At 51.5% G+C, this 139,016-nt stretch overlaps 4 protein-coding genes and 1 long non-coding RNA gene across 22 annotated transcripts; 3 read left to right on the plus strand and 2 right to left on the minus strand.

Annotated features, from left to right (window-relative positions):
- Positions 1 to 6,484: 6,484 nt before the first annotated feature.
- On the plus strand, positions 6,485 to 60,457 carry MAP3K14 (mitogen-activated protein kinase kinase kinase 14). 3 transcript variants are annotated; one of them, XM_009431967.4, is made up of 17 exons: positions 6,510 to 6,613; positions 11,130 to 11,282; positions 32,815 to 33,090; positions 34,275 to 34,344; positions 36,217 to 36,427; positions 36,536 to 37,150; positions 38,633 to 38,770; positions 48,994 to 49,123; positions 49,333 to 49,464; positions 49,980 to 50,084; positions 52,365 to 52,528; positions 53,023 to 53,173; positions 55,830 to 56,183; positions 56,391 to 56,497; positions 56,908 to 57,052; positions 58,327 to 58,427; positions 58,790 to 60,457. In XM_009431967.4, the coding sequence occupies exons 3-17, from the start codon at positions 32,835 to 32,837 to the stop codon at positions 58,952 to 58,954; spliced, it is 2,844 nt and encodes a 947-aa protein (XP_009430242.1). In that variant the 5' UTR covers positions 6,510 to 6,613; positions 11,130 to 11,282; positions 32,815 to 32,834; the 3' UTR covers positions 58,955 to 60,457. The 3 variants fall into 3 exon arrangements, 2 of the variants coding, with proteins under 2 accessions (XP_003315444.1, XP_009430242.1); XM_003315396.6 differs by lacking the exon at positions 11,130 to 11,282 and having other exon boundaries at positions 6,485 to 6,613; XR_010152823.1 differs by lacking the exons at positions 11,130 to 11,282; positions 56,908 to 57,052 and having other exon boundaries at positions 6,485 to 6,613.
- LOC104002818 (uncharacterized) lies at positions 53,750 to 61,305 on the minus strand. 2 transcript variants are annotated; one of them, XR_010152826.1, is made up of 4 exons: positions 61,166 to 61,290; positions 56,261 to 56,476; positions 56,088 to 56,173; positions 53,750 to 55,580 (listed from the first exon to the last, which is right to left on the minus strand). It is a non-coding gene; the product is annotated as an uncharacterized LOC104002818 (long non-coding RNA). The 2 variants fall into 2 exon arrangements; XR_010152825.1 differs by lacking the exon at positions 56,088 to 56,173 and having other exon boundaries at positions 61,166 to 61,305.
- Positions 61,306 to 61,418: 113 nt separating this feature from the next.
- SPATA32 (spermatogenesis associated 32) lies at positions 61,419 to 69,124 on the plus strand. 2 transcript variants are annotated; one of them, NM_001280184.1, is made up of 5 exons: positions 61,419 to 61,505; positions 66,306 to 66,360; positions 67,108 to 67,147; positions 67,429 to 68,402; positions 69,004 to 69,124. In NM_001280184.1, the coding sequence occupies exons 4-5, from the start codon at positions 67,462 to 67,464 to the stop codon at positions 69,089 to 69,091; spliced, it is 1,029 nt and encodes a 342-aa protein (NP_001267113.1). In that variant the 5' UTR covers positions 61,419 to 61,505; positions 66,306 to 66,360; positions 67,108 to 67,147; positions 67,429 to 67,461; the 3' UTR covers positions 69,092 to 69,124. The 2 variants fall into 2 exon arrangements, with proteins under 2 accessions (NP_001267113.1, XP_009430201.1); XM_009431926.3 differs by having other exon boundaries at positions 61,423 to 61,505; positions 67,450 to 68,402.
- A 297-nt stretch (positions 69,125 to 69,421) lies between these two features.
- Positions 69,422 to 76,497, plus strand: LOC107969144 (uncharacterized). Of its 3 annotated transcripts, XM_063798459.1 has the most exons (6): positions 72,256 to 72,449; positions 74,146 to 74,289; positions 74,648 to 74,733; positions 74,820 to 75,336; positions 75,468 to 75,641; positions 76,016 to 76,265. In XM_063798459.1, the coding sequence occupies exons 2-4, from the start codon at positions 74,199 to 74,201 to the stop codon at positions 75,126 to 75,128; spliced, it is 486 nt and encodes a 161-aa protein (XP_063654529.1). In that variant the 5' UTR covers positions 72,256 to 72,449; positions 74,146 to 74,198; the 3' UTR covers positions 75,129 to 75,336; positions 75,468 to 75,641; positions 76,016 to 76,265. The 3 variants fall into 3 exon arrangements, with proteins under 3 accessions (XP_063654527.1, XP_063654529.1, XP_063654528.1); XM_063798457.1 differs by lacking the exon at positions 72,256 to 72,449 and adding an exon at positions 69,422 to 69,494 and having other exon boundaries at positions 75,468 to 76,497; XM_063798458.1 differs by lacking the exon at positions 72,256 to 72,449 and having other exon boundaries at positions 73,959 to 74,289; positions 75,468 to 76,497.
- Positions 76,214 to 101,915, minus strand: FMNL1 (formin like 1). Of its 12 annotated transcripts, XM_016931607.4 has the most exons (28): positions 101,270 to 101,915; positions 92,820 to 92,903; positions 91,027 to 91,140; positions 90,210 to 90,283; positions 89,776 to 89,859; positions 89,307 to 89,435; positions 88,667 to 88,684; positions 87,272 to 87,380; positions 86,137 to 86,213; positions 85,855 to 85,948; positions 84,878 to 84,952; positions 84,451 to 84,561; positions 82,881 to 83,030; positions 82,276 to 82,377; positions 81,872 to 82,124; positions 81,360 to 81,659; positions 81,044 to 81,168; positions 80,189 to 80,391; positions 79,508 to 79,742; positions 79,289 to 79,357; positions 78,634 to 78,714; positions 78,425 to 78,554; positions 78,117 to 78,280; positions 77,800 to 77,901; positions 77,560 to 77,655; positions 77,203 to 77,323; positions 76,929 to 77,028; positions 76,214 to 76,665 (listed from the first exon to the last, which is right to left on the minus strand). In XM_016931607.4, exons 1-27 carry the CDS (start codon positions 101,396 to 101,398, stop codon positions 76,937 to 76,939), a joined length of 3,321 nt encoding a protein of 1,106 aa, XP_016787096.1. In that variant the 5' UTR covers positions 101,399 to 101,915; the 3' UTR covers positions 76,214 to 76,665; positions 76,929 to 76,936. The 12 variants fall into 12 exon arrangements, 10 of the variants coding, with proteins under 10 accessions (XP_016787096.1, XP_003315443.2, XP_009430236.2 ...); XR_010152819.1 differs by lacking the exon at positions 76,929 to 77,028 and having other exon boundaries at positions 77,800 to 77,914; XM_003315395.5 differs by lacking the exon at positions 88,667 to 88,684.
- Between the last annotated feature and the right edge of the window lie 37,101 nt (positions 101,916 to 139,016).

Below are 139,016 nucleotides of genomic sequence, written 5' to 3' on the forward strand. Positions count from 1 at the left end.
AAAAAAAAAAAAAGAATGGGAGAGGGAAACAGACAAAAAACACAGTATCTCAGAAACCCCGGAAAGAGGATTGGCCAAAAAAAATGCTCGTGATTGCTGTGAATACTTTCCCCTTTTTAACTGCCTTCATCTTTTAGGTTGCAGCTGAGTCCCTTCAGGAAGCCTTCTCTGAGCCTCTTCCACTAAGTTAGTCCCCCTTTATCCTCTCCCATCCCATACCTGCGCTGGTCCCAGGCTGTGTGCTCCCCCATCCAGCCCTCACCTGCTCTGCTCTGCATTGCAAGTGACTGACCCCTCTAGGCTCCCAGGCCAGTAAGAGGCTCTGGCAGGAAACCCAAAGGTAGAAGGAAAGGAGAATCCAGGGATTTCTCCCCATCCCTCTCAGTCTTAGTGGTATCTGTGGAAGTGGTTGTGTCTTCTCTATGGTTTCAACTTCTTCCAAGTGACCCCAGTCCCAGCCTTTGATTACACTGCCCCAGTCCAGTCCCTCCAACCCAGGGGTCGCAGCTGGATTCCTGGTTACTTCCCCCATTGTCTGAAGAACTTCTCCATCCTTTCATCCCCTATGTAACCAATTTCCTGCATTCAATTCTATGTTTATTCTGTTTAAAAACTCAGAGGCCAGGCGAGGTGGCTCACACCTATAATCCCAGCACTTCGGGAGGCCGAGGTGGGTGGATCACCTGAGGTCAAGAGTTCAAGACCAGCCTGGCCAACATGGTGAAACCCCGTCTCTACTAAAAATACAAAAGAATTAGCCGAGTGTGGTGGCAGGCGCCTGTAATCCCAGCTACTCAGGAGGCTGAGACAGGAGAATTGCTTGAACCCGGGAGGTGGAGGTTGCAGTGAGTCAAGATCATGCCACTGCACTCCAGCGTGGGTGACAGAGTGCATCTCAAAATAAATCTCAAAATAAATAAATAAATAAAACAAAAATAAAAATTCAGAATGAGGCTGGGCTTAGAGGCTCATGCCTGTAATCCCAGTGCTTTGGGAGGCCAAGACGGGAGAATCGTTTGAGGCCAGGAGATCAAGATCAGCCTGGGCAACACAGGGAGACCCCTACCTCTATCAAAATTAAAAAAAAAAACAAACCCTCAAAATGGGTCCTGTTTTCCTGGCTGGATCCTACCTGACATGATACAGTCTCCCCATCTTCTTGCCACACTTGCAGTGGCTTAAGTCCTCATCTGTTGCTACCTGTTCAAGGAAGCTCCCTAAGGGCAGGGATTGGTCTGGAGGTTCCATGCTTCCTACCCAGAGCCTGACACAGAGGAGCTCAGTGCATCACATTTGTGGCTGGCTGCAGATAAGAAACTGAGACAAGGTCATCTACTAGGAGGCAGTTCATGGAGAGAAGGGCTGGTGAGCAGAAACCAGGCTGTAAGGAGCCCACTTGAGTGGGAGATGAAGCAGACTTTCAAGAAGTTTGGGAGTGAAGGGGGAAAGAAGGCTGGGCTAACAGTGCAGGGGAAAGCCAGAACTAGCAAGGTTTTGTTTGTTTGTTGTTTTTAGGGTGTCCTCGGCTTGACCTCATTTGTAGGTTGAAAGGAAGAAGCGAAAGGAGGGAGATATTGAAGGGCAGGAGATGCTGGGACATTGGGAGTGGAATGACAGGACCTATGCGATCTCTTAGGAAGATTCAATTCACCAGAAGGCTTGAGGATAGTGTGGAGAGGAGACTAGAGGTAAGCAGGTGAGTCTGGAGGGGAAAATCTCCAAATCAGGAAATGAGAAGAATTTGTGTCAAGCCAGGGCACCCTAAGAAGGCTCCACAGTTGGGAGAGGAGGCTAGATCTCTGGAAGGTATGCCCAGGACCTGTTCTTGTAAGGTCATCTTTGCCCAGTACCCTCCAGAGACCCCTACCAGCCCTCACCTCCATTCTTTGCTGAAATTGGCACTCCTCTCCCCCTCACCCACATCGCCATGGCCCCTCCTCTTCTACAGCAGCTCTGTGGTTTGTGGTGCCCCCTGCCATCTCCCTATGTGGGGTTGGTTTGGTGGGCAGCAGGCACAGGCCAGAACCAGCACACAGTGGTGTGCCAGCAGGTGTTTAACAACCAACTCAGGATGGGTAGCCCTGATTTATACTGTTTGCCAACTTCCATGGTATAAATACTCCCAACATGTCCAATTTCAAGCTACCAATATGAGATCACTGATCACAAAATAGCTAGAGAGAATGGATCACACTTTGCCTGCATCCATTTATCCATTTCCCCTCCTGCCTCCCTGGCCTCTCCATAGACCTCAGCTAACAGCAGCAGTAGGGCAAGGTCCAAGCTGGGGAGGGCAGCAACAGCACTGTGGCTGCAACTTCAGGCAGTCCCGACAGGGAAAGGAAAACTGCTCTCCTCCAGGAACATCCACCCTACAGTCCCCAGTCATCTCTTATCTCAGCCTCACATCTGAATTCTCAAGTGTAACTTCAGAATCTCACAGTAATTTGGGGCCTGAAATCCACAGACATTCAGATGACTCATCAGCCACTTTCTCACTGGACATGGCTCAGCACCATAAACCATGCTGACTAAGGCAATAAAAACCAGAATATAATTTCCTTTCTTCCAAGGCAAACAGAAAAGGAAAAATGATCCAAGGATAGCATTCCTTCACTGATTTACTCACTCTTCAGCACTCTCCTAGAGAACTGATGGGCAATTGGCTCCCTGAAGCCTGAAGTCTCTCTGCAGAGTCCGGCATGCCGGAGGGCAGGGGCTCTGAAGTCAGACATGGTTTGAATCCTGGGTCTCCTGTTACAGCAAAGTGACACTGGGAAAGTTACTTCTGTCTGAGCTTCAGTTTGCTCATCAGTGAAATGGGGACAGTAATACTACCTATTCAATGGGGTCAGACTGTAGGGGTTTTCAACCGGGGGCAATTTTGCTTCCTTGGTGACATCTAGCAATGTCCAGAGACATTTATTGTCACATTGGGTGGATGAGGGAGTGCTATAGGTATGTAGTAGACAGAGGCCAGGAAAGCTTTTAAACATCCTGCAATGCACAAGACAGCCCTGATGTGGTTTGGCTGTGGCCCCACCCAAATCTCACATTGAGGCCAGGCGCAGTGGCTCATGCCTATAATTCCAGCACTTTGGGAGGTTGAGGTGGGTGGATCACTTGAGTTCAAGACCTGCCTGGCTGACGTAGCAAAACCCCATCTCTACTAAAAATATAAAAATTAGCCGGGCATGGTGGTGCGCACCTATAGTCCCAGCTACTCAGGAGGCTGAGGCACGAGAATCACTTGAACCCAAGAGGAGGAGGATGCAGTGAGCTGAGGTCGCGCCACTGCACTCCAGCCTGGGTGACACAGGGAGACTCCATCTCAAAAAAGAAAAAAAAAAATCTCATCTTGTAGCTCCCACAATTCCGTGTTGTGCAAGGGACCCAGTGGGAGATAATTGAATCACTGGAGCAGTTTCTCCCATACTGTTCTCATGGTAGTGCGTAAGTCTCATGAAATCTGATGTTTTTGTAAGGGGTTTCCCCTTTCGCTTGGCTCTCATCATTCTCTCTTGTCTGCTGTCATGTAAGACATGCCTTTTGCCTTTTGCCTTCTGCCATGATTGTGAGGCCTCCCCAGCCACATGGAACTGTGACTCCATTACACCTCTTTCCTTTATAAATTACCCCGTCTCAGCTATGTCTTTATCAGCAGCGTGAAAACAGGCGAATACAAGCCCTGTCCCCCAACAATGAATTATCCAACCCCAAATGTCTATAGTGCCAGGCTGAGAAACCCTGGCCTAGAGGGAACATTCAGTGAGGTTATGCACATGAAGTACTCTAAGTCTGTCTGGCTTACTTTTTGTAAAGTATCAGAAAACAAGCTGCGATTCTTTCGGAATAGCACAGTCTTACTCTATTTCCAGACCTGAAATGGATGGGATGTGAAAACCCTTGAGTACTGAGAACCTAGTTCACTGCTCCAGGTGTGAGTCATCCTGTAAATGTCAATTTCTTGTATTTAAAGCAGAGCTGAGGCTGCACAAGTGACTCAAGGCCAGAAGCTTTCCCAGGTTGTCTCGACTTAAGCTTGGAGGAAGTAATCTCGTCCCGAAGCTCTCCTTCCAGAGGGTGCAAGCATTTCAAGACTCAGAGACACCACACTGCTCACTCTGGGTAGGTGTATTGTTTCTCACCTCACCCACACACAGTGGGGCTTGGAAAGACCTCAGAAAAGTAGCTGAAACGGAGAGGCCTTGCTTATCCCGAATATCTTCCTTACCAGTGTTTAGTGGTTTGCTCCTCCCCTGCAACCTGATGTGACATTCCTTCTCCAGAGTTACAGTTTTGAGTCAACACAGTTCACTGTCTCTGATTAATACACATTAGTGTTCAGGGACGGACTTAAAGACAGATCATCTTGATGGGGTAGGTGGGAGTGTACAGGGGACCCAGGACCAGAGGTGTCAAGGGAACCTGGGCAAAGTACAGAGACACTGGGTGTTTTAAAGAAGGAATAGTGAAAGAGAGAGAAGGCAAAGGCAAGCCAGGGAGCGTCTGCAGACTCTGGAGGTGTGCCCACATCTTTCCTGAGAAGTGGTGTGCCCAGAGGCAAACAGGTGGTGGGAGAGGCAATAAGGGCATCCAAGATTGCCGATACCAACCTGTACATCTGGCCAAGCTCTGCCTCTCCCTGAGTCACTGAAATGCAAAACCCTAGGGGTGGAAAGAGATTTGGGGGCCACCAGTCCAGCTTCTTTCTTGTCTGCCATCTCCCAGCTAGTCAGTGGCAGAGCCAGGGTGGGCGCCAGAGACTGTTTGGCTCTAAAGCACGGACTCTACGGGGGAGCCACAACCTCAAATGCTCCAGGGGCCAGACAGGTGACATAAGGTTAGATGGTTGGGTGGCGGGAACTGTAAGGAACCGCAGGCTCTGCTCTAAGGCATTCAAATTCAAATTTAAAAAAATATTGGGCCAGCCAAACAAAGCATATTTCTGGCCTGGGTGAGTGAATGAGGCCCTCAGGTTGTGAGTTTTTGACCACTGCCTAAATAAATGGTCTTCCCTATTCCCCAGCAGAGATGACTGTTTGGCACAGATATCCAGAAAGAAGAGTTCAGCTTCGGACTGTCTGCAAAGTAGTCTCAAGCAGATGGTGGTCTTTGCTCAAACACTTTCAGAGATGGGGTGTTCCTTACTTTTCAAGACAGCCTTGGGTGGGGCCTGCCTATCCCCGGACTAGAGCCACTCACCACACCTACCATGGACCCTTCATGGAAGTGGGATGCCCAGGGTAGGAGTACATCTTTTATTTTGCAATAAAAAAAAAAAGTTTGGATTCTTTTTTTAAAGGACTGCCTCACTCTGTTACCCAGGCTGGAGTGCAGTGGCACGATCATGGCTCACTGTAACCTCAGACTCTCAGCCTCCCCTCTAGCTGGGACTGCAAGTGCAAACTACCACGCCTGGCTATTCTTTTATTTTTTTGCAGGGACGAGGTCCTTGCTATATTGCCTAGGATGTTCTCCAACTCCTGGCCTCAAGCGATCCTCCTGCCTTTGCCTCCCAAAAGCGCTGGGATTACAGGAGTGAGCCACCGTGCCTGGGCTGGAATTTATTACAAATAAAATACAAGCTCAGTGTGGAAACACTAGATAATACAGAGGGGCAAAAGTTAGAAACAATTTCTATACCTTCCCTACTCCCCACCCCCGACCCCCATTCAGAAAGAAGCACTGTTGACACTTCAATGCATATTCTGAACTCCAGGTCCTTTCTTTGCATACATCAAGCTCTCATCCTCTTGCCGGCTCTGTGGTCTGCAAACCCAGAGAGCAGATGCTTTGCTCAGCGCTCGTACCACGCCACGCACCCACATGCTCTCTTTGTACCTGGGTTTCAACCCACAGGTCGGGCCCCTGTAAGCCCTTGGCTCCCCAAGCTTCTCGAGGGCAGGCACTGTAACCTTCTTTACTCATTCCAGGGATTCTACAGGACCAGGCACACGGTAAGAGCTCAATAAAAACGTCTCTACCCCCACCACCTCCCGCCTCAGCCGCCACCGCTTGGCAGCAGAGAGGAAGCGGAACGCGCGCGACCCACGAGGGAGAGCGCCTCGCTGTCTCCAAGGTAACCGAAGTCAGTGGCAGGGAGTGCCCACGCATGCGCACACTCGCCCTTCCTTCCCGTAACCTCGAGAACGCAGCCGGTAAGACTGCCAGAAGCCGAGGGCGCATGTGTGGTTCCACCAACACCCTAGTCGCCTCCGCCTTCTGTCAGTCCGCCCGCCCAGCGATCTCCCTTCTACAAACATCGTCCGGAAATAGTGCCCATTTCTGGAAACCAGGCCTCGTTAACCAATCGTTGCTAGGGAGCGGGAAGACGGGCTTGCCGGGACGACCGTCTCATTGGCTGGCCTAGGGGAGTGGGCGGGGCCACGGGTCGCGGTGCGGCCAAAGAAAGGAGGCGCGAAGCGAGGCAAAGTTACAGCCTCCGGGGGAGGCGTGGCCCCGGGGGCGGCCGAGAAGGCGAGGGGGCGGAGCCCGGGACCGGGGCGGGGCGACCACGGGCCGGGAGCTCAGCGGTCGGCGGCCGGCGGCGGGAGATCGCGGGCGAGCGGAGCGCAACACTCGCTTGGTTGGGGAGATCGGCGCTTGGCCGGTAGGTGACGGGGCGGGACCCTGGGGCCCGGTGCGAGGCGACCAGGGAGCGGCTGGGATGGATCGCCTCTCAGCCCCGGGCTGGGCTGCGGCCTGGCCCCTCGCCCCGGAGCAGTGGGGTCGGCGGCCAGGCCAGCGCAGTCCGACGTACCCCGTCCAACCCACTCGCGGCGGTCCGCGGGCGCGCCCTCGCACGCGCTGCCGGCGCCGCGCTCGCCCCGGGCCTCCAGGCCGCGCACTCCTGCCGGCCACACGCTGGCTCCGAGCGCGCGCAGGGGCCCCCTGCTTCCCCTTCACTAGTGTCCCGCGCCGCCGCCAGGCCCGCCCGCCTGCTCTGCGCCCCAGTGCCCCCAGGATGGAGCTCGCCTGGCGCGGGGCGGACGTGTCTCCTGCAGGAGTGCGCCCTGGCATCTGCCCTGGCGTGAAACCCTCCTGGCCTTTCATGGGAAGTTCTCAGGTCAAACCTCAAGGCGGGGAGCAGGAGCTAAGCCTGTCCTCAGCATGCAGCGGGGCAGTGCTGGCCGCCCGCAGCATCCTCTCTCCGCTCTCGGACCCCAGTCCTCCTCTGTAATTCTTTTGGGCTCTCCAACTCGGGACTTTATCTGTCGGTTCAAATATAACATTCCCATCTTGGAAACCCATCGTGGCCCTGGCATCTTGCAGCCACTGGGCACCAGGCAGAGAGGGGCCACTTGTACGTACGTTTCCCACCTGCCCGGGAGCCTCCTTAGTGCTGGGTAGCTTCAGAAAAAGTGTTTCCTTCCTAGTCGAGGTTAAAAAGTTGCTCTCGGCCCTAAAGGGTGGACTGGAGGTATGAATGAGGGAGAGGATAAGTGGTGAAAAGGTACATACATCAGCAAAGTAAATGGTAAAACTACTTTTGATCGCTGGAGACAATGAACACCAATGACTTAATTAAGGACTTTAAAAGCACATGAAATTAAATGATTAGAGTGAGGTCATGATATAAAATAGGAGTCTGGAGTTTATTCCAAGAAAAATGTTGGAAACCCCTTGACTAGAAACATGGTCTTTCTGAAAGATTAGAAGGAGACAGTATCTTAACATTAGTGATGTGTTTTTTGCTTAGTGTCTTCATACCTGTGAGCTCCGTTTTCCTTCAGATAGCTGTGTGGTAAGACAGATTGTAGTGTCTTGTTTTATGGGCGAGGCACCTGAGGCAGGTGTGTATGAGGGAGTGGGGGTGGTATATATCTTGCCTGATGCCTCATAGCTGGGACTAAGGATGGGTCTTCCCCAGAATCCTAGATCAGGACCACATTATAGAATTGAGATGCAGAAAGCAGGGAGAAGTTTTTGGTGTGGTTTTTATGCTCTTAATGTGAGAGGACACTTAAAAAGTGCTTGCCTTACTTTGGTTGTGTTTGGATTTACTCTTGGTGTTTTTTAAGTGATATCAATCAGTTTCTTTGGAGCGATGCCAGACCTCTGAATTTTTCAGACACCTTTCGGACATCCTTATTTATTTTGAAGGGTGTGGAGAACTTCTCAGAAGATCTCAAAATAAAAGTAATCGTCTCTGACTCTAATTTTAGAGATAAGTACCCAGGTATATGTACCAGCTCTTTGTGAAATCAGACAGCAAGACGCTGCCAAGCTTCAGGCCATCTTCTGAGTGTTTTCTGATTATAAGAAGCAGTTCTGAAGGGGGTTTTTTGTCATTGGTATTGTCTGTTAAGAGTTTGTGGGAGCGGCACCACAGAGACCCTGCCAAATCAGTCTCCCTCTATTAAACAAAAATGTCTGGTTGGGCTGTTTCGCCTCAACAGATGAAGGTTTGGTTCCTCATTTTGGTTCTCCTGTTGAACACTGACTCCTTTGTGATCTGCCTGGAATATGTGTATATCATTTACTGCTGAGAAGATGGCTTGCGCTGATTGGTTGTCCAGCCCTCAGCAACTGTTGTGATTTTTTTTTTTTTTTTTTTCTGGTGATTGATAACAGTTCATCCCTGGCTAGGGTCTGGTGAGAGATCTGCGGAGATGTGAAAGAGATGAAAGCTTTATCCAGGGTTGTTTTCTTCATTGTTGGCACCCTCTGAACAGTGTTGTATCACTTTGGCCTGTGAAGGCACTTTTAACTTCCTATTTTTTTTCCTGTCTCAATGGACAGCACATGGGCTTTCCTAACAAGCCTGCCTGCCTCGATGAAGAGCTGACAGATTCATATTGGTTGGTTTGACAGATGTTCTTTCTGGGGGGAAAGTTCAGAAATCTTAAAAGCAAAGTCAGTCCTAAGTAAAAAGTCTAAGTCAGCCCGATACGCATAAAGGCAGCGTACTTCTAATGATGGCTTCCATCATCTCAAGGTTGTTTTTTTTTTTTTTTCCTGGCAAAAGGTTAAAATGCAACTAAAATTCTGCTTTCGTGATTAATAAGTCACTACCACAGTTGTGTCTGATGCTTCCTGTTTGCCCCATTTTAGTATTTCAGTTAAACTGGAAACATCTGAGCATTATGGGCACTATTGATGGCACCAGTGTGAAATTGGTGGGCCGGGGACAATTCCATGTCAGTGGATTTAGGGAGCTCTAAGGATGTCAGCCCCTCTGGTCTCCACACACCAGGATTCCCTAGTAAGGGAACAGAATGGGGCTGAGCATCTGCAAGAGCTGGGTGGGCATTCAAAGTGATGCATGTGTGAAGGTTTTGCATTTACTCGGTGATGCTGGCTAAAATGCTGAAAGTAGTAGCCCAGAAAGGGAAGGCCAGACGTAGGGCAAATTGTAGGGGAGCATTTCTGTTGAGCTGAGCAGGACATTGAAGTATGAGATTTTTTTGTTCTGGGCTTATGACTGCCTGAATGACAATGCAGAAAAAGTCATTTTTCTTCAGTGGCCGGTGTGCTCTTTGTATTCTAGTTTAAAGGAGCCTCTTCCCTTCTTGCTTTTCTACATGTCTTAATCCCTCAGCTCCCTGATAGAAATCCCTTGAAATTATGTGGCATCAAGAATAATTTTATGGCCAGTCTTTGTATTTTCACACAATACTCATGTGAAGAAGGGCAGGGACAAAGATCAGAAAAGTGAAGCCTCATAAGGAGAAACAGACAGGATTGCTCAGAATCTAAACCCCCTTTTCTTGATATCTAGGTCACTGCTTTTTCTACTAACTTGCTCATGAAACGATAAGGATTTTCTTCCCCCAAACATGTCAATTTTGAATATAACGAAACCAGGGTAGCAGCTTTATTTATTGTACCAATCAATTATTAATTGATATTGATTGTTAATAAAAGGCCAAAAGATGAATAGCCTGCTGCCTGGACAGATGTGCTTGTGCCCATTTTCCAGATGTAGAAACAAAGGCAGAGAGCCCGTGATTTGTCCAGAGCAACAGAACAAGTCCTTGGTGTCTCCGTGTCACATGTGGTGGCTGAGGCTGTCAGGTCAGAGAGACCTGGGTCAGGTCGAGGTCTGCCACGGCCTGCCTGTGTGCCCGCAAGCAAATCACTTCACTTCTCTAATCATCAGGTGCCTCATCTGTGAATGGGATCAGAAATACTTCATGGGGCTGTTTTGAGTAGAAAATGAGAGGAGATATGTAAAGTGCTGAGCCCAGTGCCCAGCACAGAACATAGAGGCTGTAACTGTTGTTGTTGTTGTTGTTCTTGTTGATGGTGTTTGGTGGTGGTAGTAATAATAGTAGTAGTAGTAGTAGTAATAGTAGCAGTAGTAGTTGCCAATTACTGCATTGTGACTAAACCTGTTTTCTGTAAGATGATGTCAAGAAGGGTCAGACTGCCTGACAGGCCAGTCATTTTCTCAGTAGGACCTTTAGGGGGACAGTTCTTCAGTCTAAAAGCTTCAGCTCTCGGGTTCTCCCTGTCTTACACTATATACTGCCCTCACCATACTCCAAATGAGGCTACAAAGGTCCAGGCTCTGCCCAGTTGACAATCCTAACTCTGAGCTGGAGACACAGCTAGGCCTGTCTAGGGGCTTCCTGTGTCCCACATGTGATCAAGTAGGTTCCTGCATTAATCCTGGAGGTGAGGAAAGGGAAAATACTGTATGGCATGTAGATCAGCAAGGACTTGTTCTTTGGGGGAACAGGAGGGAACATTTGGTTCTGTGGGATGAGGTTCCCACTACCACATGGCATCCCCAGCTCACCACCCTTTCCCCCTCATAAAGATGTCTTTGTCAGCTTCTCTCTGAGACTCTGTCTGGGGGCCCAGGATCTGCAGTCAAGGACTTGCAGATTTCCCTTTAAATCTCACAAGAAGCCTGGAATGGTGACGTGTGTTTCTTTAGTCCCAGCTACTTGAGAGGCTGAGGCGGGAGGATCACTTGAGCCCAGGAGGTCAAGTAGCTATGGGCAACATAGCGAGACCCCATCTCTTGAAAGAAAAACGTTTGTTTTAATCTCACAAGGGAAAAAAAAAGTTTCATATTATATTTTAAAGTCTTTTTTCACCTTAATACAAAACAAAAATATAGGCTCTCACCAGGCTACTGTTCCCTTTAAATAACATTTTGTTTTCTCTTGGGGAAGCTGACTTGATGGCCGAAGAGTCATTTCTAAAGTGAAGCTAGTTTTTAGAAAAAATAGATCACCGGATGTCAAGCCTCATGTGGAGCTCGGTTCAGATGAAAATGAAACCAGCAGGCCTGGCGTGGCAGCTCTGCACTTGACTTCAGGCTGGAGGTGAGAGGCAGAGTGTGCCTGGACCTTGCTCCATAACTGGTTGGCCCCACAGAGTGCATTTGATAGGTGCCTTAGTCATTTTCCAAGCAGCTTTGCTTAGGTGAGCAGAGCACTTTCTCTGGAAGGTGAGTCACCCATGCAGGGGTGTAGGTGACAGGCGATTTATTCCCCAGCACAGTTGCAGAGAAAGTCCTCAGCAGACCTTCGTGAGGAGCCCTCTGCCACAAATCAGCCTCATCCCAGCCCCAGGGCTATGGAGGCAGGGGGCAGGAGGTAAACAGGAGGCTTCTGGGGCCAGTGGGCTGACAGCGGAGGGGGGATCGTGGACGGGGCACAGAGCCCAGATCAGCAGTGTCACTGACTCCTAAGTCCAGCCACCCTGAGGGTGGAAAATGGCCTGCTTCCAGTGACAGTCAGCAAAGAAGCAGGAGGGGAGCTTTGGCCCTGGGGAGCTGGGAAATCCCTTGGCAGAGAGCAGAGAGACAGGCCCTATTTTGGTGTGAAAAACCTTTTAGGAACGCTTTTCCACCTGCCTCCTTTTCAGCCACCTGAGTTGGAGGCTCTGCAGAGCTCCAGCGATTGTAAAGGCTAGATTAAACCCTGGATTTCAGAAAGCTTTAGGAATCCCAAGCCTGCCACCATCTCAGTTGTCTACACTTCTAGGACCAGGATTTGTACCGAGAAAGAAGCAGCAGGGGGTACTCCTGAGCCATCCCTCCCTCCCAGGTTCTGGTTACTACAGCTTCTCCTGACGCTCTTTCTGCTAAAGCCACTATCAGGTGTCCATTAACGCAGAGATTTTCTTCAGACACTGTTCTGGACTAGTGCAGTTGGTGTTGAACTTGACCGATTATGGTCAGGGACATCTATAAGCAATGTCCAGGACCAACTACAAGGAGGGCTTGACTTTAATGAAGCTGCAGCTCTTGCAAATAATCTCATTCCCTGTCTCTGGCAGACTACCAACCCAGCCCCTGTACCCATACCCCATCAATCTGGACCAACCAGTAGTCACCTCCTGCTGGCATGGCTAAATAACCTTAACCTCACTGTCCAGAAAGAGCTGTTAGGATTATAGCCTGGACATGATCATTCACATTTTTTGCAGTGAGAAAATGCAGAAGAGAAAATGGTGGCCCAAGAAAGCCAAGTGGGTTGCCCAAGGCCACACAGCTAGTTAATGGCAGAGCCTGAACTATAAAACCCAGACTCTTCACTGTACTCTGCTGCCAGGGAATGAAGGAACTAATCCTGAAGCAGGATTTTTTTTTTTAAACTAGCTTCTCCTTTTATTCCCCTACCCCAACCCTATCACTCTCAGCCTTTCTGCAAGCTCTGCCAGGCCTGGGAAGGGTGGAGCCACAGCAGCTGCTGCCCTGGGTCTAAGAAAAAGTAAACAGAAAGCTATTTGTTGGACGCTGTCTTATACCATGAGGTTCATGTAATCAAAAGGAGGTCAAGGTTGATAAGAAAATACAATTACCAGGAAGTCTCAAAGGTTGCCCACACCTTTAGGGCACTTTCCTACCTAGCCAAGCAGTATCTCACCTAGAGTGGGTATTTAGTAACTTTCAATGATTGATTACAGGGGTCCAAACCCACAGTGCACGAAGCTCTTCTGCATCTTTCTTCTGTGCAGGAGGTGCATGCATACTCTGGGTGTTATCCTAGCTGATCTGCCTGGCTCCTCTCAGTGAGAGGCTCTTCCTTGTGGGTGAAGCATGATGTCATGATGTCATATCTGGATGGTGGCCCCTGTAAGTGCAAAGAATTATTGTAGCCAAAATCTACCACCCACCTTCTACTGACCTTAAAGTTTCCTTTTACTGGGCCAGAATTAAAAGGTAGGTGTTTCTGGTCCATACTAGGGATAGCCAGGAGGGTTGGGAGGAAAAGGAGGCTTAGCCAGCCTCCAATGAGGATGTGGTTGCCAGTTAAGATTATAAATGGAGGCTGGGCACGGTGGCTCGTGCCTGTAATCCCAGTGCTTTGGGAGGCTGAGGCGGGCGGATCACAAGGTCAAGAGATTGAGACCATCCTGGCCAACATGGTGAAACCCCATCTCTACTAAAAATACAAAAAAGTTAGCTGGGCATGGTGGCACATGCTTGTAATCCCAGCTACTCGGGAGGCTGGGGTAGGAGAATCACTTGAACCTGGGAGGTGGAGGTTGCTGTGAGCCAAGATCCACCATTGCACTCCAGCCTGGGCGACAAGAGCGAAACTCCGTCTCAAAAAAAAAAAAAAAAAAAAAAAGATGGACTCCTTTGGCCAAGGGAGTTGATTGGACCCACCAGACTCCTTGAGTCCTGCCCAACAGTCTCCACTGGCAGATGCTGTGCCTGGAGAGGCAGGAATAGCTTTGTATAGATCAATGTGAAGGACAGAGTCCTGCACCACCTCCCTCTAGCATGTATTAGATACTTGCAAATATATGCAAATCCAAGCCCAGACGGGTGTTGTCCAGTTCAGAAGGGTTATCTTCTCAAGCAATTAGAAGTAATTGGGTCTCTAGGTCAGCATTTAGGAAAGGGGATGGCAGGAGCAGCTCCACAGCCATCTTTCAGGACACCTGCTTGCTGGGGTGCAGTTAGAATACAGCCACCAAGTTGTGACTCCCTCCCTTCCAGCCTGCCAGGTGATTGGACAGTGTGGACATGTGTCCCTGTCCAGCCAGGCTCTCAGAGCCTGTGGCATTCATTTATTCCTCAGAAGTGTGTCTGTCCTTTCACTCAGGAACATTTGCCAAGTGTGTCAAATGGGCCATGTCTGCTAGGTGCTAGAAAACCAAACACAATTGAGGCACCGCCCTGGAGGACCTCACCAAGACAGGGGTAAGCTGGGCACGAAGGCAGACACCTCACAGGTCAACCCCGGTGCTGGTCGGGAGCCATGACTATAGGAGCTGGAGGGAGCGAGGAGGCCACCATGCGCAGCCCAGTGGCCCTCCTTTTCCAGCCTGAGCCAGCACTGTCAGGCGTAGAGCGTCTCGGATTCTGCAGGTGCCTGGGTGGGAACACCTTGGTATTTCTCTCACCCTGGGGTCTTGTACCACTTGTCAGCTTGGAGCGGGAGCTTGGTAACAATTGGGCAACTTCAGCACTCTGGGGGAAAGAAGTGCATTTTCAGAAGCGTAGGGACAGTCAGGAGAAATTTGCTCAAATGTTGCTTGGGCACAGTGGCTCATGCCTGTAATCCCAATGACTTGGGAGGCTAAGGCAGGAGGATTGCCTTTTAGGCCAAGAACTGGAGACCAGCCTGGACAACATAGTGAGATCCACCTCCAAAAAAAATTTTTTTTAAACTAGCTGGGCATTGCCAGGCACAGTGGCTCACACCTGTAATCCCAGCACTTCAGGAGGCCAAGACAGGCAGACCACTTGAGGCCAGGAGGTCAAGACCAGCCTGGCCAACATGGTGAAACCCGTCTCTACTAAAAATACAAAAATTAGCCAGGTGTGTTGGTGGGCACTTGTAATCCCAGCTACTCGGGAGGCTGAGGCACAAGAATCACTTGAACCTGGGAGGCAGAGTTTGCAATGAGCCATGATCGCACCACTGCACCCCAGCCTGGGCGACAGAGCAAGACTCTGTCAAAAAAAAAAAAAAAAAAGATTAGCTGGGCATGGTGGTGCTTACCTGTAGTCCAGCTACTTCAGAGGCTGAGGTGGGATGATCACTTGAGCTCAGGAGTTCGAGGCTGGAGTAAGCTATGGTTGTACCACTGCATTCCAGCCTGGGTGACAGAACAAGTCCTCCTCTCAAAAAAGAAAATATAGTTCCAAGTAGAATCAGACAGTGAGTAGCCAGCTAATAAACACATAACTGACCACCTCCCACCCCTCCAAGTGGGAATTGGGAGGGCAGTGACCACACTGGCACATCCCATAGGCTTGGTGCCACTAGAGAGTTGTAGGCAGGTAGATCAAGGCAGTGCTTCTAGGTAACTGGGTTCAGCATTCCAAGAAGGCCTTTCAAGGGTTTCAACAGAGAAGGCTCTTGGTCATCCTCATATTCCTGCTGGCCAGCACGGTGCCTGAAACATGGTAGCCACTGGTTAAATATTTGCTGTTGAGTGAAAGTACAAGACTTGAATCCAAACTCCTCTTGCTAAGCCCTGCTGGCCTCGGGGAGGACGAGAGAGCCGTGGGCTGTTTCATGATTTACCCTCTTTTACCAAAGAATCGTGTGAGATCCTCTGAGAATATTCCTCGTCATGCCCCATGTCCCAAGCCCTTTTATACCTTCCCAAGGGAGGACAAGAATATGACCCCTCATTATAAAGGGACCCCTCTGCCACTCATGTCCTCAAGCTGGTTACTTGGTCCAGCTTGTCAAAGAGCATGTGGGGCAGCATCTGAAATGAGGCCAGGGTCAAGGTTGCCCCGCCACAGGGCGGAGCTGGACCTGTGCCTCCTTCCATGCATTGGAAGCCTTCTGTGGAAGCTGAGTTCTTTGGGTTTCTTGTTTATTCTGAAGTTCCTCAAACTAGTTCCTCAATTTCAGAACCAGTCACCAGTGACTACAATGAACTTGAATTCTCCTATACAGGGAGCCTGAGCCTGTCTTTCTTCATCTTTTCTGAACACAGGTAGACGCTGCTTGAAGCCACTCCCACCTCTGAAAACCAGATTTCTAAACCCAGAAAGGAGCGGTGGGTGGTTGTATTTCAGCGAGATTGACCGTAGCCTAGGGAACTTCTTGCTCAGAATCCACCCCGAAAGGTTAAATAAGGAGAGTTGTTTTTCACAACCAAAATGCTGCTTGTAACGATGATCTCAACTTGGCAAGATCACAAAGTACGTTTTGAGTCATCAAAGAAACTGGCTGTGTTTCACATGATTTTAGTGTCAAGGGCAATTATGGCCATCTAATCTTTGGAAATTGGTCATGTTAAGTGGCATACAGGGCAGCCCCCACTTAATCAGAATATTCAGTTACACAAAATACCCTAAGTTGCAGATTTTGATGACACTTGAAATTTTTTTAATTAATTAATTAATTTTTTTTTTAATTTTTTGAGACAGAGTCTCACTCTGTTGCCTAGGTTGGAGTGCAGTGGCACAATCTCGGCTCACTGCAACCTCCACCTCCCGGGTTCAAGCGATTCTTGTGCCTCAGCCTCCCGAGTAGCTGGGATTACAGGCACCCACCACCACACCCAGCTAATTTTTGTATTTTTAATGGAGGCAGCGTTTTGCCATGTTGGCCAGGCTGGTCTCGATCTCACAACCTCAGGCAGTCCGCCCGCCTGGGCCTCCCAATGTGCTAGGATTACAGGTGTGAGCCACCACTCCCGGCCTGAAAAATTTTTTATACAATATACATTAAACATTCCTTGTTGCTTATTGTATAAAATTAAGTACACGTGTGACAGGTTTTTATCTCAATACTACCTTGCCCCACATGTTCTCCTGCATATTGGGTCTTTGTGGATCCATGATGCCCCCTGTGGCATCTTTTCTATTTGCTGTTGGCTCTCCTTGTGCAAAGGATTTGAAGGTTGAATTGAAAATACCATTGTAATACTTCTCTTTTAAAGCTTATAAAATGCCCTGTATCAGGGCCTGGGGGCAAAAGTACTGATGAAATTTATGAAGATAGCAAATGATGCTCGAGTCTTTGTTATAAAAAGAATGGTAAATAGGTTCAAGAAGCCTGCAGCCAGGCTTTGTAAAGTGAATGGCAAATTTGCATTTGTCATAGAATTTCTCCTTGGAATGGGCCTGGCTATGTCAGGCCTGGGTGGGCTGAGGAACACAGGCCCACCACAAGTCCAGCTTGGAGTCTTTCTTCCCTGTTGTCATTTTAAAGTTGCTTTTTCCAGAACATAGGCTGGCTGTAGTTCATGCTTCCTAATTAAGGTGCTTCCTCCCAGGCCAGTCCCTGAATTTCTCACTAACCTTTGACTTGTGACAGCTTCTGTATCTCGGTCCCAATTTTTAAAGCTTAGATCATTTGGGAGTAGAAAGAGTGTCATGGTTAAGAGTATGGGCTTTGACATAAAAGTCTCTTGTGCAAATCCTGCCGCTGCCACTTCACTGCTGCGTGGCCTTGGGCAAATTACTTGGCCTACTGAGGCCCAGTTTCTTCCTCCTTGTAAAGGGATAACATTAGTGCCTTGCTCACAGAGTTGTGAGGATTCAAGAAAAAAATGCATGCATTACCTAATACATGGCAGATAATAATAGCTGTCATTATTATTCATTTGTATGATTACCAACAACCAGCATGTAGTTATGTGTATACAAATAGCAGATTGTTGTAACACTCAAAGATGACCACAGGACAACTAATTTCAGCTTTAGCTGCCAAGGAATTGTGGGTCCCAGTTCATCACGCAGAGCTGAGGCACAGCCAGTGGACACAGAAGCCAGATGGGGTGTGCAGAATGCTCTTCAAAGAACATCTTCGTGGGTTCTTGCCGACCACTCTGTCCCTCTGCTTTCAGGATTGTCCTCCTCCTGCTTTGACCACATCTGTTCCAGACTTTCTGTCTGATGCTAGGGCTGCTGGCTAGAAGCTGTGGGAGGTAGGCTTCAGCGCCTTATAGCAGCAACTTTGAAGCAACTTAACACTTATAGACCATGACTCACATCTGTAATCCCAGCACTTTGGGAGGCTGAGGTGGGCAGATCACTTGAGGCCAGGAGTTCGAGATCAGCCTGGCCAAGATGGCACAATCCCATTTCTACAAAAAATAAATAAATGAAATTAGCCATGCGTGGTGGTGCATGCCTGTAATCCCAACCACTTGGGTGGCTGAGGCATAAGAATCGCTTGAATTCGGGAGGTGGAAGTTGCAGTGAGCCAAGATCACACCACTGCACTCCAGCCTGGGTGACAGCAAGACTCTGTCTCACATAAAAAAAAAAAAAAAAACAACGGCCGGGCGCTGTGGCTCACGCCTGTAATCCCAGCACTTTGGGAGGCCGAGGCAGGTGGATCACGAGGTCAGGAGATCGAGACCATCCTGGCTAACATGGTGAAATCCTGTCTCTACTAAAAATACAAAAAATTAGCTGAGCGTGGTGGCGGGTGCCTGTAGTCCCAGCTACTCAGGAGGCTGAGGCTGGAGAATGGTGTAAACCCGGCAGGCAGAGCTTGCAGTGAGCCGAGATTGCGTCACTGCACTCCAGCCTGGGCGACAGAGCAAGACTCCGTCTCAAAAAATAAAAAAAATAAAAAAACATAAAACCAAAAAAAATCTTACACTTCCAGTCATACAAAGGTCTGACTGCTCATCTTGTAGCGGCTTCCATCTCACTGGAGGTTCCACTGATGTTTCCAGAGTGCCCACTGCATGCCAGGCACTGTGCTATGTAATTTAAACTTTGTTCCTTGCATTGAGTCACTGTGTAAAATTCTATCATGTAGGTTTGAGGATCCCTATATTACAGATAAGACTCCTGAGTCTCAGATTATGTGACCTGCCCATGGTCACACACCAGAGTATTGAGAAACTAAGATTCAAACTCAGATCTTCTGACTCCAAGGCCATCCTGTCATGTAGCTGAATGGCCATTCCTCAGGATTAGTAAGTAATATGTTGGAAAAAATTACCTCTGAGGGTCTTTCTGATCCTAAGAGCATTTTGATTATTCCTTTATGATTTATTTATCCATCTACCCATTTTTTCCCCATCTAGACTGTAGGCATGTTGAAAGCAAGGATAGCATCTTCACAGCAAATAAATAATACAATGTTTGGAAACCACCTATCTGATGCTATCTACTTCTCTGACACATAGAAACAGGAGAAAAGATATAACCCATTAACAAAAGAGTCACCCAGAAATTCCAATCCCAAGAGCTTACCACCTAGAATTCCTTCTACGTGTACACATAAATGTGAATAAGGGTAGAGTTTTTTCCATTATTACGTATAAGTGAAAAATTGGAAACAAAGTTTCCAGGTGGGAAAATGATGGTACATCTGTACCTTCCAATCTTATGAAGCCTTAAAAAGAATGAATTAGAGGTCAACCATGGTGGCTCACACCTGTAATCCCAGTACTTTGGGAGGCCAAGGCGGGTGGATTGTTTGAGGTCAGGAGTTCAAGACCAGCCTGACCAACATGGTGAAACCCCATCTCTACTAAAAATACAAAAATTAGCCGGACGTGGTGGCTGACGCCTGTAATCCCAGCTACTCGGAAGGTTGAGGCAGGAGGATCACTTGAACTCGGGAGACGGAGGTTGCAGTGAGCCAAGAATGGGCTGCTGCGCTCCAGCCTGGGTGACAGAGCGAGACTCCGTCTCAAAAAAAAAAAAAAAAAAAAAAGAAAAGAAAAGAAATAAATCTAAATGTGCTGAGATGGAATAGTATTCATAGTATCTTAAGTGAAAGATACAATTTGTATGACATTACATGTGTATAATCCATGTTTCTTTTAAAAATAGTCCCAAACTAGGCCAGGCACGGTGGCTCACGCCTGTAATCCCAGCACTTTGGGAGGCCAAGGCGGCTGGATCACGAGGTCAGGAGATCAAGACCATCCTAGCTAACACGGTGAAACCCCGTCTCTACTAAAAATACAAAAAAAAAAAGTCCCAAACTATATGTTTATATATGTATAGTAATTGGAACTAGAAGGATTTACATGAAACTTAAGTGTTTTTTATGTTGCAGAGAGGACGGGACGGTGCCGGGATTTTTTTTCTATATACAATTTTGTTTTGTTTACATTTTTACAATGAACAATTATTTTGGTATTGGAAAAAAATTTTTGAGATGGAGTCTCACTCTGTTGCCCAAGCTGGGGTGCAGTGGTGCAATCTCGGCTCATTACAACCTCTACCTCCTGGGCTCAAGTGATTCTCCTGCCTTAGCCTCCAAAGTAGCTGGGATTACAGGTGCCCACCACCACACCCAGCTAATTTTTGTATTTTTAGTAGAGACGAGATTTCCCCATGTTGGCCAGGCTGGTCTTGAACTCCTGACCTCAAGTGATCCACCCACCTCGGCCTCCCAAGGTGATGGGATTACAGGCATGAGCCACTGCACCTGGCCTGAAAAAAAATTTTTAAGCAAGGTTAAAGATCATATATAAGAAAGGCAGGAGAGGCTAGCTAGGAAAACTGTCCTCCCTTGGGTTTCCCAGACTAGGACTAACCCTGCGATTCCCACCCCTTTGCGCAAGCAGTGGAGGAAGGGCTGGTTTTTTTCTCCCTGGTCCACTTCTGCTGTTTTTCACTCTGGGGGGCCACTCGTGCCCAGGGGCATCTGGTCCATCCAGCACTAGCACGGGCCTGTAACCACGCATGCATTTGCCATTTGATAAATCAAAGCAGGAAACAGTCCCCATCTTCTGAGCACCTTCCTATTTCTTGAGTCACAACTGATAAAACTCTCAGTCCTCAGCAGAGAACAAGGGAGGGAATGAAATGAAAACCAAAACCAGGAAGGAAAGCTTGCCCATCTCCAGCCTTCTGTTTTAGCGGCCCAGCTGCCAGAACTCAGTGAGCAGAACAGAAGAGCCACAGACTTTCTGGTGAAGTTTCCTGCCCACACATGGGTTTGTGCTTGCATGTGTGTGCATGTGCGCGCACAGGGTTGGAGAAACCAGCTCATCACATATTTATAAAGCCCCAATCTCAAGTGTGGACCTAATGCTTCCTAAATTCTCATCCCATGCCAAGAGATTCTTTTTTAGTTGTTTTCATGATTAAAAAGTAATACTTGGCCGGGCACAGTGGCTCATGCCTGTAATCGCAGCACTTTGGGAGGCCAAGGCAGGCAGATCACTTGAGGTCAGGAGTTTGAGACCAGCCTGGCCAACATGGTGAAACCCAGTCTCTACTAAAAATAGAAAAATTAGCCGGGTATGGTGGCAGGCGCCTGTAATCCCAGCTGCTCAGGAGGCTGAGGCAGGAGAATTTCTTGAACCCAAGAGGCGGAAGTTGCAGTAAGCCAAGATCGCACCGTTGCACTCCAGCCTGGGCAATAGAGTGAGACTCCATCTCATAAAAATAATAACAATAATAAAAATAAATAAAAGTAATACCTACAGAGAAAATCAGTAGAGGGAGATACAAGAAACTGTTAACGGGGATCCCCTTATAGGAATGGAGGGAAGGACTCATGCTTTTCAATGGCACCCCTTCTGTATTTTTTTTTTTTTTAACCACTTAGAAACATTATCTGTTAAAAATGAGAACAAAGGTCGGGCGCAGTGGCTCATGCCTGTAATCCCAGCACTCTGGGAGGCTGAAGCAGGTGAATCTCATGAGCTCAAGAGTTCAAGACCAGCCTGGGCACCATGGCAAAACCCTGTCTCTACCAAAAATACAAAAAATTAGCCAAGCGTGGTGGCACGCACCTGTCCCAGCTACTCGGGAGACTGAAATGGGAGGATCACTTAAGCCTGGGAGGCAGAGGTTGCAGTGAGCTGAGATCATGTCACTGCAGTCCAGCCAAGGTGACAGAGTGAGACTGCATCTCAAAAAAAAAAAAAAAAAAAGAGAGAACTGAGAAAACTAATATGTGCTCACTGAAAAAGTGGAAAAATTAGAAATGTATAAAAAGAAATATTAAATCATCCATAAGCCCACCACCAAAAGAGAACCATTGCTATATGTCCTAGGTATCTGCATTTTTATAAATATCATTATAATATACCGACACATGTATATAGGGTCGTATTTTAGATATACTTCTGTATCCTCTTTCTACTAATTTAATATCCCATTTTTCCATATTGTTAAAATGATTTATAAACATTTTTAATGGATGTTCCATGATTTATTTAATAATTATCCTTCCCCTGTAATTAGACTTTTTTGTTCCAGTTTTTTACTGTTATAGAAATACTGTGAACTTTTTTTTTTTCTTGAGATGGAGTTTCGCTCTTGTTGCCCAGGCTGGAATGCAATGGCATGATCTTAGCTCACTGCAACCTCCGCCTCCCAGGTTCAAGCGATTCTCCTGCCTCAGTCTCCTGAGTAGCTGGGATTACAGGCATGTGCCACCATGCCTGGCTAATTTTGTATTTTTAGTAGAGATGGGGTTTCTCCGTGTTGGTCAGGCTGGTCTCAAACTCCTGACCTCAGGTGATCCGCCTGCCTCGGCCTCCCAAAGTGTTAGGATTACAGGCGTGAGCCATGGCACCCGGCTTTTTTTTTTTTTTTTGAAACAGGATCTCATTCTGTTGTCCAGGCTGGAGTGCAGTGGCGTAATCATGGCTCACTGCAACCTTGCACTCCTAGACTAAAGCAATCCTTCCACCTCAGCCTCCTGAGTAGCTAGAACTACGGGCACGTGTGACTATGCTCAGCTAAGTTTTGTATTTTTTTGTAAAGATGGGGTCTCACTATATTGCCCAGGCTGGTCTCAAACTCCTGGACTCAAGCAATCCTCCTGCCTTGGCCTCCCAAAGTGCTGGTATTACAGGCATAAGCCACCATGCTCAGCCCTAAACATTTTCGATTATGCTTTTTTCTGTTTTTTTTTAATTTGTTTCCTACTTAGATTGCAATTCTGTGAGTTGTGCACACAAAAAGTGGGTATCTTCACTTGCTATGATGCTTTATTGTTCCCAGAGTTCCTTCATCTACATTGTTTCATTGAATGAGTAAAAGGGAGTGGGGGCGTCAGGACCAGGAGGAGGATGAAGATAGAGGAGACAAGGTGCTGTGGGCAGGCAGAAAAGGAGGCCGTTGTACAGTGGAGCTGATGGGAGGAACTTCCTGGGTAGAGGCTGAGCCTTGCCTTTGAAGGACAAGCAGGATGTATGGGGTGGCCCACACAACAGCATGGCACACATGGGACCTGGAGAGTTGAGTAGCCAAGGGGTTGTAGAGAGATCAGACTGGCCAAAGCCAAACCCTATGTTTGGGGAAACAATGGCCAAAAAGATTATGGACCACAGAGTTGAGACTGAGCCCATAAGCAGTGCAGAGCCAGCAGATGTCTTTGAGCTTGAGGTTGTCTTAAGTACACGATGTTTCAAGATTAGCTCAGCACCAGGGTGGGAGGTCAGAGAGAAGCTGGAAGTGGGTAAGACCAATGCCAATAGAATAGATGCGAGGGAATTGCCCTAAACATCTGAAGGGGCCTTATAGACAGTAGTTTCTGCACGGCTAGGGCTGGCCAGCCATCATCAGGCATGTGGTGGTAATTGCAGGACAGTCAGAAACTTTACCCCATAAATTGTATTTACCCTGCAGTTTGACCTGTGGGATTGGCAGCAAGACTGAGTTTTGTTTTTTTGAGATGGAGTCTCGCTCTGTTGCCCAGGCTGGAGTGCAGTGGCGCGATCTCGGCTTACTGCAACCTCCACCTCTAGGTTCAAGCAATTCTCTCATCTCAGCCTCCTGAGTAGCTGGGATTACAGGCACGCGCCACCATGCCTGGCTAATTTTTGTATTTTTAGTAGAGACAGGGTTTCACTATGTTGGCCAGGCTGGTCTTGAACTCCTGACCTCAACTGATCCACCTGCCTCGGCCTCCGAAAGTGCTGGGATTACAGGCGTGAGCCACCATGCCTGGCCGAGACTGAGTTTTTGAGGGCATGTCAGATTTGTTTCTTTTTAATAATTGATCTGTAAGATTTTAATGATTAATGTACCTTCACATTTCATATCCTCCTTAATGGGAAATGCTTATTCAGAAATTACTCTCCTGGGAAGCAGGCCTCAAGCAGGCCAATGAGTCCAGTTTTGAGGTTCCTCCAGCTGCGTTTCACTCACAGTGCCTGAGTGCAGGCCCCAGTAAGGCCCCTTCCTCCTTCCTCAGACATCTGTTTCTATGTCCCAGGGATCACATGGCCATTCTCCTTCTCCGCCTGAGGGAGAGAGTGAAGCAAGCCTTTCAGAAGCCTGTCACTTGTCAGATTGTTAGCCCAGGCCAGGGTGGGGGTTCTGTACCAATGGCAGGATTTTCTTTTCTTTTTTCTTTTTTTTTCTTTTCATAAAGACACAGTCTTGTTATGTTATACAAGCTGATCTCAAACTCCCAGGCTCAAGTGATCCTCTTGCCTCAGCCTCCCAAAATGCTGGGATTACGGGATTGAGGCACTGTGCCTGGCCAGTGCCATCTGCCCCTACTCTGCAGCTTCTGCCATCTGGAACTTTACCCCCAAGAGTCTGGGAGGAAAGTGGAATTATACCCCGCTCACTCATCTGAGAATTTAAACCCTGGGGGTATATGAGGATCAAGCGTGTGTCCATGGTCTGATACCTGAACTTCATCTGCAGCCTCCTCTCCTGGGACTGCCTGACTTAAGCTTTACTCACCGACAACTTCAAGCTGCTGGTGATTGCTGCATTGACTCACCTCTGTGCCTTACCTTTTGCCATCCCCTCTACCCAGAACACCCTCTCCTTTTTCTTGGGCAGGTCTTGCTCACTGCTTCAGACTCAGCTCAGGCATCACCTCCTGGGCTGGACTAGGTGTCGCTCTGTGTTCCCGTCACATCTGCTGTGTGTCTATCTCTGTCCTTGCATCCCTGTACTGTACTGAACTCTTCTGACTTCTTGTCTGTTTCCCCCAGTAGACTGTAAGATCCTCAAGGGACAGTGTCTTCTTCCTCAGTGTACTGCCAGCACTCAGCACAGGGCCCAACACCCAGCAGACCAAGTACATGCCCAGGAACTGCCACGCATAAGATCCTTGCTCTGCAGCTAGACAGGACACTCTGGGGCCAAGACCTTACTCAACATAAAGCCTCAGCCTGCCTCCAGTCATTGGATTTGGAGGCTCTTTATCGGGTGCCTAGAAGTGATTATATCTTTTTGTCTTAAGTATTTTGTCTGATACGAATATTACTTCTTTGTGGTTAATATTGGCCTGGCACATCTCTTTCTATGTCTTTATTTCCAACTTTTCTGGATAATTTTGTTTTGTTTCTTTTAGTCAGCATCTAGCTGGATCTTTTAAAATCCAATCTGGTTTGCTGTTTTGTAATCTACTCACATGTACTGTGGTTAATGACATGCTAATATTTTGCCTTATTTCTGCCATCTTGTGTTTTTATTTTATATTTATTGTCCTTTTTGCTTATTTTTTCCTCCTTGCCTTGCCTTGTATCAGATTGACAGCATTTTCTATTTTTCCTTCTTTATTCTTCTGGTCTGCATTGTATTTCTATTATTTTAGTCATTACTCTTAAATCAACATACATACTAACTGTAATTTTTTCTAATAAAATTTAAAAGTTGTTGTACATAAAGTCCCCAAAAAGGCAAGGATCATGTTACTTTTTACCCATTGAACAACCCATTTCACCCATCTTCCTTATTATTGGTGTCTAGATTTTCATGTTTTAAAACGATTTAAACTGGCCAGACGTGGTGGCTCATGCCTGTAATCCCAGAACTTTAGGAGGCCAAGGCAGGCGGATCACCTGAGGTCAGGAGTTCGAGACCAGCCTGGCCAACATGGGGAAATCCCATCTCTACTAAAAATACAAAAATTAGCCAGGTGTGGTGGCACATGCCTGTAATCCCAGCTACTCAGGAGGCTGAGGCAGGAGAATCACTTGAACCAGAATGCTGAGGTTGCAGTGAGCCAAGATTGTGCCACTGCACTCTAGCCTGGGCGACAGAGCAAGACTCCGTCTCAAAAAAAAAAAAAAAAAAAAAAAGATTTAAACCAATTTTTCATATTCAACTGTTAATTAAATTGACCAACATATTGTTTGAGTTCCTGTGCCTACCATTGTTTCTTTTTTCTATTTACTTTTTTCTTTGCAAAGCACATCCTTCAGTGGTTCTTTCAGTGAAGGCAGTGCCACCTTACCTAGAACTCCTGTTTGTGTATGTGTGTATTAGATGTGCATTTGTTTGATTGTTTCAAGAAAATGAAACGACCTGTTAAAACCATGAAGTTAAGTCATAACACATAACATAACAGGATTTAGTGGCGTAACTGAACTAAAAGTCTGACAAATTGATGGCTGATTCAGCCCTGACTGACAAGACCCCTCATCAGTAAGGGATCTTCGTCTGCTTCCTGTCTACCTGGGCTAAGGAATTATTACCAACAGTAGATGGGCAGATGCTAGGGGTAGTAATATCCACATGGGTAGTAATACTGCTCAGTTCCTGGATGTTCTAGATGCCTCTGCCAACCAGATTTTATTCTAGGAAGGAACTGGAGATCCTTGGGTCCTAAGAGAATGGGCCAAGAGTGTCCTGGCTTGAGCCCTAACTCCATGTTGGATGCTCTAACTGTATAAATTGAGCCTCATTTATTCCTGTAGGTAATGTACCTCTCTAAGCCTTAATTTCTTCATCTGTAAAATTGGAGATAATATTGCCAACCTTGCAGGGTTGGTGTGGAATGCATCAACAAGGCAGATAGAGTTCCTGGCACAGTGCCCCATACACAGAAGACATTTATGGACGGTAGTGGCTATTACATTCCCTGGCACTTGGGAGACACTCATTGAATATTTATAGAGTGGATGCAGAAGCCTACCATAAAAGGCTTCATTGAGTAGATAGGCCTTAAAGGATAGGTGAGATCTGGGCAGACATTGATAAGGGAGGAAGGCAAGCACCCACTCCCCATGGGAGGAACAGGGTGGGCAGAAGAAGAGAATCAGAGGCTTGCCCAGTGCTGCCCTGCTCAGGCAAGTGAAGGAATCAGTCTGGAACAAACTGGGGGAAGGGCTGTAGGAAGGGCAGAAAGGGTAGAAAGGGGAGTCAGGGTGAGCATGTATGGGGACTTCTGAGTCTGCCTCGCCAGATGGCTGTTTTGCCAGGCCAGCTTGCTCTGCCTGATACTTGCCCTTGGTTCCCTCTTTTTTTTTCCCCTCCTTTTCTTTCTTTCTTTATTTTTCCTTTTGAGATGGGGTCTTGCTCTGTTGCCCAGACTGGAGTGCAGTGGTGCAGTCATGGCTCACTGCAGGCTCAAGCAACCCTCCTGCTTCAGGCTCCCAAGTAGCTAGGACTACAGGCGTGTGCCACCATGCCTGGCTAATTTTTTAATTTTTTGTAGAGATGAAGTCTCACTATGTTGCCCAGGCTGGTGTCAAACTGCTGGTCTCAAGTGATCCTCCTGCCTTGGCCTCCCAAAGTGCTGAGATTACAGGCGTGAGCCACCGCACCCAGCCCAGCCCCTCACTTTGAGTAGGCAGAGGTTTGCCTATTGTGGCCTGGTGGCCAGGCAAGCTGAAGACTTAAAAGAGGAAGTCGGGAGAAGATTGGTTTTCAACCAATATCTTATTAAGGAAGTTGAGTCATTCTACTTCTGCTGTTTATCCCCTCTGGGCATTCAGAGAAGGACAAGTTTTTACTTCCAGATGAAATAGTCATGAGAGGGATTTGCCTTGGCCCCTTGTAGACATTTTCAAGCTGGCCCTGTAAGACAGAGTTTTATTTCCCTTTCGTGTATGGAGAATCAAGGCTCCAAGCATTGCATGAACTAGGTAAGGCTCAAGATACCTTGGCTATATGGTGCTGAAACAGAGAAGTCCCATCTTCTCAGTGATGGCTTTTAGTAGCCTGGTGACAGACAAGGGAATGAACATTCATTTAGCCTCTTCTGTTGGCCAGGCAACCCGATTGGCATTTCATGTACTCGTCTTCATTCGGTCTTCAAAACAGCTCTGAAGGAGCTAAGAGAAGAAACTCAGAGAAGTTAAGTGGCTAGCTCAAGGTTTAGATGTTGGCTTAGGAGGCAGCAGTCTAGGTTCAACCCCACCTCTGCAACCTGCAACTGCGTAACTTTTGATGTGCTACTAAACTTCCCTAAGCCATATCTTCATGTCTGAAAATGAGATGACAGTAGGTACTTTGTAAGTATCGACAGTTAGTATTCTGAGTTGGAGTTGTCCAGCCCTCAAAGAATCCTGACAGATGGGCTACATTCTCAGAACTAGAAGGAACCTCAAAAGATTTCCTAGGCCGCTGGTTTCCAAACTCTTTTCTTGGAGAACTAGGGATTTTGTAGAGGTCCTCGGTGGATGAAGGGACACTGAGCATGTGGAGCTACTTCAGCCAGGGCAGCGGGTTCAAATGTGAGTTACATGCCAGTTGCATGCATCTGGTTCTTTTAGTTATTGGGAGATGAGGTATGATTTCATTTGACAAAAATGGTCCCACTGCTCTTCTTAAAAAAAAAAAAAAAAATTGTTAAGGCTAGAACCCATAACTTCTGGTCCCCAGTCTGGAATTTTTACTATGTTGTACTTGCTGAAACAGGGAACTGAATGAAATATGATATATTCTAAAAAGGTTATCATCTTTGAAGATTAACATTTAAAACATTGTTTTTGTATCTTCCAGTGAATCAAAAATTTGTTTACTGTAAACCCCATTCCTGCCCCAGAATCCTAGGAACAGAAATTTTACTGTCAGAGAAAACACCGCTCTCATCACCTCAGAACAGCACTGTCCAATAGAACTTTCTGCAATGCTGGACATGTTCTCTGTCTGCACTGTTGAGTATGGTAGCTAGTGTAACAAGGAAATGATTTTAAAATTTTACCTCATTTTAATTAAATGTAAATAGCCACATGTTGCTAGTGGCTACCATTTTGGACAGTGTCGCCTTGAGTACAGAGCAGGGGTCAGGTGGCAGTCTCTGGCCCTTTGGCATCAGAATCATCCAGAGAACTTGTCAGAAGTACAGATTCTGGGCCTAATGCCCAGTGACTGGTTCAGCAGGCCTAGGAGGAATGCATTTAAAGAACTTATCTGGTTATTCTAATCTGTGGTCAGATTGGAAACTGCTGCATTGGAGAGCTTTTCCTCAGAGTGGAAGAATAGAGCCAGAATCAGGCATTTAGCCCGGCCCTGATTTTCTAGGGAGACTAGAGGAACCTTCTGGGGAATGGCAGATCCTTGGAGAATCTGTTGAAAGCTATGGACCAAGTCTTCCCTGGAAAAATGCAAATTACATTTTTCTCTCTGAATCCATCCTTGAACCTAGATTAAGAACTCCTCATACAGCTATGCCCAGAGGTTGATCAGGTACCGTCCAGATCATTCCTATCCCCCAGGCTTCTCCAGGAGGTCACTGAGGCATCACAGAAGAAAGAACCAACAGTGTCTGTGCATCAGGCCTCAAAGAATATGGAGTGAATTCTGCTCCTTTCCTTTCCTCTTCTGATTTCTTGGGCTTATGGGTGAGCCATGTGGGTTTGGCTGTTGCCACTGCTCGTGTCCTCAACTGTTATGCAGAGAGTAGAGGGCCCAATGCCTTTGGGGCGTGAATAAGCTGAGGAGAGTGTCTAGGCTGAGGAATGAATCAGGAGTTTGACTTGCCTTCAAAGGCGGAGACATAACTGGCTCCCACTTCGTCCTCCCCACACGCTGCAGGAGGGAGAAGGGGCAAAGTGTTAGGGCCATGAGCTGGGGTGACAGCCAGAGACCAAAGTCCAGGGCTGGGAAGGCCCCCTAGCCAGTAGTCCTGGACTTAGTACAGAACCATGATTTTTGTAGACCAGAGTCCAGATAGAATTAGGAAAGGAGGGAGGGAGCAAGTGCATCCGTATGTGTGTGTGTGTGTGCATATGTGTGTGTGCATGTGTGTCTGTGTGGGAGGTGGTGTTTGGGGAGAGCCACTGTCAGGCCAAAGTGTCCCAAGAATAGCCTCTTGAACTTGGAGGCTGTCGGTGAGGGTCTGAGTCATGGTGATGTGGCACAGAAAAGCCAGCCACAGGAGGAGCTTTACAGCTCCCAGGCCATGATTTGTGCCCCTGAGAGGTGAGGGTCAGCCTGTTTTCCCCGTGTCCTTCACAAGTTCAGCTGCCATCTGCTGGGTCAGCTTCTCAACAGCCTCCTTGTTACTGTCTGCCTGCCAGGCTGTTGGATGAGTCATCGGGGAACTGCAAAGGAGTCTCTGAGCGTGGCTGCCTCAGCCTCAGCTTCCACTTCTCTGGGAAGAGGGGAGCCTGGTGTGCTCACAGAGGGGCGCTGGACAGCTGCCTACCTAACACCAATATGAAAGGACAACTCTGGGACTCGGGATGCCCTGCACCCCCTCTGGAGGAGTTCTAGCTCAGGATGACCTATCCAGAAGCCTCCGTTGGGCCATGCCAGGCGGAGACAGGCTATCAGAGCCCCCACACAGCCAGATCTCTAATAGCCACGTGCCCTCAGAGCAGCAACTGCACCACCTGGCCTCATTTTTCTCATTCATCAGGCAGGACTCTCTCTTCCTCCTCAGCATTTGGGATCATCCTGTCTCCAAAGGTTATGGAAAAGCAATCTCTGTCCTTTGAGTCCCTCATTCAGCCAGCGTCAGTTGCGTGGTCTGTGGCCCCTGTGCTATACACTGGGGAGGCACTGTGTGCAGGGCCCCACGTCTTCCCTCAGGAGCCTGTTGACCAGGGAGGACCTTAGTGTGCCCTCCTGCATTTGCCTGTAACCCAGGAGCTTGGGGAGTGGGCATCATAACCTAAAGAACCTAGGGTCTGGATCCTGGCCATGTCCTGTCACACGTGGGTTGGGTGACCTTGGGCAAGTCTCCACTGAATTAGGCCTCAGCTTCTTCAAATAGAAATGAGGAGGTCACGCTCACATCGAGCTCCCTGTGAGCATTCCCTACTGCTGTTAGGTTTGGAGACTTTTTGGTCTGTTCTTAAGATCTCATTTCCCCTGGTAAAGAGGCTGAGAATAGTGGGATCGGCTCTGGGCTTAGGTCAGTTTCTTTTTTGGAGGTAGAGTGGGGTGGGGAGGTGTGAGGTGGGATGAAAGTACAGTTACAAGAAGCATAGCCAGCCTTGAAGGGCTTTTGCCTAATTGGATGTCAGAACACCCCTTAGACTTTTTTTTTCTTTTAGAGACAGGGTCTTATTCTGTCACTCAGGCTGGAGAATGCAATGGTGCAATCTCAGCTCACTGCAGCCTCAACCTCCTGGGCTCAAGCATTCCTCCCACCGCAGAGTAGCTCTAGAGTAGCTGGGACTACAGGCCAGCTACCCCAGCTAATTTTTTGTATTTTTTTGTAGAGACAGGGTTCCACCATGTTGCCCAGGCTGATCTTGAACTCCTGGGCTCAAGTAATCCTTCTGCCTCAGCCTCCCAAAGTGGTGGGATTACAGGCATGGGCCACCATGCCCGGCCCCCTCAGACTTCTTAAGATCCTCAGGTAACAGTGAGGCCACCCATTCAGCCTCCTCAGCATCTGGCGTTTGGTACCAAATCCAGGCATCCTTGCAGGAAGCTGGAGCTGCTCCAAGTTCAGAGCTAGGAGACCCTTAAAGACAGAGATGCAAGGAACTAATCAATAGTGAACAACAAACCCCACCACACCCGCCAGCCAAGCTGGCAGAGCCTTTCATAGCCATCGAGGTGGGAAGACCAGTGAGGCAGATTCAGAAGGAGGAATGCTTCAACCTAGTACCTCAGCTTCCCACCATCTCATTCAGTCCTCAGGCCTCACAGGGCAAAAGGCCAGAGGCCTTAGAGTTCAGCTTCAGATGGTGTACCTGTCTGCCCCAGAAGCAGAGAAGTGATCCAGGGTTCACAGAGTTATAGCAAGGAAGATGATTTCTGCTGGTAGCAGCTTTAAGACAAACCTACCATCAGAGAGCAGTTATTAAAAATCTGTCTGCATTTGGGACCTTCTCAGGCTGTTTCTAAAGCAAGTCATGCCTGAGAGGGGCCCTGCCCTTTAAAAACTCCCAGCCTTTAAAAAGGTTTCCAAATGGTAACAGTCTCAAATCAGTGCTCTTCTCTTTTTTGCCAATTCCAGTCTGCAGGCTGTTTGCACAGATTGTTGGCAACTCTGGGTTGCTCTTCTTTGCAGCTTCCTAGGGCTGGGCAAGACAGAACCCAGAGAGACGTGAATTCTTATGCTTTATTCTTTATTTCTAGAGGTATAGGTTCGTGTTAGGGCCTTGAATATAAATTCTACTCCTGATGTTGCCTGAATGAAAAATGATACCTAGAAGTTTTCAGCCAATGAGTTTGGACATTAGAGGAGGAAGCATGTTAGTTCCTTCTGGAGAGCCACAAACAGACGCATTGGGCAAGGAACCACGTGCTGAGCACCATTTGCATGCTGAGTTTTAGACTTTGTAGGACACACACACACACACACACACAGATATCTACCTCCTACTAGGGAACAGAATAGAACCTTGCTTCTCTCCACTTGGAGAAAAGTCGCTGTGGATGGTGTGTGCCAACAGGTCCTCTCCAAAGCCTTATGTGGGGTCAGTGAGGCCATGGTTTTGGAGTCTGGGATTCACCACCCTGTCCTGGGGAAACAAAGTTTGCCATAAAACAACAGAAAAAGATTGAGCCATCATAAAGGCAAGAAAGAACCAACCCAGACATTTGTGCCACAGCTCTCCTAGAGGGAGTGGGCTGGCATCCTTGCTGGACACAGCGAAGGAGGCTGTTTATGTTGTGGTACTGGGAGGACCGGGGGCCTGTGCCGTGTGGAACATGTGTAGATGTTGAGAGGTGGACTCTGTTACCATTGAGGATGTTTGGAGGATGAGTATGTGTGGCAGAGGCACACATAAACAGGCAGAGACCCTTTGCCCCTGCCTTTCTCCCCCAACCCAAGGCTGACCTGTGTTCTCCCAGGTCTGGGATTCTAAGTGACCTGCTCTGTGTTTGGTCTCTCTCAGGGTGAGCACAAGCCTGGGAGATGGCAGTGATGGAAATGGCCTGCCCAGGTGCCCCTGGCTCAGCAGTGGGGCAGCAGAAGGAACTCCCCAAAGCCAAGGAGAAGACGCCGCCACTGGGGAAGAAACAGAGCTCCGTCTACAAGCTTGAGGCCGTGGAGAAGAGCCCTGTGTTCTGCGGAAAGTGGGAGATCCTGAATGACGTGATTACCAAGGGCACAGCCAAGGAAGGCTCCGAGGCAGGGCCAGCTGCCATCTCTATCATCGCCCAGGCTGAGTGTAGGGGCCTAGGGTTGTTGTGGGCATGGGGCAGGTGGGTGGGCCTGCAGGTGGGTAGCTGGGCCCAGGGGTTCCCTATGGAGGAGAGAGGTCCGTGTCACCGCTAGATAAGATTCTCATGAGACACAACCAGAGGTCTATGCCGAGAATCATGGAAAGTGGGGTTGTAAAAGTGCACAGATGGTGGATGTGGCAAGGGGAGGCTGTGCCCATCGTGACTGGAGCAGGGGAAGAGAGGTAACAGACGAGCACTCGGGACTCTGCAGAATCATCAAGCAGGCCATCAACCTTCTGCTGTGACCTTGAGCAGCCCCAGTGTCTGGAGAGGCTCCAGACAGGAAAGGCCAGGTCTCCTGGAAAGCCCCACTGGGGCCTGTAGGGCCTTCACCATCTTCCACCTAGAGGTGGCCCCACCCCCAGGAATGAGCACCGTGCTCTTGAGCCTGCTGGGCCAGTCCTGGGGCGGCAGGCCGCTGCAGGGTGAGGCCTAGTCTGGTCCTTTCTTCTTCTACTCATGATACCTTATGATGACTAGTAATGGTGGCTTCCCTTGGAGACAGAAACTCCCACGAGGCCTGGGTAGGGCCGGGAGTCCTCTCTCTCCAACGCCTTCCCTCAACCCGGGAGGCTTCTTGGGGTGGAACCTGGAGAGCTGGACAGCCGTGCTGGCATTTCTCCACACGCATACATCCTGCCCTCGTCTCCCACTTCCTCCTGGTTGGTTTTTGAGGAGAGATGAGAGAATAAAAACTAAAATACAGAGAGTGACATAATAAGTGTTTTAAAAAAATACACATATATCCACACTTATATGTACACACATATATAAATACCTAATAGCTGTTTTTCCTATGAGCCAGGCACTGTGTTGAGCGTTTTCTGTAGATCATCTCACTTCAGCTTCATAGGAAGTGAGGCGGGCGCCCTGTGATCCCCATAATATAGGCATGGCTATTTCAGAGCAGGTGGCTGAGGCCGTGGTCTGCTCTTGACCAGTAAGCTGAGAAGCTGGGGAGAGACAGTGCGGGAAGGAGGCATTGGTGGGGAGGTGACTGCCAGACAGGGGTTGTCTGGAAAGGAGGGGAAGGAGAGGCGCCAGAGGGGATCTCTGTAAAATGTCTCTCCCCTAAGTGCCAAATTCCTATTTTTTCTCCTCTCTGCTAATCTAACTCCTTTTGCTTTAGGTGAGAATAGCCAAGAGTTCAGCCCCACCTTTTCAGAACGCATTTTCATCGCTGGGTCCAAACAGTACAGGTAAGCAGGGGAGACAAGCCTGAGTGGGAAGGTGGGGACTGGACCCAGCGCCCTCGTCCCCAGCACTTGCCTGGGCCGCTCCTGCTGACCCCGGGCTCCCTCCCTCAGCACCTGTGGTTCAGCTCCTGGAACTCACCCAGGCTTTCCTGGCTGAGCCGCTCTCTCAGCCAAATAAGCTTTTCAAAGGCTTTTCACAGCTTGTGGCTGACTGCCTCTGGGCCACATCAACTTGACATTTTATTTTTATTCTCCTCAGAGTCCTTAATGCACCCCCTCGTTTCCCATCAACAGGGAGGGTGCTGGGAACAGAAGCTGCTTCCCACTCTTGCGTGACCGTGAGCGCAGGCCGGGTTGGTGGGGGGGGCCTTCCACCGTCCTCTATGGGAGAAACCTGCTGGTGCCTTTTCTCCTGGGAGATGCACCGAGTAGGGATGCGGGCAGTAGAAAAGGAGGGGACAGATAGACTTGGTGGCCCAGTAGAAAGGAAGCCAGGGTGGGGCTGAGTCTGTTCCCAGGCTCTGCATTCCCCCACAGATGATTTTTTGAAACGAGTTCAAGTGCTGGGCGCAATGGCTCTCACCTATAATCCCAGCACTTTCTGAGGCCGAGGCAGGTGGATCACGAGGTCAGGAGATCGAGACCATCCTGGCCAACTTGGTGAAACCCCGTCTCTGCTAAAAATACAAAAATGACCTGGGCATGGTAGCGCATGCCTATAACCTCAGTTACTCAGGAGGCTGAGGCAGGAGAATCGCTTGAATCCAGGAGTCGAAGGTTGCAGTGAGCCGAGATTGTGCCACTGCACTCCAGCTTGGTGACAGAGTAAGATTCTGTCTCAAAAAAACAAAAAACAAAAAAAAAAAAAACAAGAGTTCAAGCTAGAAACAGCTCCTTCCCCTATCACCAGGCAGGTTTTGTATCATTGGAGTTTGGAACCTGCTAGTGATAATATTGTGGGGAGGGCAGCTGGCTGCCTTGGAACCAAGAAATGCTCAGTTTGGTGGGATTCCTTCTGCTGTCCTGGGTGCCTTTTGGCCCAGGGTAGGAGCCTCTGATAGACACACTTCTTTCAGCTGTCCAAGAGAAGCCTGTAGGCCTCCAGTGGTCCCCAGGACTGCCATGAGTCTGCCTTCTCCATGGGGGCAGAAGATGAGGCCAAGGGAGGGTGGCTGAGGCCATGATCTGCTCCACAGCTGTTCTGCAGCAACCCATCTGTTGCCGGGTCCTTTAATACTTGGCAGGGATCCCAGTCCAGTTAGAGCCATGGCAGTGATGAGCCCTGAGGCCAGCAGAGAAGGGCAGGCTCCCCAGTACCAGGCAGCAGCCCAGGCTGTTCACCTTCAACAGCAGCCAGGGACCCCCAGGAACTGTGAGAATGGAGGTGACCAGCCTTACCTGTTCCTCCATCCGGAGGCAACAGAAACAAGCTCTGCTCAGTCAGAGCTGAGAGGCCTGCCATGAGCGTGGCCCCCTCCTAGGAATTCTCCAGGGGCAGCTCACCTTGGAGAGCAGTGAGCGAACCATGTCTGCTCCCCTGACTCTCCCCAAGAAGTGCTGAGTCTATACCCCATCACCATAGTAACAAGCACAGCTTCTTGGCAGCTTGCCTTGGGGCCAGACACTGAGCTGGGCTTTTTAAATGAACTAAATTATTGAAACTTCATTTCCACCCTGTATGGCAGAAAATACCAAACCCATTTTATAAGTGAGAAAACAGGTTCCTTGGGATTTAGAAACTTTGCCGCATTCACACAAGTAATGGCAACCTGGGATTTGACCTTGGATCTGCAGGAGTCCAGATACAAGTGTCTGGACCATTCCATCTTCCTGCTTCCTCGTGCTCAATATGCAAATCTGTCCCTTTTTTGACAGCCAGTCCGAGAGTCTTGATCAGATCCCCAACAATGTGGCCCATGCTACAGAGGGCAAAATGGCCCGTGTGTGTTGGAAGGGAAAGCGTCGCAGCAAAGCCCGGAAGAAACGGAAGAAGAAGAGCTCAAAGTCCCTGGCTCATGCAGGAGTGGCCTTGGCCAAACCCCTCCCCAGGACCCCTGAGCAGGAGAGCTGCACCATCCCAGTGCAGGTGAGACCCTCCACCCACTGCCCAGACCCCAGGTTCATGGGGCCTTGAAATTGGAGCCTGTCCCTGGGCCCTGGCCCTCTGTGCTGATAGCTGTGTTTCCCCCAACAGGAGGATGAGTCTCCACTCGGCGCCCCATATGTTAGAAACACCCCGCAGTTCACCAAGCCTCTGAAGGAACCAGGCCTTGGGCAACTCTGTTTTAAGCAGCTTGGCGAGGGCCTACGGCCGGCTCTGCCTCGATCAGAACTCCACAAACTGATCAGCCCCTTGCAATGTCTGAACCACGTGTGGAAACTGCACCACCCCCAGGACGGAGGCCCCCTGCCCCTGCCCACGCACCCCTTCCCCTATAGCAGACTGCCTCATCCCTTCCCATTCCACCCTCTCCAGCCCTGGAAACCTCACCCTCTGGAGTCCTTCCTGGGCAAACTGGCCTGTGTAGACAGCCAGCAACCCTTGCCTGACCCACACCTGAGCAAACTGGCCTGTGTAGACAGTCCAAAGCCCCTGCCTGGCCCACACCTGGAGCCCAGCTGCCTGTCTCGTGGTGCCCATGAGAAGTTTTCTGTGGAGGAATACCTAGTGCATGCTCTGCAAGGCAGCGTGAGCTCAGGCCAGGCCCACAGCCTGACCAGCCTGGCCAAGACCTGGGCAGCAAGGGGCTCCAGATCCCGGGAGCCCAGCCCCAAAACTGAGGACAACGAGGGTGTCCTGCTCACTGAGGTAACTAATCCCCCAGCACCTGTATATGTCCCTCTACCAGCAACCTGGGGGATGCTTTTCTCTCTTTATCAGAGTCACTCTTGCCTGTGGTGACAAATCAAACAGTAGGACAGTGCTCATTGTGGATGAAAAGTATCATCTCTTATTCCACCAATCTCACTTCTCACAGCCTTTTTAGCGTCTTCTGTTCTGAGTTCTTCTGGTTGGTCACCTCCTGCTTGCTGAATGTGGGCACCGCATGAATAGTACACATGCTGAGGACAAGGGGAATCAGCCAGGAGCCACTGGAGATGTTATCATGGCCCCCAGAGACGGAAGATGAGGATGGGACCTGTTTTCACCACCCACCTCCTTCCCTTTTTCCTCTTGTTCACTTCCCAAATAATTTTATAACTTTAAATGATTTTATCAAACTTTGATTTCCGGGTTTTATTCCATCCATCCACTTTTTTTTTTTTTTTTTTAATAAATGTGTTTTTTGAGACAGAGTCTCACTCTGTCACCCAGGCTGGAGTGCAGTCGTACAATCATAGCTCACTACAGCCTCCGTCTCCTGGGTTCAAGCAATCCTCCTGCCTCAGCCCCCCGAGTAGCTGGGACTACAAGCGTGTACCACCACGCCCAGCTATATTTTTTTTAATAGAGATAAGGTCTTGCTATGTTGCCCAGGCTGGTCTTAAACTCCTGGGCTAAAGCAATCCTCACACATTGGCCTCCAAAAGTGCTCGGATTATAGGTGTGAGCCACTGCACTGTCTTATTCCATCCACTTTTTAATTTTTTAATTTTTTTGTTTTGTTTTGTTTTGAGACAGAGTCTTACTCTGTCGCCCAGGCTGGAGTGTAGTGGCACTATAACAGCTCACTGCAACCTCCCCCTTCCAAGTTCAAGTGATTCTCCCACCTCAGCCTCCCGAGTAGCTGAGACTACAGGTGTGCACTACCATGCCTGGCTAATTTTGTGTTTTTTGGTAGAGACAGGGTTTCACCATGTTGGCCAGGGTGGTCTCAAACTCCTGACCTCAAGTGATCCGCCCACCTTGGCCTCCCAAAGTGCTGGGATTACAGGCGTGAGCCACCATGCCTGGCCCCTCCATCCACTTTTAACATCATCCTTGACCCCCGCCCCTCTTCACTGTTCCTCCCTTCCCTCCACCTTCTAGCTCCTGAGTTTTGTTTTTTCATTGTCAAGGTGATTGGCAGTTCTGTTTCTGTCTCACCATCACAAGTCTGGGATGTTTTTCATCACAAGGATCAGTGGCCGCAGCCCATGAACCCTTCCCTCGCCTTCACCTCATTCCTCTGCCCCCTCTCTGGTGCTGCCCGGCTCAGATCCCTGCCTTCGCCCCAGGGCTGCCTGGTTGTGAGGGCTCAGCTCAGCAGCCCTGGCAAGGTCACCAGCTGGAGAGTCTTCCTCACTGTAGCCCTGTAGCCCTCTGCTGCCCTGGCCACTGAAACTGTCCTCTCTCTCCTGCCAACCCCAGAAACTCAAGCCAGTGGATTATGAGTACCGAGAAGAAGTCCACTGGGCCACGCACCAGCCCCGCCTGGGCAGAGGCTCCTTCGGAGAGGTGCACAGGATGGAGGACAAGCAGACTGGCTTCCAGTGCGCTGTCAAAAAGGTACGCCAGGGCTCAGGGGCTGAGTGAAGAGGGAAGCCAGGAAGGGGGCCTAGTGTGTTCCCTCTGCTTTCTGTCAAGGACAGTTGCAGGGTGGCCGTGGGTCTGACTTGTGAACAGAACTTGGCTATCACTAGCCACCTGAGGTCGGCTGGAACTGGAAGGGAGCAGCCTGCCACGTGTCCTGGCCTGGCTGCTGCCCCTGGCATGTGTGTATGTGAGAGGCAGTGTGAGAGGACGCACGTGGCCTCGGTGTCTCAATACAGCCAGGGCCTGAGGGGCAAGTCCCAACGTGGAAGATGGTTGGAGCGTCATGAAATTCACACTGAGGTAAAACCCCTGAACCACATAGGAGGCCGCCCCTGACCTGGGCCAGATGATGGGAAAGCAGTAGCCTCCACCTGTGGGGCACTTCCAGGAGGAAGCCAGCCTCAGTGGGAGTGGGCAGATCTGCCAGAGTCGGAGCTGTGCCCCCTGTTGGCCAGGTGTGCCACAGTCCTGCAAGACAGACATGTTGGGGACATGAAGCTTGGCAAGACAGGAAGTCACTGGCCGGGTGGCAGAGCCCTGAATCAGACCAGGTCTGTCTGACCTGAGAGTTCGGCTTTCAACCACTCTTCAGGAAGAAGAGGGAAGAAGATAGACTTCTTGTCCTAGAGTTTTGAGTAGAGACAGAAGACAGGAATCACCCCTCCCACCCCTTCATCTCACTGATGTTAGAAGTGGAGAGCAGAGAGGACGGTGTGGCATGCTGGGCCTGGAGCTGAGGCCTCCTCCTGTCAGATCACACTGTCCGGGCCCAGAGGGAGCATCGGTGGCGTCTGCAGACCCACAGACCTTACGGGTGTCGGTCCTTCTCCCCGTCACCAACCTTTCCCCCACCCCCAACTCTCAGATCATCTTGATTGGAAGCCACCTTGTCCCCAGTCAAAGCTCTCGGCCTCAAAGCCAGCACCAGGACCTAAGGCGCGTTTCTGTGGACCATCCCCTTGGCCCTCTGGGCAGGGTGAAGTAAGCTCCGAGATATACCTTGTTTCAAGTGGCTTATGTCAGAGACACTCCAATCCCCGAAAGAAAAGCAACAAATACAGGTAGAGCATCCGCAATCTGAAAACCCAAAATCTGAAGTGCTCCAAAATCCAAAACTTGGAGCACCAACCTGACACAGGAAATGCTCACTGTAGCCAGAGCACAAAAGCCTGGCACACGCTGGCCCCATTCAGAGCAGACGCTGCCACCACCGTCCGGGGTGCCTGTGGCCTTAAGGGGAGAGGAGACAGCTGGGATGTGAATAAACCCGGCTTCCCTGGTGTGTACTTGGGCTGGATGGTGAGACCAGTGAGGGGACTATCTGCAGGTACCACCCCAAACTTCAGACACACTGTGTCGAATACGAAAACTCCGCCCTCACCACCCCTGACTGGCAACACGTGCTGAGTGCGTGCTGAGTTCTTGCCGAGTTCTTGCCAGTGTGGATCATCGTCTTCCACTGGGGGAGGCCAAGGCCACGTGCCTGACCTGCTCAGCTGCAATTCCCCTCCCCAGGCTACCGGAGAAGGCTCAGCTGTCCCTCTTGAGAGGTGGTGGGAGGAGAGTGTGAGAGTGTGAAGAGACGCGCACCCAGCGCTGGGAGCTTAGTCACTGGGCTTCTCAGCTGTTCCCCTGCTGAGGGCCTCAAGAGTCCTCCCAGGCAACAAGGTAAACAACCCTAATATAGTGGAAGAGGATAAATACTCCATGTCTCGCCCCTCCCATCCACTGCAAGGCAGTTGGAAAAGCTCCAAGCACAAGGCATGGACTTCTCAGCACCAGAGCTGCAGCTCAAGCCCACCAGAGCTGCCACTCACAGAACCACTTCCTTCCCACCCCGGAGAATGCAGTGGGGATGGCTCTTTGGCAGCCCGCACAGCTGCCATTGGTTGGGCAGACAGCCCCTGCTTTCCCTCAAGGCAGTGGTGTCCTTTAGGGTTTTCAGCTGGAAGAGCAGGAGAAACAGTTCCCTGATTAGGAGATGGGGACCGGGAGGTGGATCAGGCATCAGAGGTCAGGCCGCACATCGGATCAGAGCAAGTCTGTGCCCACCTGATGCTCCTTGGGGAGAATCCAGTGTGTAAGGTGTCACGTGGCAGTGCCAGCACTCCCTTCATCCTCCTGATCTAGATGCTGATTGGCCATAGGTCCAGGGTTTGATGCAGTTGTTTTTATTTTTAAGGTTTTGTTTGATCTTTTTTCTTTTCTTTCTTTTTTTTTTTTTTTTGAGACAGGATCTCGCTCTGTTGTCCAGGCTGGTATGCAGTGGCATGATCACAGCTCACTGCAGCCTCAGCCCCACAGACCCAAACAACCCTGTTGCCTCAGCTTCCCACGTAGCTGGGACTTTAGGCACGCACCACCACACCCAGCTAATTTTTTATTTATTGTAGAAACAGGATCTCACTATGTTGCCCAGGCTGGACTCAAACTCCTGGGCAACCTCCCAAAATGCTGGGATTACAGGTGTGAGCCACTGTGCCCCACCAGGATCCCATTTTAATAGAAGAAACAACTACTTGTTTATACACGCATAAAAAGTCCAGGCTGGGTACAGTGGCTCACGCTTGTAATCCCAGTACTTTGGGAGGCTGAGGTGGGAGGATTGCTTGAGGCCAAGAGGTGGAGACCAGCCTGGGCAACATAGGGAGATCGCATGTCTACAAAAAAGTAAAAAATAGAAATAAAAAAGAAATTTTAAAAGTCTAAAAAGATTTCTGTCAAAGGGCAGTTACCTCTGAGAATAGGACTGGGGAATGGAGACTTTTGCTTTTTTTGGTATCATTTGCATTCTTTTATAATGAGCCTATATTTGTTTGCAATTAAAAGTAAGATCAGGGCCGAGCACGGTGGCTCACACCTGTAATCCCAGCACTTTGGGAGGCTGAGGCAGGTGGATCACAAGGTCAGGAGTTCAAGACCAGCCTCTGGCCAAGATGGTGAAACCCCATCTCTACTAAAAATACAAATATTAGCCGGGTGTGGTGGCAGGTGCCTGTAATCCCAGCTACTCGGGAGGCTGAGGCAGAGAATTGCTTGAACCTGGGAGGCGGAGGTTGCAGTGAGCCAAGATCACGCCACAGCACTCCAGCCTGGGTGACAGAGCAAGACTCAGTCTCAAAAAAAAAAAAAAAAAAGAAGTAAGATCAGGCCGGGCCTGTGGCTCATGCCTGTAATCCCAGCACTTTGGGAGACCAAGGGTGGTGGATCACAAGGTCAGGAGATCTGGCCAACACAGTGAAACCCCATCTCTACTAAAAATACAAAAACTAGCCAGGTGTGGTGGCGGGTGCCTGTAGTCCCAGGTACTTGGGAGGCTGAGGCAGAATTGCTTGAACCCAGGAGGCAGAGGTTGCAGTGAGCCGAGATTGTGCCACTGCACTCCAGCCTGGCAACAGAGTGAGACTCTGCCTCAAAAAAAAAAAAGAAAGAAAGAAAGATCAGGCGGTGCGGCACTTATGCCTATAATCCTAGCACTTCTTTGTAGAGACCCCATCTCTACGAAGAAAAAAAAATTAGCCAGGCATGGTGGCATACACCTGTGGTCCTAGCTACTCGGGAGACTGAGGTGGGAGGATTGCTTGAGCCCAGGAAGTAGAGGCTGCAGTGAGCCAAGATCGTACCACTGCACTCCAGCCTGGACAACAGAGTGAGACCCTGTCCCCCAACCCCACAAGAAATGGGATCCTACTCTAGGGACTATTCTGTACCATGTTTTTTTCATGCAATAATATGACAGATTTCCTTATTGGCATATATACAACTCTCTTATGCTTTTTAACGGCCATGTAGAAGTTCTTATCCTAGTCAGTGGATGGATTGATAGGATCCATGAATTCTAGGAAATTTATTCAAAAGAGTGTTTGTCGGCCAGGTGCAGTAGCTCACGCCTGTAATCCCAGCACTTTGGAAGGCCAAAGCGGGCAGATCACTTGAGGTCAGGAGTTCGAGACCAGCCTGGCCAACATGGTGAAACCCCGTCTCTACCAAAAATATAAAAAATTAGCTGGGTGTGGTAGCGCATGCCTGTAATACTAACTACTCGGGAGGCTGAGGCAGGAGAATCACTTGAACCTGGGAGGCAGAGGTTGCAGTGAGCCAGGATCACACCACTGCACTCCAGCCTGGGCAACAGAATGAGACTCCGTCTCAAAAATAAAAGAATACCAAAGAAGGCCGGGTGTGGTGGCTCACGCCTGTAATCTCAGCACTTTGAGAGGCCGAGGTGGGTGAATCACCTGAGGTTGGGAGTTCGAGACCAGCCTGACCAACATGGAGAAACCCTGTCTCTATTAAAAATACAAAAAGTTAGCCGGGCGTGGTGGCGCATGCCTGTAATCTCAGCTACTCAGGAGGCTGAAGCAGGAGAATCGCTTGAACCCAGGAGGCGGAGGTTGCGGTGAGCCAAGATCATGCCACTGCACTCCAGCCTGGGCGACAGAGCAAGACTCTGTCTCAAAAAAAAAAAAAAAAGTGTTTCTGTGTTGCATGTATGGGCAATCACACATTTTTAAAGAATAATTCATATCATTTCCCAGATCCTCATAGGGGTCTATAGCCCAAAAAGGGTTAAGAATCACTCCTTTTAGAACATCTGGCTCAAGTGTGGAGTTCTGGGAGCTTTGCTTTGGCTCTGCTGCTGATCTGGGATAATGTGGCCCTGGCCAAGTCAACCCAGCTGTCACCAAACACCTGCTCTGTGCCAGACAATGTGCAGGGGCTGGGGACAGAGATGTGAAATCCACAGGCCTGACCTGAAGGAACCCGATTTGTAATGGGGGATAGACATTTATATTGGGGTAAAGGTGAGCAGCCTTTGGTCCTGGACATGTGTTTAGAAGGAAAATAGCACAAGGATCAGAGGAAAATACCTCGATAGAGGTGAGAAAATAAGGCGGGACCCTCTAATATTCATTGGACATCTGTGCACAGTACTGTGGTAGTCCCTTTCACATAGTTTACATTCCTGGAATCTTCAAAAGAATTTATAGAATTGCTCTTACGCCTTTTTTTATTGATGGAATAAAACAGATAAGAATACCAAAGAAGAGGCTGGGTGCGGTGGCTCACGTCTGTAATCTCAGCACTTTGGGAGGCCGAGGTGGGCAGATCATGAGGTCAGGAGAGCGAGACCATCCTGGCTAACACGGTGAAACCCCGTATCTACTAAAAATACCAAAAAATTAGCCAGGCATGATGGCGCCACCAGCTACTCGGGAGGCCGAGGCAGGAGAATCTCTTGAACCTGGGAGGCAGAGGTTGCAGTGAGCCAAGATCATGCCACTGCACTCCAGCCTGGGCGACAGAATGAGACTCCGTCTCAAAAATAAAAGAATACCAAAGAAGGCCAGGTGTGGTGGCTCACGCCTGTAATCCCAGCACTTTGAGAGGCCGAGGCGGGTGAATCACCTGAGGTCAGGAGTTCGAGACCAGCCTGACCAACATGGAGAAACCCCATCTCTATTAAAAATACAAAAAGCCGGGCGTGGTGGCGCATGCCTGTAATCTCAGCTACTCAGGAGGCTGAAGCAGGAGAATCGCTTGAACCCAGGAGGCAGAGGTTGCGGTGAGCCGAGATCACGCCATTGCACTCCAGCCCGGGCAGCAAGAGCGAAACTCCGTTTCAAAAAAAAGAATACCAAAGAAAACAAGAGGGAAGTTCAAGGAGGAAAAAGTGATCCCCAGTGTCCAGCGTGCAGGCAATTGAGGGGAAGGAAGTGGCTTCTGTATCAGGCAGTAGGCTCATTGCTGACAGTGCTTCCACCTGGGGATGCTCAGTCCTAAATGTATTTTAAAACATTAGCATGGGTGCCAGGCACAGTGGCTCACACTTGTAATCTCAACATGTTGGAGGCCGAGGTGGGAGAATCACTTGAGCCTAGGAGTTCAAGACTAGCCTGGGCAATATGGCGAAACCCCATCTCTACAAAAAATACAAAAATTAGCTGGGCATGGCACCTATAGTCTCAGCTACTTGGGAGGCTGAGATAGGAGGATCGCTTGAGCCCGGGAAGGTCGAGGCTGCAGTGAGCTGTGATTGTGCCACTGCACTCCAGCCTGGCCAACCAAGGGAGACCTTGTCTCAAAAAAAAAAAAAAAAAGTTCAGCATGGAAAGGCCTTCAGGAGGCAGAGTAGCTGGCAGCTCTGGAGTCAGGCTTGCCCGAGTAAAAGCGCTGCTGTGATCTCTTATACCCAGTGACCTTGGGCAAATTACTTGCCTAGGCTTCAGCTTCTTCATCTATAAAATGGGGATAATGATCCCACCAGCTTACAGGCTAGTAAGATCTGAATAACTAATGCTTAGAAAGGGCTTTACCGGTGCCTGGGAAATGATGAGTGGGCATTAGATCTTAGTTCTCATGAATATCCTCCTCGCAGTCCAGCCCCTCATTTTACGGATGAGGAACACGGAAGTTCAGAGAGGAGGGGTGGCCAGACGGGCAGCCAGCTTGGCCTGGAAGGCTGGGCTGCTTTCTCCTCTGGCACCGACTTCTAAAGCACCTTGTATTTTGAAGTATCTCCTCCCACCTCTTTGGTCTGGGTGGTTGGAAATATTTTTAGCATGGACGGGACACTCTAAGAGGACTTACAGATTTCTGCAAAGTTAAAGCCAAGTTTCCCCAACTCTTTTGGATCACAGCCCTGTTAATATCTCAGTCATTGTTTCAGGGCAAACCAGGCCAAAACAAATACCCAACAGTTCTGTTTATGAAGCAGTGAGGTCGAATAATAAGTCTTTATCCTAACAACTTGGTAGCCATTTGAAAAGCGTGACATAAGTTGAAAGAAAAAGGGTCCTTCCATTTCCAAACCGCCAGATTATTAACGGGATGTATGCCTTGTTGCACATCTCAACCCTTGAAATCAGATAGGACACCACCACCTTCATATCCCACATTTTCTCCTTGAAGTACTTTTAATCACAGTGACCTGCAAAAACATAGCTTCATAGAGATACATTATCAAAGGGAATGTCACGTGCGTGATCGTACTTTGAAGCTGAACTGTCTCGAGCGAGTAGTTCACGCGGTGTCCTGCAGATACTGCGGTGGCCGTTTCCCTCAAATGTCAGATATCCATTTGGCGCCCTTCTGAGTTATCTGCAGTGCCCCGGGGTGCCTCAGCTCAGTTTGGGGGTGGTTAGGCTGAAGACATTTGCTAACAAGTCCTGTTGTTGAATTAGTTCCAACTCAGGTTCAGAGGCTTTTTAGAGCTGGAAACACTGGCAGAGTCAAAGTTCATGGGAGGTGATTAACCAAACCAGATATTAGGGAACCAGAAGGGCGACATTTTCCACTGATAGGCAAAAGTCCAAAAACCCCACAGTGTCAGGGCTGTTTGCCAAGTCAGCAAGTCTGTGGAGATCGCTTCCAAGCTGGTTCTGTTACTGCCAGCGCCCCCTGGCGATGCTACTCAAGGCTTACTTGAGAACCATCAGCAGCCAGGAAGGAGGACAAGTCTATTAAGGGGGGAGGGGGGAGGAATAGCATTAGGAGATATACCTAATGCTAAATGACAAGTTAATGGGTGCAGCACACCAACATGGCACATGTATACATATGTAACAAACCTGCACATTGTGCACATGTACCCTAAAACTTAAAGTATAATAATAAATAAAATTAAAAAAAAAAAAAAGCCTAAGAGGCCGTGCGCAGTGGCTCACGCCTGTAATCCCAGCACTTTGGGAGGCTGAGGTGGGCGGATCATGAGGCCAGGAGTTCAAGACCAGCCTGGCCAACGTGGTGAAACCCTGTCTCTACTAAAAATACAAAAATTAGCTGGGTGTGGTGGCACGTGCCTGTAATCCCAGCTACTCAGGAGGCTGAGGCACAAGAATCGCTTGAACTCAGGAGGCGGAGGTTGCAGTGAGCTGAGATATCACACCACTGCACTCCAGCCTGGTGACAGAGCAAGACTCTGTCTCAAAAAAAAAGAAGTCTAAGAGGCCGGGCACAGTGGCTCACGCCTGTAATCCCAGCACTTTGGGATGCCAAGGTAGGCGGATCACCTGAGGTCAGGAGTTTAAGACCAGCCTGACCAACATGGTGAAACCCTGCCTCTACTAAAAATATGAAAAATTAGCTGTGCATAGTGGCAGGTGCCTGTAATCCCAGCTACTGGGGAGGCTGAGGCAGGAGAATTGCTTGAACCCAGGAGGCGGAGGTTGTAATTAGCTGAGATTGCGCCACTGCACTCCAGCCTGGGCGACACAGCGAGACTCTGTCTCAAAAAAAAAAAAAAAAAAAAAAGGTCTAAGTGTCAGTCTAAGTACCAGCTTCTCTGATGTGAGCTGGAGGAATTGGGGAGCTAGCACTTCCTGAGTGCCCACTGGTTGCCAGGCCTGGTGTCAGTTACCATCCTTCCAAATCCTTGCTCTACCCAGGAGCAGATACCACCGTCCCTGCTGTTTGCATGTGGAAATACGTGGATGGGAAGTCTGCTGCCTTGTTTTAAAAGGCGGAGCCAGGATCTAAGCCCAAGATGTTTATATCCAAGGCCTATTTCCTCCCACCAAGTTGCTGGTCCCTGCAGAAAGGAGTGGATGATCCCGGACCTGCCATTTGGCAGTGGGAGTGGCCTTGGCCAAACCCCTCCTCAGAAGCCTCCTTAAGTTCCCAGATGCTGGGAGACAGCTGCAAACAGAATAAACACTGCTCTGTCTATGTGGATGTTTTAGTCCTCCGGGAAAGAAAAGTGTTGAGGCCGGGCATGGTGGCTCACGCCTGTAATCCTAGCACTTTGGGAGGCCAACGCAGGCAAATCACAAGGTTAGGAGTTTGAGACCAGCCTGGCCAGCATGGTGAAACCCCGTCTCTACTAAAAAATACAAAAATTATCTGGGCCTGGTGGCGCACACTTGTAGTCCCAGCTACTCGGGAGGCTGAGGCAGGAGAATTGCTTGAACCCAGGAGGCAGAGGTTGCAATGAATAGAGATCACGTCACTGTACTCCAGCCTGGGCGACAGAGCAAGACCTCTGTCTCAAAAAAAAAAAAAGAAAAGAAAAAAAAATGCACCCGATGGAGTCCAAATCTTGGTTCTTGACAGTCAGATAAGTCAAAAACCCAGCTTCTGAGAGTAGACATGGATGTTGATAAGCAAAAGGTCCCACATCCTAGAGATTGCCCAGACATTTAGCTGGAGGAAAAAATGTTCTGCGTTTGGCAGATTTGAGGGCGGACAGCGTGCCAGCAGCCAGGATGACGAATGTAGGGGGGTTTTTGTTTTTTTGTTTTTTTGTGTGTGTGTTTTTTTTTTGTTGTTTTTTTTTTGAGATGGAGTCTCACTCTGTCGCCAGACTGGAGCGCAGTGGTGCGACCTCGGCTCATTGCGACCTTGGCTCATTGCGACCTCGGCTCATTGCGACCTTGGCTCATTGCAACCTCCGACTCCCAGGTTCAAGTGATTCTCCTGCCTCAGCCTCCCAAGTAGCTGGGATTACAGCCACGTGCCACCACACCCAGCTAATTTTTGTATTTTTAGTAGAGACAGGGTTTCGCCATGTTGGCCAGGATGGTCTTGATCTCCCGACCTCGATCTCCTTGATCCACCCGCCTCAGCCTCCCAAAGTGCTGAGATTACAGCCGTGAGCCACCGCGCCCGGCTGGAATGTAGTGTTTTGTTTTGTTTTTTTAATTTTTTTTTTTTGAGACGGAGTCTCACTTTGTTGCCCAGGCTGGAGTGCACTGGCGCAATCTCAGCTCACTGCAAGCTCCGCCTCCTGGGTTCACGCCATTCTCCTGCCTCAACCTCCCAGGTAGCTGGGACTACAGGCGCCCGCCACCACACCCGGCTAATTTTTTTGTATTTTTTAGTAGAGACGGGGTTTCACTGTGTTAGCCAGGATGGTCTCGATCTCCTGACCTCGTGATCCACCCGCCTCGGCCTCCCAAAGTGCTGGGATTATAGGCATGAGCCACTGCGCCCGGTGCGGATGTAGTTTTTATGTGACTGTTTTTGCACACAGGCAGCACTCCAGAACTTTAATTAAGTACAAGAAGTTGCTCCTGATACCAAGGGCACGGGATACACAATTTAGCCTCTGAGGGTCCAGCAGGCCCCCCAGGCCCCTGCATCACCACTGGAAACAGCAGCAGCCTCTGTGTGTGGAGCACTAGGGTGCTGACAGGATGCCGGGGACCCAGCTCTGGTCCCCTCACCCTGTCTTAACAGCTGCCTCTGGGCCCTTGCAGGTGCGGCTGGAAGTATTTCGGGCAGAGGAGCTGATGGCATGTGCAGGATTGACCTCACCCAGAATTGTCCCTTTGTATGGAGCTGTGAGAGAAGGGCCTTGGGTCAACATCTTCATGGAGCTGCTGGAAGGTAAGGAGCCAGGTCCCACTCTTTCTCCAAATTCAGGGCCAAGAGTTCCCCCCTGAGTCTTGCCCAAGTTGGCCTTGGTCACTGATCTATCCATTGTTAACCTCTTGACCCTGTGACCCTGCTTTCCACTGCCGGCCCTGTGCTCTTGCCCTTGGCTGGCATGGAGGCTCGGGCAAGTCCCATGTATAGCCTGGCCTTTGGTCTCCTAGGTGGCTCCCTGGGCCAGCTGGTCAAGGAGCAGGGCTGTCTCCCAGAGGACCGGGCCCTGTACTACCTGGGCCAGGCCCTGGAGGGTCTGGAATACCTCCACTCACGAAGGATTCTGCATGGGGACGTCAAAGGTAAGGCCCAGGCCCCACGGCCCTGATCCCCAGCAGGCTCTTCTCTCACACCATCCTGTCTGATCTCCTCTCAGTTCTGGGCTAGCCTGGTCATCCCCAGTAGCAGGCCCTGAGTCAGGCTGACAGGACTGTGCCTGTAGGAAGGGGAATGATGTTCTCCAACCCCTTAGCCAAGCACTGTAGTTTCTGGTAGATGGTGGCCACAGAGAACCGAAGGTCAAGCTCCCACCCACTGGTGACCCCTGGTATGGGGTCGGCGCAGGCGAGCAGAGTGGCAGCGTTCCCGAGTAAACCCTGCTCCTGTCCCTTTGCCCTCAGAGATCCTGCCTACCTCTAGCCTGAATTGATACCCTCCTCCCTTCCTCCACGATTAATGAAACTAATCAGAAGCAGCAGCTGCCACGTAGGGTCAGCCAGAAAATTACGTCACTGGAGGGCAGGCCAAACCGAGCCAGGGTGGGCTGGGACCCGGCATGACTCACCTGTTCCTCTTCCTCCCCGGGGCGGCCTGGCAGCTGACAACGTGCTCCTGTCCAGCGATGGGAGCCATGCAGCCCTCTGTGACTTTGGCCATGCTGTGTGTCTTCAACCTGATGGCCTGGGAAAGTCCTTGCTCACAGGTAAGGCCCCCCACCAACTGCCGTGCCCCCCAATGCATTCATTCACCAAATGCCTTCCATGCTTTCCAGAATGGGAATTGAGGTGTGAACACTTAGGTCCACCTGTGTGTTTAAGCCCCGCAACCAGCCTGGATGATTATCAGGGGTTTCTTTGTTACGCGTAAATGTGATAATAGATGTCAGGTGCTCATTGTCGATGCTCCTGTACACAGGGAAGAGAAGGGAAAGGCTGGTTGACTCTCCGTAGGTCCCAGGCCTTCTGCCTTGGAGGCCCCGTGGCTCCCACCTCTTGTCTGGCCTTTGCAGGGGAGTGCACTGCCAGCCTGAGACCCCAGCTCTCCTGCGCCTCTGAGCACGGTTGGCTGGAAGCACAGTGGGCAGGCTGACCAAGGGGCCTGGGCTCTAAAGTCAGTGAAATATCTTTTTTTAACTCCTCTGATTATTGAAATAATCCATGCCCACTGTGAAGTATAGAGTTAAGCATATAAAAGAGGCAGAGAACAGAATTCTCACCATGTCTCTTACCCAGAGAGAGAATCACAAATTTTTTTGTTGTTTTCGTTGAGACAGAGTCTCACTCTGTCACCCAGGCTGGAGTGCAGTGGCACAATCTCAGCTCACTGCAACCTCCTCCTCCCGGGTTCAAGTAATTCTCCTGCCTCAGCCTCCTGAGTAGCTGGGATTACAGGCGCCTTCCACCATGCCCAGCTAATTTTTGTATTTTTAGTAGGGACGGGGTTTTGCCATATTGGCCAGGCCAGTCTCAAACTCCAGACCTTAGGTGATCCGCCCCACTCAGCCTCCCAAAGTGCTGGAATTACAGGCATGAGCCTCCGTGCCCGGCCGAATCATGAATATTTTAAATAACTCCTTCCAGGCTGTTGTTTTCCCTGTGCCTAGTTAGGGCCATTATAACACAATTTTGTGCCCTGCGTTTTTCATGTATAGCATTAAGGATAAAATGATTTCATTTTGACCAACGGAAAAAGAATCTTTGGAAGTATATGATTGTGTGTTGTTAAAGGACTATGTTGGCAATTCTGAAGATGTAAATTGAATGTGGACACTTGACCTCCACCCGTGTTGTTTTAAGCCCTTTTAAAATAACTGTAGTGGGCTTTTTCTTGTTACAAAAAAAAATGTATCTTTTCTGATTTTTTTTAACTTTTATTTTTTAGAGACAGAGTCTTGCTCTGTCACCCAGGCTGGAGTGCAGTAGCTCACTCATAGCTCACTGCAGCCTCAAGCTCCTTGGTTCAAGCGATCCTCCCACCTCAGCCTCCTGAGTAGCTGGGACCACAGGCATGTACCACCATGTCTGGCTCAATTTTTATGTTTTTTGTAGATATACATGGGGTCTCAGTATGTTGCCCAGGCTGGTCTTAAATTCCTGGATTTAAGCATTCCTCCCACCTCAGTCTCCCAAAGTGCTGGGATTACAGGCATGAGCCACTGCCTGACCCTTTTTTCTAATATCTGTTGAAGAAAGTAGAGCTAAGCAAAAATTACAAATACAAATCACCAGGAAAAAAACCACTGTTCACATCTGCCATCTATCCTTTCAGTCTTTTACGCATAGAAGTTTTCTATTACAATTTTTAAATTTCACTTACTAGTATTTCTTACTAGTAAGAAGTGTTACTTACTAGTATTACTTACTAGCCTTCTACAACCTAATTTGTAATGTCCAGCCCCTGCCCCATTTTTAAAAAACACTTTAAGGGTTTGGTCCAAAGGGCAGAGTCCACATCATGGATGCTCTGTTACTTTGTACAAGTTCCCAGCAGAGTCCCCGCCTAGCTCCTCCCTACAAGTCTGACTTGGAGACTTTATTTCTATATTTAAAGTATTTTAACATGGCCGGGCGCAGTGGCTCATGCCTGTAATCTCAGCACTTTGGGAGGCCGAGGTGGGTGGATCACCTGAGGTCAGGAGTTCGAGACCAGCCTGGCCAATATGGGTGAAACCCCATCTCTACAAAAATATAAAAATTAGCTGGGCATGGTGGCTCATGCCTGTAATTCCAGCTACTTGGGAGGCTAAGGCAGGAGAATCTCTTGAACCCGGGAAGTGGAGGTTGCAGTGAGCCAAGATCGCGCCATTGTACTCCAGCCTGGGTGACAGAGCAAGACTCCATCTCAAAGAACTAAAAAGATAATAAAATAAAAAGTACTTTAACAGTGACAAATGTAAGATACCCCAAGGATTAACCAGGGTGGCCATTGCCTAGGCTCCTGCCCATCAGCATTCCAGGTAACTTTGTCTCATCCCCCTTCTCAGGGGATTACATCCCTGGCACAGAGACCCACATGGCTCCGGAGGTGGTGCTGGGCAGGCGCTGCGACGCCAAGGTGGACGTCTGGAGCAGCTGCTGTATGATGCTGCACATGCTCAACGGCTGCCACCCCTGGACTCAGTTCTTCCGAGGGCCGCTCTGCCTCAAGGTCGGTGACGGCACCCAGCATGGCCAACAGGGGGAGCTGCAGGGCCCTGGGGCCCAGGCCGCAGGCTGGAGGGGCTGCTCTGCGGTGGCAGATGGAGCAAGGGGAGGCCTGGTCATCCATGTGGGATCCTAATTCAAATACTTGCCACCCAAATCTGGGGGTACAAGGGGAGATCCAGCTGCGGAGGCTCACCAAGTTCATGGCAGGTGAGAACTCTCTTCTGTCCATACCCTGGGCCCCATCCACCTGCCTCCTAACGGGCCGGGCCTGGAGGCTGTGGGCGTCTTGCTGCCTGGCTCTGGCCTGTTTTACTGGCTCCATTTGTCCCTTTCCTGGGAAAAGTGCCCTCACTGTAGCCCAGACCCCTCCATTCCTTGTGGTAGACCCCAGCACAGCGGGAACAGGGGCCGGCGGGAGTTGCGCAAAGAGCAATAACAGCCGGGTATCAGGAAATGAGGGAAGGCAGGCCTCACCTGTTGTCTTTTGCCCCCCAGATTGCCAGCGAGCCTCCGCCTGTGAGGGAGATCCCACCCTCCTGCGCCCCTCTCACAGCCCAGGCCATCCAAGAGGGGCTGAGGAAAGAGCCCGTCCACCGCGTGTCTGCAGCGGAGCTGGGAGGGAAGGTGAACCGGGCACTACAGCAAGGTAAGAAGAGCCCCACGCTGGCTGACCCGGGGGGCAGAAGACAGAGGTGGACAGAGGAGGGAGGTGGGCACAGGTCCAGAACAAGGCACCCCTCAGAGCCTTAGTTTCCCCCTCTGGATTATGGGGGTGCAGCAGCCTCAGGGTTGTTGGGAGATTGTGACAGTGCCACGCCTTGACGCAGAGGCAGCGCTCAGGAGATGGGAAAGAGAAAACTCACACGCAAACTCGAAGTGCTTTTTCCATTCTCCCACTCAACTACAATCAACCCAGAAGACTCCTGTGACCACATGTGTGGGGATTTCCACCCCACCAAGCCAGCAATCAGTTCTGCAGCAGACACTAGCTTGGTGTCCTCTAATTCAGTTCTGTTCCAACACTATCTACCTGGAGGTAGCGTCAGATCCCACAGCAGGAGGGCTCGATCCCCAAGACTGCACCCCCTACCCATGCCAGTCTCAGGCCCACGTGTTTACCTGTGCTTCTGACCAACTGGCTATAAGTCAGGGACCCCATGACCCCCTCCTTGGGATTGATTAATTTGCTGGAGTGGCTCACAGAACTCAGAGAAACACTTCCTTACATTTACCAGTTTATTAGAAAGGATATTACAAAGGATACAAATGAAGAGATGCATAGGGCAAGGCGTGTGGGAGGGAGCACAGAGCTTCCAGGGCTTGGCACCCTCCAGGAACCTCCATGTGCCCAGCTACCAGAAGTTCTCGGAACCCTGTCTTCTTGGGTTTTTGTGTAGGCTTCATTACGTAGGCATGATTGAATAAATCACTGGCCATTGGCGAACAGCTTAACCTTTAGCCCCCTTCCCTTCCAGTACGTGGGATGGTGGGATGAAAGTCTCAACCCTCTAATCCTGCCTATGTCTCTCTGATGACCAGCCCCCATCTTGAAGCTACCTAGGGGCTGCCAGCCTTCAGTCAATCCATTAGTACACAGAAAGAGATCATTTTGGAGAGTAAGGCTTTTAGGAGTTCTGTGCCAGAAATGGGGTTAAAGATAAAATATATGTTTACTAGTATCATAAGGGTTATGATGTATAGAGGGGGCTCAAACTCACTAGGAATCCAAGAATACAAAATAAAGACAGGCCGGGAGCAGTGGCTCACACCTGTAATCCCAGCACTTTGGGAGGCTGGGGCAGGAGGATCGCTTGAGGCCAGGAGTTCAAGATCAGCCTGTGCAACATAGCAAGACCCTTCCTCTGCAAAAAAATTTAAAAATTAGCCAGGCATGGTGGCACATGCGTGTAGTCCTAGCTACTCAGGAGGTGAGAGGATTGTTTGAGCCTGGAAGATCGAGGCTGCAGTGAGCCATGATTGTACCACTGCACTCCAGCCTGGGCAACAGAGACCCTGACTCAAAAAATAAATAAATAAATAAATAAAGCCAGGTAACACTCAAGAGCCATTTGACTGGAAAACAGCAGAAAGTTGGTGGGATGTAGGGCTGTTGGGACCCCTCAGGTGCTGCTGATGGGCATGTGGACAAGGCTACCCACTCTGGGGGGCACCTGGCTGCACTCAGGCAGACGTCTGCAGACTGAGACCAAGGACTTCTACCCCTGGGTGCACTGACAAAGGAATGCCAGCAGATCCATATGGGGACACGCCTGAGGATGCGCACTACAGCTTCCTTTGTGGGAGGGGAGTAGGGTACGATGGGGTCCCTCACTGGGAGGACAGAGACACAAAAGGGGATGCCGCATGGAGCACCAAGCAGTTAAAGCAACTCGGTGTTCACAGAGCAGCATGGATGGATCCTAAAGCCATGGTGCCGAGTGAAAAGAGAACCCGACACAGAATGGGACCCAGAACATAATGCCTGTTTGGTAAACTAAAAATTGATCAATAGCCAGGTATGGTGGCGCACATCTGTAGTCCCAGCCACTCAGAAGATTGAGGTGGAAGGATCGCTTGAGCCCAGGAGTTGGAGTCCAGCCTGGGCAACATGATGAGACCTCATCTCTTTAAAAAAATAAAAATAAAAATAAATTGATAAATAAAACAACGCACATTTTGCAAGGACACAACCAAATCAAAAATGACACATCAAACATAATAGAATGTCACCTGAGGGATGGGCACAAAAAGGCTGTGATTATAGGAATGAAAATGAAATAAAGAAAACCAGAGAGATCTTGCACCTCACCAAAGACAGCTGGTAGTTATAAGGATGAGGGTGGTCCCAGGGCTGAACTCGCCCCATGCCAGAACAAACGGTGCCTGGGGAAGTACCAACTGAGGATGGGGTAGGAGAGATGGTGGGTCCAGGATGCCACTTTGCCTGGGAGCTCTTGAGTTGGTGTAGCCCCAGGGCTGTTTTCAATCTTCTCTTTCTTGTTAACAAAGTCCTCTGGAGCTGATTCTGTAGTTTTTGAATTTGCTACTGATACCTAGAAGAAAAACAGAATCAAAGACAGAAATCCAGTCCTATCCCTGTCATATTGGGACCATTTTATTGAGGAAGTCTCCTGTGGAGACCACCATGCTGCCCTCTGGAGCCACCTCCCATGGTGGCCCGGGGCAGTGTCCTCCCCTTTGTTTGCCTCTAGCCCTTCTGCACTCAGGAGAGGCCGCTCCTGCCTGGACCGCTGTCTGTGCACAGCACGCTTCCCCTCACCATTGTACTCTCTGTTTTCTAGTGGGAGGTCTGAAGAGCCCCTGGAGGGGAGAATATAAAGAACCAAGACATCCACCGCCAAATCAAGCCAATTATCACCAGACCCTCCATGCCCAGCCGAGAGAGCTTTCGCCAAGGGCCCCAGGGCCCCGGCCAGCTGAGGAGACAACAGGCAGAGCCCCTAAGCTCCAGCCTCCTCTCCCACCAGAGCCCCCAGAGCCAAACAAGTCTCCTCCCTTGACTTTGAGCAAGGAGGAGTCTGGGATGTGGGAACCCTTACCTCTGTCCTCCCTGGAGCCAGCCCCTGCCAGAAACCCCAGCTCACCAGAGCGGAAAGCAACCTTCCCGGAGCAGGAACTGCAGCAGCTGGAAATAGGTACGGGCAGCCGTGGCTGCAGTGGGGCCCTGAGCACTGGCCCTGGGCCACCCGCGGAGGCCGGTGTTTCTCTTTACCTGCGGTGTGGGCTTTCTTCCAGCCCCTTCCCCAGCAGCTCAGCTTCTACCGACTGTGCAGGAAGAACCCCTGAAAACATAGCCAGCCTCCTCCCAGTCTTTCACAGCCATCTTCCACTTTTCCCTGCAGAATTATTCCTCAACAGCCTGTCCCAGCCATTTTCTCTGGAGGAGCAGGAGCAAATTCTCTCGTGCCTCAGCATCGACAGCCTCTCCCTGTCGGATGACAGTGAGAAGGTGAGTCGGTTGTGGCCCCGGAGCCATGGCTCCAGGGGTGTGGTTCTCCCAGCCCTGGCACAGAGCAAGTAGCTTTGCGTCCAGCTAGTGAATGGACACTGTGCAAGTAGTGGGTAAAAGGAGGGTGATGGGGGTCACCCCTTCCTTCTGGTGGGGGTCCTCACTAGGTTGGGGGAGGTGGTCATGGTTCAGAGTCAGAGAAACCATGGGAATCTACCTTTCTGGGACTAGGGAATGTGTTTTGCCACCAGAGATAATGGGGAGGCAGGCCTTGGTCCCCCATGGAGGCAACCCTTACCCTCCTCCAGCTGAGGGCATGAGCAGTGCCCCTTTTCCCCAAATGAGACCCAAGCTGGAGATGGATCCTGGAGCCCAGGGCCCTGAGTCCGTACCCAATCCTGTTGTTTCAGAACCCATCAAAGGCCTCTCAAAGCTCACGGGACACCCTGAGCTCAGGCGTACACTCCTGGAGCAGCCAGGCCGAGGCTCGAAGCTCCAGCTGGAACATGGTGCTGGCCCGGGGGCGGCCCACCGACACCCCAAGCTATTTCAATGGTACAGTCCAATTCCCACCTGCTCAGCAGTCCCCGTGGCAGCTGATCTGCCTGGAGCTAGACAGCCATTGAGGGATTTTGTCTCCCCTCCCCTGGCACAGTGGGAGGGAGGAAGGCGCCTGGTCCCAGAACTTGAGGTTCCTGGCCAGTAAGTTGGGTTTCAAGCAAAGGTCCCAATCACCCACGAGCCTTTCCTGATGGGGCAGTGAGGGACCATTATCCCCTCATTGTCAGTTGATGGAGTCCCAGAAGATTCCCCTAGCTTGGGGAGGAGAGCAGTCTCTTGACCTGGAGTCAGGAAAATGAGCAATTAATCTCTTCTAAAGGGAAAAGGAACAGGACCCATGAGCATTTTAATCAAAAACTCAGCAAAAGGAATCCCCCTCTGGGATTTGAGGTCAGATGAGAAAGACAACATAAAATTCCTTCGTTTTCAAGCTTGATTGCATAGGTTATGATGTGGCTTTGCTACAACAAGGGCATCATCAGCTCGGAGTTCCCTGGCCCTCTCCAGGGCAAGTGTGACTCATGGCATCAGGGCCCCATGGCTGGCCAAAGGCCACTTCAACTCAGGGAACAATCTAAATTGCCCATAATCTAATTTAAGAATCCTTGTGTTCAGTTCCTTTCTGCTTTGCATCCAAGTTGAAATACTACTTCCCCATAGGAGCCAGCCCCAGCTCTTAGCAATGCACAGGCCAAATCCCAGGTGCTGACGGCCAGGAAGAACTAGCAGGTGTATATAATATGAGGGCTGTTCCAGCCTGAATTTTTTTTTTCTTATAAAATGCAGCTTTGTGACCGGGTGTGGTGGCCCACACCTGTAATCCCAGCACTTAGGGAGGCCAAGGCAGGTGGATTACATGAGGTCAGGGGTTCGAGACCAGCCTGGCCAACATGGTGAAACCTCGTCTCTACTAAAAATACAAAAATTAGCTGGGTATAGTGGCGCATGCCTGTAATCCCAGCTACTTGAGAGGCTGAGGCAGGAGAATCACTTGAACCCGGGAGGTAAAGGTTGCAGTGAGCTGAGATCACGCCACTGCACTTCAGCCAGGGCGACACAGTGAGACTCTGTCTCAAAAACAAAAAAAATGCAGCTGTGCTTAGACCAGCCTAAATTTTATCTCTGCTGCTCCATCACAGCCAGATCTGCTCCCCCCTACATAGGGCAGAGTGACTTTTAACAAAAACATTCCCCCAGCCCCTGCCAGGACCCTGGTCCTTGGGGAGCCAGCAGCCGCTCTCCTGACTATCACCTTGTCTGCCTTCTAGGTGTGAAAGTCCAAATACAGTCTCTTAATGGTGAACACCTGCACATCCGGGAGTTCCACCGGGTCAAAGTGGGAGACATTGCCACTGGCATCAGCAGCCAGGTAAGGGGGGCAGGTACACTCTGACGGGCAGAGTCCCAGAAGCCAGTGCAGCTGGCCCCACCCTCCAGGAGGAAAGCTTTCAAAGAAGTAGAATGGCACTCTAGGGAATACTTGGAATTGGCCTTCAACGTCCCCCAGGACCTCAAAGCATTCCCCAGGGCCTCAAAGCAAGGCTGGCAGTGGTGACGAAGAGGTCCTCCAGACCTACGCTTGAGCCGGGTGGGATTCTCTGATTCCCATGGAATGACAGACAGGCAGTGCCCTTAGGACTGCCGGTCTGGCTGGAGGGAGATGTCTTTACCTTTCTACATGGCTTGAGCCCTATGCCATGATCTCAGCCCACTGGTTTGCTCCACCCTTAGATCCCAGCTGCAGCCTTCAGCTTGGTGACCAAAGACGGGCAGCCTGTTCGCTACGACATGGAGGTGCCAGACTCGGGCATCGACCTGCAGTGCACACTGGCCCCTGATGGCAGCTTCGCCTGGAGCTGGAGGGTCAAGCATGGCCAGCTGGAGAATAGGCCCTAACCCTGCCCTCCACCGCCGGCTCCACACTGCCGGAAGCAGCCTTCCTGCTCGGTGCACGATGCTGCCCTGAAACACAGGCTCAGCCGCTCCCAGGGATCTGCCAGCCCCCGGCTCAGCAGTGGGACCAGGGCCTGGCAGCAGCAAGGTGGGGGCAAGCAGAATGCCTCCCAGGATTTCACACCTGAGTCCTGCCCCACCCTGCTGAGAAAACACTCCGCCACATGAAGAGACAGAGGAGGACGGCAGGAGTTACCTCGGGAAACAAACAAGATCTTCTCTGCCCTGCTCCAGTCGAGTTGGCCTGACCCGCTTGGATCAGTGACCATTTGCTGGCAGACAGGGGAGAGCAGTTTCCAGCCTGGGTCAGAAGGGGTGGGCGAGCCCCTCGGCCCCTCACCCTCCAGGCTGGTGTGAGAGTGTCAAGTGTGTAAGGGCCCACACTCAGGTTCAGTGCAGAACCAGGTCAGCAGGTATGCCCGCCCGTAGGTTAAGGGGGCCCTCTAAACCCCTTGCCTGGCCTCACCTGGCCAGCTCACCCCTTTTGGGTGTAGGGGAAAAGAATGCCTGACCCTGGGAAGGCTCCCTGGTAGAATACACCACACTTTTCAGGTTGTTGCAACACAGGTCCTGAGTTGACCTCTGGTTCAGCCAAGGACCAAAGAAGGTGTGTAAGTGAAGTGGTTCTCAGTCCCCAGACATGTGCCCCTTTGCTGCTGGCTACCACTCTTCCCCAGAGCAGCAGGCCCCGAGCCCCTTCAGGCCCAGCACTGCCCCAGACTCGCTGGCACTCAGTTCCCTCATCTGTAAAGGTGAAGGGTGATGCAGGATATGCCTGACAGGAACAGTCTGTGGATGGACATGATCAGTGCTAAGGAAAGCAGCAGACAGAGACGCTCCGGCGCCCCAGCCCCACTATCAGTGTCCAGCGTGCTGGTTCCCCAGAGCACAGCTCAGCATCACACTGACACTCACCCTGCCCTGCCCCTGGCCAGAGGGTACTGCCGACGGCACTTTGCACTCTGATGACCTCAAAGCACTTTCATGGCTGCCCTCTGGCAGGGCAGGGCAGTGACTCTGTAGGAGCATAGCAAGCCAGGAGATGGGGTGAAGGGACACAGTCTTGAGCTGTCCACATGCATGTGACTCCTCAAACCTCTTCCAGATTTCTCTAAGAATAGCACCCCCTTCCCCATTGCCCCAGCTTAGCCTCTTCTCCCAGGGGAGCTACTCAGGACTCACGTAGCATTAAATCAGCTGTGAATCGTCAGGGGGTGTCTGCTAGCCTCAACCTCCTGGGGCAGGGGACGCCGAGACTCCTTGGGAGAAGCTCATTCCCACATCTTGCCAAGACAGCCTTTGTCCAGCTGTCCACATTGAGCCAGACTGCTCCCGGGGAGAGAGCCCCGGCCCCCAGCACATAAAGAACTGCAGCCTTGGTACTGCAGAGTCTGGGTTGTAGAGAACTCTTTGTAAGCAATAAAGTTTGGGGTGATGACAAATGTTTCCAGGCCATCGGTGTCCTCTCTCTTGCCTGCCGGCCTGCTGAACCTCACGACCCTAACAACTGCCTCTCTTTGCCTTCTTGCTGAGATCTTTTCAAGTCCCCCTTGTTTTGGACAAGGACTGTTTCAGCCCTTGAGTGGGGCTGCTTTCCCACCACTCCTCCCAGTGGCTGCTTCTAGTCCCAACTCTGGGCTAGTCATTCAGACCAGTTAGGCAAGATGCCTTGCCCGGTGGCATCAGGGAAGTCCCTCGCCAAAATATGCCAGGCTGAGGGGTGGAGGAGGAGGACAACAAAGCCTGCATGCTTTGTGCCACTGCCCAAGTCAGGCAGCCCCCTACCACCAGAAGGGAAATAGGGATGGGTTCTGGGCCCTGACCAGCCAGGGATGCCGGATGCACACCACAGGCCCTCCACCCTCCCCTCCTGTCCTTGAGGCCTGGACTCTTAACCCTTTCCGCTGCCTCCTGAGCCCTGCATGGGGCCAGGGATGCCTTTGTAGGCTGAGTTCCTTGGTCGTGGAGCTGGGGCACAAGGGGTGCCTTATCGAATCTGGTTCCACACTCCCTGTGTGCACAAGTGTGTGTGCGCGCGGCTTGGGTTGGTTTAGCCGGTTCTGGGAAGGGCCCTGGGACCACGAAAAGGGCGGCAGCCCTGAGCCCCTGGCGTGCAGAGCGGGTGCAAGTCCGGTCCAGCACAGCCAGGCTTACCTGCCGCCTGCCTCTCGCTCTAGGCCCGCTGCGGAAGCGCGAGCCCCACCCCCGAGGTCTTCGGAGAGGAAGGAGTTCTGGCTTCGGGCCCGCAGCCTTCGGAGGACGCCTCACTCGGGCCGTCCCCCGTCCGCCCGCCCGAAACCTAAATGCGGCTCCCTGCCTGTGGGGTCGCGGCGGGGACGTCACAGAGGCGGCGACATCACAGGCACCGGCGCCTCTAATATTTCCAGCGCCCACCAGTCCCTCAGCCAAAGAGCACACTGGAGGCGGAGAGGCAGCATCCACCAGCCCGCTCCCCGCCTCCAGGACAGAGCCTCGGTCTGCATGGGGGTGACAGGTGGGAGCGGCCGAGCGCCCGGGGGCGAGGGTTGGGGCAGGCGGGGAAAGCGAAAGTGAGGGGGGGAGGGGCGCGAAGGGGGCGGTCAGGAATCCGCCCAGGGCCCGTTCCCCTGCTCCCAAACCCCCGGCACCTGAAAGGCAGGTCGACCCGCCGCCAAAGCCCACCCGGTGCCCCTGACTACGGCTCCCAGCCTCAGCCCCTGCGCGGTGCACACCCGTGTGCTCTCACGGACACGCATGCGCGCCTTGGAGTAGGGACTGCAGAGTCAGTGGTTCTTGAAGGGGTTCTGAGACCACAGAAGGAGCAATGGCCTTGTGCACAGGAAACGACTCATGAATTATCCTGAACTGCAGATCCAAAAAATCACATCCAGTTGTCCCTCCTTGATGCTTGAGGCTTTGCAGGGAGGAGCGGCAGTCTTCAGCAGACTTTTATGGAGCGCTTCGTTGATGCCTTGTACTCTTCTCTGAACCAATGAGCAAAGATGTTTGCCCCCAGTGCCCTGTGTCTCCCCTTCCCATAGGGGCGTCAGATCCCCCACTGAAATGGTGGCTTTCTTTTGGGGATCCTGTCTCCCAGAAGGGCATGGGCCAGCATTAAAAATGGTCAAAAATTAGGTGGGCATGATGGCTCAACGCCTGCAATCCCAACACTTCGGGAGGCAGAGGTGGGAGGATCACATGAGGCCAGGAGTTCAAGACCAGCCTAGGCAACACAGCGAGACTTTGTCCTCTACAGGAAATGTTTAAAATTAGACAGGTGTGGCGGCATGAGCCTGTAGTCCCAGCTATTTGGGAGGCTGAGCTGGGAGGCTCACTGGAGCCCAGGAGTTGCAGTGAGCTATGATGCTGCCACTCCAGCCTGGGCCACAGAGCAAGACCCTGTCAAAAAAAAAAAAAAAAAATTAACCAGAGGTCGGGTGCAGTGGCTCACTCCTGTAAGGTAAAACGTAGATTAGACAGCCAGGTCTGTCATGGAGAGGATTACACTGATTATTTGAATTGGGCTTTCAGGCATGAGTAGGACTTTGCCAGAAGAAGGCTTTCCAGGTATAAGAAATAGCATTTGCAAAGGCACTGGGTGCAGAAAGGCCTGCCGTACTCTGGGGGTAGCTTCGGCTTAGGGTGAGGGACAGGAAGCTGGATGCCAAGAGATGAAAAATGAAGGTAGAGATCAGACCAAGAGGACACATGGAGTCTGGGGGTAACCGGAGACAAGTGAGATGTAGCAGGCTCACTCTGAGGTCATTGAAAATCCAGGTTGGAGGGGGACATAGCTGCAGTGGTCCCACTGGAAGACTAAAGAGATTTAAGACAGTGCAGTGAGTAGCATCCCAGAGTTTGGAGCCAGCCAGACCTGCCTTTGGGTCGTGTGCTGCTCTTAATAGCTGCGTGACCTCATACACGTTTCCTCATCTGTGAGAGGAGAGCCGTGGCCAACTGGGCATAGGGTAGGTATGAAGACTGAATGTGCAAAGCACTCAGCACCAAGTGCCAAAGGGTAGGAAGTCATGGGTGTGTGTTGGCTCTGGTACTGGGAGACGAGGACAGCATCAGGGGTAGGAGGGCAGGAGCTGCGGAGTGAGGAGGAGTCACAAATGACCCAGGTTTCTCATTTGGGTGAAAGGATGAAGGATGAATAGGGCGAGGAGAGTGGGGTATGGAGAGATGACAGACTAGAAAGGGAGACAAGGGTCAGACAGGCAGAACCGTGGCAGCCACACTTAAGAGTCTGGACATACAAGGTATGAATTTGAGGTAAGAAATTAGGCCAGGCATGGTGGCGCACGCCTGTAATCCCAACACTTTGGGAGGCCAAGATGGGAAGATCACTTGAGCTCAGGAGTTTGAGACCAGCCTGGGCAACATAGCGAGACCTCATCTCCTTTTTGTTTTTTTTTGAGACAGAGTCTTGCTCTGTCACCCAGGCTGGAGTGCAATGGCACCATCTCGGCTCACTGCAACGTCTGCCTCCCGGGCCGAAGCCATCCTCCCTATCAAAACCTAACAAAGACATTACAAGAAAAGAAAATTATACACCAATATCCCTCATGAATATGCATGTGAAAATTCTGAAAAAAAGCCAATCAGATTCAACAACATAGAAAAAGGGTAATATATCACAACCAAATGAGGTTTATCCCAGTAACGCAAGGCTGATTTAACATTTTAAAAAATAAATTTATAGCTGGGCATGGTGGCTCACACCTATAATCTAGCACTTTGGAAGGCCAAGGCAGGTGGATAGTTTGAGCCCAGGAGTTCAAGACCGGCCTGGGCAATATAACAAGACCCATCTCTACAAAAAATACAAAAATTAGCTGGGGGTGGTGGTGAACACGTGTAGTCCCAGCTACTCCAGAGGTGAGGTGGGAGGATCACTTGAGACAGGGAGGTTGAGGTTGCTGAAATTGCGCCACTGAACTCCAGCCTGGGCAACAGAGTGAGACCCTGTCTCAAAAAAAAACAATGTCTTTTACCATAAACAGAATATAAAAATATAAAAGAATTATCACCCAAATAATATAACATTACTCATATGTTAATGTATTATAACGTATGTTATGTATAACATATATAATATCATATTAAAGAAAAACCATATGATCATCTCAATAAATGCGGAAAAAGCATTAGGCAAAATCCAGCATCCATTCCTAATTAAAACTAAGCAATCTAAGAGAGGAAACTTCACAAAGATGCCCAAGCTAATGAAAGGCATCATGAAGAAACCTACAGCTAGCATCATCCTTAATGGTGAAAGGCTAAACACTTTCCCCTAAGCTCAGAACGAAGCGAGGATGTACACACGCACTCCTACTCAACATTGTATGGAGACTGTCCCCAGTGCAATTAGGCAAGTAAAGGAAATAAGAGGAACCAGATTGGGAAGGAAGAAGTAAAAGTGTCTTGACTCACACACATTATTGTCTACGTAGAAAATCCGATAGAATCTAAAAGAAAAAAAAAGCGATGAGAACAAATAAGATTTTAGTATAGTTGCAGGATACAAAAGATGGATATATTTCTGTGTACTAGCAACAAACCACTGGAAATTGAAATTATTTTGGCCAGGCACGGTGGCTCATGCCTGTAATCCCAGCACTTTGGGAGGCCGAGGCAGGCAGATCATTTGAGGCCAGGAGTTTGAGATCAGCCTGGCCAAAATGGTGAAACCCCATCTCTACTAAAAATACAAAAAGTGAGCTGGGCGTCGTGGCGCATGCCTATAATCCCAGCTGCTCAGGAGGCTGAGTCAGGAGAATCACTTGATCTCAGGAGGCGGAGGTTACAGTGAGCCGAGATCACACCACTACACTCCAGCGTGGGTGACAGAGTGAGACCCTGCCTCAAAAAAAAATTATTTCAATTATTTCATATACTGCAGAATATCACTTGAATCCCTAATAGAACATTCTCAAGTCAGGCAACGAGGTCCCAAGCTGAGTCAATGTCTGACTTTTTTCCCCAGCCCCCAGTGCTGTTAAGAGGCTCACACAACAGTAATTTCTTCTCCTGTCCATACCCAGCTGCCGTTTATGGAGGGGTTGAGGCTGTGGGTGTTGATTAAACTGCCCAAGGAAATTCTGTAAAGGGAGCAAAGGCCCTGAGGTCAGAAGCCTGGGGGAACAGCAGGACCTGGGACAGGGGGAGTTGGAGAGGGAGAAGAGAGACACGTGAGGAAGCCAGGGAAGCATAGTGGTCAAGGAGGTGGAGGGTTCTGAAGAGATCATTGAGCCGGCCACTCTGCTGATACATCCCCCAAGACCAGGCTGAAGCAGATGGTCCCAATCCCAAGACCAGCCATGCAAGGACCCCTCCCTCCAGCCACTACATCTCTAGGAAGAGACCGCAGTACATTCTCATCCTTCCAATATGATCCTGGGAGCGATTCTTCCCAGCCAGAGCCAGGGCTGTCACTTCCTGCCATACCCCAGGCTGATGGGGACCCACCTTGCATGATGGCAGGGTTGTCGTGATGGCCCCACCATCAACCCCTATGCATGGCCCTGGGTAGCAGAGAACAGGGCAGCCTGGTGCTTCCCACTCCCACAGGGTGAAGAAACAGCTTCTGCAGTAAAAGATACAAGCCTCCAGGGAGGGGTTTGGGGTTGCGGACGTTCCCAAGGAGTCAGTCTCCCCTGCAGAGGGTGATCTGAGCTCATAAATCGTCGGATAGGTGCTAGCACCACCTCAGATCACACACCTGGGGTGCAGGCCTTGGCCTGGAGTCAGTGATGGATGACCCAGAGAGAGGAGAGGAAGCCGGCAGAGGAGCAGGAATGGGGAGATGGGGGAGGTTCACATGGGGCGTTATTGGGACTCCACGCAGTTACAGGGTCCTGGGAGTAGCCGGTGAGGGCAGGGAGTTAAGAGTTTCCTGAGTCAAGCCTGCATTCAAGTCATCACTTCAGCTATGATCAGCTGGGGGACCTTGGGCAAATGGACCTGTCCTAATTTTTTGTGTTGAATCAGTGAGATAAAGCAGGTAAAGTGACCAGGCTATGGAAGCGCTCTGTCATGTTCGGGGTACTGTTAGCAGTCACGGTTTGGGGGGATAGAGATGGAACCAGGAGCCTCCGAGGAGGCAAGGCACAGACGGAGAGTGGAGGGAGCAGGACTGGAGGATAGGAATGGCGACCGGCTCGGGAACAAGGAGAGCGGGGCAGGACGGTGAGGGGGAATAGCAGCCGGGAAGAGAGAAAAGAAGGGCAGGAAGAGGTGGCTGGCTCCGGAATCCCTCCGGGACTGTCCTCTACCCTGCAGCTCCCTGCCCTCATCTCCTTTCCCCTGTCAGGTACCCATGGATTTCCATGCTGCGGCAAAGGGTCAGTGGAGGTTGCAGAGATGCGGTGAGAACCATCCTCAATCAACGTAGGGCCTCCCCCGAGCCCTCCAGGACCTCCGACCTCACCCCCAGCCTAGGATCCCCCAGCCTAGGATCTCCCTCTCTTCTGCCATTTCCAAAACCTCTCCGGGGCCAGTGTCCAGGCCAAAAGGCTGGGGAGGGCGTGGGGCATCTATCCTCCCACTTCTGTTTATGCCCTCAGCCCCTGGCATGAGAGGAAGACTGAGCGGTGGTGGGGCACACCCAGGGACAGGATAGGACCTGACCCCTCAGAGCTGCCTGGCTTGCTGAGGACAGAGCTGCTCAAGGCGGGGGTGGGCAGGCACTTGAAGAAAGAGTGGGCAGGTGGGTGGGAGGACATTGCTCTGGGGCTCCCCTGCTGGGGACTAGTGTTCTGGGCACTAATCCTTGAAGTGAGTTGCCCCAGCTCACCTGCAGTGCTTGATAAAAATGAGATTCCTGGGCCTTACCTCCAACCAACTGGATTCCTCTTTGGGGGTGGGGCATGAGTTGGCAAGGAGCTTCCTAAACTCACTAAAGTTGCAGAATACAACTGCAGACTTCCTGGTGGCAGTGGAGTGGGACAGCAGGGGAGTGGATGAGCTGCTGGCGGGGTGGTCGGGGGGAGGTGCATCGTGCCAGCTTCTGTTACAAGGCAGAGGGCTTTGAGGGCCCCAGAAACCCCCTTCCCGCTGAAGCCACCACCCACCCCACAGATCCCCATCACCCACTCTGTCTTCTTCTGTCTTAGAGATGACTTAAGTCAACACCAGATACAAGAGGAACAGGAGGTAAAAATGGGAGTGTCCTCTTACGGGGAGGTGGTAGGCAAGCGGCAGGGCTCTTCCCTAAGTCCCCACCAGCCCCTACCCTTGACAATCCTGGGACCCTAGTACCAGGCCGGTGTGGGTACACCCACACACACACCCCCTCACCAGGCAGGTCTCTGAGAGGAGGCAGGCATGGGGTTAGGGGACGGGGGGAAGAGAGCAGGACCCAGAGCAGGGGTGGGGCAGGGACTCGGTGCCAGGGAGGGCCTCAGGGGCAGGACCTCCCACTCCTGCCTCCTCAGCTTTGAGTTGAAACATTTCAGCTGGAGGCAGACATGCTAGAGCAGAAGCCCCAACTCAAAGTGGACCTGGACCCGGACCCAGACCCAGACCCAGAACTGGAGATCGGACAGGTGCCGGCTTTACTGGAGTCAGAGCTATACCCAGCCCTCAAGCTTGAAGCTGAGCTGGACACGGAAGCCAACTCGAACGAGGAGTCTGACTTTGAAGAACCCATGCAGCTGGTATGCAAGATAGAGTCCGTCCACTCCAACATGGGGCTGCCCACGCCACAGACCTTCAGACCGTGGAGTCTGAATTCAAACTGCCAGAGTTTCACGGAGGAGAACCACGTGTCTGCCTGCCATCACTCCATCAGTGCGCAGACCTCCAAGCACCTCTTCTGGGCAAACAAGCTCATCCAGGCCTCAGAGCACAGCCTGCAGCGGGCCATCAACATGCAGCTCAACAATGGCAGCGCAGGCCAGCCCATCAGATCCCCGCTCCGGGAGGCCATCCCCACCAACGCCCTGTGCTCCAAGGAGCAGCTCCAGATCCCTGATGCCCCCTCAGCTCCTCCAGCCACAAGCTCCCAGGCGCCAAGCCCCCTCCTGTCCTCAGATCTCCCGCCACCCATTGACCTGACAGAGCTAATCACCTTTGCATCTTCCCTGGCCATGGCCTCCTCCAGCAGGATGGACCTGCCCAGTTTGGAACACATGATGAAAGCTCCACCCCAGGAGGCTCTGGAGCCTTCCACAGAGCCCCTCCTGACCACTGTGGAGGAGCGAGAGCCAGAAAATCACGCAGAGACCCTGCCAGAGAAACCACGTGAAGCCAGAGCACCACTGAAATCTTGGAGTCAGGAAGACAAGAACTTCGCTCAATCTTACTTTGATTTCAGCAAGCCGGGGATCAAGAGGGCCACCATCAAAGGGCAAATCCAGCTTCTCCAGCCACCAGCCACGTCCCCTCTGCTGCAGGGAAGCAAGGAAGAGTGAGTGAGGCCAGCCCCGCAGCTCCCATAGAGGGGCTGTGCTAGAACGTGGCAGGGGTCCTCACACAGCCGGGTAGGGGTGGGGAACGGTGGAATGAGGGCCTGGGAGCAGGATGCGGTGGGCTGTGACGCCTCCACCTCAGTGACCTCATAAAGGCTGTTGGAACGAGGTTCCAGTGGACTGAGGCGCAGAGCCAAGGCGAGGGCTGGAGGAAGCCTGGGGACCAAGGAGGGTGGGCACAGGGGCCTGGGTTCAAAATGGGAAGGACCACACTGGCATTAGGCGGCTTTCCACCCTGGGGGTCAGGCCTCACCAAGGTTGGGAATGCTCAGGCTGGGGTCTGCCCTGTTGAAAGCCTGTTGGCCCCAACCCTGGGGTCCAGGACACTTTTCCTGAGGGGAGAATGAGGGTGCAGGGCTCTCCAGTACACCTTGCTTGCTGGTAGTGAATGGACACAGAGTGTAACCTCAGCTGCCCAGACGCGGGCAGCAGCAGAAGACCCCTTACCCCCAGCGACCTCTTCAGAGGGGCCTCTGGGCTCACCCCTCTCCTTCAACCACCCTCTGGGGCCCAAGTGACACTCTCTCTTTTGTGTTGCAGCTCAGTGCCGCCAGGAAAAGAGAAAGAGAATCCATTATTGGTGAAAATCCATTTTAAGCTGTCAGCCCCCACAATCCCAGAGAAATGACTAGACAGAACCAATAAAGCCTCCAGTGCTGGCCGTCGGCTCAGACTTTTGTGCAAATGCCCCTGGGCCAGGGAGCCCTCCTGGCTGCTGTGTCCTCGTCTGTTTTTTAGGGATGCCACCCCATTTTTTAGCTGCCCCAGCTCCACCTGCCCCCAGAGGGCAATGCCACCCTTGTCCTGGCCACCCATCTCTCACCTGCCCACTCCCCAGGGTCAATTCCCTTCACTCCCTCCTGGCCAGCCCTCTAGGCCAGGAGAAAGACTTGTGGCTGGTCTTGGGGAGACCTCGGTGTCCTGTGAGGCTTCCATTTCTTAGACTGTGAAATGAGGCTTCCTCTTGGCCTGAGGCCAGGGACGTGTTGGGATCATCTGAGGAGATGGCCTTCTGGGCGTGGACTGGGCAGGTGAGAAAGTGGGTCTGAGGGGGTTCTTCCTGCGCTCTTCATGGGGAAGAGCTGGCATGGGGAAGGGATGGTGTCCAGGAGCTTGAAGGGGAGGAAAATGAGGCCGAAGAACTGGTCCTCCAGGGGGTCACAGGCTGGAGCTAGACGTACCTCCAAATGCAGGAGAGCCATAGATCACCCAGACATGTGCAAACAGACACCACCAGCTGCCCGGCACATCACACATACAGCACCCACACACAGAGGAAGCAGCACATGCCACACATGCCCATGTACACATGTGCCTGTGACAGTCGCATGTACCAAACATGCACACAAAGCCGGGTGTGGTGTCTCACGCCTGTAATCCCAGCACTTTGGGAGGCAGAGGCCAGCAGATCACTTGAGGTCAGGAGTTCGAGACCAGTCTGGCTAACATGGTGAAACTCCGTCTCTACTAAAAATACAAAAATTAGTTGGGCGTGGTGACATGCGTCTGTAGTCCCAGCTACTGGGGAGGCTGAGGCAGGAGGATCTCTGGAGTCTGGGAGGCAGAGGTTATAGTGAGCTGAGATTGCACCACTGCACTCCAGCCTGGGCAACAGAGCAAGACTCTCAAAGAAGAAAAAAAAAAAACACACATGCACACAAATGCACACTCCTCCCACCCAGGGTTTGGCCTTGGAGGCCCAGAAGGCAGGCAGTATAGACTGGCTTCTGGGAGAGTAGAGATGGCAGCAAAGGAAGGAAGGGGATTCGGAGTATGCGGATGGACAGGGATGTGGACAGGGAAGCCTGGGGGAGGGAGAATGGGAGGCCGCGCCATGGCCTGGCCTCAGGTTCCCTGCTAAGCAAAAGCCCAGGCTTGTGGATCTTCAAGAGCCTGCCCAGCTTTCGAAGGGGCCAAGGAGAGAGATGCCCAGGTCCTGGAGGGTGGGATTAGGAAGGGGTGAGCAGTTCAGAATGGGCCAGGGCCAGCAGGAGAAGCAGGAAGGAGACTGGAAGGAGGGACAAGGAGGAGCTGCAGAGGTAGGTGTCTTGGGGGCAGTGGGGGACTGAGCCAGAAGCATCACTGGACTCTCAGGACTCATCTTTCCTTAGGTTTTTTTAAATTAATAGGCTTTATTTTTTAGAGCAGTTTTAGGTTTGCAGCAAAACTGAGTGGAAAGTACAAAGAGTTCCCATGTACCCCTGTCCCCACCCACATACAACCTCCCCCGCCATGGACATCCTGCAGTGGTACATTTGTTACAACTGATAAACCTACACTGACTCATCATCATCACCAAAAGGCCACAGTTCACATTGGGGTTCACTATTGGTGTTCTACATTCTATGGGGGTTTGTTGCTGTTTTTGAGACAGAGTTGTGCCCTGTCACCCAGGCTGGAGTGCAATGGCGTGATCTCAGCTCACTGCAACCTCTGTTCACCTCCTGGGTTCGAACGATTCTCCTGCCTCAGCCTCCCAAGTAGCTGGGACTACAGGCACCCGCCACCATGCCCATCTAATTTTTGTATTTTTGTAGAGACGGGGTTTCACCATGTTGGCCAGGCTGGTCTTGAACTCCTGACTCTAGGTGATCCACCCGCCTTGGCCTCCCAAAGTGCTGGGATTACAGACGCGAGCCACCGCACCCGGCCCGTTCTATGGGTTTTGACTGTAGTATGATACAGAGTCGTTTCATTGCCCTAAAAATTCTGTGCTCTACCTGGCCCCTCCAACTCCTGTCAACAACTGGTCCTTTTACTGTTGCCACAGTTTTGCTTTTTCCAGAATGATTTGGAATCATACGGTATGCAGTTTGTTTGGGTTGGCTTCTTTCACCTGGTAATACATGTTTAAGGTTCCTCCTGTCTTTTCCTGGCTTGATAGTGCATTTATTTTTAGTGGTGAATACTATTCCATTGTCTGGGTATATCACTGTTTATTTATCCATTCACCTACGGAAGGATATCTGGGTTGCCGCCAAGTTTTGGCAATTATGAATAAAGCTGCCATAAACATCCATGTGCAGGTTTTTGTGTGGATATGAGTTTTCAAAACATTTGGATAAATACCAAAGAGCACGATTGCTGGATCATGTGATAAGGGTGCGTTTAGTTTTGCAAGAAACTGCCAAACTGTCTTCCAGATTGGCTGCACCATTTTGCATTCCCACCAGCAATTAATCAGTTCCTATTGTTCCACATCCTCACCAGCATTTGGTGGTGGTGGGTGTTTTGGATTTTGGTATCTGAATAGGTGCATAATAGTATCTCATTGTTTTAATTTGCAATTTGCTGATAACATATGATGTTGAACATTTTTTCATATGCTTACTTTCATTTGTATATATTCTTTGGTGAGGTGCTTGTTTAGATTAGATTTTTTTTTATTTTTTTTTATTATTATTATTTTTTTTTTAGACAAGGCTTCATTCTATCACCCAGGCAGAGTGCAGTGGCTCGATCATGGCTAATTGCAGCCTTGAACTCCTGGGCTCAAGTGATCCTCCTGTCTCAGCTTCCCAAAAAGCTGGGACTAAAGGTGTGCACCACCATGCCTGGCTAAGCTTTTTATTTTTTGTAGAGATGGGATCTTTCTATGTTGCCCAGGCTGATCTCAAACTCCTGGCCTCAAGTGATCCTCCCACCTCAGCTTCCCAAAGTGTTGGGATTAAAGATGTAAGCCACCACACTTGGCTTTTGCCCATTTTTTTTTAAATCGGGCTGTTCATTTTCTTACTGTTGAGGGGTTTTATTTTTTTGTTTTTTGAGACAAGTTCTTTCTCCATCACCCAGGCTGGAGTATAATGGTGCCATCATGGTTCACTGCAGCCTTGAACTTCTAGGCTCAAGCAATCCTCCCTCCTCGGCCATCCAAAGTGCCGGGATTACAGTCCTGAGCACCATGCCTGGCCTTACTGTTGAGTTTTAGGAGTAATTTGCAGAGGGCAGAAGACCAAGAGATCCGAGTCATCACAGAAAACAAACAGGTGACCAGGGCTGGAGGAGGGTCCTTTTCCCTCACCCAGGGTGGGGGGAATCACTGCCCTACCCCTTTCCCCAGAATCCCCTGCATAGAGGGCTGTGGTACAGCTTCCTATGGAGGATCCTGGGAGGAGGTGGAACTGTATACCCACAGGCCTGGTCCCAGGTCCCCTGGAGTCTGAGTACCTGAGTGGGCTGGGTCCCTCTGCCCTCTCTCCTTCCTGCCTCTGAGGCCTCCACAGCACCCTCAAAGGCTGCTCACATGAGATCCAGCAAAGGAGCAGGCTGGCAGGATGCAGAAAGGGAGGCTGCAGCTGCATACTGCCTGGCTGACCCAGATGGAGCCAGCAGCAGCCATGGCCACAAAGGCTGAACACACCATGAGGAGGGCAAGAGAAACCCAGGGCCTTGTGAAGCTGCCCATCCAGCCGAGTCAGGTCCAGATGCTGGGTCTCAGAGTTGAAGGCAGGGACCGGAGGCCAGGCCTTGGGTGCTGGGTTTGGGGTAAGGCCTGGCTAGCCCTGGCATTTCTATGCAACAGATGCAAAGACCTTTCCAACCTCTTTCTTTCTCCTGGGGCAGCTTGACAGGCAAGACACCCCAGCAGCTGGCAGGTGAGGGCCCCAGGACTGGGAGTAGAGAAGAAAATTAGGGGGTGCTCAGGGAAGAACTACAAAGGATTGCCTGCCCTGAAGCTGGGGTCACTGCAAGAAGCCAGTGTTTGCAACCATCCCTCCATGCTTGTCTGATTTGCTCATCTCTACAACCCTAGGGCTCAGTCTTGTGTGTGTGTGTGTGGAGGAAAGGAAAAGAAAACTCAGTGGATTGGTAGATAGGTGAATGCAGGTATTTAGATGGATGGATAGATGGATGATGAACAGGATGGGAAAGAAGGGAGAAGGTAAAGAAGGAGAAAAAATGGGGGGAAAAATCTGAGTTCCCCTGCCTCATGGGGTCTAGGACCATAGGGGTAAAGGCAAAAGAAACTACAGCCCCAGTGCTCCCCCAAACAACATGTCCTGATATTGGCAAGGGCCCCTCAAAGCAGAATCACTTTATTCATCATCAACAATGTTCAGTGCCTACTACATGCCAGGCACCAGCAGGGCTCCAAGGCACTGTAGCTTCAGAGCCAGACTGCCAGATGTGACCCTGGACATGAGTTTTGAATGTTTTTCAAACATGAGTTTTGGACATGAGGACTGGATGGGCACATAACATGTACCAACACACAACAGCCACTGCTACTCTTTATGTTAAAAGTTATAGGCCAGGTGTGGAGGTTGATGTCTGTAATCCCAACAGTTTGGGAGGCCAAGGCGGGAGGATTACTTGAGCCCAGGACTTTGAGACCAGCCTGAGTAACATGGCGAAACCCCATCTCTACAACAAATTAAACAATTAGCCAGGCGTGGTGGCATGTACCTGTGATCCCAGCTACTCAGAAGGCTGAGGCGAGAGGATCGTTTGAGCCTTGGGAGGTTGAGGCTGCAGTGAGCCGAGATCTCGCCACTGCACTCCAGCCTGGGCAAAGAGTGAGACTCTGTCTCAAAAATAAATAAATAAATAAATAAAAATTTAAAACACCCAGGAGGGAGTTGGAATGAGCCAAGTCGTCAGTTCCACCTGAGTTAAGAGTGGGCAGCTCTCAGGGTTCTTGTGTGGGTGGTTCGTCTTGCCACCTGTCCCCTCTACCCTCAGCCTTCCAGGATATCTTCAAACTCTTCAGCTCCAGCCCAACAGGCACCGTGGACATGCGAAGCATGAAAGTTGCCCTGGGCAATGTGGGTATCCAGCTGAGTCCACAGGAGACGTTCGAGGCTCTGCGGCAGGCAGACTTGGATGGTGGGTGCCCCAACCCTGTCTTCTTGTCCCCTCCCACCTCCAGGCATTCTTTTAAAGAATGCCTCCCCTTCCCACAAAATCCTGGCCTGGTCCTATTTTAAAGTTCCCTCTTCCAGGAAGCCTGCCCTGACCAACACACCTATCTCATGGCCTGTAAACCTTGCTGCTGTGTTCATCCTAATCCTGATTTGGGAACCCCCAAGGCATGGGCCGTTTCTCCCCCATTGAAACTGGGGTCTGCCCTTGGCTAGAGGCAGGACTAGATTCTCTAACACCTGGAACTGCCAGCAGGCATGTGCAAGGCAGGCCTTCTGCAGGGGGGCAGGCACCCACAGCACCCCCTCTCCTCTCTCCCCAGGTGATGGAATCATAAGCTTCCTGGGTGTCTTCCTGGTGACTTCCTGGGTGTCTTCGATGACAACCACCGCTTGGCTCAGTGCATGGGTGAGGGGCAAGGCTGGTGGAGGAGGGGTGGGCCTGGCCTAGGGGGTGCCCCCTCCTCACCCTCCTTCACCTTTTTTGCCCCCAAGCCGGGTGAGGAACAGCCACCTCTGTACCCCCAGGGACTGCAGACCCTGTTCTTGGAAATGCTGTTCAAGCTGCTGGGCCGGGGCTTTGTGCCCTCCAAGTTGGCACGTAGGGTGATGAGGTGGGCACAACCATACCAGCTCCTGGGCCCACAATGGGAGGAGCAAACCCTGCCCCGTGCAGGGACCCCTGATGTTCCTGCCCTAGAGACGGGAGCCCTGAATTCTGGGTCTGTTTCCTGGGCCCCAAGTCGCCCCAGGACAAAGACAAAGCAGTGGCTTCCGGCCCTGCTTTGGCTTCCGCACTTGTGAGACAGAGAGGGCTGGGAGTGTCTGAGGCGGCCGCCCCGCCTCTCTTCTCCAAGCTACTACTTCAAGAAGCAGCGGGCTCTGCGGCTCAGCCCAGGCTGCGGGGGTTGGGGGCGCTCCCACGCGGGCCTCGCCTTCTGCCACGCGGCGCGTATCAGCGACCTCTCCAACTAGGAGCTGGCGTGCTCGCTGCACAAACTGCACGAAGTAGGTGCGTCCCCGACAGGGCGGGGGGCGCCGGACCCGCGGGAGGGACCTCTCCCGGCCACTTCCAACCCCCGCCCTCGCCTCCGACCCCAAGGACCCGTTCTGAGGACCGTCTCCTCCTCTACCTCCTCCCAGGCACCCGCCCCAGGTGCGCGCAGCCCGTACTCTCAGATTCCTAACCTGGAGGGGTTGGCGCTCCCGGAACGCAGGACACGAAGCCCAGCCCCGGGCCCCGGCTTCCGCCTGATCCAGCCCTACTAGCCCGGCCGCCCCAAGATCCCGCCCAGCCCGGGGCGTGTCTCGGCCTAGGTGAGAGCCGGCGGGCGGGGGAGGGACAAGCAATGAGGGGCGGGACAAGTGCGCGGAGGCGGGACAGACAGATGGGGCGACACTGGCTGGTGGAGGGGAGGGGCAGGCGAGGAGCGGGGGTAGGCCCGGAAGAAATGGGGACCCAGCAGGCGGTGACGGAGGCGGCACGCGCGGAGATGTAAGGCGAGGTCACTCATGGCGTCACTAAGTACTGGGTAGGGCGAAAGGAAAAGGGGCCAGATGCCCAGGTGGGAGGCAGGACTGGCGCAAATGGGGCGGGGCAGCCGGAAGGAGAACTGCTGCGGGGCTGGCCCGGCGTGTCTAACCCCAGCTGCCCGCTCGCCCCTGCGCCCGCCCCCTCCGGCCTCCCGCAGGGATACTGGGCCAGCCACGAGAGCCTCCGCCCCCTCGATGCGGGCTCCCTCGCAGCCAACTCTAGTGAAGAAGCAGCCCTTCTCCCCGGCGCCCGCTGGTTTGCAGAGGCCTGCTATGAAGAGCTTGTGCAAGTAAAGCGTTTGCTGAGCGGAAACAGGCTGCGGGTGGCTGCGGCAGGCACGGAGCCGACGCGGATCTTTTGCAAACATCTTTATTAATCTCGTATAAAAATAAGGTCCATGGACGGTCCTCGGGGCTGGGGCTTGCGGGGGCGAGGTGCACTTTATAAGTTACAGGCCAGGCTCCTGCTGAGGCTAAGTATGGCTATTTGGAGGGGGCTTTAGGGTGGGTGCTGCAAGCAGCATTTGGGGGAAGGGGCGGGCGATGCTGCCCTCTGTGGCCAAGAGGAGGATGCACCAGCCCGTTTGAGGCGGGCCACAGCGGAGGAGGGGCTGCCCGGCCAGCCGAGCTGAGGACCACCTTCCTTGAGCCTCAGCCTGTCCACGGCCCCACACCCCTGCAGAATCCACCTGCAGAAATAGCGGCTACAGCGAGAGGTCGGAGGTGACCTGCAGTGGGGGGCCCGGGGGACGCCGACGGGCACTGCGGCGGCCTGTGTCTGCGCGGATGTAGGGCTGGTTCCGCAGATCTGGCAGCCGAAGGAGACACATTTACCATTCAGGAGCCCGCCCAGAGCTGGGAGCATGGCTCCAGGGCACAAAGCTTAGCCTCCTAAGGACTCAGATTGTGTGCACATGGCAGGGGTACCGTTTATGTTTGCCAGACCCCCTCCACCCCACAAATCACATCCCAGCCATCCACTGGCCCAGGAGAAGGCAGCATGCCTCAGTTCCCCCAAGGGTCCCAGGGGCTGTGGGCAGGGTGGTATCAGAGGCCAGGTCATCTGGGTACCTGAGGGGCTAGAGGGGCATCTCTTCTCCCAGGCTGGCCTCACAGAGGAGCCGGGATGTCCGCTTGCCGGTGCGGGCCGTGAAGGGCACCGTCTTGATCACTGAGTGGGGGTGGGGCAGGTGAAGGGGAGTAGAGAAAGGAAAAAGGAAAGAAAAACAGAAAAGGTAGCAAGAAGCAGTGTGGCAGCCAGTCCCCCAGAGGGTAGGGGATTGGGTCAGAAGAAAGCATAGAAGGACAGACTGAGGATAAGACCAAGGACTGGCCAAGCCCTTACCTGTGATGATGTCTTCAATGGCCCCGTCACGGTCGCTCTCATAAATGAGTGGCTCCTTCTGCTGCCTCCGTTTCAGCTCAGAGATGAGGTCCATCTGTGGCCGCCGGGCCTTTGGCGGTGACTAGGGGGAATTTATAGCTCCAGCTCCAGGATGCCTCCCCATCACCAAAACCCTGGAATATCTGCCTGGTCCCCCACAGCAAGGACAGCTGGCTTGAGCAGAAAGAACCCTTTCCCATCCCAGGCTCCTGGGGCAGGGTCAGTCTGTAACAGTGAGGGTGTGGGGGTGGCACTAGAGGGTGATGAGATGCCATGCATCCCTGCAGCCCAGTACCAAGCCCAGGAGCAGTTGCCTACCTTGGGTGCTGGGGGCTCCCCTTTGCCCGGGGTATCAGCGCCTGCCTCCTGGGCAGCGGCTTCTTTTTTCCACTGTTCCACCTCCTGCTCAGCTTTCTGTGGGCCAAGGCAGTCTCCATGAGGGTGGCCCTCCCTACTGCCCTACCCACCCCCTAAACAGAAGCAGCCCCACCCCTCCGCTGCCCAGTAGAAAGGCTTCAGTGCCCTACAGGGCTCCCAGCCTGCCCCAGACCCGAGTACCTTGTAGGCCTTAATGAAGCGGCTAAAGAGGGAGAAGAACAGGCCTGGGGATGTGGTCTTGGGGTTCTCTCCGAAGTACTCCACCACGGACTCAAAGGCCTCCTGTGGGCACAGCCTGTCAGCCCCCCAGCTTAGACCTCTCACAGCCTGTACCCCTCAGGACACTGGCCACCTGATCTGAGCTCCTCCCAGGCAGGGTGGCCCCTCATTCCTGCTGCATCCCCCCAAGGGGTCCCAGCTACGGCCACACCCCTCCAGGCTGTGCTATCTAGTGCTCCTACATGCCCCACCTCCAGGTGAGGCCAGCCCTGGCGCACCTGAGCCGTCTTGCTGTCTGCCAGCAGCTTGTCCATGGTGGGCGAGTTGGCCCTCAGGAACTCCTTGAGCACCATGCAGTCATCCTGCCGCACAAACTCTCTCTGTGTCAACTCTAGGCCTCGCTGCAGGGAGCGCACATCCGCCAGGACACTGTCCAGGGACACTGGGCCAGGGATGGGGCAGTATCAGGTCAGTGAACCGGAGAGGCAGCCCTCCCACCAATTATATACTGTGGCCCCCTAGCTTTCTCCCAACCTACCCCAGCCCACGGCCCCTCCCCGCACCCAAGGATCTGTGTGTCTCCTACCTGAGCCCGCCTTGTCCAGGAAGTGCAGGTCGCTGTGGAAGCCTGTGAGTTGCGGGTACTTCTCAGCAATGACCTTCACCAGGTAGTGCAGCAGCGTCTGCTTGCGATCAGTCGACTTCATCTCCAACAGCTGCACAAGGACCCATTGTAAGCCACAGGCCACCAGCCAGTCCCCAGCCCCAGTCCCCAAGCCAGGGGCCCCTCCTCACCGCATCCAGGCTCTGGAGCCGGAAGCCATAGGCTGCCCCACGCTTGCTACTGTTCATGTAGTTGCCAAAGGCCAGGACAATCTGGGAGAGGCAGGAGAAAGGCTCAGCAGAATGCCAGAGCTGAGGACACCGCTTAAGCATATTGCACAAGGAAGAGAAGAGGTGGCAAGGAGCAGGCCCCACACACTCAGCCCCTACTGTACTCCTGCACAGGCCCCTCAGATCCACAGCACATGTACATGTGTGTACACACAGGTGTCACACATGTGCACAGTTAACACCATGGGCACACCAAATTTTGTCCTCTGCTAGTCCAACCCACAACTTGTTGCCAGCATCCCCTCCTAGTCTGTGTGGTCACTGCCTTTCCACCAGCCATTTCTACTGGTTCCCGGGCCCTCCACTGAGCAGGTGAGGTTGCTCACAGAGCAACGCTAAAGGGGACTGAGCCCTCCGGCAGGGTCCCAGGTGAGCTGCTACAGACACGGCTGCTGTACCCCTTCCCACTCGCCACCACCCTTAGATTTGTCCTTCTCAGCATGTACATGAGAAGTGGGAATGTTATCTTTGTTGCATTGCAGGTGAGCAGGGCCTGAGTCTCCCTCTCACACTATCCGGAACAGGCAAGGGTGGGCCCCACCTCCTGGCCCCTCACCTCCAGGATCTGGCGGAGTTTGTCAGAGGACTTGATGGACATTGAGGCTGCAATGATGGCATTCAGTTGCTGGGGGTGGGATGGGGGAGGTAAGATAAGTTGGAGCCTCCTCCATCTGGAGGCTCAAGTACTCCCAGGTTCCCTGCCGCAGCCCAGGCTGGGAGTTGCCTCCTGCCCATCCCCTCCCAAGTCACACCGCCCTGCCCGCTCCGCCCACACCGGCATGAGCAGCTGGGCTGTGTCCGGGAAGTTGCCCAGGAAGGTGAGTGTGGTCATGCGCTCCGGCAGGCGCGGGATGCGGCTGAAGCATAGCATGAAGCGGTCCTCCTCTGACAGCTCCTCCATTGGCCGCTGCTCCCGCTCAAAGCGGGTGATGAGGCTGCGCTCATACTCTGTGGGCAGGAAGCGCATCAGCAGCTCCAGGAAGTCCAGGCCCAGAGCCTGCAGGTCGTACCTGTGAGAGGGAGGAGAGGGGAGATTGGGCATCATCCATACCCACCAGTCCCTGGGAGCAGGGCTACCCCTGCCTTGATTGAATAAATGAATTTCAGTATTTTCTATTTGCCAACAGCTTCAGAGAGCAAGAGGTAGGAATCCAGAGAAACTGGGAACTGGGAAGCCAGGGTCCCCATCGTACATCAGCGGCGGACACCAGGCTGTAAATCCCACAGCCTGGGTGCTCACAGCTAGGCAAAGAGGCAGGGAGGAAGTGGGACATCCTAATTTAGGCATGGACTGAGTTTTCTCCACCTTAAAATGGGGACAAGTTTCCTGGACCAGGGTTGGTATGAAGCCTGATGAAAGAGCTCACCATTGAGGCTCTTTTACTAGGATCTGCCTGACAACCCCAGCCTAGCAAAGGGGCCGGACTGCCCACAAACCCAGGACAGGGACACTCACGCCTCAATGGCTTGGCAGATGCGCTCGGCCCCCAGGTTGCCCTTCCGCAGGGTGATGGCCAAGTTCTTGGCCCGGTTGGCCTCAATGAGTGTCGCCTTGCTGGGGGCCTTCTGGGCTGCCTTACTCTTGAGAGCGCTGAGGTCCAGGCTGGGGCCTTGGGACTTGGTCTTGAACTGTTCCTCAAAATCACTCATGTCTAGCTCCTGAAGGTACAGGGTGAGGAGGCGGAGCTGGGTGGGGCTGGGGTCTGGCACTCTCCTGGCTGGGCACAGTGCTAGAGCCATCCATCTGGCCCTGACCAGGCCACCAGCAGAGAACCAGTAACCCAGCCTGACCACAGGCCCTGATGGGAGGCACAGGGGAAGCACAGGGAGCCTGGAGGAGGAGGGCCGCCTAACCCGGGGGACCCAGACTTGGGGCCATAAGAGCTAAAGGAAGAGCTGAACTGGCCAGCGGTAAAAAGGAGAAAGGAAAAGACATTCCAGGCAGAGGAAACAGAATGGAACGATGGCCTAGAGGCAAGAGAATACATCCTTTTGGAAAACTGGAAGTGGAATCAGGAGGGCTGAAGCCTTGGCTGCCTGTGGGAAAGTGGAAGGAAAGAGGCCTGGAGGCAGAAGAAGTGGGGTGAGGGGATGCATCCCTCTGCAGGGATGGAGGGGAAGGCGTTTGGGAAAGCAGGATTCTGCCTGTTAGAGGTATTGGTCCAGTCTGGCTTAATGCCCATCCCTGGGCCTCCCCCTCCTCATCTGTGAAATGGCTTGGAGAAAAAGACTACCCCCAGGGCCCAGCCTGATCCAGGCAACTCCCCTCTTCCTCTGGTGCCCACATGCGGAGCCAGGCAGGGCCACTCACCTGCAGCACCTTCTCATCATTGAGCTCTGTGAAGACAGTGCCGGTGATCTGGCTGGGTTTCAGTGCCACCCAGTTCAAGAGTGGCATTCGGAACTTAGTCTGGATGGGCTTCTTGGCCTTCACTCCTGGGACGGGGGTTTGGGGGCAGTGGTGAGCACTGGGGGTACTGGAGGGAACCTGGGCCCAGGGAGGGCTGATGGGGCAGCCAGGAGGCAGCAGGAGGCCCCCAGGCAGAGGACCCTGGAGGACACTGAGGCCCAGGCCCCTCCCTCCATCTCCCCCCAGCCCCGGGCCCAAGGTGGTCCACTCCACTCACCTGGGCCCAATTCTGAGTCGCGTCTTCCTAGGGCATCAGGAGGACCTCCGGGAGGCGGCGGCGGCGGCGGCGGCGGCACCGGCCCGTCAGTGCCCGGAGGTGGTGGCGGTGGCGGTGGCGGGGGTGGGGGCGGCAGGTCTCCGGGCAGCGGCGGCGCAGGCGGGGGCTCCGGGCTGCCAGGGAGAGGCGGGGCCTGTGGGGGCGCAGAGGGCGGGGCTTCCTGCGGGGAGGGGAGGCCGGGCAGTGGGGGCGGCGGCGGCGGCGCTGCTCCGGGAGCCGGCTCTGCTGCAGGTGCGAGATCTGAGCCAGCGAGGGCGCGGCGTGGGGGAGGCGCGAGTCAGCTCCTTGGCTTGGGTGGGCCCCTCTCCGCCTCTCCGCTCTACGCATGCGCTCCTACCTGAGCCGAGCCTACAATCCAAACCTCCTTCGCCCAACTCTGCCCGCCACAGATGCCCCTGGGCTCCCCTCCAGACCCTACCCCGCATCCCCGCCAGCCTGAAGCTCCTGCGCACCTGGGCTGGGGGAGCCGGTCGGCACCCCCGGAGTCGGAGCATAACCGCCGCTCGGAGTTGCCACAGCGACGGGGAGGATCTCGATGGAGACAGCATCCCCCGGCCCCCGCAGGATACGGATTAACCCCTTCTCCTCCAGCTCCTCCACCTTCAGCTCCAGGGCCGAGGGCCGCGTCGGGGCAGCGGGAGGCGCTTTCTCAGGCTCTGGGGGACGCCTGGAGGCGCCCATGGCGGTCGATTCGCTGAAGCGCTCCTACGAACCCCACGGGAGGGGTCAGTGCCCACCAGCAGGCTCCTTGGCACCAAGCCCCCATCCTCTTCCCGGGGTGGAGGGAGATGTCAAGCCTAGAAGCCTCAGCTGGCCTGTTCTTGGGCGCCTGGCCTACCACCCGCCCCAGCCTCACCCGCAGGGTCTCCAACTCCTTGCGCGCCTGGCTTAGCTGTTTTTCCAGTTCTGCAATCTTGGCCATGGATTCGTTCTCCGCGTCCCGAAGCCGCTCTGTCAGCTGTAGCACCAGCACATGGTGAGCCCCGACCCGCAGCCCGGCACTGGCACCGCCGGTGAGGGGGCGGCATCAGGCATGCCTGCCTGGAAGACTGGGGGAGGCTTCCAGATCCGCTCAGCCCAGGTGCCAAGGGTGGGCCGAGCCTGGCACTCGAACCCAAGCAAATAAGGAGAGGAAACCAAGGTACCAGTGATGCGGGAGGTGGAGGGAGAGGAGGAGACTGAGCTGGGAGGGGCCCCAGGCACCCATTTCAGTTCACCTGGGGTCTGAGCCTGGGTAGAGGAGGGGCCTGTCAGTGAGGGTGCTCACCCACACTCATTGAGAAAGACACCTAACAGATTCAGGCTTTGGATTCAGGCCAGGCTCTGGGGCCAGGCAGGCAGCACCTCCAATGCACAACTATAACACTGTCTGCTGCCCAGTGCCCATGCTTGCGTGGCCCTGTGGCCCGTGTGCCCTGTGGGCCTATGATGTGCTGGGCTGGGGTCAGGACCCACTCTCACCAGCGCCACTTGCTCCTGCAGTTCCTCCATGTGCTCCAGCACAGCGTTCTTGGTCTCTGTGTCCTCCAGCAGCGCCCCCACATCAAAAATATTGTCCAGGTACGCCTGGATCTGCACCTGCAGCTTGTCACTCTCGGTGAGCCGAAGCCTCTGTCCCCCAGATGGAAGGAGTGGGGTGAGGCCTGGTGTGTGTTGGGGGGGGAGTCTTTCCAAACCACCCCCCTGCCACCACTGCCATCCAGAGGAAGGGGCCTGAGCCCTAGCCTACTTTTTCTTTATTTTTTAAGATACAATTCACAAATCATAAAATCCATTTAAAGTGTACAATTCAGTCATTCTTAGTATAGCCACAAGGTTGTGCAACCATCACCATTATCTAATTCCAGAACATTGTCATCAGCCCAAAAAGAAACCCCATAGGCGTCAGCAGTCACTTGCCATTCTCTCCTCCCCCAGTCCCTGGCAACCACTAATCTACTTTCCATCTTTATGGATTTACCCATTCTGGACATTTCATATAAAGCAATCATAGATAGCTGGGTGAGGTGGCTCATGCCTGTAATCCCAGCACTGTGGGAGGCTGAGGCAGACGGATCACCTAAGGTCAGGAGTTCAAGACCAACCTGGCCAACGTGGTGAAACCCCCGTCTCTACCAAAAATACAAAAATTAACCGAGTGTGGTGGTGGGCGCCTATAATCCCAACTACTGGGGAAGCTGGAAAATCACTTGAACCCGGGAGGCAGAGGTTGCAGTGAGCCAAGATCGTGTCACTGCACTCTAGCCTGGGCAACAGAGCAAGACTCCATCTCAAAAAAAAAAAAAAAAAAAAGCAATCATAGAGTACGTGACCTTTTGTGTCTGGCTTCTTTCACTTAGCATGTTTTCAAGGCTCACCCATGTTGTACCATGTGTCAATACTTCATTCCTTCTTGTGGCTGAATAATATTCCATTGCACAGATAGACCCCCCCGCCAGCCTGCTCTCTACCTTTTGTTAATCCTGGCTTTCAAAAATCCAACCCCGAAAGCCCCGCTCCTCCAGGAAACCTCCCAAAGGAAGCAGAGAAGGAGCTGCAGCTTCTCTGCTCAGCCTGGGCCAGGAAGCACCAAGCAGCTCTGCCCACCTTCCCCAGGGCAGGGAACTCCTCCATGTCCTGGGCCCATCCAGCATGAGCCAACTCCTGCTTCTACCCTGTATCTCTGGGTTCCCCGTTATATGCTGGAGTCAGAGCACCTGTCTGAGGCTGGTGCTCCCAGAGCCAGACTCTGGGCCACCTTGACCTGTTCTGGTGCCTGCAAAAACAGTTCCATAGACTGGGGGCCTGGTATGTGCCAGGCACTGGTCTATGCATTTAGAGTCAAGATTATCTTCTATGATTCTCCTATTTGACAGATGGCAAAACTGACACTGAGAGAGAGGAAGAGGCCTATCCAAGGTCACATGGCAGGAAATGGCAGAGCCAGGATTTAAACCCAGGTCTGCCTGACCCCAGCACTCATGCTGCTAACCACTCAGCCATACTCTGCCGTGGGCAGGCAGTTCAGTCTGGGGGGCAGTACAGGGCTTACCTCCAAGTACAGGTCCAGGCCCAAGTGGGTGAACTCATATTGCAGGAAGACACGGAAGTTCATGTTCTCCACCGAATGTACCACAATGTTGATGAACTGCATGCAGGCCACCTGGGAGCCAGGGACATGGGGAGATCTATGATCCTCTAGGTGGGGTTGCTCAATGCCTTCCACCTCCACTTACCCCAAGCCTCCCTCCTTCTCCACAGTTCTCACTCCACTAACTCCCAGCCTTGGCCTGCCTAACATTTCACCTCCATGTTCCCTCAATCCAGCCCCCTGCCAACCTCCACCCTTCCCCTACTGACCACTCAGTCCTTACGCTTTGCGGGGGCAGAGCCCATTGCCCAGCACCCAGGACCCTAGCTGCTCCCTGCACCCAAGAGGGCCTGGCCCAGGCCTCAGGCTGCTGGGCTCCTGAGCTCACCATGAAGTCGATGTTGCTGTCCTCATTCCGGAAATATTCCATCAGCTTTTCAAAGCGGTGCTGCTCCCCACACACCTGGGTAAGGGGAATGGCTCTCACTGAGGCCCAGTGACACATGTCCTAAGCTACCTTCTGGCTGCCACACCTGTGCTTCAACAGGCTCCTCTCCAGTTAATTCTAAGTTGAGCCACGTCACTCTTCTGCTCAAAACCTCCACTCCCTCTCAATCTCCCACTCTCCCTCACTTTTTCCACTCTGGCTACACTGGCATCCTGGCACATTCCCACCCCAGGGCCTTTGCACTTACTGTTCCAACTCCCTGGAGTGCCCTCACTCCCACACCAAGTCCCTTGCTTCCTTCACAGTTTTGCTGAAATCTCACTTGCTCAGTGAGGCCTTCCCTGACCACCCTGCAACCAATTCCCCCTCCCTCTGCAACATTGCTGGCTTTTTTCTCACAGCATTTATCATTTCCTAACATACTATGTAATGTGCTTGTTTATTATATCATTTCTGTCTTTCCCTATATGGTTTCCTTTGTTCACTGATGTGCCCAAGTGCCCTGTTCCTGACACATAGTAGGCACTCAATAAATATTCATTAAAGGAATGAATGAATGAAGATATCTTGTCTTATGCATCTTATGCAGCCCCACACATCTACTTCTTGCAAGCCTCTTAGCCAGAGTCTGCAACTCCTGGAGGTATGAACCAAGGCTAGTTTGGATCTGGCAAGGCTGAGGTTCAGCAGGTCCCTGTAGTTGTCCCTACCCCCACCCAGGTGGTGCCCTTACCTGACCCTGTACCTTCCATTCAGATTGCTGAGCCAGTGATGTGGCTCAACTTCAACTTTTGGGCGTTCCCCAAATGCCCACCCAATGTCCCCAGCTGCCTCTAGCAAAGGCCACAACTGCCAACAACAAGACTCCAAGCAACACCATAGGGGGAAATGCATGTTTGGGTGAGGGACTCCGGTACCTCCTTGAAGTTGTCAAAGGCTGCAAGGATGATGTCATGTCCTCCCCGCACCAAGCACACGGCCGCCAGCAGCTCCAGCACCAGAGCCTTGGTTCTGGAGAGAGAAGGGGCAGGTTGTCCCTTGAGAACAGTCAGGACCCGCAGCAAGGGTGGGCACAGGCCTGGCTAGGAGGAGCATAGTGGGTGCGGAATGAGCCTCTGAGACCTGGAGGACAGAGTAAGCAAGGGGCTAAGTAGGAGAAGACTCTAGATACGGAGAAAGGTTTGGGGCCTGGACCTCACCTGGGGTTCTTGTTGTTGAGGCTCAGAGCAATCTCATTGACACAGGCTGGGTGGTTCATGACAAGGCTGAAGCCAGACTGGGGAGAGAGGAGAGGTCAGTGTCTCCAGGAAGGGCCCCCCAGGACTTCAGCCACCCCAGCAGAGTCAGTGCCGCGCCACGTGGATTTTTAACTGCCCTCGAGTTTAGGAAGTTCTTCGTATCCAACCGCAACTTCTGTGGCCATCAAAACCTGGCCTTGTTTCTCTCTTTTTTTTTTTTTTCAAGATGGAGTTTCCCTCTGTCACCCAGGCTGGAGCGCAGTGGCGCCATCTCAGCTCACCGCAGCCTCTGCCTCCCGGGTTCAAGTGATTCTCCTGACTCAGCTTCCCATGTAGCTGAGTCCAGGCACCTGCCACCACACTCAACTGATTTTTTTTGTATTTTTTCAGTAGAGACGGGGTTTCGCCATATTGGCCAGGCTGGTCTCAAACTCCTGACCTCAGGTGATCTGCCCACCTTGGCCTCCCAAAGTGCTGGGATTACAGATATGAGCCACCACGCCTGGCCTCTCTTTATTTATTTTTTATTTTTTTATTTTCATAGAGATGGGGTTTCAGTATGTTGCCCAGGCTGATCTCGAATTCCTGGGTTCAAGCAATCCTCCCACTTCGGCCTCCCAGAGTGCTGGGATTATAGGCATGAGCCACTGCACCTGGCCTCTTTTTAAAAACCTTTGTGTTTCCAAAAGCCAGCATCAGGCACCTTGGAAACCATGAAGCTGGCTTAAAGGCGGGCTAAGTAAAGGAGGACCCAGCTTCACCCATCAGCCCTCCAAATGAATCGACCCGAGGCTGTTCTCCCCTGGTCCTCTGGCCAGCCCTTCTTGGTAGGTGAGCCCAGTCCCTATGTGAGGCTCCTTCATGCCCCAGCCATGGGCAGGGGTACTCAGAGAACCTGACAGAGGCAGCAAAAACATGGGCTTCCCCTCAAGACTCATCAGCCTTAAAAGCCTGAGCCAACAGCCCAGATGCGCAAGTTCCCCAGCACAGCACAGGGTAAAGGGACAGTGGATCCCAGAGCCTCGGCAGCTTGTGTAGCCCCCAGTGAGGACAGGCTGGGCTCCCTAGTCGCCAGTCCCACGCCCCCCCGGCTGACCTGGTAGTTCATGATGGCGCGTAGGCACATAATACAGACGTGGACGTCGTCCTTCTGGCTGACGATGCGGGAATTCCGCAGGGCCTTCCTGCTGTGGGCTGGGGTCAGCCTGGGCGGGGTGTGGAGGAGGCAGCAGGAGTCAGAGTGAGCCCCAGCTTCCTGTTTCCCCACCACTCAGCCTCTGGGGTAAGAGGAGGCACATCTGGAACCTGACGGCACCACATCCCATCTACCCAACCAAAGAGGCTGGCTGAGGGCAGGCAGGCTTCCTCAGTCCTTAGACCTGGGGTCTGGCATGCTTGGAGGAGGGGGGACACGGAAGCAAAGACACTTCCCAGGGACTTGGTAGGGTGAGGGTCTATAGAAGGAAGAGACATGGGAAGGATCACCACAAGGTGGCGCTCATGGCCACTTGGGCTCATCTTCCAATGTGAGACGCAGATCTGAATTCACACTGCCAGGGTTCAGGCGCATCCCAGCTCACCATTTACTGGACAAGTCACTTAATCTCCCTGTCCCTCACTTTCCTCGCTTCTAGAATAGGAATGCTAATAATAGTAGCTTCCTGTCAGGGTTGTTGGGACTATGGAATAGGCTTAGAACAGTGCCTGGCACATAGTAAGTGCTATATGACTGTACTCCCTTATTCTTCGCCAACAAATGTGTGATGTTTTCATTGTTGCAGAACTGCCGACCAGGACTTCCACATGTCAGTCTCCCTGACGATTCTATCACATTCCCAGTAATACCGGGAGGCCCCGCCTTCACCCCCTCCTGCCACATCACCCTTTCTTGTCATTGTGCTAATATGCCAGAGTTTTTGTTCATGCTGTTCCTCCTGCCTGGAATGCTCTTCCCTGTTCCCATGGCTGCCTGTAAAGCCTGTATCTGTCTGTAAGACACAGTTCCAGTGTCACCTTTTCTGGGAAGCCTTCCTGATGTCCCAAGTGGTGGCCACCTCCCTTCTCAGAGCTCCCAGGCACACTTCCATGACAGCCTGTCACACTAAATTGTCCCCCACTTAGACTGTGGGCCCCTGAGGGCAGGGTGACCTGTCTCCTGGGCACCTGCCATACACCTAATACATACTAAGTGTTAAAAAAAAGTTTGCTGAATGCATAATTGCATGAATGGACAAATAACATATTGTGAAAGTTTGAGGCTTAATATGCAATCAATCCTCTAGACCCAAAGCAGGAAGCTAGGGATTCACAAGATGCTCTAGGGTCAATCTACTGCCTGCTTCCTGCCTCCCAGCAAGATGCCCGTGTTAGGATGGAGGAACCCAGCCACAGCACTGAACCCAGGGACATCAGTTGAATACCTCATCCTAACCCACCACCACCCTGGGAGGGAGTCAGCCAGGCATGCACCTGCCCCTAGATGGCTACGTACCGGGGAGAAGGGGGACACCTGGAGGCCGCATGGGAGAAAACAGGGGATTAGATGCATACAAGAGGGGTCCCACCAACCCAGAAACTCCCTTCTTATCCCAGACCCATCCAGACTCCAACTTCTAGGTGCCCACCCCTGATGGCTTCTTTTTTCTTTTTCTTTTTTTTTTTTTTTTTTGAGACAGGGTCTCACTCTGTCACCCAGGCTGCAGTGCAGTGGTGCAATCTCAGCTCACTGCATCCTCCATTCCCTGGGCTCCAGCGATTCTCCCACCTCAGCTTCCTGAGTAGCTAGGATTACAGGCGTGCGCCACCACACCCAGCTAATTTTTGTATTTTAGTAGAGATGGGGTTTCACCATGTTAGCCAGGCTGGTCTCAAACTCATGTCCTCAAATGATCTGCCCACCTCAGTCTCCCAAAGTGCTGGGATTACAGGCATGAGCCACAGCACCCAGCCCCACCCCTGATGGCTTCTTAACATACTGGTGTCCCAAACTCTGTATGAGTCCCTTACTCGGACCCCTAATGCGTGGCTACCCCTCTCGCCAACCCCAAGGGCCCGGGGTGGGCTGGCTAGATGCAGCAGTGTGGGGGCTGAATTCTCTGTTCTCCCACCACCCCACCTTGTGGCCCACATACTTGATGGTCAGGTGGCGGCTTTTGGGCACAGAGGAGGGTGGACCCTTGCTGAGGTCTTCCACAGACTGCTCCAGGGGCTTGTTTTTCTCTGAGTTGGAAGCCCCATTGTCTGTGCTCTCCATGTCATACCTGGGGACAGGATGCAATGGGGCTGGAGGCCAACACTGCAGGGGCCACTTAAGAGGGGGCAGAGGAAATGCAAGGAGAGACAGACCTGCAGGTGAGACTAAGGAGCAGGAGGAGGAGGCTGTGTTCTTGGCACTGTGCTGAACATAGTGGTGGAAGAGAGGCCACCCCTCCCTGTTGGGGGCAGGCCTTCTGGAAGGAGCATCGCTCAAGGCCAAATGGAGGGTTCCAGGGTAGGCTCGGGCTGCCTGGCTTGAAACTGGCCAGGGGAGTGGGTGAGATGCAGGGAGACGGGGATCAAAGCTCTGAGGAGCGGCATGAGGGCTGGGAGCAGGGGGCTTACGTGACAGAGCACTGGGCAAAGGCCAGGTACTCGAGCAGCACATCCAGGCCACGGTTCTCTTCATTGAGGAACTCCTGCACCCACCTGTGGGCACAGGGCTCCCTGAGCTCCAGCCAGAAAGGAGGTCCTGCCCCAGATGGGCACAGAACAGGGACAGCAAGGACCCCTGGGGTGCCCTTTCAACCCCCAAAGACCCAATGATACCAAAGGATTCTGGGAGACTCAGGTGGGTCCCACAGCCCAGCCATGCCTCAAGGTGCCAGTCAGAGCATGGGCAGGAAGGGGAGGGGAAGCTGTCCTGGACACCTCCAGGAGGTGGTCCACAAGCACAGCCTTGTGCAGGGGGCAGGGGGAGTAGGAAGGGGAAGCTCCAGGAGCTGCCTGGAAGCAGAGCCTTCCTAGGCCCAGAGAGGAAGATCTGAGCCCTCACTCACCCAATGTGGTTGGTCCTCAGGGAGGTCTCCAGCTCCCGTAGCACCTGTGTGGACTCCTGAACTCGCCTCTTAAACTGGGGACCGAGAACAGGGAAGGCTGGTGGGTGGAGCCCGGCCTCCCACAGGCCCACCAAGTCCTGAGGCAGCAGGCAGCAGCGCCCACCCTCCTCCAACTGGCACAAGTGGCCTTTCATGCTCAGCCTCCCCCACCACCTCCACACACCTGCCCAGCAGAATAAGAACTCACAGGCTACGTGTGCTCCCCCATACATAGACAAGCAGGGTACACACACCCCCGATACATGGGCACACAAGGTATACACATGCACACACAAAGAGGCAGGGTGTGCGTGCGCACACACACACACACAGCACATGAACATCCATATACATGCACTCTAAATACAGACATAGAATATCCACACATCCATACATGGACACACACACACACACATTCTCTCTCCTAGATATGGACTCAATGGTACACACACACATCCATAAGTGGACAAAGTACACACATAGTATACACACACACCTATGTATGGACATATGGGCTGCACATGTGTATACACACAGTATAAGTACACAGAATGTGTCCATGTAAGCACACACAGGATGTACAGAGGAATATCTAAAGTGCACACCCAGGGCACTCTCAGTCCCCTATAAATACACAGACACACAAACACACACACACACACACTCATACATGCACCCACACACGCACATAGAAAAGTCTGTACACACAGTTACTCCAGCTGCCCAGAGCTTGGAAAATGTGGGGGAAAGGGACAGAGTAAAGAGGGGAGACATGTACCCCCAGGTTGGACATCCAATCAGCTGCTACCTTTCGGCTGACCCCACCAGTATCCACATAGCTCTTCAGCTTCTGGATGTAGGCTGCGGGGGGATTCTTGACTTGAAACCGCTCCTGGGGAGATGGAATGGGGTGTACAGAAAACCAGCCAGAGCTACCCCAGGGCAAATGACCAGTTCTCGTCCCAGTGTCCCATTCTCAGCTCTGATCTGAGGTCCCAGGCTTTCTTAAGACGCCTCTGAAATACCAAAGGTATAAACCCAAACAGTCCACCAAGCCACTTTCTTTTTTTTTCTTTTCTTTTATTTTTCTCTTTTCTTGCCCTGTGGCCCAGGCTGGAGTGCTGTGGCACAAACATAGTTCACTGCAGCCTCCTACTCCCGAGCTCAAGCGATCCTCCTACATCAGCCTCCCAGGTAGCTGGGACTACGGGTGTGCACCACCACGCCCAGCTAGCATCGGGCCACTTTAAAGACCCCTGGCCTAGGCCTAGCCTGCCCTTCCTGTATGGGCTCCCAGGCCACAGCCCTGACACAGCTTTGGGGTGGACTATGCAGGGGTCAGTCCTGCCGTAGGCCCCACCCTGGGGTGGGAAGGAACTCAGTCTAGCCGGCAGGTGGTGCCCTCCCTGGACCAGAGCTGGGATCCGGTGGGGAAGGACGGCTGGAGGTGCCTCGTGAAGGGGACCCAGCACCTGGGTAGGACTCGGACCCAGCCGCCCTGCACGTCTGCGTTGGCAGGAACCTGCGTGCTCCTCTCCTGTGCTCAGCGATGCAATTCCTAATCCCCCCACCCCACTGCAGGCTCCAGCGGCCACTCACACAAAGAGGCAGGGACCACGGCAAAGACCCCTCCCCAGAGGGGCCCCCACCCTTCCAACCCAAACCCCTCAGATTCGCCGAGCCACCCCTCAGACTTTCACTTCTTCCAGCCCTTTGAGCCCCCAACCTCTGAGATGTCAGGCTGAGCTGCTCCAAGGGGACCCGTACCAGAGACTCCAGGGGCAGCTCTCCACCCTCTTCCCACTTCCCAGCCCTTACCCCTGGACTGCTGCCCAGCCGGCTCAGGCCATCTGCTTCATTAACAGGAGGCAAAGGCCCAGCCTTGGCTCCCAGGGGAGGCTCTCAGCTCCCAACTCCCCACCCCCAGCCTCTGCAGCCTCCCTCCTTCACAGAATCCCTGTGGCAGCCGAGCCCCACCCAGCCCAGCGCTGGGAGAGGGTCGGCCCATGGCCGACCTCAGCCCTTGAAGCTGGAGGGGTGGGGACAGCTGAGTGACCCATGAGTCTAGGCACCTGGACGGAGCACCAAAGCAGGGGTCCAAAGTGGCTGGCCTTGGGGAGTTGCTGGTCAACTGCAGCTCCTCTGGACCCAAGGCAAAAGGGCAGGAATTCCCGCCCCTTAATCCCTCCCTCCCATGGGGTCAGGTGAAGATGTCCAACCCCAGGGTCACCCTCTCCCTTCCCCAGTCCAGAGAGGTTTCTCAGGAAGCTCAGCAGGAGGACAGTGACAGTGCGAGGCCCCAGCTGCCCCAGCCTGAACCAGCTCTGCCAGCTCCTCCGAAGCTGACCCAGCCCTGCTAGTGACTCACAAGGTCTTTTGGGGAGTTCAAGAGAAAGGGATCTGGGAGTCCTGCAGACCCCAGCACCCTCCCCAGGTGCTACATTGGCCACTGAGCAGAGTCTTGGCCCTATGGGCAGTATGGCAGTGCCCCTCTCCCCATAGCCCCAGCCTGGTCAGGGTGGGGTACTGACAGTGGGAGGGAAAGGGCGGCTGGGCAGTGCTGGCACCTACCTGATCACAGATGAGCTCCCACTTCTTCTCGTTGTCATACTGGCTCAGCAGCTGGACCTTGTCCGGGGGCAAGTTCATGCAGTTCTGGGGGCAGGGAGGACAAAGACCCCTGAGCCTGGGGCCCCAACAAGGGGAGAGGGGAGAATGGGCATTTGGGGGAAACCCACTTGGCTCCCTAGGAGGTGCATCACCCCCATGAATCCTCTGACCCTAGGAGATACGTAGTGTTATCCAATGAGAAGACCAAGGCCAAGAGAGACAGAGCACCTTTCCCGGGGCACACCAGCTAGAAGGGAGAGCAGGATTTGAATTCGAGTCTGCCTGCGCTGTGTCACCCCCCACACCGCCTCCCTGGCCTGCCTGGTGTGCAGGCAGGTGCGTGGGTTGTCAGCCTACCTCTCTGGGGACCTGAGACACTTCTGGGCCCCAGTTTTCCTGTTGGGGCATCATCTCTTCCCCCATTCTGGTGGGAAGCTAACAGGGGAGCCATCACCAGTCAGGCCAAAGTGTGGCCAGTGGCCAGTGGCCAGTGTCCCACCTCCACGTGCCACCAGATCCCATGTGTACACAGACCAGGCCCAGGGCACCAGTGCCTCACGAACACCAGGAAACCTCTTGCAAGGAGAGTGGACAGCAGCCTTCTCCTCATCCCTCTCCAGCCCCCCCCACTTGGAGGAGAAGGCTGAGAAAGGAAGGAGAGGGCTGGGGGAGCTGAGGGCGGCCATGTCAGCAGGCAGGGAGTTCCAGATCACAGCTGCAGGGGCGGGGAGATTTGCGGGGAAGGTCACTCGGCCTCAGCACTGGGGAGAAGAGCCAGTGCCCTGGGTCTGTGGTGCGGGCCGCCCAGCTGGGACTCCCCCAGGAGCTGAGAAATGTCAACAGAGCTCTGCCTGGGTCCTCCTCCCCTGGCCACAGACGACAAGGGTACGGTGCCCCTGCCACCACGGAGCAGGTTAGGGCCAGCCCAGGGCTGCAGAATCAACCAGGTGTCAATAGCACCAGGGGCTTTCTGGACCCCCAGACGTGGCTTGTCTCCCTGGCAGACCCAAAAGATGAGGCCAGTTCCCTTCAATTTAGTAAACCCCAGGTTATTAAGAGCCTTCTATATGTCTGGCCCAAAAAGACAGTTCCTGCCCTCAAGGAGATCTGAGTTGAGTAAGAGTCTCCATCGGGGATGTGGGAGACCCTGAGGGGCTCACCAGCCATGGTGGTTCACGCTCCACACCCTCAGTCATGTGGCTCTGCAGAGAGGCCACAGCTGGAGCAGTCAGAGGGCCACACCCACCTGAGGCTCCCCAGCCAGCTTCCTCTCCAGGGTGCTGGGCCTAGTTCTGGGGCTCCAGCCAGACCTTACCCCCAAAATCACTGCCTTGGGTCAGGCCCAGACAACAGGAAGCTGGGTGCGCTCAGCCTCCATTGCCTAAGCTTTCCGGCCAGGCCCTGCTGGAGAGGTGAAACTGCCCCTCCGCCAGGCCCCCCGCCCCCAGCGGCTGAAGGGGGTGGAATACGTCATTCCTCTCCCCTATTGCGAAAGTGTGCCTGGATTGAGGAAACCACCGCTGTCTCATCAGCCGCCCTCCCCCAGCCCTCCAAGGGCCAGGACAGCTCCTGCTACCACAGGGCCAGGGGGTGGGGGGAACCGCCCAGGAGTACAAAGGAGGCGAGGTCATTATCTGTCTCTCTGTCCCTGTCCATCTGTCTGTCTCTCTCTCTGATCCGTCTTGCTGATGATGTCTCTCAGTCACCCCCACCCCACAGGGACAAAGGGTGGGGCAGGGCTAAGGTGGGAGCAAGGTGGAGAAAAGGGACAAAGAGGAGAGACACGGCCAGCAGTGCCAGGGAAACTGGAGCCGTGGCCGGCACAAAAGACGGAGATGGTGGCCAGGGAGTAAGGGGATGGCTGAGCCCAGCACAGAGCCACAGAGGGGACAGATGCTTCCCGACATGAATCCTCCCAGGCCCTCACCCACCCAGGGAACTTTATGGTTCTGGAATGGCCCCAGCGGCATTTCTAGAGGCAGTAACTAGTCATAATGACATCCCCAACAGTCAGGTGGCCAGCTCCGCCAGAATGCCTACTGTGCAAGGCACTGCTCTGAGCCCTGCGCGCCGACGACTGCCTTCCACCCTCACTGCCGTCACTGGCACCGTTAACATTCCCACCTCACAGGTGCAGGCACAGATTAGTTTAGTGACCTGCCCAAGGTTACGAAGCCAGTAAGAGGAGAGCTGGGCTGGCTTTGAGCCTGGAGCTGACTCTGAGCCACCACCTGGGTCCACTCCCCCAGGACAGCCCCCTGGTTGTTACTGCCGAGGGGAGGCCTCTGCTGGGGCCTGGAGCACCTGTCTGAACAGTGGTGGAGGGCAGGGTACCCATGCCCCTTCCCCACCTGGGCCTTCTCAGGCCCCCAGGCCCACATGCCAGCCTGCCAGACAGGCTAAATTTAGGCTCAGAAATCAGAAATAGCTCTGACAGCGCTGAACACTAATTAGCAGCTGCTCCTCAGCTGTGGCTGTGCCCACCGAGGAGCCAGGCACTCCAGGGAGTAGGAGAGGGGCCATCAGATGCCACTCACTCGGGGTGGAGTGAGGCCACCCTGAAAACAGGAACAGACCCCCAGACCAGGGCCTTCAGCGAGGCAGCAGCACCATGGGATGGGGGGCTGGGGGACACACGGAGAGTTGGCTGACAGTGCTCAAGTAGGAGGGGAGGGGCTGGCAGTCCAGGTGGGCGGGATACCTGCCTCCTGAAGGGGGCAGGGAGGGACAGCTATGAGCTGCCACATGGAGGACCTGGAGCTGGCTTCAAAAGACCCAGGCCCAACTAGCCCTACAGCTTCTTTGCCCCCTTGGACCTCAGCTTCCTCCTCCATAAAATGGGCGCACTCCCTCACCGGAGCCTCACACTCACGGAGCTCCTGGAACACTCAGTGAGAAGTTGAGTTTGGATTTAACAAAGCTCTTCAGTGGCCTAACACTATGAAGAAGCACTTCACAGAGGCAGAAGAGGTGGAGGAGCAGGGGTCCATGGAAGACCCCAGGGTAGGGGATGGTAGGGTGAGCAGAAGTTTGTGAAAACATCCAGAAACACAGACTTGTCTCCAAGGCTTTGGCCAAACCTTAACTAGCCTCAGCCTACTTTCCCTGCTGCCTTTAGTGCTTTGGGCCAGATGAGGAAAGAGACAGGATTCATCTTTTAGGGTGTGGCCGAGAAAAGGAACTGATTCCCCACATCTTTCTATTAGAATGTATGGGGACCATTCTCCTCCCTCCCTGCCCTGAGTGTGAGAGGGGACCCCCAGCATCTGCTCACCTAAGACCAGCCCCCAAAAGACACTGCTAAGAGCCCTTCCCCCACCTCCCCCACACCAGTGCTTACTTCTGAGACAGTGTCCCAGGAGGCTGAAGGGGCTGCGTCCACATCTGGACACAGCCACACCCTAAGGTTTCACTTTCAGTTTGAGCGGAGCCTACGTCTCAGTCCACCTGCCCATCTCTCCCTATGGCCTAGCCCTTCAAGACCCAGGGTACCCCTGAACTTGGACATCAATCCCAGTCTCAGGCCAGCCCCACAGGCTTTCCTCAGCCCGATGGGCCCAGAAGCTGAGCCTGTCCCCCAGCCCCCACTCCCCCATCCATCTCCCTGCCACCCGCCCACCTCTATATGGTCTCAACCTTAGTTGTAGTGTTCTCGGCACATATCCAAACACAATCAATTTTACCTACTTTTTTAAACTTTGCCATATAGATTTTCTGGAGCTCTTATAAGCAATTCCAGGCTTACAGGAGATCTATGAGGAGACCCAGCCCCAGGATCAGGTGCTGAGGACCCAAAGAGCTAACAGCTTCTCCCATCAGAGTTCAAGGGTCCCCACAGCTGGGACAAGGGCAAGCAGGGTGGAAGCCACTACCTATATCATCCAGGCTGGTAGGAGGAAAACAACACCGACAACAGTAACAATAACAAACGCTCCCCAGACACTTTTTTTCAACTCAGAATTAATCTCTCAATCCCCAAACACTGGGTGCTAGGTGCCGTTCTAAGCGCTTTACATTAAAACTCATTTAAACCTCAACAAGCCTACAAAATAGATACTGTTATAATCCCTATTTCACAAATGGGAAACTGAGACTCAAGGAGGTTAAGGTGCTTGCCCAGGGTGGCCTCGGTGGCAAGCTAGCAAGGAAGACCCGGCTTCCTCCAAAGAAGGAGCAGCCGGGGAATGGGAAATGTGGGTCCTGGCCCCCAGGGGTCTTCTGCAGACAGCCTGGCCCAGATCCCCCATCTGAGGAACCAGGAACAGCCAGCTCCACTTCCTGCCACCCAGCGCCCCACGCTTCCTGTTGTTGCCCACACAGAGCTCTTACTCACTGGGGAACCCCCCCCCAGCACACCCTCTCTCAGGGGGAAGTGGAGGCCTCCCCTCCCCCTCCCATGTGCACACTGCTACCGTTAGCACCACCGCTGCCCCACCCTCCAGGAGAGGTGGGCCCTCCCTCCAGCGGTTTCCGGCCACCAGGCAGTTTTCGGTCTGGGCCCCACTGCTGGTGACCTGCATAATGGTGGGGAGGTTGCCTGGCCCTCACTAGCTAAGGATCTGGGGCTCCTGGGGAGTGCACAGTAACCTTGGGTGCTCTTGCTGGTGGAGGTGGAGGGAGGGGACAGGCAGGGTCTGGGCTCCCTCCGCTAAATGGGCCCTGAGATGGAGAGGACCAGATCAGCTCCAGCTTTATCCCCTTTCTCACAGTGGAGGGGGGTTACTGAGCATCTGCTCTGTGTCAGGCACTGTGCGAAGTCCTCTATTTCACCCTCTCGACAATCCTAGGAGGCCAGCAGATGCCATTATTATTCTCTTTTTACAGGTGAGGGAAACTACAGCTCAGAGAAGTTAAGTAACTTGTCCAGGGCCATGCAGGTAGTGACAAAAATGAATCTCAACCCCCAAACATCATGACCCCCAAGCTCAGGAAACGTCCCTGCCTTTCCCATAAGTAACCCCTGTCCCCTCAAAGGCCACCCAAGCCACCTTCCAGGGCTCCATGTTCCCAGGAAAAAGGCAGAGGTAGCCCTGAGAGCACCTGCTCCTGCCCGTCTCACCCAGCTCTCTGCCAATCAGCCCCAGATGTCACTGTGAATCATGCCCACCACATCCGTGGCTTTCCAGGGTTAGTATGTGCCAGCCCTGCCTGCTGGGAATGTCACCCCTCCCCTCTGCCCAGCCCAACATCAGACCACATGGCCGCATCCCCCCTGAGATCCTCTGTCCTGCAAATGGCAGGCATAAGGCCTGAGCGACCCCATGGCTCCATGTCCCCACACTTCATCTGCCCTGTCCCGGAGGTGGGAGTGGCCAGGGGGCAGTGCCTCAGTTGCAGTCCCTCCTGCCCTTTACTGCCAGCCCCAGAAGGGAAGGGCCCCAGCTGCAAGCAGGACTCCAGGCCCACACCCAATATGGGGCCATCCTGACCTCCCCACACAGCCTGGCCAGGCACCCAGGCCTCTGGGCACAAGCCAAGAGCACCCATCAGGCAAATTCCTCTCCACTGCTACTGGATGCCAGCATGGCTCTTGGCCTCATGTACACCACCCCTGACACCGTCCCTTGATCCCTCTGCCCCAAGGTTATGGGATTCTCCCTGCCCGGCAGATCAGGGGTGTCCCAGGCCCAGGTGTAAGCGTGGCTCTTCTGGCAGGCCTGGAAAGGTCGCCTTGTCATCCCAGTCCCTGACCCTGCGTGCCTCCCAGGGGAAGGCATGAAGGGGCTGGAAGACACCCAGCCTTGGGCATGGGCGTAGGAGAGGCGAGAGCTTGGCGCCCCGCTGGCTGGTGTTCCCACCATCACAGCAGGCCCGTGGGGCTGGGCAGCCATCGCTCCTCTGCTGTTGCTAAGGCAGCAGCCGGAAACCCTGGCTCAACCTGCTCTTTCTCTCCACCCCCATTTTAAGCAGGGGGCACCCCTTTCTTTCACAGCTTTCTTGGAAAGGTAGCCCCCCACCACCCACCCTTGCATGGGAGAAGGGCTCCCTGCACCTCCTGTCTGGCTGTAAGTGAGGACACCCCTCACCCACAAGAGAGGTCCTACAGCCAGGAGAGGAAGGAGAGTTTGGGGTATCAGGATCCTATGCCCCACCAGGGACAAAAGGGGAAGGAAGAGGTTCCCTGGGGCCGCTGGACTACATCCCTGAGGGCAGGACTGTGCTTCTCCCATTGAGACTGGGGACCACTGATGGCGGTGGGCCCCTCCCCTCAGCAATCTAAGGTTCTTCTCCTCTTAGACACTGACCGAGTACAGGACTCAGCTCTGGCCATGGTGGTTCGGGTGGGGGTTCACATAGCGACCAACTCTGCGATATACACTGCCAGACCTGAGGGTTGAACCAACTCTTTAGCCCTGGGCAGCCTCAGGCAGAGGTCAAGGTTGTCACCCTGGGTCAAGCCTCATGCCCCTGCTGGTGGGGAATGAGAGGAACCAGGGTCTTAGCCAAGTGTCCTTAGATTGGGTTTAACCTGCCCACAACAGGATATAAGACAGGCTGAGCCACCCCAGGAAGAAGGTATAAACACAATGGGGTTCCTGGGCACCTGGTAGGGGGTAAGCCCTGGTGGGTGCTGCTACCCTAAATTTCTGCTAGGCACCTCCACTTTCTCCACCAGCACACCCTCTCTGACCCACCTGTGGGTGTCCCCCCTCCACATCCTGGTACTCAGGGACTCCCAGTGGCATTTACTGTCAGACTCAGCCAATCAGTTACAGCCACAAATCCAAGCAGGGCAAACAAGTCCTACACACACATCAGAACCTCACCATTTGACTTGTGGATTTTCCCCTGGTCTGAATTATTCACAGGGCTCCTCCCCATCAGCGTGCTAAACAGAAGATTGGGGTCAGGACCTCACCCCAAGAGCCCACACCCGCGACCATAGACACACACTTGGCGGAAAGACAGACCCATGTCCCTCCAACCAGTTGGCAGGGGTCCAAGGACCCACCACCAATGCAGGCTCTCCAGATGGCCCCCAGAGACTGTCTCCTCATTCTCCCCCCTCCCCCATCTGCTCAGCTCAGCTCAGCTTTGTGAAGTCCTGTGCTTGGGGAGCGGGGAGCAGGGCAGGTGGAGAGATGGAGAAGTCAGGGGCCAGCCTGGTGTGAGGCATCCCTCAGTGTCCCTGCCCTCCTCTAATCAAGCAAGGTGTCTTCACAAGGATGGATCCCTCGCCACCCCATAGCTCCTCCAAACTCCCCCCAGCCTTCTCTTGGGAGAGGACAGAAGCCAACATTTTCAGGAACTGTTAGGAGGCGACCCTTTGGGGCCATGCTGAGGATCTAGCACGTATGGCCTAATGACCAGCCAGGCGAGGGGAAATGATGTCAAGGAGATGGAGGGCCACCAACTGAGCCAGCACCCTCTGCGGCCTGTGTCTCCGTTGAGCCCCCACCCTCAGACCTGCAGGGACTGGGAAATGCATCTGGGAGAAGGCACAGCCTCATTTGCCTGTCACCCAGCGTCCAGCAAGGGAAGGCTGACAGCAGGCAGGCCACCAGGCAATTAGTTAGAGGAGGGAGCCAGGGCCAGGGCGTCGGGGGTGGGGAGAGTGAGAGTGAGCAGCTCTTCCTCTCCCTACTTCTGCCTTATGCAGGGTCTTGGAGACCCCTGAGTCTGCTCTGGAGCCCCCACCCCACTGAACATGTTGACTGTTTCCAGGCTCGGCCTGAGCTGATGGTTCCCTCCCAGAGACCTATTCCCCAGCGACCCCGCTCCAATTCCCCAGGTAGGCACAGAGGGGGGTGGTTCCAGATTTTGCTCCACCCCTAGCCTGGGCGACCCACCCGTCCTGACCCCACCCTCCCTCATCTTACTCCCTTCAGTGGCTTGGAAAGGATGCCCCAAGATAAAGACCCACAGGCACCCTGGCTCTGACATATGGCGGGGTAGAAACACAGATACCTCCTGGCCATGATCCGACAACCCCATTCCCCGCAGCCCAGGCGCCCAACAAATCAGGACCCAACACCTCCAGCAGGTCTCCCGCTCCCGGGAGGTTGTAACCCTTTCATCTTTGACTCCAGACACAGAAAGGCAGATGCCCCAGACCCGCGCCCGGTGGCTGGGCCTGCGTGCAGTGGGGAAGGGGGCGACCCGGGACCCCTGTGCGTGCCCCGCTCCCAACTTCTTCACAGGACAGACTTGTTTAGACCTTTAGACCCAGCTGGGGTGGAGGTGTCTTAGGGAGGGAGACCGGGCGATAACTGAAAAAAGTTTTGGGGGGAGAGTGCTAAGTCACTCTGAAAAAAAGGCCACTGTCGCTCCCACCTCCCGGAGGGGGCAGCTGCCGGACCGGGGATCTCCAAGCGGCACCTGAGTCCCCGGGGGCGGGGACGCGCGCCCAGCCCCTGCCGCGCCCCTGCCGCCCCCCGCCCGCGCCCGACCCGCCTCCGGGTCGCACTCACCAGGGCGCGGTTGAACCTCTCCTCCAGCTCTCCGGCCGCGGGCATCGGCTGCTTGGGAGGCGCGGGCTGCTTGGGGGGCGGCGCGGCGGGGCCCGCGGGCTGCTCGGCGCTGCCGGCCGCGTTGCCCATGGTGGTCCCCACCCAGCCGGCCAGGCGCCTCCAGCCTCGGAAATCCAGCTTTCCGGGGGACGGGGACGAGGCTCCCGACCCGGGCGGGGGCGAGGGGGCAGCGGCTGGCGGCGGCGGCGGGGGTCTCGGCGGCGGGGGCGCTCGGCTCAGCGGCGCGCAGGGGCCGGAGCGCGGCGTCCCATCGGGGCGGCCCCGTCCGTGGGACCGGGCGGCGAGCTGCAGGGTTGGGGGAGGAAGTCAGGCTGCAGGCCGCCGGGGCCAGAGGGCTGGGCCGGGGGCAGGAAGCTGCGGCGCTGGCTCCCCCCTCGGCGATTTTCGAACTTCTGCTGTCGCTCCCCGTGCGCGCAAACCGCAGTTCGCCGCCGCCGCCGGGCACCCAGCCCCAGGGGGGCGGGCTGGAGGGAGGGGGCGGGCGCTGGCCGGGGGACCCCCGCAACCATGGCGGGCGGGGAGTGGGCTGCCGAGCCGCTTCACCTGCCGCAGAGGGGGCGGCCGGCGCCGCTTCACCTGCCGGAGCGGGAGGCCACCGAGGCGAGGCCGAGGCGGCGGCGCGCTCGGCGGCGCCTCCGGGTCCTAGAACCGCATCCTCCCGCTCGCCTCGGGCGAGGGATTGGCCGGGTCTGGGTGAGGGGGGTCACGGCTTGGGGATCGGAGGGGCACATCTTCTCCGCACCGAGGATCTCAGCGACTGCGAGCACGGCTCGGAGACCCACGGTGGTGCAGCGTTGGCGCGCCAGGGCTGCGTTCCCGTCTCGGGTCCCGGACTGAGAAGGTGGGAACCCCCTTCCAGGCCCCCCACCTTTTATTTCTCTCCTCCCCTGCTTAGCCCAGAGACGAGCTGAGGACCAGGGGGAGCCATCTCCAAACAGGAACTCCTAAACAGGGTGGGGGGCGCGGACGCAGGCCAGTGGAGACCCCCGCCACCTGTCCCACCTCGACCAACCGTGCGCCTGTGCAGGGCACCCCTACAGGTTTTAGAATGGGGGCACCTATGGAATATGGCAGGCTGCGAGAAGCTGGGCCCGCCAAGGTGGTCCCAAGGAGGAGTGGGGGGTTGCGGAAAGGAGGATGAGAGCCAGCCACAAGGCTGGAAAAGGAGCGGGCACCGCAGAGGAGGGAAAAAGAATCTTGACACTGTCACCGCCAGGGATCTAGGGGGGCCTCTCACCTTGGAGAATAACAATCTCTGATGTCTGCTAATTACAGAAATACTTTCAGAGCTCTTTCATTCATCCTGACAATGGCCAGAGAAGGTAGGTATTGGTAGCCTTATTTTAGAGATGGGGAAACTGAGGCAGAGAGTAGGTAAGTAAGCTGTCCAAGGGCACTCAGCTAACAAAGGACAGAAGCAAGCCTCCTCACTGTCTACCTCCAAAACCTACACTGCTGTCCTGGCCCTCCACTGCCCATCTCATGTAGGATGGGAGAGTATGGGGGGCTGGGGTCCCATCTACAGCCTGAATTTGACTTTCAGTTGCTCCTCTCATTCCTCATTTAATTTGTGGGGATCCCCAACTGACCCCTCCCTACACTTCCAGGGCACTGAGGAGGGAGGGCCCGCTGAAGGAGCCCCGAATTATCTCTAGGCCAGGTCAGGAGCCATTAGTGTCCCCTCCCCTGACAGCATCCTCCTCCTTCTGCCCTCACATTCAGAGCCACTGACAAGACTTTAAGCAAGAGACGGAAAGTTAACATCTAATCTGGAGGAAGACCCTGGAAGGAGCCAGCCCCTTCCCCCAGGCTGACCTGGTTTAAGCCTTTCTTCTGCTAAGGTCACCAGCACCCCAGATGGGTGAGAGATGTGATCACTGGTTTCATGGCCTGACCAAGGACCTCCAAGGTGAGTCAAAGCAGGATTCTCCTTGGGCATGCAGGGAAAATGATCCATTCCCTGCACACTGCCATATTCTCCCTCTCAGACAGACCAGAGCCTTGCCCTTGGGTCCTTGCCCTTGAGATTAGCTAGGACCTCCTCCTCTTCTTCTCCTTCTTTCTTCTTCTTCTTGTCTCTATAAGATAACTGTTGTGGAAGACTTTTTTTTTCTTTTAAGATGGAGTCTCTCGCTGTTGCCCAGGCTGGAGTGCAGTGGCTCGGTCTCAGCTCACTGCAACCTCCACCTCCCAGGTCCAAGCAATTATCCAGTCTCAGCCTCCTCAGTAGCTGGGACCACAGGTGCGCGCCACCACACCCAGCTCATTTTTGTATTTTTAGTAGAGACGGGGTTTTGCTATGTTGACCAAGCTGGTCTCGAACTCCTGACCTCAAGTGATCCGCCTGCCTCGGCCTCCCAAAGTGCTGGGATTACAGGCATGAGGCACCCCGTCCAGCCTGGAAGACTTTTTTTTTTAATGAATAAAAACACATTTTTTTAAAGAATGGATTCCCTGATTCCTCAATGGCTGTCTCTTTCAATTGAACAATAAACCTTTACTTAGCACCAGCTACATGCCCATCACTGTGCTTGGTCCTGCAGATTCTGTGGCAGATGAGAAATGCCTCGGTCCTTGGGCTGCTTGCAGCCTAGTGAGGGACAGACTTTTAACCTCTCTAGGAGAGTGGCTGCTTCAAGTCATCCTATGGGACCAGCTGTTCATGCTTCCTCTTGCCCACAACTACTTCTGTGAGAGGAAAAGAGAAGGGTAGGAGCGTGCCCTGCAGCTGGAAACCCAAGCCAGGCGGGGAGCCACGAATGCAGTAGTTACCAGACTGTATCTTCAATCCTGGGGGCTTCTCAAGCCATTGCCAGCCACTCTTCACCCAAGGCCTGGTGGAATATAGCTGGGCTAAGTAACACCTCTTCTGTGGAAAATTATTGTTTCTGCAAGCCTATATTCATTCTCTCTCTCTCTCTCTCATGCTGATCAGAACTGTGAGTTACAAAAAAAAATGAGAAGATGGACTCAATTATTACGTAGTAAATTTCATTGGCTTGGCAGGAGGTATCTTTCCCATCTTGGCCCACAGAGGAGGAAATCCTAGAAGGGATGACTGAAGCTTGGGACTAACACATTGGTGGATCTGTGCTACCCCCTGCTGGCCATAGACGGTATGACAGCCAAGATAGGGCAAGGCTTCGAGGGGCGATGGATGGATTCACCGCAGCGGCGACATTTCTGGACTGTTGTCACCTTCAGTGCAGTCACTGGGGATATTCAGAACCCCGGTGATTGATAAGGTTTCCCCAGGGATCTCTTCTCTCCCCTTCACCATTACTCAGTAGGAGCCTCCTTAAAAACTGAAAACGAGAGGCCGGGCGCGGTGGCTCACGCCTGTAATCCCAGCACTTTGGGAGGTGGAGGCGGGCGGATCACGAGGTCAGGAGATCGAGACCATCCTGGCTAACACAACCCCGTCTCTACTTAAAATACAAAAAATTAGCCGGGCGTGGTGGCACGCGCCTGTAGTTCCAGCTACTCGGGAGGCTGAGGCAGGAGAATCGCTTAAACCCGGGAGGCGGAGGAGGTTGCAGTGAGCTGAGATGGCGCCACTGCACTCCAGCCTGGCCGACTGAGACTCCATCTCAAAAAAAAAAAAAAAAAAAAAAAAAAAGGAAAAAGGGGCCGGGCGCAGTGGCTCACGCCTATAATCCTAGCACTTTGGGAGACCAAGGCGGGCAGATCACGAGGTCAGGAATTCGAGACTAGTGTGGCCAACATGGTGAAACCCCATCTCTACTAAAAATACAAAAAATTAGCCGGGTGTGGTGGCGCATGCCTGTAATCCTAGCTACTCGGGAGGCCGAGGCAGGAGAATCGCTTGAACCCAGGAGGCCGAGGTTGCAGTGAGCCGAGATCACGCCATTGCACTCCAGCCTGGGCGACAGAGCAAGACTCCGTCTTGAGGGAAAAAAAAGAAAAGAAAAGAAAAAGGGGCCAGGCACCTGTAATCCCAGCACTTTGGGAGGCTGAGGAGGGAAGATCGCTAAAACCCAGGAGTTCAAGACCAGCCTGGGCAACATGGTGAGACCCCATCTCTACAAAAAATACAAAAAAACAAAAACAAAAACAAAAAACAGCTGGGCATGATGGTGCGCACCTGTAGTCCCAGCTACTCAGGAGGCTGAGGTGGGAGGATTGTTTGAGCCTGAGAGGTCAAGGCTGCAGTGAGCCAAGATCGCATCACTGCACTCTAGCCTGGGTAACAGAGCAAGACCCTGCCTCAAAAAAAAAAAAAAATAATAAGGAAAAAGGTTATTACACAGTTCAAAAGAGAAACAAAGTGCAAAAGCATGTGCAAAGAAAGTAAAGTCCCTCCTGGCCAAGTGCGATGGCTCACGCCTGTAATCTCAACACCCTGGGAGGCTGAAGTGGGTGGATCATTTGAGGTCTGGAGTTTGAGACCAGCCTGGCCAACATGGTGAAACCCCGTCTCTACTAAAAATATAAAAATTAGCTTGGCGTAGTGGCGGGTGCCTGTAATCCCAGGTACTCGGGAGGCTGAGGCAGGAGAATCACTTGAACTTGGGAGGCGGAGGGTGCCGCGAGCCAAGATCACGCCAGTGCACTCTAGCCTGGGCAACAGAGCAAGACTCTATCTCGAAGGAAGGAAGGAAGGAGGGAAGGAAGGAAGGAAGGAAGGAAGGAAGGAAGGAAGGAAGGAAGGAAGGAAGGGGAAAGAAAGGAAAGATCTCTTGCCAATCAGCCTCCCTGTTTCCCTGTTGCCCATTCCCTCCCCAGAGGCAACCACTCTTAACAGTTTTTTTTTTTTTTTAAACAGAGTCTCACTCTGTTGCCCAGGCGGCTGGAGTGCAGTGGTGTGATCTCAGCTCACTGCGACCTCCGCTTCCCAGATTCAAGCAATTCTCCTGCCTCAGCCTCCTGAGTAGCTGGGACTACAGGTGCGCGCCACCACATTCAGCTAATTTTTGTATTTTTAGTAGAGACAGGGTTTCACCATGTTGGCCAGGCTGGTCTTGAACTCCTGACCTCAAGTGATCCACCTGCCTTGGCCTCCCAAAGTGCTGGGATTACAGGTGTGAGCCACCGCGCCTGGTCTCTTAACAGTTCTAATGTATCTTTGCAGAGATATTTGGAGCATATGCTGTGTGTATGTGCGTGTGTGTGTGACACAAATGATAGCACACGCTCTACACTGTTCAGCACCTGCTATTTTCATGTCATAATATACCTGCCTGTAGATAGTCAACATAGTTTTCCATCATATGGTGTGTCACAATTTATTTACCATTCCCCTCCTAGTGGATATTTATGTATGTCCGCCTTTTATTACTACAAACAATGCTAATTACAGGAAATATCTTGGTACATATATTTGCAGACATATGTGTGTGTGTAAAATAAATTTATAAGTATGGCAATTCTGGGTCAAAGATTATGTGCTCTTAAATGTTTTATAGGTTTTCACAGAATTGCCCTCCAAAAATTTTGTACCAATTTACAAATCCCCAACAACGGATGAGATCACCTGTTTCCCCAAATCCTCACAAACAGGTTAATATCAGGCCTTTTGATCTTAGGTGATGACTCTTTAAAAGTCCTGCTCACAGAGCAGTTGATGATCTGTCTTTTTCTTTGGGCTGCGGGTTTCTCCAAGGAAGGGACTGTGTCTTTCTCATACCTGCATCCCCAGTGAAGGACTTGACACCATCCTTGGGAGTTACTCAAGAAGTGTCTGCTAAATATTGAGTGAAAGAAACAGAGCTGCATTTTGGCAGGCCGGGAGGGAGAGGGTAAAAGGTTAGGTTTGAACAGGAGGCCTGCTTTTTTTTTTTTTTTTTTTGAGACGGAGTCTCACTCTGTTGCCCAGGCTGGAGTGCAGTGGCGCGATCTCAGCTCACTGCAGCCTCCGAGGAGGACTGCTCTTTAGGGCCACTTTCTCTTCCAGACCCTGGTCAAGCCTCTGCCCCAAATCCAAAAGCCTTCTTCTTGCAGGAGCCTCCCAGGTTGCAAGGTCTGAGGTTGAAGGCCCAGAACTCCCAGTGCAGCTTTCACCCAGCTCTGCTGCATTCCAGGGATGGGCCCCATCATCCCCAAGCTGCCTGAGAACTGGAAACAAACTAGGTGTCCAGCTTTAGGGGACCAGTTAAACCACTGTCCTATAGAACTTTCTGCAATGATGAAAATGTTCTCTATCTGCCCTGTCCAATATGGCAGCCACTGGCCACTCATAGCTACTGAGTATTCAAGCTGTAGCTAGTTCAACTAAGGAAATAAATAAATGTTACTTAATTTTAATTAATTTCCATTTAAGTAGCCATGTGTGGCTACTATATTGGACAGTGAAGGGTTCAGTAAATTATGATATAGCCCCACAATGGAAAACTATGCAGCTGTAAAAAAAATAATAATAAGGATGCCAAGAAAAATGGAAAGATCTTCAGGATATATTTTGAAACAAAAATGTGGTACAGGCTGTGTGCAGTGGCTCACGCCAATAATCCCAGCACTTTGGGAGGCCAAGGTGAGAGGCCGAGGCAGGAGGATCACTTGAGTCCAGGGGTTCAAGACCAGCCTGGTCAACATAATGAGACTTCCGTCTCTACAGCAAGTGAAAAAAAAAAAAAAGACAGCATGGTGGTATATGAATGTAGTCCCATCTACTCAGGAAGCTGAGGTGGGAGGATTGCTTGAGCCGGGGAAGTTGAGGCTGCAGTAAGCTGTGATTGTGCCACCACACTCCAGCCTGTGTGACAGAGCAAGACCCCATCTAAAAAAAAAAAAAAAGGCCAGGCACGATGGCTCACACATGTAATCCCAGCACTTTGGGAGGCTGAGGACCGTGGATCACCTGAGGTTGGGAGCTCAAGACCAGCCTGACCAACATAGAGAAACCTCATCTCTACTAAAAACACAAAATTAGCTGGGTGCGGTGGCACATGCCTATAATCCCAGCTACTCAGAAGACTGAGGCAGAAGAATCACTTGAACCCAGGAGGCGGAGGTTGCGGTGAGCCAAGATAGTGCCATTGCACTTCAGCCTGGGCAACAAGAGTGAAACTCTGTCTCAAAAAAAAAAATGTGGTTCAGAACAGTATACATAGTATGTCATCTTTTTTGAAAGAAAAGCAGGTAGGCCAAGCGCAGTGGCTCACGCCTGTAATCCCAGCACTTTGGGAGGCCAAGGCGGGCAGATCACGAGGTCAGGAGATCGAGACCATCCTGGCTAACGCGGTGAAACCCTGTCTCTACTAAAAATACAAAAAATTAGCCGGGCGTAGCTGAGGCACGAGAATGGCGTAAAACCCGGGAGGCTGAGCTTGCAGTGAGCCAAGATCGCGCCACTGTACTTCAGCCTGGGAGACAGAGCGAGATTCCGTCTCAAAAAATAAAAAAAAAAAAAGAAAGGCAGGTAGAGGAGGCTGGGTGTGGTGGCTCATGCCTGTAATACCAGCACTTTGGGAGGCCAAGGGGTACAGATCACTTGCAGAAATGTGAGACCGGCCTGGACAACATGGTGAAACCCCATCTCTACACAAAATTCAAAAATTAGTTGGACGTGGTAGTGCGCACCTGTAGTCCCAGCTACTCAGGAGGCTAAAGTGGGAGGGTTGTTTGAGCTGGGGAAGTCAAGGCTGCAGTGAGCCAAGATTGCACCACTGCACTCCAGCAGGGGTGACAGAGTGAGACAGCAGGAGTGACAGAGTGAGACCCTGTCTCAAAAAAAAAAAGAAAAGAGCTTTGCACAGTGGTAGTATCGTAGCCAATGAATGAAAGGGAGGTGGAAATAAAAATAAATGTTTATATTTGCTTGAATTTGCATAGGGAAAGCAATAACAGTGGGTGACCTATAGGGAGCTGGGGAATCCTGTTGGGGGGGTAGGCAGGGACAGGGTGGGAACAGAACTTTCCAGTGAATTTCTTTATATTTCATTTTGGTTGTTGAAACATGTACATATATTACCTATTCAAAAAGTTAAATTAAGGTCAGGTGCAGTGGCTCATGCCCGTAATCCCAGTACTTTGGGAGGTTGAGGTAGGAGGATCACTTTACCCCAGGAGTTGGAGACCAGCCTGGGCAATATAGTGACACCTCCTTTCCACAAAAAGTTTACAAATTAGCCATAAGCCAGGTGCGGTGGCTCACACCTGTAATCCCAGCACTTTGGGAGGCGGAGGCAGGCAGATCACTTGAGGTCAGGAGTCCGAGACCAGCCTGGCCAACATGGTGAAACCTCATCTCTACTAAAAAATACAAAAATTAGCTGGGAATGGCAGCAGGTGCCTATAATCCCAACTACTTGGGAGGCTGAGACAGGAGAATCGCTTGAGCCCGGGAGGCAGAGGCTACAGTGAGTCAAGATCACGCCACTACACTACACTCCAGCCTGGGCAACAGAGCAAGACTCCGTCTCAAAAAAAAAAAAAAATTAGCCATATACGGTGACACGCTCCTGTAGTCCCAGGTACTTGGGAGGCTGAGATGGGAAAGTCACTTGAGCCAGGGAAGTTGAGGCTGCAGAGAGCCAAGATCGCGCCACTGCACTCCTGCCTGTGTGACACAGTGAGACTATGTCTCAAAAAAATGAAAAGGTGGCTGGGCACAAGGCTCACACCTGTAATCCCAGCACTTTGGGAGACTGAGGCAGGCAGATCACTTGAGGCCATGAGTTCGAGACCAGACTGGCTAACATGGTGAAACCCCATCTCTACTAAAAATACAAAAATTATCTGGGTGTGGCAGTGTGTGCCTGTAGTCCCAGCTACTAGAGAGGCTGAGGCAGAAGAATCACTTGAACCCGGGAGGCAGAGGTTGCAGCGAGCCGAAATTGTACTACTGCACTCCAGCCTGGGTGGCAAAGCGAGACTCCCTCTCAAAAAAAAAAAAAGTAAATTAAAATTAAAGCAAATTGCTTGCTATTTAACCACGAGGGCTGCTCTCTCCCTCTTCTTGGCAACTCGTGATAGTCACTACGTTATCCTTTCTTTCTTTCTTTTTTTTTTTTTTTTTTGAGACAAAGCCTTGTTCTGTCGCCCAGACTGGAGTGCAGTGGTGTGATCTCAGCTCACTGCAACCTCCGCCTCCTGGGTTAAAGCAATTCTTCTGCCTCAGCCTCCTGAGTAGCTGGGATTACAGGTGCATGCCACCATGCCCGGCTAATTTTTGTATTTTTTTAGTAGAGACGGGGTTTCACCATATTGGCCAGGCTGGTCTCGAACTCCTGACCTTGTGATCCGCCCACCTTGGCCTCCCAAAGTGCTGGGATTACAGGTGTGAGCCACCGCACCCAACCCAATGCTATCCTTTCTATGTAACTCACTAGAGGACAGCCCCAGGGAGTGGACCAGCAAAGACCGCATGAGCCATACCCCAGTGACACAGGCTCCCAAACCCGGCCATGTATCACAATCAGAATTTGGGGGGAGTACGGTCAGGGATCTGTGTCTTTTAAAGTCCTCCAGGTAATTCAGTCAGTTACTGACCTGTCCTTGTCAATGCTTCCCAGTGAAGACAGTACAGGCTACATGTCCCAGGTACATATCCCTTCCCTTTAGACAGCAGTCATCACTGACGTCTTCTGAGTACCAGTGCTGTGCCAGACACTGAGGCATTCTACGTGTTACTGTAAGGCAAACAGCATCCCGGCAGGGCAGGCCTCGCCGATGTGCTCACTGAGCTCGGTGTCCTCTGGAGTGACTGACTTATTCAATGTCATATTGCTGGTAAATGTCAGAACTAGGATCTGAATCCAGTCGTAAACTCCCTGAGCCTCTGTTTTCTTCTCTGAAAAAAAAAAAATGGTGACATGATTTTATTGAATTGTTTTGAAAGTTCAATACAATTTTATGTAAAGCACTTAGTAGAGACTTTTATTTCCAGCAATAAGGTGGACTATATATGTTCAGAAAAACTCTTATGTACAAAACAGCTAGAAATGCTAGATAAAAAATTAAAAAAAATGTATATGGGTCTCCTTCCTTCCTTCCTTTCTTTCTTTCCTTCTTTGCTTCCTTCCTTCCCTCCCTCTCTCCCTCTCCTTCCTTCTCTCTTTCTCTTTCTTTCTCTTTCTCTCTTCCTCTCTTTCTCTCTTTCTCTCTGTTTCTCTGTTTCTCTCTTTCTTTCTCTTGCTGTGTTGCCCAGGCTGGAGTGCAGTGTTGTGATCTTGGCTCACTGCAGCCTCCACCTCCTGGTTTCAAGCAATTCTCTTGCCTCAGCCTCTTGAGCCTTGAGTAGCTGGGACTACAGGTGTGCATCACCATCCCTGGCTAATTTTTATATTTTTAGTACAGACGGGGTTTCACCATGTTGACCAGGCTGGTCTCAAACTCCTGACCTCAACTGATCCGCCCACCTCGGCCTCCCAAAGTGTTGGGATTACAGGCGTGAGCCACTGCGCCCAGACATGTGTGTTATTTTCAATGCAAGGCTAAGCCAGCAAGAAAACAAGACTCCACAAAGGCACAAATCCAGAAAGGAACAAGACAAAGCCTGGGGTCTCATAAAGAGGAGGAAATTAAATCAGAGATAATGTACCCTTCAAAAAAGTCAAGAGTGAACCAGGCGTGGTGGCTCAAGCCTGTAATTCCAGCACTTTGAGAGGCTGAGGCAGAAGGATCGCTTGAGTCCAAGAGTTCAAGAACAGCCTGGGCAACATGGTGAGACACCATCTCTACAAAAAATACTTAAAATTAGCCAGGCATGGTGGTACACACCTGTAGTCCCAGCTACTCAGGATGCTGAGGTGGGAGGATCACATGAGCCCAGGAGACAGAGGCTGGAGTGAGCCAAGATCATGCCGCCACACTCCAGCCTGGGTGACAGAGCAAGACCCTGTCTCAAAAAAAAATTTTAAAAAGAAAGAAAGAAAAAGTCAAGGGTGCCCAAAAGGTGATATCCTTCGATAGTAATGGAAAAAACATCTACCCAGCAGAGAGAGATGCTAGGGATACTTGCTTACCTCAATCTATCAATAAGATATATCCATTCTAGGCCGGGCACAGTGGCTCACGCCTCTAATCCCAGCACTTTGGGAGGCTGAGGTGGGCAGATCACAAGGTCAGGAGATCGAGATTACAGGCGCATGCCACCATGCTCAGCTAATTTTTGTATTTTTTTAGTAGGAGAGATCGAGACCATCCTGGCTAACATGGTGAAACCCCGTCTCTACTAAAAATACAAAACAATTAGCCGGGCATAGTGGCGGGCGCCTGTAGTCCCTGCTACTCGGGAGGCCGAGGCAGGAGAAAGGCTTGAACCCGGGAGGCTGAGCTTGCAGTGAGCCGAGATCGCGCCACTGCACTCCAGCCTGGGCAACAGAGCGAGACTCCGTCTCAAAAAAAAAAAAAAAAAAAGATATATCCATTCTACAGTTGTATGTACCTAATAACATAGCTTCAAAAATCATAAAACAGAAATACTGGGAAAAATAGGCCGGGCTCAATGGCTCATGCCTGTAATCCCAGCACTTTGGGAGGCCCAGGGGGGCGGATCACAAGGTCAGGAGATGGAGACCATCCTGGCTAACACGGTGAAACCCCGTCTCTACTAAAAATACAAAAAATTAGCCGAGCGTGGTGGCCGGTGCCTGTAGTCCCAGCTACTCGGGAGGCTGAGGCAGGAGAATGGCGTGAACCCGGGAGGCAGAGCTTGCAGTGAGCCGAGATCGCACCACTGCACTCCAGCCTGGGCGACAGAGCGAGACTCCGTCTCAAAAAAAAAAAAAAAAGAAAGAAATACTGGGAAAAATAGACAAATCTACCAATGGAAGATTTAAATCACCTCCCTCTGGAATTGGTACATCAAGCAGACAAAAAATTCAGTAAGGATTTAAAAGATTTGAGCGATGCAATCAGCAAGCATAATCTAATAGAATATTTTAAATACTCCAGTTCAAACAATTGGTGAACACACTTTTACTTTCAGACACACACGGACTACTTACAAAAATGACCACATATCAGATCATAAAGCAAGTAGTCTCCATCAACTCAAAATATCATATAGACCACATTTTCTAACAGCAATAGAATTAAATTAGAAATCAATAATTTTTAAAAATAAACAACCCCATGCATTTTTAAATGTCAAAATGCACTGGGCGCAGTGGCTCACGCCTGTAATCCCAGCACTTTGGGAGGCCAAAGAGGGTGGATCATGAGGTCAGTAGTTCGAGATCAGCCTGGCCAAGATAGTGAAACCTCATCTCTACTAAAAATACAAAACTTAGCCAAGCGTGATGGCAGGCGCCTGTAATCCTGCTACTCGGGAGGCTGAGGCAGGAGAATCGCTTGAACCCGAGAGACGGAGGTTGCAGAGAGCCAAGATCATGCCACTGCACACCAACCCAGGTGACAGTGTAAGACTCCATCTCAAAAAAAAGTCAAAATGCACTTCTAAATAATTCATGGGGCTGGACACAGTGGCTAATGCTCGTAATCCCAGCACTTTCAGAGGCTGAGGCAGGAGACTCGCTTGAGCGCAGGAGTTTGAGACCAGCCTGGGCAACATAGTGAGACCCTGTCTCTATAAAAAAAATTAAAAATAAAAATAGCCTGGCATGGTGGCGCACACCTGAAGTCCCAGCTACTCGGGAAACAGAGGTGGGAGGATTGCTTGAGCCCAGGAGTTAAAGGCTGCAGTGATTCATGATCAAACCACTGCACTCCAGCCTGGACCACAGAGACCCTGTCTCAAAATAAATAAATTAATTAATGAATTAATTAAAAATTTGTGGCTCGAAGAACTCCTAACAGAAATTAGAAAATATCTACAACAGAACATCAAAAATACCTTGTATAGCCCGAGCGCTATGGCTCACACCTGTAATCCCAGCACTTTGGGGCCTGAGACGGGCGGATCACCGGAGGTCAGGAGTTTGAGACCAGCCTGGCCAACATGGTGAAACCCTGTCTCTACTAAAAATACAAAAATTAGCCAGGCATGTTGGCAGGCACCTATGGTCCCAGCTACTCAGGAGACTGAGGCAGGAGAATCGCTTGAACCTGGGAGGTGGAGGTTGCAGTGAGCTGAGATCATGCCACTGCACTCCAGTCTGGGTGACAGAACAAGACTCCATCTCAAAAACAAACAAAAAAAGCCATGTATAAAGTTCTGAGCACACAGTGCCCTAAAAATGGAAGTGAAGGTGAGGATGATGAATATGCAGCAATTGCTTGGAGGGAAGGTATCTGCAGGACAAACTTGGCAATAGTCAGTTCTGAGGTCAAAGGAGGAGGGGTAAAGACTAAAGGACTGGCCAGTTGTGGTGGCTCACATCTGTAATCCCAGCACTTTGGGAGTCTGAGGTGGGAGGACGGCTTGAGTCCAGGAGTTAGAGACCAGCCTGAGCAACATAGCAAGACCTTGTCTCTACTAAAAATTAAAAAAAAAATTAGCTAGGCATGGTAGCACAAACCCAAAGTCTCAGCTACTCAGGAGGCCAAGGCAGGAGGATTACTTGAGCCTAGGAGTACGAGGACAGCCTGAGCAACACAGTGGAACCCCGTCTCTACAAAGTGTTTAAAAAGGCCTGGCGCGGTGGCTCATGCCCATAATCCCAACACTTTGGGAGGCCGAGGCAGGCAGATCATGAGGTCAGGAGTTCAAGACCAGACTAACCAATATGGTGAAACCCCATCGCTACTAAAAATACAAAAATTAGCCAGCTGTGGTGCTGTGCACCTGTAGTCACAGCTACTCGGGAGGCTGAGGCAGGAGAATCACTTTAACCCGAGAGGCGGAGGTTGCAGTGAGCCAAGATCGCGCCACTGCACTCCAGCCTGGGTGACAGAGTGACACTCCATCTCAAAAAAAAAAAAAAAAAAGTTTAAAAATTAGCCAGGTGTAGTGGTGCACACCTGTAGTCCCAGCTACTGAGGAGGCTAAGGCAAGAGGATTGCTTGAGCCAGGCAAGTAGAGGGTGAAGTGAGCCATGATTGTGCCACTGCACTGCCTGGCCAACAGAGCCAGACCCTGTCTCAAAAAAAACAAAAATTCAAGGGCTGAGTTTGAGAGTGATCACTGAGTCTGGGAAGAGAGAATCCAAAGGATGAGATACCAACAGCAACCCTGTGAACTGGAGATTATTCTAGTTTCATTTTACATTAGTGGCCACTGAGGCTGCTAATGATGAAGTAACTCAAGTCACCCACTTATAAAGTGGCAGAGCCAGGATTCAAACCCACGTTAGCCCTCTTGCTTTTCATGGTGCCTCTGAGGGGACAGCTGAGGGAGGCCAGGAGGAGTTTCTTGGTTAACAACAAATGTTTATATTTTTACTTATTTTATTTATTTATTTATTTGAGATGGAGTGTCTCAAAAAAAATTTTTTTGTATTTTTTTTTGTATTTTTAGTAGAGACGGGATTTCACCGTGTTAGCCAGGATGGTCTCAATCTCCTGACCTTGTGATCCACCCGCCTCGGCCTCCCAAAGTGCTGGGATTACAGGTGTGAGCCACTGCGCCTGGCCTATTTATTTATTTATTTTGAGGCAGAGTCTTGCTCCATTGCCCAGGCTGGAGTGCAGTGACAAAATCATGGCTCACTACAGACTCCACCTCCTGGGCTTAGGCAATCCTCCTACCACAGCCTCCTGAGTTGCTGGGACTACAGGCGTGCACCACCATGCGCAGCTAATTTTTTTTTTTTAATTATTTGTAGAAACAGATTCTCCCTGTGCTGCCTAGGCTGGTCTCCAACTCCTGGGCCTCAAGTGATCCTCCCACCTCAGCCTCCAAAGTGCTAGGATTACAGACATGAGCCACCACACTTAGCCTCCAAATCTTAATCTTAGATTAAGTGTCTTAATCTTCGAAACGGTCTGCCAAGGAGACATTTGGTCACTTCTCACACTCTGGCTGTGTCTGACTGACCTGAGAGGCTACAAACCACAGCTGTCACCTTTACTAGTCTGTCAGTCTGTCTGAAACAGCTCTGACAACCCAGCCAGAAGAGGAAAATGTAGTCATTTCTTTCAAGGCCCTAAGTCTTACAAAAAGTAGGGCAGATGGGGACCGGCTGCAGTGGCTCCTGCCTGTAATCCTACTGCTTTGGGAGCCCAAGGCGGGAGAATCACTTGAGACCAGGAGTTCAAGATGAGCCTGGGCAACATAGTGAGACCCTGTCTCTATAGAAACTAAAAAATTAGCAAGGCATGGTGGTGTGTGCCTGTTGTCCCAGCTACTCAAGAGGCTGAGGTGGGAAGATCGCTTGAGCCTAGGAGCTCAAGGCTGCAGTCAGCCATGATCACACCACTGCACTCCAGCCTGGGTGACAGAGTGAGACATTGTCTCAAAAAATAAACAGGCTAGGTGCGGTGACTCATGTCTGTAATCCCAGCATTTTGGGAGGCTGAGGCAGGTGGATCATTTGAGGTCAGTAGTTCAAGACCAGCCTGGCCAAAATAGTGAAACCCCACCTCTACTAAAAATAAAAAATTAGCCAGAAGTGGTGGCAGGTGCCTATAATCCCAGCTACTCGGGAGGCTGAGGCAGGCGAATCACTGGAACCAGGGAGGTGGAGGTTGCAGTGAGCCAAGATCATGCCACTGTGCTCCAGCCTGGGCGACAGAGCGAGACTCCCTCTTAAAAAAGCAAACAAACAAACTAGGGCAGGTGAGGTCCCATCCAATCTGCAGCCAAATAGACTGGGACTCACAGCTGCCCAGAGCTGCTGAGCTAAGAGGAGAGAGTGGACTAAGGGGGCCACCTAGAAAACCTAGGTCCATTCTTGGGGCTAGGGGAGCACAGCCTGGCATCTGGTACACAGTAGGTGTTTAATGAATGCTAACAGAAGGAACAATTATCGAAGACCCGCTGAACACCAGGCACGGGGCCTGTGAAAGGGTCTTGTTAGTTTCATCCTTGTGGCAATACATTTAGGTTAGTGTTACTAGTCCCATTATTTCATTAAGATGCAGAGACTGGGGCGCTGAGAGGCTTAGTGACATATCCAAGGTCAAGAAAATGGCAGAGTCCTACCCAGAGCAATCAGACAAGAGAAAGAAATAAAGGACATCCAGGCCGGGCGCAGTGGCTCACACCTGTAATCCCAGCATTTTGGGAGGCCGAGGCAGGCGGATCACGAGGTCAGGAGATCGAGACCATCCTGGTGAACATGGTGAAACCCCATCTCTACTAAAAATACCATATATATATATAATATATATATAATATATATATATTAGCCGAGCGTGGTGGCAGGCGCCTGTAGTCCCAGCTACTCAGGAGGCTGAGGCAGGAGAATGGCATGAACCCAGCCGGGGGGTAGCTTGCAGTGAGCCGAGATTGCCCCACTGCACTCCAGCCTGGGAGACAGCAAGACCCCATCTCAAAAAAAAAAAAAAGAAATAAAAGGCATCCATATTGGTAAAGAGGAAGTCAAACCGTCGCTGTTCACCAATCATATGGTCATATACCTAGAAAAACTCTAAAGATTCATCCATAAAGCTCCCAGATTTTATAAACAAATTTAGTAAAGTTTCAGGATACAAAATCAATCTGCACAAATCAGTAGCACTGCTGTATATCAACAATGACCAAACTGAGAATCAAGAATCTAACCTTTTTTACAATAGCTGCAAAAAATAATAATAAAATACTTAGGAGTATACCTAACCAAGGAGGTGAAAGACCTCCATAAGGAAAACTACAAAACACTGCTGAAATAAATCATAGACACAAACAAATGGAAACATATCCCATGCTCATGGATGGGTAGAATCAATATTGTGAAAATGACCATACTGCCAAAAGAAATTCAAAACTCTAAGGCAATTCCCATCAAAATACCATCATCATTCTTCACAGAACTAGAAAAGACAATCCTAAAATTCATGTGGGGCTGGCTATGGTAGCTAACACCTGTAATCCCAGCACTTTGGGAGGCGGAGGTGGGCAGATCACGAGGTCAAGAGATTGAGACCATCCTGGCCAACACGGTGAAACCCTGTCTCTACTAAAAATGCAAAAATTAGCCAGGCATGGTGGCGCGTGCCTGTAGTCCCAGCTACTCAGGAGTCTGAGGTAGGAGAATCACTTGAACCTGGGAGGCGGAGGTTGCAGTGAGCCGAGATTGTGCCACTGCACACCAGCCTGGCGACAGAAAAGAAAAATCCATCTGAAAAAAAAAATGCACATGGAACCAAAAAAGAGGCTGCATAGCCAAAGCAATGCTAATCAAAAAGAACCAATCTGGAGGCATCACATTACCTAACTTCAGACTATATTATAAGGCCATAGTCACCAAAACAGCATGGTACTTGTATAAAAACAGGCACATAGACCAATGGAACAGAATAGAAAACCCAGAAATAAATCCAAATACTTACAGCCAACTGATCTTTAACAACTCAAACAAAAACATAAAGTGGGGAAAAGACACCTTATTCAACAAATGGTGGCTGGGATAATTGGCAAGCCACATGTAGAAGAATGAAACTGGATTCTTATCTCTCACCTTACATAAAAATCAGCTCAAGATGGATCAAACACTTAAATCTAAGACTTGAAACCATAAAAATTCTAGAAGATAACATTTGAAAAACCCTTCTAAACACTGGCTTCAGCAAAGACATCATGACCAAGAACCCAAAGGCAAATGCAACAAAAAGAAAGATAAATAGACAGGACTTAATTAAACTAAAAAGCTTCTGCACAGCAAAAGAAATAATCAGCAGAGTAAATAGACAACCCACAGAGTGGCAGAAAATCTTCACAAACTATGCATCTGACAAAGGACTAATATCCAAAATCTGCAAGGAACTCAAACAAATCAGCAAGAAAAAAAAAAAACAATCCCATCAAAAAGTGGGCTAAGGACATGAATAGATAGAAAATTCTCAAAAGAGTATATACAAATGGCCGACAAACATATGAAAAAATGTTCAGCATCACTAGTTATCAAGGAAATGCAAATCAAAACCACAGTGCGATACCACCTTACTCCTGCAAGAATGGCCATAATTTAAAAATCAAAAAATAATAGATGTAGGCATGGATGTAGTAAAAAGAGAACACTTTTATGATGCTGGTGGGAATGTAAACTAGTATAACCACTATGGAAAGCAGTATGGAGATTCCTTTTTTTTTTTTTTTTTTATGAGATGGAGTCTTGAACTGTCACCCAGGCTGGAGTGCAGTGGCGCAATCTCAGCTCACTGCAAGCTCCGCCTCCCGGGTTCATGCCATTCTCCTGCCTCAGCCTCCCAAGTAACTGGGACTACAGGCGCCTGCCACCATGCCTGGCTAATTTTTTGTATTTTTAGTAGAGATGGGGTTTCACCGTGTTAGCCAGGATGGTCTCGATCTCCTGACCTCGTGATCTGCCCACCTGGGCCTCCCAAAGTGCTGGGATTATAGGCATGAGCCACCGCACCGGGCCAGGAGATTCCTTAAAGAACTAAAAGTAGATCTACCATTTGATCCAGCAATCCCACTACTGGGTATCTACCCAGAGGAAAAGAAGTCATTATATGAAAAAGAGACTTGCACACTCATGTTTATAGCAGCACAATTCACAATTGCACAATTGCAAAAATATGGAACTAGCCCAAATGCCCATCAATCAATGAGTGGGTAAAGAAAATGTCATATATACAGGCTCATGCCTGTAATCCCAGCACTTTCGGAGGCCAAGGCAGGTGGATCACCTGAGGTCAGGAGATCGAGGTCAGCCTGACCAACATGGAGAAACCCCATCTCTACTAAAAATACAAAATTAGCTGGGCGTGGTGGCACATGCCTGTAATCCCAGCTACTCAGGAGGTTGAGGCAAGAGAATCACTTGAACCCGGGAGGCAGAGGTTGCTGTGAACTGAGATTGTATCATTGCACTCTAGCCTGGGCAACAAGAGCAAAACTCTGTCTCAAAAAAAAAAAAAAAAAAGAGAAACAAAATCATGGCCTTTGCAGCAACCTGGATAGAATTGGAGACCATTATTCTAAGTGAAGTAACTCAGGAATGGAAAATCAAACATATGTTCTCACGTATAAGAGAACACAAAGGCATAAGAATGAACAATGGACTTTGGGGACTCTAGGGGAAGATTGGGAGCGGGGACAAGGGATAAAAGACTACACACTGGGTACAGTGTACAAGCTTGGGTGGTGGATGCACCAAAATCTCAGAAATCACCACTGAAGAACGTATCCATGTAACCAAACACCACCTGCTCCCCAAAAGCCTATTGAAATAATTTATAAAAGGAACAGGCTGGGCGCAGTGGCTCACGCCTGTAATCCCAGCACTTTGGGAGGCCGAGGTGGGTGGATCAACTGAGGTCAGGAGTTTGAGATGAGCCTGGCCAACATGGTGAAACCTCGTCTCTACTAAAAATACAAAAATTAGCTGGGTGTGGTGGCAGGTGCCTGTAATCCCAGCTACTTGGGAGGCTGAGGCAGGGGAATCACTTGAACCCAGGAGGCAGAGGTTGCAGTGAGCCGAGATTGTGCCACTGCACTCCAGCCTGGGTGACACAGTGAGACTCCATCTAAAAAAACAAAAACAAAAACAAAACAAAACAGGCCAGGCACCGTGGCTCACACCTGTAATCCCAGCACTTTGGGAGGCCAAGGCGGGAGGATCACGAGGTCAGGAGATCGAGACCATTCTGGCTAACATGGTGAAACCCTGTCTATACTAAAAATACAAAAACAAAATTAGCCGGGCATGGTGGCGGGTACCTGTAGTCCCAGCTACTCAGGAGGCTGAGGCGGGAGAATGGCATGAACCCAGGAGGCGGAGCTTGCAGTGAGCCGAGATTGTGCCACTACACTCCAGCCTGGGCGACAGAGCGAGAGTCCGTCTCAAAAAAAAAAAAAGAAAAAGAAAAAACAGGAAACAATAACTGGGGGGAAAAAAGAAAAAGAAAATGGCAGAGCCGAGACAATAACCCAGAAATTGGGACCCAGCTTTCTTCACTGTTTCCCCTGTACCAGGGACAGCCAGTTTCCAAAGCTCTCCCTCCCAACAGCCAGCCAACATGTAGGTCCCTGTGATGAAAGCCAAGAGCAAGGCCAAGACTTAGGCAAGCCCTGAACCTCTTTGCTCATTATTGCATAACTTTTTTTTTTTTTTTTTCGAGACAGAGTCTCACTGTGTCACCCAGGCTGGAATGCAATGACCCAATCTCGGCTCACTGCAACCTCCGCCTCCCAGGTTCAAACGATTCTCCTACCTCAGTCTCCCAAGTAGCTGGAATTACAGGCACGCGCCACCACACCGAGCTAATTTTTGTATTTTTAGTAGAGACTGGGTTTTGCCATGTTGACCAGGCTGGTCTTGAACTCCTGACCTCAAGTAATCCTCCCGCCTCAGCCTCCCAAAGTGCTGGGATTATAGGCATGAGCCACTGCGCCTGGCCATTATTCCATAAATATTGATGGAGGGCCAACTGCATGCCCAGTGCCGAGGGATAGAGAAGAATTAGACCCCAGCCTGCCTAAAAAGAGCTCACAGCCTGGGAAAGGAGTATGAGGGGAGGTCTGTTTGCCCTAGGGGCTGCTGAGGAAGAAACACTAAGCCCAGATCCATTCCTGACATAATTCTGCCTGGACATCCACTGAGTCAGGGTCAGAGACTCAGGGCTGCCCTCCTGGGTTGTTGAAGGAGAGGCAAAGTTGAAACCACTAGAAGGTGGGGCTCTCCAGGGGAAAGACCAATTCCAGGCACCCCATCTGAGGACAAAAGCTGAGAGAACATCTTCACTGGGGTGTGGGGAGTATACAAGAAATACCAGGACCAGGCCGGGTGTGGTGGCTCACGCCTGTAATCCCAGCACTTTGGGAGGCCAAGGCGGCTAGATCAGCTGAGGTCAGGAGTTCTGGAGACCAGCCTGGCCAACATGGTGAAACTCTGTCTCTACTAAAAATACAATAATAAGCTGGGCGTGGTGGTGGGCACCTGTAATCCCAGCTACCCGGGAGGCTCAGGCAAGAGGATCACTTGAATCCGGGAGGCGGAGGTCACGGTGAGCCGAGATCATGCCACTGCACTCCAGCCTGGGCAATAGAGTGAGACTCAGTCTCAAAAAAAAAAAAGAAAGAAAGAAAGAAAAGAAAAGAAAAAAAGACCAGTACCTGCAGAATTTTCCTGACAAGCCACCACCTGCAAAGCTGGCTCCACAGTGGATCCACCTCTGTACCTCCCAGAGCAGCCGGCATTCTGTCATTTTTGATGAAGGAGGTGGGCGGAGACTGGGGCAGCCAAGCGCGGCCTTCTGTGGTTTTAGGGAGAAGGGCGGGTGAGCCAGTCCGTTGCCCTGAGAAGAGGTCAAGAGGATGAAGACTATGAAAGCGACTGAGTTGGGCAATTAGGGGTCCCTAGTGGCCTTCAAAAAGAATGCTTTCAACAGCAGCTGCTGAAATTTCAAGGGCAAGTTCGGTAGCGGGAGGGGAAGAGGGAGAGAGAGAATGCAGAGCCTAAGCCAGCCATCAGCAGAGTGAAGACACACGCATAATTCATGATGTCCTTCTTAACTTGTTTTGAAAATCTGATTTTTTTGACAGACAACTCAGGGGTTAATCAACCTCAGAGGTTCAGAAGTTCCATGAATCCCTTAAAGTGGAGAGAACTCCACCCAAACAATATAATATTGCTTATATTTGCACCAGGGAGACATAGCCTGAATCTATCCATAAGGAAATACCAGACAAACCTCAAATAAGGTGCATTCGATTAAAAGGAAAAATGTGTGGGGGAGTCCTACTCTGAAAAAATGTCATGAAAGATGAAAAAGATGAGGAATTGCCCCAGATTAAAGAAGCCTAGGCCGGCATGGTGGCTCACACCTGTAATCCCAACACTTTGGGAAGCTGAGATGGGCAGATGGCCTGAAGCCAGAAATTCGAGACCAGCCTGGCCAATATGCCAAAACCCCGTCTCTACTAAAAGTACAACAATTAGCTGGGTGTGGTGGCATGCACCTGTAATCCCAGCTACTCGGGTGGCTGAGGCAGAAGAATCACTTGAACCCAGTTGAGCCGAGATCGCACCACTGCACTCCAGCCTGGGCAATAAGAGCAAAACTCAGTCTCAAAAAATAAAAATAAATAAAAAATAAAGAAGCCTAAATATCTGGGTGTGGTGGCTCATGCCTGAAATCCCAGCACTTTGGGGGCTGAGGCAGGAGGATTGCTTGAGCCCAGGAGTTCAAGACCAGCCTGAGCAACATAGGGAGACCCCTGTCTCTACAAAAAATAGAAAAATGGCTGGGCGTGGTGGCTCATGCCTGTAATCTCAGTATTTTGGGAGGCCGAGGTGGGCAGATCACGAGGTCAGGAGATCGAGACCATCATGGCCAACACGATGAAACCCCATCTCTACTAAAAATACAAAAATTAGCTGGGCATGGTGGCAAGTGCCTGTAATCCCAGCTACTCCAGAGGCTGAGGCAGGAGAATTGCTTGAACCCAAGAGGCGGAGGTTGCAGTGAGCCAAGATCGCGCCACTGCACTCCAGCCTGGCGACAGAGCAAGAGTCCGTCTCAAAAAAAAAAAAAGAAGAAGAAAAATGGCCGGACACAGTGGTTCACGCCTGTAATCCCAGCACTTTGGGAGGCCGAGGTGGGTAGATCAGCCTGGGCAACATAGTGAGACCTCATTTCTTTTTTTTCTTTTTCTTTTTTTTTTTTTTTTTTGAGACGGAATCACGCTCTGTTACCCAGGCTGGAGTTCAGTTGCGCGATCTCAGCTCACTGCAAGCTCCGCCTCCCGGGTTCATGCTATTCTCCTGCCTCAGCCTTCCGAGTAGCTAGGACTACAGGCACCTGCCTAATTTTTTGTATTTTTAGTGGAGATGGGGTTTCACTGTGTTAGCCAGGATGGTCTCGATCTTCTGACCTCGTGATCTGCCTGCCTCAGCCTCCCACAGTGCTGGGATTACAGGTGTGAGCCACCGCACCTGGCCGAGACCTCATTTCTAAAAGAAGAAAAGAAATATTAGTCAGGTGTGCTGGCACGCTGTAGTCCCAGCTACTCAGGAGGCTGAGGTGAGAGGATCTGTTGAGCCCAGGAAGTAGAGGCTGCAGTGAGCCAATATCACGCCACTGCACTCCAGGCTGGGTGACACAGTGAGACATTGTCTCAAAAAAAAAAAAAAAAAAAGGAGAAGAGGAAGCCAATTAAATGCAATGTGTGATCCTGATCTGGATCTTATACTACAGGGAAAAAATATTCTAAAGGATCCTTATTGATACAAATTGGAATATAGACAGTAAATTATTGTATTGATGTTAAATTTCACTGAACTGTGGTGATGCGAGAAAATATCCTTGTTCTTAGGTAATACCCACTGAAGTATTTGGGGGCGAAGGGGCATGATGGCTGCCACTTTCAGTTCAGTTAATATACCAAAAAAAAACTATGCTTTTATTGTTTTTTTGTTTTTTGTTTTTTGAGACAAGGCCACGCTCTGTCACCCAGGCTGGAGTGCAGTGGCGCAATCATGGCTCACTGCAGCCTCAATCTCTCTGGCTCAAGCGACCCTCCCACCTCAGCCTCTTGAGTAGCTGGGACTACAGTTACACATCACCACAGCTGGCTAATTTTGTTTATTTTTTTGCAGAGACGGGGTCTCACTATGTTGCCCAGGCTGGTCTCAAACTTCTGGGCTTAAGTGATTATCCTGCCTTGGCTTCCCAAAGTACCGGGATTACAGGCATGGGCCACTGCTGCTGGCCTAAAACTATGTTGTTTTGTTAATTTTTTATTTTTCATTTTCTTGTCCCCCACGTTCAACCAACTAAAACTATGTTTTTATCTACTGTATATACAAAGAGAGAAAGAAAGCAAATGGGGCAAAATTTTATCAACTGATAAATCTAGGTAAGGGATGAAGAATCTTTGTATCATTCTTGAAGCTCTTCTGTAAGCTTTAAAGTATTTCCAAATTAAAAAAAATAATAATAATAACTACCCAAACCAGGAACCTCCCTAAAGTGAGTGGCCTTCATCCTACTCTTTTTCCCCCAGCCCTGGCCCTCGGTTAGTGTCCTGGGTGAACAGGGTAGTGTTAGGGGCACAGGTGGAGGCCAGAAGGGCAGAGGCCCTCCACTTCAGAACATTCCTCGGCTCGCAACATTTTCTGATCTGACAGCTGGGGAGGCCACAGAGCCAGGCCAGGAGTGACTCACCCGCGGGGGTCCCAGGGCGGTGGAGGAGCCCTGCCCCGCAGAGAGGGCCCCAGCCGGCAGGTGCCGCTGTTGAGCCAGCTCTGGCAGAATCTGGCTTAGGCTCAGCCGGTCCCTGGAGCTGGTCAGCCCATGGTTTTCTTCCAGAACCCAGCCCACCAGGATCTGTGAGCAGCCTCACTCCTCTTTGCCTCCATCTGGCCTCGGGCTCCCAGGCCCTCAACTTCCCCGCATTCCCGTCGCCATCACGGAAGCCCCAAGGCAACTCCTTGGGATAATGCCAAGTGGAGGAGGGGAGGAGTGCAGGAAGAGGCTTCAATCCTTGGCCCTAAAATCTAAGCTGCAAATTAATCCTACCCCTCTCCTCCACCCCCTCTCCCTCTCCTCCTCCTCCTCCTCCTCCTCTACAGGCTTTCAAAACAAACACACACCTCCCCAGCCCATCCCCCTGCCTGGGCCTTTTTCTGGGGGTTGTGGGTCCTAGACTCCAGTTCCTTCTGCTGGATCCAGAGCTCAGGGTAGAGCTGGAGAAGGGGTAACAAGGTGCTGGGGAGCAGCGCAGACAATGCCCTGTGACATTATTTCTTCCTTGTCTAGAAAGGAGTTGCTCTCACAGCCCCTTAGTCATAGGGGCTGGGGAGGGGGAGTCATTCCCTGCCTGGGCTAGTGGAGCTGGCCCTTTACCCTAGGCTTTCCCCTGACCTACTCAAACTCAGGACGAAAGAGGCCTAGAGAGGTCATTTTGTCCATCCCCTGGCTCCAGGAAAGACCATAACTGTGCATAGGTCTCCCGATCCTACATGCGTTCACTAATTCCTTCAACAGCCCTTCACTGAGCACCCGCTATGTGCAAGTACCAGGAGCTTTACCTAATGCTTAAAGCACCTTAAATCCTCACTAGGACCATCAGAGATGGGTACTATCACTCTAAATTTGTCCAAAGATTCAGTTCAATCCAGGCCTTCTCTGTGACTCCTTCCAGCCCGTGCAGTGGAATTCATCTCATTCGGCTTTGGGGCCCCCAGTGCACCTCGAATAATATCCCAGTTACTGTATTTGTGTCATCGGCTTCCAGTAATTTGTCTTCGTGGGACCCCCTCCACCACTACCAGATGGCGCCAGACCACAGCAATAGGGACAGTAAAGCCTGGAGGTTCTGCACTAGCCCTCACTATGTGGCCTTGAAGTTCCCTAACTTTAAGTTCAGTTTCCCATCTGTAAAACAGGGTTAACAGCAATACCTTCCTCATGGGGTTGATATGTAGGTAAAAAAAGAAGATGATATAAAGGCCTGACTTGGTGGCTCATGCCTGTAATCCCAGCCATTTGGGAGGTCAAGGCTGGCAGATTGCTTGAGGTCAGGAGTTCGAGACCAGCCTGGTCAACATCGTGAAACCCTATCTACTAGAAACACAAAAATTAGCCAGGCATGGTGGCATGCACCTGTAATCCCAGCTCTTGGGAGGCTGAGGCATGAAAATCACTTGAACCCAGGAGGCGGAGGTTGCAGTGAGCCAAGATCATACCACTGCACTCCAGCTTGGGCAACAGAGCAAGACTCTGTCTCCAAAAAAAAAAAAAAAAAAATGCATGTAAAATGCTTAGCACAATAAATTTAACTTAAAACAGGGAAGTTGGGCTGGGAGAGGTGGCTCACCCCTGTAATCCCAGCACTTTGGGAGGCTGAGGAGGGCAGATCACCTGAGGTCAGGAGTTCCAGACCAGCCTGACCAACATGTAGAAACCCCGTCTCTACAAAAAATACAAAATTAGCCAGGCGTGGTGGCGCATGCCTGTAATCCCAGCTACTGGGGAGGCTGAGGCAAGAGAATCCCTTGAACCTGGAAGGCAGAGGTTGTGGTGAGCCAAGATCATGCCATTGCGCTCCAGCCTGGGCAACAAGAGCGAAATTCCATCTCAAAACAAAACAAAACAGGGAAGTCCATCTCCACTAGAACGGCTAAAATGAAAAAAGCAGTCAACACCAAGTGTGGGCCAAGTACGTGGAGCAAAGGAATTCTCATACTGAACTGGTGAGGGTGGAAAACCATTTAGCATTTTCTGTTAAAATTGAATATATTTATATAGTATGACCCAGCAACTCCAATCCTAGATATAAACTCAAGAGGAATGCATGCACATGTGTACCAAAAGACATGTAAAATAATTTTCATAGAAACACTAATCATACATAATAACCCCAAACTGGAAGCAACCCAAATGTCCAGCAGCAGCAGAATGAATGAAGGCACTTTAGTATATTAATTCAATGGAATATTATACAGCAATGAAAAAGAATGAACAGCTACTACTCATAACAACATGGATAAATCTCACAGATATAATGTTGAAGGAAAGAAAGTGAGCACCAAAGGGGTACATATAGCATGTTTATTTTCATAGAAAATTCCAAAACAGCCAACTAATCTATGTTGGGGTCAGGATGGAGGTTACCTTGGGGAACAGTTATTAAAAACAGGACTTGGGGCTGGGCACAGTGGCTTATGCCTGTAATCCCAGCACTTTGGGAGGCCAAGGCAGGCAGACCACCTGAGGTTAAGAGTTCGAGTCCAGCCTGGCCAACATGGTGAAACCCTGTCTCTACTAAAAACACAAAAATGAGCTGGGCATGGTGGTGCACGCCTGTAGTCCCAGCTACTCAGGAGGCTGAGGCAGGAGAATCTCTTAAACCTGGGAGGCAGAGGTTATAGTGAGCTGAGAGCCGAGATCGTGCGATTGCACTCCAGCCTGGGTGACAGAGCTAGACTCTGTCTCAAAAACAACAACAACAACAACAACAACAACAACAGGGCTTGGCTGGTTCTGAGTACAGACAGAGTTGTTTCTCTTTTTCTTTGTTTCTTTTGTGAGATGAGGTCTCACTCTGTTGCCCAGGCTGGAGTGCTATTGTGAGACCTCAGCTCACTGCAGCCTTCGCCTCCCAGGCTCAAGCAATCCTCCAACCTCAGCCTCCCAAGCAGCTGGGACCACAGGCACATGCCACTGTACCCAGCTAATTTTTTGTATTTTCGGTAGAGACAGGGTTTCACCATGTTGCCCAGGCTGGTCTCAAACTCCTGGTCTCAAACTCAAGTGATCTGCCTACCTTGGTCCCCAAAAAGTGATGGGACTACAGGCATGAGCCACCATTCCTGGCCAGTTGTGTCTTCATTGGGTGTGGTTACATAGGTGTGTTGATTATGAAAATTCATTAAGCTGTACACTTACTATTTATCTACTTTTTTTGTATAAATGTTGTATACTTCCATAAAAAAATTACCCTTAATATAAGATAAGACAAAGAACAAAGACAAATGAATGGAGCTACATGTATCACATAAATAAATCTTTTTTTTTTTTTTTTGAGACGGAGTCTCCCTTTGTCACCCAGGCTGACGTGCGGTGGTGTGATCTTGGCTCACTGCAACCTCCGCCTCCCGGGTTCAAGCGATCCTCCTGTTTCAGCCTCCTTCAGACTACAGGCACGTGCCACCATGCCCGGCTAATTTTTGTATTTTTAGTAGAGATGGGGTTTCTCCATGTTGGCCAGGCTGGTCTCTAACTCCCGACCTCAGGTGGTCCACCCTCCTCAGCCTCCCAAAGTGCTGGGATTACAGGCGTGAGCCACTGTGCCCCTCCCACATAAATAAATCTTAAAACGTTTTAAGTAAGCAGCAAGTTATAAGATTTTGGTAGTATGATTCATAAAAATTTTTAAAGTGCTTAAGACTACATATTATTTAAGTATACATACCTAGGTAGTACAAATAAAAGACATGCAGTGGGCCAGGTGCGGTGGCTCACGCCTGTAATCCCACGAGGCGGGTGGTTCACCTGAGGCCAGGAGTGCGAGACTAGCCTGGCCAACATGGTGAAACCCCATCTCTACTAAATATACAAAAATTAGCCAGGCATGGTGGCGGGCACCCATAATCCCAGCTACTCAGGAGGCTGAGGCAGGAGAATCATTTGAATCCGGGAGGCAGAGATTCACATGAGCAGAGATTGCGCCACTGCACTCCAGCCTGGGTGACAGAGTGAGACTTCATCTCAAAAAAAAAAAAAAAATGCAGAGGAGTGATAACACTGAATGCATAACAGAGATTTTCCTTCAGTGGGAGAGAAGGGACTGAGATATGCACAAAGGAAAAAGTTTCAAAAGTTTTTCTAGGCTGGGAGTGGTGACTCTTGCCTATAATCCTAGCATTTTGGGAGGCTGAGGTAGGAGGATCACTTGAGGTCAGGAGTTTGACTCCAGCCTGGACAACATAGTGACACCCCATCTCTACAAAAAATTTAAAAATTGGCTGGGCATGGTAGCTCACGCCTGTAATCCCAGCACTTTGGGAGGCCAAGGCGGGCAGATCACGAGGTCAGGAGACCGAGACCATAATGGCTAACACTGTGAAACCCCGTCTCTACTAAAAATACAAAAAATTAGCCGGGCGTGGTGGCGGGCGCCTGTAATCCCAGCTACTCAGGAGGCTGAGGCAGGAGAATGGCATGAACCCGAGGGGCGGAGGTTGTAGTGAGCTGAGATCACGCCAGCCTGGGCGACAGAGCAAGGCTCTGTCTCAAAAAAAGAAAAAAAAAAATTTAAAAATTAACCAGGCTTGATAGTGTGTACCTGTAGTCCTAGCTACTCAGGAGGCTGACACTGGAGGATTGCTTGAGCTCAGGAGTTGGAGGTTGCACTGAGCTGTGATCAAGCCACTTCACTTCAGTCTGGGCAACAGAGTGAGACTCTGTCTCTAAAAGTTAAAAAAATAATAAGAGGCCGGGCGCGGTGGCTCATGCCTGTAATCCCAGCAGTTTGGGAGGCCGAGGTAGGCGGATCACAGGTCAGGAGATCGAGACCATTCTGGCTAACACGGTGAAGTCCCATCTCTACTAAAAATACAAAAAATTAGCCGGGTGTGGTGGCAGGTGCCTGTAGTCCCAGCTACTCAGGAGGCTGAGGCAGGAGAATGGCGAGAACCCAGGAGGTGGAGGTTGCAATGAGCCGAGATCACGCCACTGCACTCCAGCCTGGGTGACAGAGCGAGACTCCGTCTCAAAAAAAAAAAAAAAAAAAAGTAAGTATTTCTAGCTTTCTTTCTTTTTTCTTTTTTTTGAGACAAAGTCTCACTCTGTCATCCAAGCTGGAGTGCAGTGGCGCAATCTCAGCTCACTGCAGCCTCTGCCTCCCCAGTTCAAGCGATTCTCCTTTCTCAGCCTCCCAAGTAGCTGGGACTACAGGCACATGCCATCACGCCCGGCTAATTTTTGTGTTTTTAGTAGAGACGGGGTTTCACCATGTTGGCCAGGATGGTCTTGATCTCCTGACCTCATGATCTGCCCACCTCGGCCTCCCAAAATCCTGGGATTACAGTGGTGAGCCACCACACTCAGCCACTTTATGTCTTAAGTGGGATGTTCTTATCATGGGTGTTCATTTTATTATTCTGAATACTTTATATTTTTCTGATTGACATAGTTAAAAGAACTCCTCAGTAAAAGAAAGAGGGAGAGAGAGAAAAAAAAGAAAAGAAGAGAAGAGAAAAGAAAAGAAAAAAGAAAAGGAGGAAGGGAGGAAATTGTGTCCTATTTATCTTTGTCTTTCCAGCACCAACCCAGTGCTGGCCCTCAATAAGTGCTTGGGGAATGAAAGATCACTCGATCACTTGGCCAGTAAAGCATCAGAACCATGGTTTGATGCCAGACCCTCCTATGCCAAATCCCAAGTCCAGGCCATTCCCTACTCTTCTGCAAACAGGGGGTGACTGGAGAGGGGTAGCAATAGTAGAGACCCCAACCTGACTCAGCACTATCTGTATCTGAACTGAATTACAGAATTACTGAATTACAGGGCACAGTGAAAGAACAAAACTTCATTAATCAGAACTCTGCAAATTCAGGGCCGGGCGCAGTGGCTCATGCCTGTAATCCCTGCACTTTGGGAGGCCGAGGCAGTTGGATCACTTGAGGTCAGGAGTTCAAGACCAGCCTGGCCAACATGGCAAAACCCCATCTCTACTAAAAATACAAAAATTAGCCAGGCATGGTGATGGGTATCTGTAATCCCAGCTACTCAGGAGAATCACTTGCACCCAAGAGGCAGAGGTTGCAGTGAGCTGAGATTGCGCCACCACACTCCAGCCTGGGTGACAGAGTGAGACCTTGTCTAAAAAAAAAAATAAAAACTGCAAATTTAGAATCGGGTGGCCCCAAATTTCTATGGATAAATACTGCTCAAATCTTCTTGTTTTTTTGTTTGTTTTGTTTTGGTTTGTTTTGAGACAGAGTCTCGCTCTGTCACCAGGCTGGAGTGCAGTGGCGTGATTTCGGCTCACTGCAACCGCCGACTCCCAGGTTCAAGCGATTCTCCTGCCTCAGCCTCCTGAGTAGCTGGGATAACAGCCATGCACCCCCACACCCAGCTAATTTTTGAATTTTCAGTAGAGATGGAGTTTCTCCATGTTGGCCAGGATGGTCTCGATCTCCTGACGTCATGATCCACCCACCTCAGCCTCCCAAAGTGCTGGGATTACAGGTGTGAACAACCACGCCCAGCCAAATCTTTTAATAATTTGATCTTTTTTGGAAACCTGTTCAGATTTGCCTATGTGATAGATGTAGCTCAACCCATTGGGCTCTTTTATATCACTGCATTGTCCTTTTCATGGGAAGACGGGGCTCTCTAAGCCAAGGTCTGGCCCAAACAGCTTGTGGCATTGCTTTGAACAGTGCAAAAAAATCAACAAACAGCCTTCAGCACATTAAGTCTGCGTGCAGAGATGCCACTAATTGCAGACACGTTTTATCTGTTTATTAGGCCTCATGTGGAATGCAGCCTCTGAGAAAAGCACTTCTCACCACTCAAAACCCACCGAAGCATGCCCAGCCCTGAGAGGGGCTTCTAGGAATGCAAAACGAGCTGTCTCTGCAGCCACGAGCAGAGCTAACTGCATAATAAGCACACTGGAGGGGATTCACAGGCTTTGAGGATTGTTTTGAAGGAAGAGAAATAGGTCCTACTTCTGTGGGAGACTGATTATTCCTTTAACTCCAATCAGAGCTGATAGTTTGAAGGGTAGTGAATGATGCTGGCGGTGGTTGAAGCTGCAAGAAGCCCATCTGGTTACCGCATCATCGCACACCTGCCCGCACAGCAGATTTCTCACCCTGACTGATATGCATTCAAGCAAGGTCTCTACTAGGCCACAGATGAAGGCAGAGGTGTTACTGTACTGAATGGTAATAAAATGATGATTCTCTTCAAAAATGCTCTCGTTCACACTTTGCACTCAGACTGTCTTGCTACCAGCAACTCCCTCACCAGGCAGGCTGAAATCAGTCAGTTACTCATTCGCTCATGTATCAATTTAATATTTAACAAAAAGCCATTTGTGCCAGCCACTGTGTTAGCCACTGGGGTGACAATGACCAAGAGGTTCCCTACCCTCAGGATCTTGGAGTCAAGCTAACAGATCATTAGGATTCTGTGTGATTAGGACAATGATAGAGGGAAATATGGAAGGCAGGGCCCAGAGGAGAGTGGGGCCAGCTACTTACCTGTCCCAGCCCCTCCCCGACAGGTACCCAGCTTACTAGCCATGCCAACACCTGCCTCCCAAACTCACTCCCCTGGGTCTTTACCCTGCCTTTCTGTTGGTGACACCCCTTCCTACGCCTACCTGTCTCCAAACTGCTGCTCCTCCCCCAGGATTCAGGTCAAAATGATAGGCCCCAAATTCAGAAGGGCAGTTCATCTAGAAGGATGAAATCAGGCTGGGCATGGTGGCTCACTCCTGTCATCTCAGCACTTTGGGAGTCTGAGGCTGGTGGATCACCTGAAGTCAGGAGTTCAAGACCAGCCTGGCCAACATGATGTCTACTAAAAATATATATATATGGCTGGACGGGGTGGCTCACGCCTGTAATCTCAGCACTTTGGGAGGCTGAGGCACGCGGATCACCTGAGGTCAAGAGTTTGAGACCAGCCTGGCGAAACCCTGTCTCTACTAAAAATATAAAAGTTAGCAGGGTGTGGTGGTACACACCAGTAGTCCCAGCTACTCGGGAGGCTGAGGAAGGAGAATCGTTTGAACCCAGGAGGCAGAGGTTGCAGTGAGCTGAGATGGCACAACTGCACTCCAGCCTAGGCAACAGAGTGAGACTCCATCGCAAAAAAAAAAAAAAAAAAAAATCCTGGGCATGGTGGCTCATGCCTGTAATCCCAGCACTTTGGGAGGCTGAGGCAGGAGGATCACCTGAAGTCGGGAGTTCGAGACCAGCCTGACCAACATGGAGAAACCCCGTCTCTACTAAAAACACAAAAATACAAAATTAGCCAGGCATGGTGGTGCATGCCTGTAATCCCAGCTACTCGGGAGGCTGAAGCAGAGGAATCACTTGAACCTGGGAGGCGGAGGTTGCAGTGAGCCGAGATTTGTGCCATTGCACTCCAGCCTGGGCAAAAAGAGCAAAACTCCGTCTCAAAAAAATAAAGAAAAAAAAAAAAAAAAGAAGAAGGATGCAATCAGGGAGGAAAACCCTGGGGACTGTTTTGAGGAGGGCGGGGTAGTATTTTTAATGTTTTATTTCCTAAGCAAGAGGTTCATTCTATTATTCTATATGTGCCTTTCTGTGTCTGAAATATTTCATCATTATATATTTCCAAAAGAGATTCCATTCAAGCTACACTTCCATCTTTAGACCTACCTTCTGCTATGTTTCCTTGTCAAGAATCAAGCTCGAAATTCCCTGTCAGTCAAAAGCAACTTCATGTTTCTAAAGATGCATGGAAATGATTGTCACCAAGCTAGGATCCCAATTACCTCTAGGAGGGAGAGTGCAATTAGAGAGCAGAATAATGCTGGGGCTTCAACAATCACCACAATGTTGCAACTTTTTTTCTTCCTACACACAGCATTAAATGCTTCCCACACACAGCATTAAGAGTTGATAGTTCTTAAACCGGGTGATGGGTACATAGGTATTTTAGTAGAGACAGGATTTCGCTGGGCAACATGGCAAAACCCCATCAATATTTTAGCCATAAATATAAAATATTATGTAAAATATTATATAATATTTTACGGCCATATGTGTGTGTGTGTGTGTGTGTGTGTGTGTGTATATATATATATATATATTTTTTTTTTTTTTGAGACGTAGTTTCGCTCTTGTTGCCCAGGCTGGAGTGTAATGCCGCCATCTCAGCTCACTGCAACCTCCATTTCCCAGATTCAAGTGATTCTCCTGCCTCATCCTCCCTAATAGCTGGGATTACAGGCATGCGCCACTACACCCAGCTAATTTTGTATTTTTAGTAGAGACAGGTTTCACCATTTTGGTCAGGCTGGTCTCGAACTCCCGACCTCAGGTGATCCACCCACCTTGGCCTCCCAAAGCGTGGGGATTACAGGCTTGAGCCACCGCACCCAGCTTAAAATATTGTATAATATTTTATGGCTAAAATATCATATAATAAATTAAACATTTGAAAAGTAACTCTGGGCCGAGAGGGGTGGTTCACGCCTGTAATCTCAGCACTTTGGGAGGCCAAGGCAGGTAGATCACTTGAGGTCAGGAGTTCAAGACCAGTCTGGCCAACATGGTGAAACCCTGTCTCTAGCAAAAATATAAAAAATTAGCTGGATGTGGTGGCGTGTGCCTGTAGTCCCAGATACTGGGGAGGCTGAGGCAGGAGAATCGCTTGAATCCAGGAGACAGAGGTTGCAAGATCGCACCACTGCACTCCAGCCTGGGCGACAGAGCTGGACTCCATCTCAAAAAATTAAAAAATACAAATACAAATACAAAAATTAGCCAGGTGTTGTAGTGCAGGCCTGTAATCCGAACTACTTGAGAGGCTGAGGCAGGAAAATTGCTTGAACCTAGGAGGCGGAGGTTGCAGTGAGCCAAGATAGTGCCACTGAACTCCAGCCTGGGTGACAGAGCCAAACTCCATCTAAAAAAAAAAAAAAAGAAAGAAAAAGACGGGAGGAGGAGGGAAGAAGGAAGGGAGAAAGGGAGAAGGGGTTGGGCACAGCGGCTCACACCTGTAATCTCAGCACCTTGGGAAGCCAAGGCAGGAGAATCGATTGAGGCCAGAAGTTTGAGATCAGCCTGGGCAACATAGGAAGACCACATCTCTACGAAAAAATAAAGGGAAGATAGAAGAAAAAAGGAAGATGGAAGGTAGCAGTTAATGCAGTTGATAAGGAAGAGCAAAGAGGTGGCTCTCTGCTAGGCATGGAGGGAACATTAAGGTTTGACGTGCTGGTGTAGAGCAGAGGGCAGCAACAGAGACATGAGGCTGTGTCTTTTTTTTTTTTTTTTTTTTTTTGAGACGTAGTCTCGCTCTGTCGCCCAGGCTGGAGTGCAGCGGTGCAATCTCGGCTCACTGCAACCTCCACCTCCCCAGTTCCAGCAATTCTCCTGCCTCAGCCTCCCAAGTAGCTGGGACTACAGGCTCCCACCACCACGCCTGGCTAATTTTTGTATTTTTAGTAGAAACGGGGTTTCACCATATTGGCCAGGCTAGTCTCAAACTCCTGACCTTGTGATCCACCTGCCTCGGCCTCCCAAAGTGCTGGGATTACAGGCGTGAGCCACCGCGCCCAGCCGAGGCTGTGTCTTGATGTAATGAGCAACGTGGGGTGGCTGAGCTGGATGCTGCAGCTGGGCTGCCTGGGCTCAACTCCTGGTGTGACCTTTTTTTTTTTTTTTAAGAGACGAGGTCTCACTATGTTGCTCAGGCTAGTCTCCAACTCCAGAACTCAAGTGATTCTCCCACCTCAGCCTCCCAAAGTGCTAAGATTACAAGTATGAGCCGCCACACCCAGCCCGGATGTGACCTCTTATTAACGATGTGACTTTGGACACCTTACTTCAATTTCTTTATCCTGCAAAATGTTTATGGGGATCATATAAGATGAACTACTGACTGGGTAATTTATTTAAAAAAAAAAAAAGAGATTTATTTGGCTTATGGTTCTGGAGGGCAAGAAGTCCAAGATCAAGGGGTCCTGTCTGGTGAGGGCCTCCGTGCTGCATCATGACATGACAGAAGGCATGACATGGTGGAAGTATGCAAGACAGAGAAAGGAAATCTGCCAAACTTATCCTTTTATCAGGACCCAATCCCACAACTAACACACTTCCTCGATAACGGCATTGATCCATTCACGAGGGCAGAGCCCTCATGACCTAATCCCCTCTTAAACGTCTCACTTCTTTTTTTTTTTTGGAGACAGAGTCTCTCTGGCGCCAGGCTGGAGTGCAGCAGTGCAATCTGCGCTCACTGCAATCTCCGCCTCCCGGGTTCAAGCAATTCTCCTGCCTCAGCCTCCTGAGTAGGTGGGACTACAGGCACGTGCCACCATGCCAGGCTCATTTTTTGTATTTTTAGTAGAGAAGAGGTTTCACCATGTTGGCCAGGATGGTCTCCAACTCCAGACACCTCATGATCCGCCCGCCTCGGCCTTCCAAAATGCTGGGATTACAGGCATGAGCCACCACACCTGGCCAAATGTCTCACTTCTTAATGTTGTCACAATGGGCCAGGCATGGTGGCTCACGCCTGTAATCCCAGCACTTTGGGAGGCCAAGGCGGGCAGATCACCTGAGGTCAGGAGTTCCAGACCAGCCTGACCAACGTGGTGAAACCCCATCTCCACTAAAAATACAAAAATTAGCTGTGCGTGTTGGTATATGCCTGTAATTCCAGCTACTTGGAAGGCTGAGACAGGAGAATTGCTTGAACCCGGGAGGCGGAGGTTGCCATGAGCTGAGATTGTGGCATTGCACTCCAGCCTGGGTGACAAGAGCAAAACTCTATCTAAAAAAAAAAAAAATTGTCGCAATGGTAATTAAATCCTAACACTAGTTTTGGAGGGGACATTCAAGCCATATCACAATGGTTGGCATTGAGCAAGTGCTGGATATTGTTATTGCTTGTGTTATTACTTATAAGTCACATGACCCTAAACAAGTAATTTCAGATCTCCAAAAGACAGTCTTCCCACTCGTGAAATGGATCTCACCATATCACCCAAATAAACTCATATGGCCTGGGCGTGGTGGCTGATGCCTGTAATCCCAGCACTTTGGGAGGCCAAGGTGGGCGGATCACGAGGTCAGGAGATCAAGACCAACCTGGCTAACACGGTGAAACCCCATCTCTACTAAAAATACAAAAAATTAGCTGGGCGTTGTGGCACGCACCTGTATTCCCAGCTACTCAGGAGGCTGAGGCAGGAGAATCGCTTGAACCCGGGAAGTGAAGGTTGCAGTGAGCCGAGATGGCGCCACTGCACTCACCTGGGAGACAGAATGAGACTCCGTCTCAAAAAATAATAATAAAAAATAAAAAATAAACTCATATTAATGAAAGCACTTTGAATATTCCAAAGTGCTTCGTAAATGAGAGTTATTGTTTAAAAATAAAACTACTGGCCAGGCATGGTGGCTCACATCTGTAAAGCACTTTGGGAGGCCAAGGCGGTAGGATCACCTGAGGTCAGGAGTTTGAGACCAGCCTGGCCAACATGGTGAAACCCTCTCTCTACTAAAAATACAAAAATTAGCTGGGTGTGATGGTGTGTGCCTGTAATCCTACCTACTGGGGAGGCTGAGGCAGGAGAATCACTTGAACCCAGGAGGTGGAGGTTGTAGTGAGCTGAGATCATGCCATTGCACTCCAGCCTGGGAGACAAGAGTGAAACGCCGTCTCAAAAAAAAAAAAATTAATTAATTAATTAATTAAAATAAAACAAATAAAATAAATAAATAAAACTTCCAGCCTGGGCAACATGGTGAAACCCTGCCTCTACCAAAAATACAAAAATGAGCCAGGTGTCATGGCGCATGCTTGTGGTCCCAGCTACTCAGGAGGCTGAGATGGGAGGATTGCTGGAGCCCAGAAAATCGAGGCTGCAGTGAGCTGATCACACCACTGCACTCCAGCCTAGGTGACAGAGTGAGACCCTGCCTCAAAAAAGAAAACTTCATATGAAAAGATCAGAAGAAAGTGTAAGCTCCATAACGGTAGTGACTGTGTCCATCAAGCTCACTGGGATATCCCCAGCATGCATAGCGTGGATACCCAGTGCTATGAATTGAATTACGCACCCCAGACAAAAAAGATATGTTAAAGTCCCAACTCCTAGTATCTTTGAATGCAACCTTATATGGAAACAGTCTTTACAGAGGTAATCAAGTTAAAATGAGTTTATTAGGGTGGGCCCTAATGACTGGTGTCTTTATAAAAAGGAGAAATTTAGTCCGGGCGCGGTGGCTTACGCCTGTAATCCCAGCAGTTTGGGAGGCCGAGGTGGGCTAATCACCTGAGGTTGGGAGTTCAAGACCAGCCTGACCAACATGGAGAAACCCTGTCTCTACTAAAAATACAAAAAATTAGCCGGGCGTGGTGGCGCATGCCTGTAATTCCAGCTACTCATGAGGCTGAGGTAGGAGAATCGCTTGAACCCGGGAGTCAGAGGTTGCGATGAGCTGAGATTGTGCCATTGCACTCCATCCTGGGCAACAAGAGTGAAACTCCATCTCAAAAAAAAAGGGAAAATTTGGACACAGAGACACACATGCA

The sequence above is a fragment of the Pan troglodytes genome, chromosome 19 (genome assembly GCF_028858775.2).
Source record: "Pan troglodytes isolate AG18354 chromosome 19, NHGRI_mPanTro3-v2.0_pri, whole genome shotgun sequence".
Classification (NCBI taxonomy): Eukaryota; Metazoa; Chordata; class Mammalia; order Primates; family Hominidae; genus Pan; species Pan troglodytes.

Coding starts and splice junctions, on each gene's coding strand:
- SPATA32 (XM_009431926.3), top strand. Junction 66,361..67,107: donor GTGGAGGTTGCAGAGATGCG/GTGAGAACCATC, acceptor CTTCTGTCTTAG/AGATGACTTAAGTCAACACC. Junction 68,403..69,003: donor CTGCAGGGAAGCAAGGAAGA/GTGAGTGAGGCC, acceptor TTTGTGTTGCAG/CTCAGTGCCGCCAGGAAAAG.
- LOC107969144 (XM_063798457.1), top strand. CDS start 74,199: ATGCGAAGCATGAAAGTTGCCCTGGGCAATGTGGGTATCCAGCTGAGT. Junction 74,290..74,647: donor GCGGCAGGCAGACTTGGATG/GTGGGTGCCCCA, acceptor CTCTCTCCCCAG/GTGATGGAATCATAAGCTTC. Junction 74,734..74,819: donor CCGCTTGGCTCAGTGCATGG/GTGAGGGGCAAG, acceptor TTTGCCCCCAAG/CCGGGTGAGGAACAGCCACC.
- MAP3K14 (XM_003315396.6), top strand. CDS start 32,835: ATGGCAGTGATGGAAATGGCCTGCCCAGGTGCCCCTGGCTCAGCAGTG. Junction 33,091..34,274: donor TATCATCGCCCAGGCTGAGT/GTAGGGGCCTAG, acceptor CTTTTGCTTTAG/GTGAGAATAGCCAAGAGTTC. Junction 34,345..36,216: donor GCTGGGTCCAAACAGTACAG/GTAAGCAGGGGA, acceptor CTTTTTTGACAG/CCAGTCCGAGAGTCTTGATC.
- FMNL1 (XM_009431966.5), bottom strand. CDS start 101,398: ATGGGCAACGCGGCCGGCAGCGCCGAGCAGCCCGCGGGCCCCGCCGCG. Junction 85,949..86,136: donor CTCAACAACAAGAACCCCAG/GTGAGGTCCAGG, acceptor TTCTCTCTCCAG/AACCAAGGCTCTGGTGCTGG. Junction 80,392..81,043: donor ATGATGAGAAGGTGCTGCAG/GTGAGTGGCCCT, acceptor CTGTACCTTCAG/GAGCTAGACATGAGTGATTT.